This window comes from Gobius niger (genome assembly GCF_951799975.1).
Source record: "Gobius niger genome assembly, chromosome: 22".
Lineage (NCBI taxonomy): Eukaryota > Metazoa > Chordata > Actinopteri > Gobiiformes > Gobiidae > Gobius > Gobius niger.
The window spans coordinates 12,655,620-12,799,798 of record NC_136873.1 but is presented as its reverse complement, the minus strand read 5'-3'; the positions used below and the strand labels follow the sequence as shown (position 1 = coordinate 12,799,798).

General features: G+C 38.9%; 7 protein-coding genes across 9 annotated transcripts; 1 reads left to right on the top strand and 6 right to left on the bottom strand.

The window, feature by feature from the left end:
* Nucleotides 1-44,134: 44,134 nt before the first annotated feature.
* LOC306981397 (uncharacterized protein) lies at nt 44,135-46,758 on the bottom strand. 2 transcript variants are annotated; one of them, XM_079581003.1, is made up of 6 exons: nt 46,683-46,745; nt 45,576-45,632; nt 45,285-45,337; nt 44,879-44,977; nt 44,668-44,802; nt 44,135-44,274 (listed from the first exon to the last, which is right to left on the bottom strand). In XM_079581003.1, exons 3-6 carry the CDS (start codon nt 45,309-45,311, stop codon nt 44,191-44,193), a joined length of 345 nt encoding a protein of 114 aa, XP_079437129.1. In that variant the 5' UTR covers nt 45,312-45,337; nt 45,576-45,632; nt 46,683-46,745; the 3' UTR covers nt 44,135-44,190. The 2 variants fall into 2 exon arrangements, 1 of the variants encoding a protein (XP_079437129.1); XR_013794106.1 differs by lacking the exons at nt 44,135-44,274; nt 44,668-44,802; nt 45,285-45,337 and having other exon boundaries at nt 44,940-44,977; nt 46,683-46,758.
* A 21,803-nt stretch (nt 46,759-68,561) lies between these two features.
* Nucleotides 68,562-139,681, top strand: LOC306981505 (neural cell adhesion molecule L1.1-like; the record flags this gene model as incomplete). Its single annotated transcript, XM_079581113.1, has 26 exons — nt 68,562-68,673; nt 73,380-73,482; nt 76,583-76,752; nt 85,823-85,945; nt 86,606-86,776; nt 86,875-86,989; nt 109,201-109,385; nt 110,846-110,977; nt 112,271-112,414; nt 112,537-112,648; nt 113,997-114,157; nt 115,488-115,650; nt 117,130-117,257; nt 117,726-117,839; nt 120,068-120,274; nt 120,352-120,422; nt 122,339-122,564; nt 125,554-125,660; nt 127,218-127,485; nt 127,610-127,732; nt 129,024-129,191; nt 129,267-129,380; nt 131,537-131,686; nt 134,803-134,934; nt 135,016-135,088; nt 139,392-139,681. The coding sequence occupies 26 exons, from the start codon at nt 68,562-68,564 to the stop codon at nt 139,645-139,647; spliced, it is 3,828 nt and encodes a 1,275-aa protein (XP_079437239.1). The 3' UTR covers nt 139,648-139,681.
* On the bottom strand, nt 89,685-95,739 carry LOC306981312 (complement C1q-like protein 2). Of its 2 annotated transcripts, none has more exons than XR_013794094.1 (2): nt 95,654-95,739; nt 89,685-90,258 (listed from the first exon to the last, which is right to left on the bottom strand). XR_013794094.1 is itself a non-coding variant. In XM_079580888.1 (2 exons), the coding sequence occupies exons 1-2, from the start codon at nt 90,448-90,450 to the stop codon at nt 89,698-89,700; spliced, it is 711 nt and encodes a 236-aa protein (XP_079437014.1). In that variant the 5' UTR covers nt 90,451-90,542; the 3' UTR covers nt 89,685-89,697. The 2 variants fall into 2 exon arrangements, 1 of the variants encoding a protein (XP_079437014.1); XM_079580888.1 differs by lacking the exon at nt 95,654-95,739 and adding an exon at nt 90,301-90,542.
* LOC306981510 (complement C1q and tumor necrosis factor-related protein 9-like) lies at nt 91,959-93,275 on the bottom strand (the record flags this gene model as incomplete). The annotated part of the gene is made up of 2 exons (XM_079581118.1): nt 92,912-93,275; nt 91,959-92,444 (listed from the first exon to the last, which is right to left on the bottom strand). The coding sequence occupies exons 1-2, from the start codon at nt 93,182-93,184 to the stop codon at nt 91,959-91,961; spliced, it is 759 nt and encodes a 252-aa protein (XP_079437244.1). The 5' UTR covers nt 93,185-93,275.
* On the bottom strand, nt 97,393-98,578 carry LOC306981508 (uncharacterized protein; the record flags this gene model as incomplete). The annotated part of the gene is made up of 2 exons (XM_079581116.1): nt 98,092-98,578; nt 97,393-97,965 (listed from the first exon to the last, which is right to left on the bottom strand). Exons 1-2 carry the CDS (start codon nt 98,368-98,370, stop codon nt 97,393-97,395), a joined length of 852 nt encoding a protein of 283 aa, XP_079437242.1. The 5' UTR covers nt 98,371-98,578.
* Nucleotides 98,985-105,498, bottom strand: LOC306981506 (uncharacterized protein; the record flags this gene model as incomplete). Its single annotated transcript, XM_079581114.1, has 3 exons — nt 98,985-99,818; nt 101,657-101,750; nt 105,308-105,498. The coding sequence occupies 3 exons, from the start codon at nt 105,496-105,498 to the stop codon at nt 98,985-98,987; spliced, it is 1,119 nt and encodes a 372-aa protein (XP_079437240.1).
* On the bottom strand, nt 100,490-101,551 carry LOC306981507 (uncharacterized protein; the record flags this gene model as incomplete). The annotated part of the gene is made up of 1 exon (XM_079581115.1): nt 100,490-101,551. The coding sequence occupies one exon, from the start codon at nt 101,549-101,551 to the stop codon at nt 100,535-100,537; it is 1,017 nt and encodes a 338-aa protein (XP_079437241.1). The 3' UTR covers nt 100,490-100,534.
* Nucleotides 139,682-144,179: the final 4,498 nt, after the last annotated feature.

The window sequence follows — 144,179 nt, the reverse complement described above, 5'->3', positions numbered from 1 at the left end:
AGAAGAAAAAAATACTATTATTATTGTTATTCAGAATAATGAATAACCAGCCATTTTACAATATAGTGGCATTGAAATGAAGAAGTGAAATGGATGATTCCTGAAACGTTGGTCTGTGTAATTCTGGAAAAGTCAAGACAGGTTCCCCTGTGTTTTGGGGATTCAAAGCTCTAGAAATCAGGCTTGAAATTAGCTTGAATGTTGAACCAAAGACAAATTTAAATGAGGTGGACATTAAAGTTGAATCTAATCTAATATAACTGCACCGGGCAGGTCAGATTTTTGTGAGTGGATAATGCGTTACACAAACTTTTAATAATTTTAGAAAAAAAGCATTTTAATGTGTGAATTTGGTCCAACATTTACTCTCACAATAAAACTAAGATGTTGAGGGAGAAAACATAAACAAAGAACCTAAAATTGATGACTGTATGAAAAAAAGTCCTCAATAAGTTATTACCCACACATCGACTCGTCTGCCAGTAGTAACACAGCAGGTGCAATGAAAATGCATAGAAAGATGATAAACCACAAAGCAATAAATGTTGCTTCAGTAAACACTGGGGAGTTTAAGTAAAGTGGGATTCGGCTGATGAACAGGTCCCAAACTGTTCTTAGTTGTAGTTAAGTTAATGTTATATGTTTGAACCGTCATATATCATACTTAGTGATGACACTGCCAACATATTCTTATATATTGTTAATGCAATGTTTCGATAAAATAATGTATAACGTATATAAATATAATAAGTACTAAAATTCCCAACAGTTTGTCACAAACGTCCGTATTCTCTAAAGTTAGTGAAACTTGTTAGTTGCATCAACGCCTGATTTTAACCCTAACCCCTTTTGAAATCCCCTAAAACTCATAAATTAAAAAAGATATGCAGCTCAAATTGTATTCACAGAATATTTAGTATATCAACATCAATTGTGCCAAGTTTGAAGCAAATCCAAAAAGGTGAAGTTGAACTGTTGTCCTAAAAGCTGTAACTTCACCATGGAATGTTCTCACAGGCCTATATGGACAAATGCATGAGAATTCCACAGCTCTGAGAGGGAACATGGAACACATTTTCTGTTAAAGCTGCTGATCCGTTTGAGGTACTGAGCTCATCTTGGGCTTAATGTGAAGCTAATGAGTTAGGGCAGTTTTCTATTTACATTTGAAAAGGTAAAGATAAACACAAAAGACAATAATGCACTCATTTGTGAAGTGCTTTTCTTATCTATATGACATTTATTTAGCATTTTTGTAGATATATAGTTGAATATATGGAAAAAGAAAAAACTAAAGCCCAAAACTGTCATATTCCTTTGTTCCTCATCATGTCAGCTTTCTTTGTTCTAAATTTCATTCATCTGTGACTCTGTATGTGACCACAGCACCACTTTGGAGAGAATCACAAAGTTCCGTTTGAAGCCTGTCCCGTTAAAGTGGTTTTTGGGGTCCCACAGCCGAACGGGGCCGAGTTGCAATGGGGGGTCCCCACTGGTAATGACCCACGATATACTCTATTGAAAGATACTAGTTTGGAAAAGGTAGCAAAAATGTGCCTGAGGAGCGGGTCTGGCTCCCGGTCTATTATATCTATGGTCAAGAAGCTCGTCTTGTTCATGTGCATTTCCCAACTGGGGAAACGTTTTCCCCTGTTCCTTGTCACATTTTTGTTGAATTTTTGTCACATTTTTGTTGAATTTTTGTTGAATTTTTGTTGAAATTTTGTCACATTTTTGTTGAATTTTTGTCACATTTTTGTTGAAATTTTGTCACATTTTTGTTGAGTTTTTGTCACATTTTTGTTGAGTTTTTGTCACATTTTTGTTGAATTTTTGTCACATTTTTGTCACATTTTTGTCACATTTTTGTCACACTTTTGTCACATTTTTGTCACATTTTTGTCACTGTTTGGTTGAGTTTTTGTCACATTTTTGTTGAATTTTTGTTACATTTTTGTTGAGTTTTTGTCACATTTTTGTTGAATTTTTGTTACATTTTTGTCACTTTTTGGTTGAATTTTTGTCACATTTTGGTTGAATTTTTGTTACATTTTTGTCACTTTTTGGTTGAATTTTTGTCACATTTTGGTTGAATTTTTGTCACTTTTTGGTTGAGTTTTTGTCAAATTTTTGTTGAGTTTTTGTCACATTTTTGTTGAGTTTTTGTCACATTTTTGTCACATTTTTGTTGAATTTTTGTCACATTTTTGTTGAGTTTTTGTCACATTTTTGTTGAATTTTTGTTACATTTTTGTCACTTTTTGGTTGAATTTTTGTCACATTTTTGTTGAATTTTTGTCACATTTTTGTTGAATTTTTGTTACATTTTTGTTGAGTTTTTGTCACATTTTTGTTGAATTTTTGTTACATTTTTGTCACTTTTTGGTTGAATTTTTGTCACATTTTGGTTGAATTTTTGTTACATTTTTGTCACTTTTTGGTTGAATTTTTGTCACATTTTGGTTGAATTTTTGTCACTTTTTGGTTGAGTTTTTGTCAAATTTTTGTTGAGTTTTTGTCACATTTTTGTTGAGTTTTTGTCACATTTTTGTCACATTTTTGTTGAATTTTTGTCACATTTTTGTTGAGTTTTTGTCACATTTTTGTTGAGTTTTTGTCACATTTTTGTTGAATTTTTGTTACATTTTTGTCACTTTTTGGTTGAATTTTTGTCACATTTTGGTTGAATTTTTGTTACATTTTTGTCACTTTTTGGTTGAATTTTTGTCACATTTTGGTTGAATTTTTGTCACTTTTTGGTTGAGTTTTTGTCAAATTTTTGTTGAGTTTTTGTCACATTTTTGTTGAGTTTTTGTCACATTTTTGTCACATTTTTGTTGAATTTTTGTCACATTTTTGTTGAGTTTTTGTCACATTTTTGTTGAATTTTTGTCACATTTTTGTTGAATTTTTGTCACATTTTTGTCACATTTTTGTCACATTTTTGTTGAATTTTTGTCACATTTTTGTTGAATTTTTGTCACATTTTTGTTGAATTTTTGTCACTTTTTGGTTGAGTTTTTGTCACATTTTTGTTGAGTTTTTGTCACTTTTTGGTTGAATATTTGTCACATTTTTGTTACATTTTTGTTGAATTTTTGTCACATTTTTTTTCCAGAGGTCCACATGAACGCGGCACTGGTCTGAGACTTACGTGAGGTCAGAATAAGGACGCCACAGATGAATGGGTGTTAGTACAGGGGGGGGTGGAGTACGAACTCTTGACCGACTTTCAACTTTATGTTTTTCGATGGAAGTTTGGGGGAGGGCTCATTTGAAAGCTGTGACTGACCTCTTTCCAAACAATCTCCATCACTTCCGGTTCTGATGTTATTACGGGACCTGGCGGACCACAGACTGAATCAGAAGCAGAAGATCAGACTTGGACACTTCCGCATCCCGTTGAGAAAAGGGTTTGATTTAAGCCCCGTTTCCCGGTTCATCCTGAGGTTACAGGCTTTGGGAGTGCGGTCCGGGAGCAGCAGCAGGACTTATAAGTCTAATGGGCCTAATTGCCCTGGTGGATTTATCGATGTGATTCGATTAAACAGTTCCTCCTCCAACATCCTGCCTCTGCCCTGCTCCTCCACTCAGACTTTCAAATATCCAGCCTCACTTTTCACACTTTTGCTCTTTTTAGTATCAACATGAACTTAGGACACCATGAGACACAGAAATATACTTTTAAATCACTACACACAGGCTTTTTGGACATGTCTTTCAATAAACTGTGTCAAAATTAAGGCATTAAATGTGATTAAAGGAGACATTATATTTTATTTTTGGTATCATCTACGACACAACATTATTGATTCAGACCTGCCATTAACTCCCACCTGAACCGAGCACATTTTCTCCAGTTTGGCTTTATCCCAGTCCAAAAGCTTCTGGAAAAAAAGCTGTGAAAATAGCAACAAAACTGAGATGAAAACAATGATGGAAATGTGACAAAAAAGTGAGAAAACATTGACACAAACGTGACGAAAAATTGATGGAAAAAGTGGCAAAAATGTCCAAAAAAATACCAAAAAATGACCAAAATGTAACAAAAAATAGACAAAAAATTGATGAAAAAATTGACAAAAAATTGACGAAAAAATTATAAAAAAAAGTGCTAAAATATGACAAAAAAAGACAAAAATGTGATAAAAATTTGACCAAAAAATTTCAAAAATAGACAAAAATGTGACAAAAATGTGATAAAAAATTTACACAAACGTGACGAAAAATTGATGAACAAGTGGCAAAAAATGTCCAAAAAAATACTAAAAAATGACCAACATGTAGCAAAAAAAAGACAAAAAATGGACGAAAAAATGACAAAAAAATAAATGATAAAAAATGACAAAAAAAGACAAAAATGTGATAAAAATTTGACCAAAAAATTGTAAAAAATGACAAAAAATGTGATAAAATAATTGACACAAACGTGACGAAAAAGTGGCAGAAATGTCACAAAAATGTCACAAGAAATTGACAAAAAATTGACAAAAAATGACAAAAACGTGACCAAAAAAATGACAAAAATGTGACAAAAAAATTGCAAAAATACGACAAATATTTGATAAAAAATTGACCAAAAAATACAAAAAAATGACCAAAATGTAACAAAAAAATGACAGAAAATTGATAAAAAATTGAAAAAATAAAAAAAGATAAAAAATGACAAAAAAAATGACAAAAATGTGACAAAATGTGACAAAAAAAATGACCCGCTCTGTCTTGAGCACTATTTCACTGTCTTGAGCACTATTTTTAAGTCTTGTTTTGACTCACTCTGTCTTGAGCACTATTTTTAAGTCTTGTTTTGACTCACTCTGTCTTGAGCACTATTTTCGAATTCATGAATAGTTGGACATTGCTTTTGTTGTATATCCAGTTGCTTCTATAGTTTTACTCCACATAAATGTCGACGAATAAAAAACCTCCACATCCTCTCAAATCATAGGCTTTCTCTCGAGTTATAAAAACATGTTGTAAGTTAGTCGGCTTTATATAAGATTATATAACGTTGACCTGTATATTCTCTCACACTACGCTGGTAAAGTGTGTAGTTCTGCTTGAAAACTCGTCCGTAACCTTGAAAGTGTCCATGTTTTCGATCGTCTCATATGTAAAATCATGCAAACTCTATGGTTAAAACCGACGCCTTGTCCGAACTCAAGACATGATACGTTTAAGCGCTTGGCGGACGCAGACAGCCATCTTCTGTATTGACCCACACGCACAGAGCTCCTTAAATGAGTTACGGCTTAAGTGATGGAGGGAGGGAGGAGAGCGATCGGCCAAACCTGCAAGAAGGATAATGGACGAGAGAGGAAACTCGATTTACTCACGAGATAAAAAACCCCAAGGATATCTCCGAGGGACGACCGGAGGAGCGGCTCCACTGGGTTTGTGCGAGATCGGGCCGAGCGTCTGAGATTCCCTATGAACCGAAAAACAAAAATGACATTTAAGTGTTTGGTCTGAATATGGACCGGCCATCTATTCACATAATACGATTTAGCTTTAAATGCTAACTTCGTTTCCGAATTAAAGAGGATATTCAGAAAGCAACATCCATCCAGGTTTGCTCAAAGCCGGGTCTGCAAACCTTTAGATTCAAAAGAGCCAAATACTAAACACTCGAACGAGACACAATCTGTTTCATTTACTAAAACAAATATGTTAACGGGGACTAAGGAATGAGGGAGGAATCGGATGTTTTTACTTCTTTCTGCTCCTTTTCATTATTCATTCCATATTACCAGGGGCGGACTCATGTTTTTGTTGCTTTTTCGTCACTTTGTTGTCACTTTTTCGTTGTGTTTTCGTCTTTTGTTTTTTGCGTTTTTTTTCATGTTATTGCTGTTTTTTGTTAGCGCTTTTTTCATTGCTTTGTCGTCACGTTTTCGTCACGTTTTACTGTGTTTTTGTCACTTTTTTGTTTCTTTTCCAGCACATTTTTGTGTTTGGATGCTTTTCTTTTAACCTCTTAACTCCCGCCTGAACCGAGAGGATCTTTTTCCTCACGTCATCAGATTTCTTTTCCATCATTCTTTTGTTGGGTATTCAACTCATTTTTTTAACTTTTATGTAATTTTTTTTTTCATTTTTGTTTCATTTTTTTGTCAAATTTGTATCATTTTACTTTTTTTATTTTTTTTCATTTTTTTTGTCACTTTTTTCATTTTTTGCTAAATTTTTTATTATTTTTTTGTTTCATTTTTGGTCATTTTTTCGTCAATTTTTTGTCACTTTTTTATATAATTTTTGTTATATTTTTGTTATTTTTTTGTCACATTTTGTCAAATTTTTGTCATTTTTTTGTCAAATTTTTATCACATTTTTGTCACATTTTTGGTAATTTTTTTGTCAAATTTTTATCTTTTTTTTTCATTTTTTGTCACATTTTGTTTTTATTTTTTGCTAATTTTTTTTTTTTTTTTTTGTTACATTTTTGGTCATTTTTTCGTCCATTTTTTGTCACTTTTTTATCTAATTTTTGTCATATTTTTGTTATTTTTTTGTCACATTTTGTCACATTTTTGTCATTTCTTCGTCAATTTTTTGTCAATTTCTTGTGACATTTTTGCCACTTTTTTGTCACATTTCCATCATCGTTTTCGTCTCAGTTTTGTTGCTATTTTCACACCTTTTTTCCAGAAGCTTTTGGACTGGGGTAAAACCAAACTTACTCAAACTCTACTTCTACTTGAGTAAAATTACATTGAAGTATCTAATTCTTTCTTGTGTAAAAATAACAGTTACTTTTTGCACTGTATAAATTCTGAAGTGGTAAATGCTTCATTTTGATTCGTGAAATAGTCTCATGATCCTTGTTCTTTAGAAACATGAAGTTTTTCTGTATTTTCTGCCATTTTCTTGGAATTTTCTTTGTAAATTTCTCGATTTCCACAGGATTTTATGTTTTGTTGAAGTAAATCAGACTTTTTTACTCAAACAGTTACTCATTACTTAAAGCACCCACATACTTTTTTACTCTTACTTGAATCATTGTTTGAATCACTATTTTTTTGTGCTTGAGTGAAGTAATGTTGGGTGGAAAGTTACTCTTTGTAGCTTTGAATAAAAACAGTGATTTTTCCCCGTTCAATTCATCTGTTCCGTCTTCCGTATTATACATTTTTTCATTTTCAGTTTGTTGAATCGACAGAAAACAGATGAATGGAGCGAATGAATAAGTAAACAGACTGAACGCGGGTCTTGTACTGTACAAAATGGTCACTGTGGAGCTCAGAGTCCGCAGATTTTCCAGCCAAAAGAAGCCCCTTCAGAACGGGACGGCCATCTGCTGCTCCGCCCGGGCGGGAGCAGGCGTTTGGCTCCGCTCTGGCACAGGACGAAATGCCAAGAAGCGGATGTGACTGTCGCTGCTGTGACGAGCGCAGGGGAACAGAAACCCCATTTACACCAGAGGGAGATATGAAAAGAGGGAGGAGGAGCTTTACAGGAAAGAAAGAAACGAGATGTTGAAATGATTCATGATTTTTCGAGACTGTGAACAAAACAGACAGGGATTCACTCTTATCAATAAAGCTTCTTCAAACGTTCTTTGACTATATTTCCACGTCAAAAGAATAAATATCTGATTTTGGAACAGGTTGTTAAAGGAATAGGCCACCGTTTTTACATACTGAGATATGTTCTTACCTGAGCTTTGACGAGTTCTTTAGGACCTGTGATCAGGGGCGGACTGGCCATGTGTCCATTCTGGAGGAGCACAGAAGGGCCACTGGCTCTAGGGCCCCCCCGCTCTTTTTGCTGATGATGCCAATAAAAATAATAAAAAGCCGAACTGGGGAAAATGCACTCGTTAATGTTCAGGCGGGTGGTAAGAGGTTAAGCTCTGAACTCCCGCCTGAACCGAGAGGATCTTTTTCCTCACGTTATCAGATTTTTTTTCCAGCATTTTTTTGTTGGGTATTCAACTCATTTTTGTAAATTTTTTGTCATTTTTTCGTTAATTTTTTGTCATTTTTTGGTCAAATTTTTATCATATTTTTGTAAATTTTTTGTCATATTTTTGTCATTTTTTGTCAATTTTTTGTCATTTTTTGTCAAATTTTTGTCAAATTTTTTTCATTTTTGTGTCAAATTTGTATCACATTTTTGTCTAATTTTTATCACATTTTTGTAAATTTTTTGTCACATTTTTGTCATTTTTTTGTCACATTTTTGTCACATTTTTGTCACATTTTTGTAATTTTTTTGTCAAATTTTTATCACATTTTGTCACATTTTTGTCATTTTTTCTTAATTTTTTTGTCAATTTCTTGTAACATTATTGTGACATTTTTGCCACTTTTTCATCAATTTTTTTCATTTTTTCGTCAATTTTTTATGAATTTTTTGTAATTTTTTTGTCACATTTTTTTCATTTTTTTGTCACATTTTTGTCATTTTTTTGTCATTTTTTGGTCAAATTTTTGTAATTTTTTTGTCAAATTTTTATCACATTTTGTCACATTTTTGTCATTTTTTCTTAATTTTTTTGTCAATTTCTTGTAACATTATTGTGACATTTTTGCCACTTTTTCATCAATTTTTCATCACTTTTTCATCAATTTTTCGTCACTTTTTTGTAACATTTCCATCATTGTTTTCGTCTCAGTTCTGTCTCTATTTTCACAGCTTTTTTCCAGAAGCTTTTGGACTGGGGTAAAGCCAAACTGGAGAAAATGGGCGGACTGCGCAGCTGTAATAATAGTTTTTGCTCAACTTAATGAGAATTGCAACGGCGTGACAGAAAAATAATGAAAAAAGGAAAGATAATGAGAAAGAGGTGGTTCCTCTCAGCGGGATATAGGCCGTTCTAGGTCTAGGTCTAGTTTTATTACTTGATTTATTCCTCCAAGAATTCTTTTCGCAGTAAAAACTCCTCCTGAATTGACCTTCGAACCACACACATTGTGCAGTTTGATGTTTTTCTGGAGCGAATGCCTTCTCCGTACAGACCTCACACACACTGACGCTGCCAGAGCCTTCACAGCCTCAGTGCCATTAACCAACAATAGCTCACAATAGCGCAGATGGGTTGTCTCGCTCTTCAGTCAATAAGAAAAAGCCTTGGCAGCTCCTCGGGACGAGCATTACCATTTTACAGCGTCAATCCATCCCTCGTTAGGACAGAGGCGTCGTTAAACCCTCTACTGCCCGGTTAGGTAACATTCAACACTCTGTGGGGTTTCTTTATCATGAGCCATTTTCAACTGTAAAATGTAAAGTTTCACGTCTTCTCTGTCCGCACAAAGGAACAGCATTAAAAGTGGTTGCATTATGTACTTACACAAACATTATCTTAACTCCTGCCTTATTGAGTGAATTTAGTTTTGCGTTTTGGAAATAGACTGTGTTACGCCAATGCGAGGGCTCCTTCTTCGGTCAATAATTGTCCGGGTTAATGGGCCCATACGCTTCTCTGATCTGAAACAGTATTGATTGTAAAGCAGGAAAAGACAGATGGGAGACGGCGTAGAGCAAATGGACCCGAGTCTGTTTCGAGCCCAGGTTCGTCTCTCAGTCTGGTTCTCGTCATATCGGTATTTAAGCTCTTAAACCCCCGCCGGAACCGAGAGGATCTTTTTCTTCACGTCATCAGATTTTTTTTTCCATCGTTTTTTTGTTGGGTGTTAAACTCTTTTTTTTTTTTTTTTTTGGGTCATTTTTTGTCACATTTTTGTAATTTTTTCGTCCATTTTTTATCCATTTTTTGTGACATTTTGTCCCATTTTTGTAATTTTTTGGTTAAATTTTAATCAAATTTTTGAATTTTTTTAATCACATTTTTGTCATTTTTTGTCACATTTTTGTCACACACGTGACACACGTGTATCAGAAACATCCACCATGCTGACACTGATGCCACAGACAGCGTGTGGAGGGGGCGTGTCTAAAGGCTCAGAGGTTCTTAAAGAGACAGAGGCCTATTTCAAGACATTCACTACAGCCATTTTGAGAGAGACATTTTATACAAGGCAGTTATTCTAATTTACTGCATTTACAGACCAACAGAAGGTTTGCTCATCATTGTAGTGAAAGAAATGTCTACCACTTTTATTACACAGCAATATCTATATCTGTATTTTCTTTGTGTTGGTGCTGTTGTTGCTCCAGAGACACATGTACTTTGTAAATCGCCCTTTATGTTGTTTTACAGGGGCGGACATTGGAAGAGCACACAAGGGCCACTGGCTCTCGGGCCGCTGGTCGGGCCTCTCAATTTTCTCCTTACCCCCCCCCCCCCCCCCGATTTAACCAAGCTTTATCCAAATCTAAGAGCTTAAAAGAAAAGCATCACAATAGCGACGAAACAAGGATGAAAACGGAACAAAAATGTTGCCGGAAAAGCAACAAATAAATGACAAAAAAGTGATGAAAACCCAACAGCAATGCATTGAAAAAACAAAAAAAACACCACAAAAAAGTGACAAAAACGCAAGGTCTTAGCTTTCAAATGAGGCTCTCCAGTCTAGAGGCTTTTGGATTTGGGTGCCGAACTGGAGAAAATGCACGGGTAGGAGGTTCAAATATGTGTTTTTAGTGTGCGTATTTATGCAAATTTAGGCCTGGCTGGTCAGAGTCTGGGCTGTTTTTTAGTTCCAGTCCACCCCTGTTGTTGTATATAGTATTTATTCCCATGACATGTCTATGGACTTGCTTATTAGACTTGCTTAGGAGAGATAAAACAGACAGTCCATCTTCACTTAATCCATCTTGAGCTGAAATGAACCGCACGTTTGGAAGATGCTGAATGAGCGACATCAGGCCTCGGTGTTTCCCTTGTTGTGTAAAAACCCCACCTGGTCTCCAACACGGGCAGAATCTGGAGCAGACAGAGGGGAGAGAGAGGGATGTAAAAATAGAGGAAAGGGGGGAGCCGTGGGGTGAGTGAGAGGGGGGAGGGGGGAGGGAGGGAGGGGCCGGGGCGTCGGGGGAATACACTGCACAAAAAAGGAGCCGCGGCGTCACTTCAAAACGGCTTCAGCTCTGGAGTGGAGCTCTGGGACACACCTCCAGATCTGAGGAAGCGCCTGTTGTGCATGTTTTAGATTGACACAGAGAAAAGAGCAATGCTTTTTTGTCGTGGCACTTATTTTCAAGAGATGATGAACAAAAGTTGCGAAAATGTGCTCGGTTATTAACCTCTTAACTCCCACCTGAACGGATCCCATTTTCTCCAGTTTGGCTTTGCCCTAATCTAAAAGCTTCTTGGGAAAAAAAAGCACCAAAACAGCCACAAAAAATGAGAAGAAAACAAGGATGTAAACGTAAAAAAAAAGTGACAAATCTCAACAAAAATGTGACAAAAATGTGACAAAAAATGTGACAAAAAAATGACAAAAATTCTACAAAAATTCAACAAAAATTCAACAAAAAATGTGACAAAAATTCAACAAAAAAATGACAAAAATGTGACAAAAAATCAACAAAAATGTGACAAAAATTCCACAAAAAATGACAAAAATTCAACAAAAAATGTGACAAAAATTAAAAAAAATGTGACAAAAACTCAACAAAAATGTGACAAAAATTCAACAAAAATGTGACAAAAATTCAACAAAAAAGTGACAAAAATTCAACAAAAATTCAACAAAAATGTGACAAAAATTCAACAAAAAAATGACAAAAATGTGACAAAAATTCAACAAAAATGTGACAAAAATTCATCAAAAATGCGACAAAAATTCAACAAAAATGCGACAAAAATTCAACAAAAAAGTGACAAAAACTCAACAAAAAATGACAAAAACTCAACAAAAAATGACAAAAATTCAACAAAAAATGACAAAAATTCAACAAAAAAGTGACAAAAATTCAACAAAAATTCAACAAAAATGTGACAAAAATTCAACAAAAACTCAACAAAAAAGTGACAAAAATTCAACAAAAAAATGACAAAAATGTGACAAAAATTCAACAAAAATGTGACAAAAACTCAACAAAAAATGACAAAAACTCAACAAAAAATGACAAAAATTCAACAAAAAATGACAAAAATTCAACAAAAATGTTTTCGTGACTCCGACCCGGTGGCAGTCAAGTTGCAATTGTGGTTTTCTGGCCCGAGACACCAGGGGGAGATGAAAGTACTTGCATTATTAACAAAAACACAACAAAACATGGACGCAAAAAAAGGGACAAGCAGCAAAACAGGCAACAAAAAAGCTTAGATCTGCTTTGAAGGTCTTAGCTTTCAAATGAGGCGTCACACTGGCCTATAGGCTGTGAACTCCAGTCGAGAAGCTTTTAGATTTGGGAGGAAATGTGACTGTTTCAAGCGGGAGTTAAGAGGTTAATTTAGAGAAGAAGAAACAAAACTAGTAAAATTATTAACCTTTTTTTTTTTTTAACGTCATTCAAGGCTTTCATTTACTCATGATTCCTAAACACATCTCATTATTATAAACTGGGATCTTCTCTCCTCATTTGGATGTTCCTTTTTGTTCTTTTTTTTACAGCGCTCTCGGGGAGACGAGGCGAGAGGGGCTGATGTCATCGCTTTCGGAGCGGCCAATCGGAGGCGAGCGTGGGCCAGGGGTGGGCGGGGCCGAGAAGGGTGTGTTTTTTACACCACTGCAGCATCATCTCCATCAGAGGGAAGAGGAGAACACGCCGAAACCAGCCCCAAAAAAAGCACCCGGAGGACGCCAAGGGGACTTAGGACTGAGGAGGCGAGGAGGAGACATCTGAGGAGACATCTGAGGAGACATCTGAGGAGACACACGAGGAGGCGACAGAGGAGACGAGGATCCTGACAGGAGACAGAGGAGACACTTGGGAAAAGGTAAGGCCAAAACAATGGGGTTTCTCTCCAGGATGCAGCGAGGCGTCAATGGGACTGAAGCGTGGGGCTAAATGAGGACTAAACCAGGAGCTGTCCGGGACTAAACTATAGGACTGGGCAAGGACTTAACCTGGACTGAATGAGGACTAAACCAGGAGCTGTCCGGGACTAAACTATAGGGCTGGGCAAGGACTAGATGAGGACTAAACCAGGAGCTGTCCGGGACTAAACTATAGGACTGGGCAAAGACTAAACCTGGACTGAATGAGGACTAAACCATGAACTATCCGGGACTAAACTATAGGACTGGGCAAGGACTAAACCCGGACTTGATGAGGACTAAACTGGGAACTGTCCGGGACTAAACCTGGGCTAGATGAGGACTAAACCAGGAACTGTCCGGGACTAAACTATAGGGCTGAGCAAGGACTAGACCTGGGCTAATTGAGGACTAAACCAGGAGCTGTCTGGGACTAAACTATAGGACTGGGCAAGGACTAGACCTGGACTAAATGAGGACTAAACCAGGAATTGTCTGGGACTAAAATATAGGACTGAGCAAGGACTAAACCTGGGCTAAATGAGGACTAAACTGGGAACTGTCCGGGACTAAACCTGGGCTAAATGAGGACTAAACCAGGAGCTGTCCGGGACTAAACTATAGGACTGAGCAAGGACTAAACCCAGGCTAGATGAGGACTAAACTGGGAACTGTCCGGGACTAAACTATAGGACTGAGCAAGGACTAAACCCAGGCTAGATGAGGACTAAACTGGGAACTGTCCGGGACTAAACTATAGGGCTGAGCAAGGACTTAACCTGAGCTAAATGAGGACTAAACCAGGAACTGTCTGGAACTAAACTATAAGATTGGGCAAGGACTAAACCTGGGCTAAATGAGGACTAAACCAGGAACTGTCCGGGACTAAACTATAGGACTGGGCAAGGACTTAACCTGGACTGAATGAGGACTAAACAAGGAACTGTCTGGGACTAAACCTGGGCTAAATGAGGACTAAACCAGGAACTCTCCAGGACTAAACTATAGGACTGAGCAAGGACTAAACCTGGACTGAATTAGGACTGAACCAGGAACTGTCTGGGACTAAACTATAGGGCTGAGCAAGGACTAAACCTGGACTGAATGAGGGCTAAACCAGGAACTATCCGGGACTAGACTATAGGACTGGGCAAGGACTAAACCTGGACTGAATGAGGACTGAACCAGGAGCTTTCCGGGACTAAACTATGATGTGGGCAAGGACTTAACCTGGGCTACTTGAGGACTAAACCAGGAGCTGTCCGGGACTAAACTATAAGACTGAGCAAGGACTAAGCCTGGGCTAGATGAGGACTGAACCAGGAACTGTCTGGGACTAAACTATAGGACTGAGCAAGGACTAAACCTGGACTGAATGAGGACTAAACTGGGAACTGTCCGTGACTAAACCTGGACTGAATAAGGACTAGACCAGGAACTGTCCAGGACTAAACTATAGGACTGGGCAAGGACTAAACCCAGGCTAAATGAGGACTATATCAGGGATGAACCAGGACTAATGAGTGGGACTAAATGAGGACTAAACCAGGAACTGTCCAGGACTAAATTTAAGGACTGAGCAAGGACTAAACTGGGACTAAACCTGGGCTAAATGAAGACTAAACCAGGGATAAAACAGGATTAAAGAGTGGGGCTAAATGAGGACTAAACAAGGAACTATCAAGAACAAAAGTATAGGACTAGTGCAAGGACTAAACCCAGACTAATTCTAGGCTGAACGAGGACTAAAAATAGGCTGGACTCGGAATGAACCAGGGCTAAAGTGTGGGGCTAAACTGGGAACTGCCCAGGACAAAACTGCAGGACTAAACCCAGACTAAACCCGATCATCTCCGCATGGGGTTGAACGAGGACTGAACTGGGAACTGTGCTGGACCAGGACTGAAGGCGGGACTGGACCAGGGCTGGATGCAGGAGCACGTGGGGCGCCTGGGCTGGGCTCAGACCGCGCGGTGGTCGAGGGGCGGGCGGGCGTTCGGGGGGGGTTTAATGATGATGTCTTACATAATATCAGACGAACAACTGCGCCGCTGTTTAGTGTCTGAAATGCCACGCGATTATGATGTGGCTGATCCTCCTGCCGCCCGTCTGCTCTCGAGCTGCAAATCATCCTCGTTTCAATGTCAGATCATGAGGCTTCCAAGGCTCGTTATCTGGTACGTCCTGTGGTAACTAGAAGTAACCAGAACATAGAATCTTTGTGTAGCGTTTACTCAAAATGTTGCTTTTAAGGGGAGACACTACAGGCAAAAGTCAATTTTTTTCAGTTTTCAGGTTTTGGGCCAAATTGGTCTCTGAACATACAAGCTTTCACCCGGAAACAGAAAATATCCCTAATCTTCACAATAACATGTTTAAATGTTGCGCTGATTCAATGTTCCCCCATAGACTTATATGGGAGAACGCAATTTCAAGGGCCTTTTTCTCAAAACACATTTTTCTGTCATTGTGGCGACACTATGTCCACGTCAGTCGGACCTAAAGACTTCACATTTTCCAGCCTTGGACTGAACAATATTTGGAAGATTTTTTCAGAGGGATTTTTTATTATTTAATCCCTTAATCCCCATTTATTGAGTTTTGAATGTCAAAAAATAAGGCGAGAATTAAATTTTTACAATTTTTTCCACTAAAAAACAGCTTATTTTAAAACTAAACAAGAAATCCAGAATCCCCTCTGAGAAAGTCTTGGCAACTCATTCATCAATAAAATAAAACCATAAATTTGAATGTCGCTCTATCCATTATTCAGATTTCGTCGCCGAAAAGATGGGAAATTTGGGGCATTTTTCGGCATAAAACACCTTGTTCTTATATGAAAAGATAAAATGACAGAAAACTTGCAGTGTATTTTTTTCTCACATTTATGCCAGTGATCGACAGCAACAGTTTCAAATTGATATCTGTAAATATATACTGTCAATACATCTCAATTAGGTCATAACACTGGCATTCGAACGAACTGGAAAGAGAATAATCGTTTTAAGGAAGAAATCACATAAATCTACTTGAATTAAGAGATTAAATCTAAGGTTTGAGTAGATTTGGTCTGGTCTTAGATTAGATCAAACCTCTAGTAGTGGTTATTCTCTTAATTCAGATAATTTTGTGTAATTTTAAGAGAAAAACAATTATTTGTCTGAAGAGGGTTTTATTCTTGTTCCATCGGCGCTGTAGCATTTGTATCAGTTCAAACCAACTCAAATTCAACATAGAGAAGCAATAACAGCAATAACTGCTTTTCTGTAGTTGCAGATTAGACGCTCACAACGATCAGGATGAATCTCGGATCATTCCTCTTTACAAAACTGCTGCAGTTTAGCGAGATTCAGGGGGTGTACTTACTTAACTACATGTTATGGCCAATAAAAACATGATAAAATGTGAATGGTTGGGTGGTGTTAGTTTAAGCAGACACTGTTTAACCTCTTAACTCCCGCCTGAACCGAGAGGATCTTTTTCCTCACGTCATCAGATTTTTTTTCCCATCATTTTTTTGTTGGGTATTCAACTCATATTTGTAACTTTTTCGTCATTTTTTTTTTTCATTTTTTCGTCAATTTTTTAATCAATTTTTGTAATTTTTTTTGCTACATTTTTTTCATTTTTTTTTTCACATTTTTTTCATTTTTTCGTCAATTTTTTATCAATTTTTTGTCATTTTTTGTCACATTTTTGTAAATTTTTTCGTCAATTTTTATCCCATTTTTTGTCACATTTTGTAATTTTTTTGGCAGTTTCTTGTGACATTTTTGTAACTTTTTTGTCATTTTTCGTCACATTTTTGTCATTTTTTGGTCAAATTTTTATCAAATTTTTGTAATTTTTTTATCACATTTTTGTCATTTTTTCATCACATTTTCGTAATTTTTTTGGTGTAATTTTGTCCATTTTATGTCTTTTTTTTGTCACATTTATGTCCTTTTTTTTATCAATTTTTTGTCAGTTTCTTGTGACATTTTTGCCACTTTTTCATCACTTTTTCCGTCATTTTTTGGTCAATGTTTTCTCACTTTTTTGTCACATTTCCATCATTGTTTTTGTCTCAGTTTTATCTTTTTTCCCAGAAGCTTTCGGACTGGGGGTAAAGCCAAACTGGAGAAAACGTGCTCGGTTCAGGTGGGAGGCGTGATTTTGATGGAGATCAGACCACATTTAGTGACCAATTGAGATCCGTTTTGTAGCTTTCAAATGAGACGTTCCTCTGGCCTTTAGGCTTTAAGCTCCGGTCGAGAAGCTGTTAGATTTTGGGTGATTCGGAACTGGAGAAAATGTGCCCGGTTAAGAGGTTAAATAAATGGCTGGAAATGGATTTAAGTTGAGTAGGTTTGGATTTATCTTATTGCCAATGGGATAAGACGGATTATTCACTTATGGAATGAAAAATCCTTCTTTTCCCACTGGGAGTAAGAGACTGTAAATCCAACCTAAGGTCAACTTCGCATCTTAACTTGTGAAGAGAGTTGTTTTTGGTTTGCTCTTGGTCTCGGCAAAGTCCTTTATGCTTGTGTTGGCTTTGATCGTTGATTTTTCGAGCTTGCCTGATGCTATTGTGTCTCTTTATTGTTTAAATCATTTCAAAAGCAGCATTTCCCCTGCACTGCTTTGCACTAACCAGAGATCCGTCCCACTTTCATTCATGATTTCTCGCGGTAACGTCTTCAGGGAGAGCCCGCGTGACTTGATTCATCTTCTTCATAACCCTGGTCCTCTGCAGCTCGTGTTTGTATAAATATTGAATGGAAAAAGTGCATCTTAAAGCATGACTGTGGTGAATTATTGACCGTTGTGTCGCCTGTGTCCTCCTACTGTGTCGTACTTTCAGACACTATACGCTCTGGCCAGAAGGTAGTTTTATTTGCCTAATAATATATATATTTTTGTTTTGCCTATTACTCCGGAAAGGAAAGAGATTGCGCCTCCAGTGTCTGTGGTGGAAGGATGAGAGTGTGTTTTTTACGCCAAAATCCCAGTGGCTACATTTACATTGAGACCAGAAATCTACAAATAATCTGATTTCTATAGTTCTCAGATTATCGAAGAGACAAGTAAACATCATAATTTGATATACATTGTCTGATAGAGGTGTAGTCTGATTTTGATAACACTTTAGTTTGCAGTACCCTTGATACAACTACATTTAGTACAATGTAATGATCTATGTAACAATCTGTAGTAGTCCCTTTAAAGCATTTATATACATATTTGTATTTAACTTTTTTGAACAGACAATAAAGTTCTGTTCTGTTCTAAATCAGCAGGGTTTTATTTTGTGGGAAAATCTGTAAAAAATCTTATTTTGCCTTATTTTTTTAAAATTTAAAACTCAATGACTGAGCCTTGGAATTAGATATGACAAAAAGCCTTCTAAGAAAACCTTCAAAATATTGTGGAATCCAAGACTGGAGCATTTTGAAGTCTATAGGTCTAATAGGACAAAATGTCATATCTCGATATCGATATGAGGTGAAAACCTAATATAAAAAAACATTACAATAATAAAACATTATAACAAAGAGTGTAGTTTTATTGATGAAAATCTATATCGTTTATATCTTGCTTTTTTTATCTTAATGTTTGAATGTTTCTATCTCGATATCAATACGATAACGATATAGATGTTCCCATTTTAATCTATGGAGAAACAGGTGACAGTTTAGATCAGGGGTAGGCAACGCGAGGCCCGGGGGCCAAATCTGGCCCTTCAGCACAACACCTCTGGCCCCCAAAATGATAATGAGAAACATTATCACACAAATCAGAGAGTACTTTAGCAATATTAGAGTTAAATGTGAGAAAAAAAGGTAGAAATACTGTCAATGCACCAAATTACTCATATATTATGTACAACACTGGTAAAAAAATAATCGTTTTAAAGAAGAAATGACATAAATCTACTTGAATTAAGAGATTAAATCTAAGGTTTGAGTAGATTTGGTCTGGTTTTAGATGAGATAAAATCTCTAGTAGTCGTTATTCTCTTAATTCAGATCACTTTGTGTCATTTCAAGTGAAAAACAATTATTTGTCTGATTTCAAGTGGGTTTTATTCTTGTTCCATTGGCGCTATAGCATCTGTATCTTGGATTAGTTCAAACCCACTTGAAATTCAACAACTAAGAACATTTAAGATGGTCATGTTTCCATTGTTGTGCTTTACTTTGGGTTAATAATCATCGGCTTCGGCCCTCGGTCTGTTTACAGTAAAGAAAATCGTCCCTCCGCCAAGAAAACTTGCCTCCCCCCGGTTTAGATGTTAAGAGTTTTGCCTGCTGCATCTCCACTAAAATACCTATCATCGAAAATCCTTCAATGAAAGGAAGCTTGCAGTACGTTTTCCCCTCATGTCATTGATCTCCAGCAAAACTCTCTAAATCTAAAAGCTTTCTGTGTTCTTTCACCTCCCGTGTAACATTCCGCAGTTTCTCCGTTTGCTTGTTTACCCACAAAATTCCGGCTTTCGTTCTTAGCAACATCATCTGCCGAGGACAAAGGCCCGGCTCGCACGGCGCTCCGCTCGTTTGCATTGCGGCTCGTCTCCATTGTGACCGCGCTGGGGCAGGAAACATCTTCACATTAGGCCTCGGAGCTGAACAAGCACGAGGTGGGAGAGAGAAGAGTGTGTTTTCAGAGGGAGGATGTGCGGCTGGATCGGTGAGAGAGGAAGAAGTACGAGCGGGAATATGAGTGAAATGATGTTAATGGTGCTGCGAGATGTGGAGAAGCACGGAAACGCTCCGAAAATGGACATCTGGACTGGTTTAAACGTCTCAAATTGAGCAGATTTTAAGATTAAGTTGTTTTGACTTTAGTTAAGCTCTTAACCCACCTGAACGGATCCCATTTTCTCCAGTTTGGCTTTACCCTAATCAAAAAGCTTCTCGGGAAAAAAGCACCAAAACAGCCACAAAAAATGAGAAGAAAACAAGGATGTGAACGCAACAAAAATGTGACAAAAACTCAACAAAAATGTCACAAAAATTCAACAAAAATGTGACAAAAATTCAACAAAACTTTGACAAAGATTCAACAAAAATGTGACAAAAAACTCAACAAAAAAGTGACAAAAATTCAACAAAAATGTGACAAAAACTCAACAAAAATGTGACAAAAATTCAACAAAAAATGTGACAAAAATTCAACAAAAAAGTGACAAAAATTCAACAAAAAAGTGACAAAAATTCAACAAAAAAGTGACAAAAATTCAACAAAAAAATGAAAAAAATTCAACAAAAAAATGACAAAAATTCAACAAAAATGTGACAAAAATTCAACAAAAATTCAACAAAAATTCAACAAAAATGTGACAAAAAAATGACAAAAATTCTACAAAAATGTGACAAAAACTCAACAAAAAAATGACAAAAATTCAACAAAAAAGTGACAAAAACTCAACAAAAAAATGACAAAAATTCAACAAAAAAGTGACAAAAACTCAACAAAAAAATGACAAAAATTCAACAAAAATGTGACAAAAATTCAACAAAAATGTCACAAAAATTCAAGAAAAAAAGAAAGAAAGAAAAAACATACAAAAGGTGACACAACACAGCAACAACGCGAGGAAAAAGATCAGTTTTGTGAGTCTTAGCTTTCAAATGAGGTGCTACACAGGCCTATATAAAGGCCTAAAGAGGACAGAAGGCATTTGGTTTAGGCGGGTGGTAAGAGGTTAAGATGAAGCTGGGCTTTTGAACCAGATAATTTCACTTGTGAGATGTTTCTGACTTGATTCAATACATTTTGTTGTTATTTCAGGTTAAATTTTGTTGCCAAAGGAGTGTGGAAGTTGTGCTCGTCCCATTAGCAGTTTTACTTCATTATTACAAACAAAAATACCTTTGAACCGCCTGAAATGTCCTAGAACAAGCAAAGTAAACCTGGTCTGATCAGGACTCAAAACAAGATTAAAGAGACTTGATGCAAGTTGGTCATTTTATGCTCACTACTGCCACCTCAGGTCTCACGTGTAACTGCAGCTTCTATATAGACACATTCAAGCTATTCCATAGTTTTACGCCGCAAACAGCAAGGCAGAAACTCCTCGTAGTGGATCGGACAACTGGAGTTTTGAAATTCATGTGACCCCTTCATCTATACCCTTCCTCCTGTTGTCGAAAGAAATCCTGAATACTGGCTGGTAATGGATCATTTTTAGCTTTAAACATCATTATTGCGGTCAAATAATTGATTAGATCCTTCAGTTTAAGTAGATTTGACTTTAGGAAAAGAGGGTGAGGACATCTCTGTGACCAGCGGCAACTCGAGTCTCCAACTAGTCTTCCAAGCCAGTGACTCCACAAAGACTAGAAAACCTGGATTTCGATCCATATACAGGAATGTTTCGGAACAACCACAATCCTCCTAAACGTGTCTCTGGACAAAGGGCGGAGCCAAATCACAGACGGATGATGTTTTAATAGAAAGACACAGACTCCATTCACGAGTTTGATTGTTTATCTGCTTGATCCGATCCCCGAAGGAGCCGCCGTCGTCGTGCCACCGAGCTCTGGATTTTATGAATAACTCCATTTCAAAGATAAAGAGTGATCTAAGAAGCAGCCGCCGTCTGAGAACCTTCCGCTTCAGTCGGGGGTTTATGCAGCGGAGCCTTTTGAACTGACAGGTTTTTTTTTGTCGTCTCTCCTGAACAACAGAGCAGGTGTTTCTCCGCGAGCGTGAACCCCCCCCCGGCAGGAAAAACACATCCGTCAAAAACCACCGTGTGCGACGACGTGTGAACGATGTGAGGATTTGTCATATTTACATTTATTAGAGCCGCCACAAAGAGGATCATCTGAGGAGTTTTCATAGACACAGTTTGAAGATGGGATGGAAAACAAATCTCAACAAACCTACTCAACAAATGATGAATTATGGATGTATTTCGTATCAAATAAATACACAGAGACACGGAGGATTACGACACTGGAAAAAACCACCTCTGAAATACATAAATGACATCAAATCAATCGCATAAAGGTTCTTAATGTTCAATTTGAGTTGGTTTGAACTAATCTCAGATCAGTTTTGAATGCCAATGCAAATGGATCAGCAGAAATCCCACTTGAAATCAGACAAATGAACTTATTTTTCACTTCAAACGATGCAAAATAATCACAATTTACAAAAAATGTAATAAAAGGCTTTATCTGATCTAACCCCAGACCAAATCCACTGAAACTTTAGTTCTAATCTCTCAATTCAGATATATTTACGTCATGTCTTCCTTAAAGGGACAACACAGTTTAAAAATGGTAAAATGTTAAAACAGAAGTTAAAATTACTACCGTTCAGATTAAAATCATTTAAAAGAATAAAAAAACTCAACGGACGGAGTTTCAGTTTGGGGATTTGCTAAATTAACATGAAACATTTACTTGTAAGGCCGAGTAGTGTTGAGTAAGTTTTCTTTGTGCCCGTGGAAGAGCGTGGTAGCTTCCAATTTCACCCCCGTTTGGAGCTGTAGGAATATACTGGGAGAGGCCAAATGCTGACAACATCTTTGGTTGTTTTGCGTGACTGAGCGCACACACAAAGACCAGACAGGTGCGCATCAACTCGTCTAAGCTCAGGCAAGAACATATCTCAGTATGTAAAAACGGTGGCCTGTTCCTTTAAATGAGACGTAGGTGGTGCTTTCTCTAACTGTCATAGTAGTTCCGAAGTGTCGTCATGCACGAGCTTAATATAGAAACTGCAGTTACACATAAGACCTGAGGTGGTAGTAGTGAGCATAAAAATGACTAAAATTCCATCTAGTCCCTGTAAGAAGATTCTTCTTCTTCTTTTTCCAGTCAAAGTGGATTAAGGGCCCAATTTGAGCTTGTAACAGGGAATGCTAACCATAAATACTAACGTTAGTTTCATGCTAATGCTAATCGCTAGCTCCGAGTGCCTGTTATTTACTTGCAGTGCACGATCTGCTGTGGAAAAACATCCATACAGTATTGATTTTAATTTAGTTTTCGTCTTAGCCTTTTGACGAAAATGTAATTCAATTTTAGTTGAGTTTGGAGACGAACTGTTGAGCTTCACCTTGCCACTAACGGCCGCTAGCCTTTCTCCGCTGTCTCCTCCGCTGTCTCCTCCATCTTGTCTCCTTTTCTTATTAAATCCACTGAAATACGTCCCGCTCCTTCGCGTTGCCGACTTTTATCTCCATTTGACTGAACTATAGCCCAGTGTAAGGTTTTCGTAGTAGCAGTAAGCTAGCGCTGCGGTGTTGTGACACTGTTGACACCGTTGACCAATCTGGACACGCGCACGTTTTCTCCCACTCACAAACACAGGCCTGTCTTTGCGGATTTGGGGTCAGTTTTTGAAGCCGGAGGAGAAATGAAACGGCAGAGAGGACAGATGTGTTTTAAAACATCAGCTGTTTGCCCCCCCCCCATTCTATATAAAATTGTTTAAGGCGAGACACGGCAGGTGAAAGTATTGATTTTTCACGCAGTGGTCGAAGTGGAGATTTGTATCTATTTTCCTCCCTTTACATCTTAGTTTTCATGTCAGATATAAAAATGATGATGTTTATTTTATGATGTTTTAAAAGTCTGCGAGGTGGGGGCAACCCGGAAGTAGCTGCTGCGCCGCGTAGAAAGTCAGTCTTTCCCGCGGGTTTTCATTCATAAATATTGACAGATTTGACATCCACGTGTCCTGCTAAGGGGCCCCGTGATGACGCTTTCACCCAAATATGGTGTTTTTCCTCCTACGAGACGCTGGAGCGGAAAAGTGGAAGAACGGGCCGAGCATGCGCACTCGCTACAAAACTTCAGGGCTGGTTTTCTCTGAATGAGAGAAGCCGCACTCGGGCAGAGCCTGAGCCCTTATAGAAGCTCCCACAGACTCCAAACTTTACAGGCTGAGACCTAACAATATTTTGAAGGTTTTTTCTGAAGGATTTTTTAATATCTAATTCCTCGCCTGATTTATTCAGCTTTGAAACCCAAAAAAACAGGCGGAATTTGAGTTTTTACAGATTTTTTCACTGATGATTAGTTTATTGAAAAACTAAACAAAATATCCAAAATCCCCTCTGAAAAAACTTTAGTTACTAACATGTCAATAAAATAAAACCATAACATTTAATCTGGCTCAATTCATTATTTTGATTTCCCAAAATATAGGCAATTTTGGCCATTTTAATGCTCAAAATGCCTTATTTTTTTGCGAAAACTTCAAATTGCTTCAAATTGACATCTCTACATTAATTTTTTTTCCCTATTCACCTGCAGTGTCTCGCCTTAAGACTAGAAAAATCGTGTAGTGTGTGCTGACCTTTACTGAGTTAAGTATCAAAGTATTGCGATGCATGGTTTCCGATACGATACTTCTGTCACGTATTGCGATGTGTTCTTCAGTTCTAAACCTGAGGACAAACCCATCAGGGCTAAACGGAGAGTAAAACAGGTCTGATTTAGGTCCAGGATTTCATCGATGTAGATCCGACCCGTCAGACTAAGCGTTTCCGAGGCTGATGAATGAAGTGGGTCCTGCGGGAGCGTCCGGAGCCGGAGGGTCAGGGGCCGGTCTTCACAGAGAAACCAGATTACGCCTGAAGCCGCTTCCTCCTCAGCTCAGTCTGTGTCTGTGTTAATAACGCTTTTAACATCCGCGCTCATTCATCTCAGTCGCCCACACAGGTCTTTCTGAACACGCCGACGAGATAACGACTGTCTGACCTCAGCACGGTCACTGCAGTTCGGCTTTGCCCAAAGCTAAAAGCCTCGAGAAAGAAGTGGCAAAACAGCGACGAGAGTGAGATGAAGATGAGGAGGAAAAAGTGACAAAAACTGGCACAAAAGAGAAACAGCAAAGTGACAAAAAGTGAGAAATAAAGCGAAGAAAAAGTGACGAAAAGCCGACGAAAATGCAACAAAAAACCCACAAATGAACCACAAAGAAATGACAAAAAAGCAATGGAAAAATCTGCAAAAATGTGAAAAAAAAGAGAAACAAAAATGGAACTAAAAAGTGACTAAAACGCAATAACAAAAAATAACAAAAGAGCAACAAAAATGAGATGAAAACGAGGATGAAAACGAGGATGAAAAAGTGACAAAAGTGCGATGAATAAGCAACAAAAACTGTCTCAAGAGAAACAGAAAAGTGACAAAAAGTGATAAATAAAGCGAAGAAAAAGTGACGAAAAGCCCACAAATGAAAAAAAGACAAAAAAATGGAAATGGCAATGGAAAAAGTGGCAAAAATGTGACAAAAGACCAACAAAAATGGACCTAAAAAGTAGCTGAAACACTATAACTAAGCCACAAATACAGAAAAAATAACAAAAGACCAACAAAAATGGACCTGAAAAGTAACTAAAACACTATAACTAAGCCACAAATACAGAAAAAATAACAAAAGACCAACAAAAATGGACCTGAAAAGTAACTAAAACACTATAACTAAGCCACAAATACAGACAGCAGAAAAATAGCAAAAGAGCAACAAAAATGTGACAAAAAGAGCGATTAAAGTGGCTTTGCCCGAATCTAAAAGCCTCGAGAAAGAAGTGTCAAAACAGCAACGAGAGTGAGATGAAGACGAGGATGAAAAAGTGACAAAAACTGCCACAAAAGAGAAACAGAAAAGTGACAGAAAGTGAGAAATAAAGCGATGAAAAAGTGACGAAAAGCCGATGAAAATGCAGCAAAAAACCCACAAATGAACCACAAAGAAATGACAAAAAAGCAATGGAAAAATCTGCAAAAATGTGACAAAAAAGAGCAACAAAAATGGAACAAAAAAGTGACTAAAACGCAATAACAAAAAATAACAAAAGAGCAACAAAAATGAGATGAAAACGAGGATGAAAAAGTGACAAAAGTGTGATAAATAAGCAACAAAAACTGTCTCAAGACAAACAGAAAAGTGACAAAAAGTGAGAAATAAAGCGAAGAAATAGTGACGAAAAGCCGATGAAAATGCAATGACAAAAAAGCCATAAAAGATCAACAAAAATGCGATGAAAGTGCAGCAAAAAAGTGACAAAAAATTCAACAAAAAGTGGCAAAAATATGACAAAAATGCAAGAACAAAGCCACAAAAGAGCTATAAAAAAGCGACAAAAATGACATAGGAAAAGCACATGGAAAAAAGCGACGACAACACAGCAACAACGGGAGGAAAAGCATTGGTTTAGCTCAGTTTTGTGGGTCTTAGCTTTCAAATGAGGTGTGGCCTATAGGCTGTAACCTTTTAGATTTGGCTCAAGTTGATCAATTTCCCGTAAAGTCGCAAACATGAGGCCGGTTTTGATCTTACATGCAGTTTCTCCACATCGTCCTGAACTGTTCATTTCATTTTGTCTTTCATTCTTTCATTTGAAGCCTGGAAGTGAATCCCTAAACGCCCCCCCGTGCCCTTTGACCCCCGAGCTTTGATGATGTCGCCTGTTTCCTTGTTTCCGTGTCTTCTCCACAGAATGAGGGCTCTGTGTGAGACATGAGAGGAATGTGAGAACTTGTTGTTTGGGCATCGAGGGTAAAAATCTTCCAAAAACTTAAAGGGATGTTTCAGGATTTTTCACATAGGGCCTCATTTCCTAGTTATCCAGAGTGTTGTTGATTTCTGGAGATCTTTTTTTTGTTTTAAGTCATACAGTCCTTTTATTTGAAGAGTTTAGTGATGCTAGGCTAATGCTAGGCTAGTGCATGTCTATGGTAACTAGTAGCCTGCGTTCAAAACCTCTTCAAAATCATGGGCTCGTCCTCCAAACGTTGCCATATCTGATTTGTAGAAAGCTCCTTTGTGAATTCCACGTGTAGTAATGGCAGCCTCAGGTAAACAAACTAGATCCGGTAGCTTAGCAGATCACTCCGCCGCTATGTAGCTACAACCAGGAAGCTGAATATTCATTTCTGTTGCTTTTTTTGTCATATTTTTGTCAGTTTGTTGTTGCTTTTGTCACCTGTTTAGTCAGTAAATTTGTCATTATTTGTTGATTTTTTTGTCTATTTTCTGTCGCTTTTTTGTTGCCCTTTTTTGTTTATATATATATTTTTTGACTGTGTTTTCATCCTCTTTTTCGACTAATTTTTTGACGTTTTTTTTTTTTCAAGCTTCAATATTTGGGAAAAGCCAAACTGGAGAAAATGAACTTGGTTAAGGCGGGGGTTGAGAGGTTTACTGTCATTCCTTTTGGTGATATAGATACAGACGGCATCTCGTCATAGAAGGGGGCGTGGCTTCGCCGAGGGGGAAAATAGAATCTTTAGAGAAACACAATTTTCCACTCTTTTTAGCCATTTTCTGGTGGAATATGAACTTATTTACCACATACAAATAAAGTCAAGTGTAAATCGGGTCCATATGGATATTTTCTCACAGCAGATTGTTTAGTAGAAGCGAAAAAACGACAGTTGTAGCAAGCGCTAGCTAACCGTTAGCATTAGCCCGATGCTAACATGTAACATCAAGTTAGCATTCTCCGTTATTCATGTGTTTATGGGCTGTTGAACCACTTTGCTCCTCCCCATGTCTTTGTATCATTATTTAGTAGAAACTATATTCATAATTCAGCATTTGTTAAAGTAGTTTTTGAATAATTAGAGAAAGTTTACGTTTTTGTTTTCCCCCTTAACTGTTTTCAAAAATGACCATATATGGGCGATTCCAGAGATGCCGTCTGTATCTGTATTTCTACTAAATAAAGATACAAATACATGGAGCCGGAGAATGCTAATGTGATGCTACATGTTAGCATCGAGCTACGACTGCTGTTTTGTGGCTTCTACTGAACAATCTGCTGTGAATAAACATCCATATGGACCTGATTTAGACTTGACTTTATTTGTATGTGATAAATTAAGTAGTTGTAGTAATAGTTTTTTAGATTGTGCCAAAAAATGGCTAAAACGTTCCCTGAAGATTCTATTTCCCCAATCGGCGAGGCCACACCCCTTTCTATGACGAGGTGCCGTCTGTATCTATATGCAGGGGAGTCACTGTTTTTTGTGCTAGAATCAAGTGATCTTTTACGTTTTGTGGTGCGTGGTTTGACCAGGGAAGACGACGCAGAGGAAACTGTCTGAAAACAGATATTTGTTGCTTTCCTGGAAAAAACCCAGTCTCTGAGTCTGGTCATCAGCTATGTTTCTAGAGCGGAGCAAACAGAACAAACAGGAAGCGGCGTAAACCAATCAGCGCAGGGCGTGTGCGGCTGTTGTTATTAGCGGTTCGGCTAATGAGGGTTATGGATCACAGAACTCGTACTGTGTGAAAGTACATTTCGTGACTGCTTCCCCTCAGCTGCTTCTGCCTCTACTGTAGAATATTTTATTTTTGTATGATGACAAAGCACTTTAAGCCAATAACCAGTATCATCCTCATGTTATGGTACATTATTTTGTGTTATGATAGATTTAAAAGTAAAAAATCCCAAACTGTGTTAGTCCGATAGCCTATCATTTTTATCATACATTTTTTTGAGTCACAATTAACAATTATTCTACCTTTAGTTTGCCAATATTATCTTTTTCTTGCTTTCATTGCTGGACGCCGTTACTTTTTTTCCGATACTGGCACTTTAACGATGCTTAGTTTACGATACCGATACCTGAACGATACTTTTATCTTTATCTATACAAATATATTTGTTGTAGAACCAGAAAGCAGAACAATATTATACTTTTTTTTTCCCATAAAAGACTATTTCTTCTTTCAGCAAATGCGGTCAAAGCAAAATTTTTGATCACAATACATAAACGTAACCCTGTGGTCAGACAAATTGAGCAGGTCAAGGTCAGGTCCTTCCAGAACCCAAACGTCCCCCCCCCCTGATACCATACTGGCTTTTTTTTTTTTAACATAACCCGACACACAGTAGCAAAATAGTAAATAAAGAAAAACATGTGTGATTTTGGACAGGGAAGGTTCCAGTTAAAGGGATGTTTCAGGATTTTTGACATAGGGCCTCATTTCCTAGTTATCCAGAGTGTTGCTGATTTCTGGAGATATTTTCTTTTTTAATTCAAGCAGTTGTTATATTTGAAGAGTTTCGTGGCGCTAGGCCAGTGCAAGGCTAGTGCATTTCTATGGTATCAGCTAGCCTGCATTAAACACAGTGTGACCCGCTCCACAGAACACCTGAGGCAAATCACTTATAACACCAGACTAACCATATACATGTCTGACTTCATAGAATAATTTTAACCATTTTGCATTTAAAATAACTTATATTTGAGCAGCATCAGCTTCGTGGTTGTATAAGCTACGCAGCGGCGGAGTGATCTGCTAGAAAATAGTCCCTCAAATGTGATGCAAGGTCAGTTATATTCCAAACATGATTCTATGGACACAGACATTTATATGGTTAGTCTGGTGTTATAAGTGATTTCCCTCAGGTGCTCTGTGGAGCGGGTCACACTGTTTTTAATGCAGGCTAGCTGATACCATAGAAATGCACTAGCCTTGCACTAGCCTAGCGCCACGAAACTCTTCAAATATAAGAACTGCATGAATTACAAAAAAAAATATCTCCAGAAATCAGCAACACTCTGGATAACTAGGAAATGAGGCCCTATGTCAAAAATCCTGGAATATCCCTTTAAATGGCTCTAAAAATGAGAGAAATAGTGTATATTTATGCGCAATATCTTTTAAATGTCCTTGCAGAACATCCCATTTGGTCATATAAAACAGTGATTCTCAACTGGTGGGTCGGGAGCATTTTCAGTGGGTCACGAGCCCATAGGGAACCTTTTTTTCCCCAAATATTTTCCATCCGAAACTGCCTGTACGTCTGAAATGATGATCAAAACAACCAAGACTCCGATCAGTTTTCGTGCAAATTTGCGGTTCTTTATGTGAAATCAAAAAGCTTTACAGATAAATTGAAACCGGTGAAGAATGTCTTAAACAATCAGCGCTAATGAGCAAATCCTTCAAGTAAAAAAAAAACGCTACATTCAAAGCGTTTCCATTTTCGGTGCAGTTTTCCCGGTCTCTCCTGGAATCTCGACTTTCCGCTTTTGTCTCGCCGCCGCCCGAGTCCCGGTTTAAAAAAAGACCTCCCCGCGGTTTGCTCTTTCTCGCCGAATCTCGTTAAACGGAAGCGAAACATCCGAGTGACGCGCAGTCGCTGCTCGCGCTAATGAGACGAGACAGATGGGGAAGAGAGAGATCAGTGGAGCCGGAATAATTAGTTAGACCTGGATTCTGGCTTTTTTTTTTACTGAAACCGCTGATCCTTTCTTTATCAAACCACTCCGAGCCTGTTGTGTTTTACCATTTGAGGTTTGATTGGATGAAAGGTGACCATCTAAATGTAAATGCCACACAAAGCGGTTTGGGGTCTTCATGAAGCCTTCAGGGGAGTTAGTCACGGCTGAGAGCGCGGCCTGGATTTAAGCCAGGGCTGGACCGGAGCTGATTAACCCCTTAACTCCCACCTGAACGGATCCCATTTGCTCCAGTTTGGCTTTACCCTAATCAAAAAGCTTCATGGAGAAAGAAGCACCTAAACTGACACAAAAAACGAGAAGAAAACAAGGACAAAAATGTGACAAAAATTCAACAAAAAAGTGCAGAAAATTCTACAAAAATGTGACAAAAACTCAACCAAAAAGTGACAAACATTCTACAAAAAGTGACAAAAATTCTACAAAAATGTGACAAAAATTCTACAAAAATGTGACAAAAATTCTACAAAAATGGGACAAAAATTCTACAAAAAGTGCCGTAAATTCAACAAAAATGGGACAAAAATTCAACAAAAATGGGACAAAAATTCAACCAAAAAGTACCGAAAATTCACCAAAAAGTGCCGAAATTTCACCAAAAATGTGACAAAAATTCAACAAAAAAGTGACAAAAATTCAACAAAGATGTGACAAAAATGTGACAAAAATTCAACAAAAATATGACAAAAACAACAAAGAAATGTGGCAAAAACTCAACAAAAAAATGACAAAAACTCAGCAAAAATGTGACAAAAAAAAAAACATCAAAAAGATGACACAGCACAGCAACAACGCGAGGAAAAAAATCTGTTTTGTGGGTCTTAGCTTTCAAATGAGGTGTTACACATTCGGTTAAGGCGGGTGGTAAGAGGTTAAAGCTGTTTAGGTTTGCGATCACACTGGTCCAAATGAAGACTGTGAGTGTCTCAATGGTTCTGACAAAGCCTCAGTGTCTGTGATCACTGTCCTGTAAGTCCAGGTTTAGGGTTAGACTCGGTTTAGTCCAGAGGCTCTGAGCCGGTGGGTCGTGAGAAAGAGGCTCCATCCATCAATCACTATCACGGGCTTAATCGATTACAAGTGTAGAGTCACTTCGCTTTACACTGGAGAAGGGAGACGTGATGGTAGCGCAGCGGTTAGCGGTTTGTGCTTCACAGCAAGAGCGTCCCAGGTTCGATTCCCACCTGGACTTTCTGTGTGGAGTCTGCAGAGAGAATGATCCTGCAGCTTTCTAACAGTAAGTGAAGTAGCTAGCAAAACGAAGCTAGCTTATGAGCTAAAGATATTTGAGACCTACAAATCTCTTCTTCTGAAACACTGTAGAGGAGAGCCCCCACATCTGGAGGTGGAGGTGAAGGTGCAGGAGCTGACCAGTGCAGGACACCACGCTCTGACACAGACAGACTCAGTTTCAGAGGATCAGAGGAGACTGAAGGCAGACAGGTTTCCCCAACCTCCAGAAACATGCTGCTCAGGTCGACCCACAGCGGCTCAGGACTAACACCTGAACACTGTTTTGTTGTATGGTTGTACAATGAGTTGTACTTGAAGTGATACAAAATAAACTGAATTAAGAATAATGTGCAATAAAAGGTTTTATCTTATCTAAGAATAGACCAAAGCAACTCAAACTTTGCATTTAAGTCAAGTCAATTTATGTCGTTTGTCTTCCTTAAGATCATTATTTTTTTCCATCTACAAAAAGCCCAAGTTTCCATTAGTTAAAGATAACTTATTTGTTACAAATGTGTGACTTTTAAAGATGATAATAAGTATTTGCCGAGATGCATGAATGTTCAGTCTATAGATTGTAGGTTAAACATCTGAGCGAGAGAGTCCTCCAACAAGTCTCTCAACAAGCCGACTGTTGGACAAACCAGAGGAAACACTTTAGGCAAATGTTTGTGAAGGCTCTCATTTCACCGTCATGAAGCATACCAGTAAATCATCGACTGGACTGGGTTTTGTTGAGTATGTTTTGCTTATTTACAGAAGCTTCATCTGAGCTAAAGAGCTAAAGACCTAAAGACCATGAGACCTAAAGACCATGAGACCTAAAGACCATGAGACCATGAGACCTAAAGACCATGAGAGCTAAAGACCATGAGACCTAAAGACCTAAAGACCATGAGACCATGAGACCATGAGACCTAAAGAGCTAAAGACCTAAAGATCTAAAGATCTAAAGACCTAAAGACCTAAAGACCTAAAGACCATGAGACCTAAAGACCTAAAGACCTAAAGACCTAAAGACGTAAAGACCATGAGACCTAAAGACCTAAAGACCTAAAGACCATGAGACCTAAAGAGCTAAAGACCTAAAGACGTAAAGACCATGAGACCTAAAGAGCTAAAGACCTAAAGACCTAAAGACCATGAGACCTAAAGAGCTAAAGACCTAAAGACGTAAAGACCATGAGACCATGAGACCTAAAGACCTAAAGACCATGAGACCTAAAGACCATGAGACCTAAAGACCATGAGACCTAAAGACCTAAAGACCTAAAGACCATGAGACCTAAAGACCTAAAGACCTAAAGACCATGAGACCTAAAGACCTAAAGACCTAAAGACCATGAGACCTAAAGACCATGAGACCTAAAGACCATGAGACCTAAAGACCATGAGACCTAAAGACCATGAGACCTAAAGACCTAAAGACCTAAAGACCATGAGACCTAAAGACCTAAAGACCATGAGACCTAAAGACCATGAGACCTAAAGAAGAATCTGTGTAAGTGAAACGTCCTCAACTCTACTAAACCCAGTCCAGACGATAATTTAAGCTTCACTCTAATCCGAGTGAGAAGGAGGAAGAATCTTAAGTAAACACTGCAATGACATCTCCCAGTCTCAGACTTTTGAATAAAGCTGACAATTAATCCATTAATAAACACAATTCTAGAAAGTCATGTCACATTTTAAGTTGGAGAAACATAAAACTCAATGCAGTTTATGGAGCAGAATCAGCATCCTTAATCACAAGCCTTTCCTAACATTCCTTTCGATATTTATCATCTGAAAAGCACAGAAACATTCCTGCGTCTGGCGAACAAGTTGTTTTGATCACGATTTCAGCTTTATAGGGCAACTCATTTCTTCCTCAACAATCACGTGGAGGGAAATACAACATTCTACATTATTCACAGCCGCAGAAAGTCTCGGTCCTTGTTTGACATTTGAGCGGCGGCCGGTTGGGTTTACGAGAGATCCCTCCGATAAAGTCCCCTCTGTCCTTTTCATGAATGAACTCTTTTTCCCGTTGGCCCAAAACGGTCCGGAGCCACATTTTTTGGGGGGGGCCACGCGCCACATGTGCGAGAGCCATTGAAGTGAGATTAGCCGTTTCTGAGGAGATTAGCCGTAAAACACATGAGGCGCCGCTAACTCCCTCCTCCAGACGCTAATCCCGATGCTAATAGGTGCGAACCCCCCCCCCACACATAAACACTTTCTAGGGATTATGCAAAAGTGTGCACAAAAACATCTGTGTAATTGGCATCATTTGTAGTTTATTTAACACGTTTGCCCCACTGACTTCTGGTTGGGATTCAAATCAAAATGGAGGACGACAAAGTGGACGACATATCGAACAGTCTTGTGGGCGCCTTAACTCAAACTTTTCATTCATTCTGGGCAAACGTCTTTGACAAACTGACCAGAGTTTATGGTTGTACTATTGTTCCAAATTCCATGTCTGCCATTTTTGGTATTACCCATATAAATGTCTGTGTCGATAGAATAATTTTTGGAATATAACTGACCTTACATCACATGAATGATCGCATTTTGAGGGACTATTTTCTAGCAGATCACTCCGCCGCTGCGTAGCTTATACAACCACGAAGCTGATGCTGCTCAAATATAAGTTCTTTTGAATGTAAAATGGTTGAAATTATTCTATATTATATTATAAGTGATTTGCCTCAGGTGCACGGTGGAGCGGGTCAGACTGTTTTTAATGCAGGCTAGCTGATACCATAGACATGCGCTAGCCTAGCACAACACTGCAAAAAGTGAATATCAAGCATTGGCTTAAATGACTTGAATTGAGGAAATGTATCTTGTTTTGAGCGGTTTTCACTCATTTAGACACTTTTCCTGATCGGAGCAAGTGCCAAGTGACCAATTGCTTTTGTTTGTTTGTTAACTTTGTTAGCTTTGCTTGTTTGAGGACATTTAAGACCAGTTCTAGGGTAAATCTCGCTTGAAATAAGAAAGTAAAATTGCCAATGAGATAAGACCAATTTTCTTACCCCATTGGCAAAGAAAATAACCTGAAATAAGGACGAAATGTATCGAAACGAGTCAGAAACATCTCAGAACAAGTGAAATAATCTAGGACAAATGCCCAAGAACTTCTTAACTAGTCAAAACAACTAAGATTTGGATTATTATGCTCAAATTGAGATGTTTATACTGATCTAGTTAATTACTTTTTGCAGTCTAGCGCCACGAAGCTCTTCAAATATAAGAACTGCATGAATTACAAAAAAAATATCTTCAGAAATCAGCAACACTCTGGATAACCCAAAATCCTGAAATATCCCTTTAACAGGTATTTTATCCCTTATTTGCATAATGATCTTTCTCAAATTCATCTGGACGGCTATAGGTTCTGTGCTGGAGGGCCAGATTTGGTCCCCGGGCCTGACGTTGCCGACCCCTGGCTTAGACCTTCTAAACTGATCTAAACGGATCTCTTTCCTCATGTTGTTGCCGTGTTGACATTGCATTTTTGTCACTTTTTTTATCTTGTTTTTGCCGCTCTTTTGTTGCATTTCCATCCTCGTTTTTGTCTCGTTATTGTTGCTATTTTGTGGCTTCTTGATGCTTTTTTCTTGTTGCTTTTTCATCCTTGTTTATGCCATGTTTTTTCGGTCTTTTTATCAACATTCGGCAAGTTTTGAGAAAGAATCCCTCACAATCTCAACAAACGCATGCAGCGTATTGTGTCTAGGGGCGTAATTCTTTGTGTTTTCGTTACATTTAACATCGCAGTTTAAACGACTTTAATTGCTTTTTAATGGACAGTGCGACACAAGACGCATCACAGATTTTGCTAAATGAACCCGGGACTCTTGAACTAAACCATCTGTCTCGGGCCTGGGACGTTTGGAGCGCAGGGAGTGGCAGCGATGAGGGGAGGAGGGGGGATGGGAGAGAGGGAGGGGCCGTGGGGGATGGGGCTCAGGCTGCCGTTTCCATGGAGACCGGGGAGGATGCTCCGGCGGCGGCGAGACTCGAATGTTCGGCATCAGACGACGACCTCCCGCACGGCTGTGACACCTGAACTCCGAGAAGCGGCCTTTACTTTGTCTGTTTATGGAGAAATCATGATTACAATAGTGATTTACATTATTATTAGTACACACGCTAAAAGACAGGAAACCTTTTACATTAAAGGGGTGAGGACGATCCACTTTTGTCACGATACAATAAGGAATTATGATTTGTAATGTCTTTACTTTAGCATTTGTAAAAAAGAAAACAGTCTGAAGTTTATAAACCCAATGCCATCTGACAGTTTTTGAAGTGTTAAAGGGACAGGCCACCGTTTTTCCACACTGAGATATGTTCTTACCTGAGCTTAGACGAGTTGATACGTACCTGTCTGGTCTTGGTTCGGGCCTTGGTCTGGTCTTGGTTCGAGTCTTGGTCGGATCTGAGTCCTGGTCTGGTCTTGGGTTGGGTCTTGGTTGGGTCTTGGTATGTTCTTAGTCGGATCTTGGTTGGGGTTTGGTTAGTGCTTGGTCGTATCTTGGTCTGGTCTTGGGTTGGGTCTTGGTGTGTTCTTGGTCGGATCTTGGTTGGGGTTTGGTTAGGTCTTGGTCGGGTTTGGGTCGGATCTTGTCTTGGTTCGGGTCTTGCCCGGGTCTGGTCTTGGTTTGGGTCTGGTCTTGGTCGTATCTTGGTCTGGTCTTGGGTTGGGTCTTGGTGTGTTCTTGGTCGGATCTTGGTTGGGGTTTGGTGTGTTCTTGGTCGGATCTTGGTTGGGTTTTTGTTAGGTCTTGGTCGTATCTTGGTCTGGTCTTGGGTTGGGTCTTGGTCGTATCTTGGTCTGGTCTTGGGTTGGGTCTTGGTGTGTTCTTGGTCGGATCTTGGTTGGGTTTTTGTTAGGTCTTGGTCGTATCTTGGTCTGGTCTTGGGTTGGGTCTTGGTCGTATCTTGGTCTGGTCTTGGGTTGGGTCTTGGTGTGTTCTTGGTCGGATCTTGGTTGGGTTTTGGTTAGGTCTCGGTCGGGTCTGGGTCTGGTCTTGATTGGGGCTTGGTCTGGTCATGGTTGGATCAGGGTCATGGTTCGGGTCTTGGTCTGGTCCGTGGAAGAGCATGGTCGCTTCTAACTTCACCCCATTTGGAGCTATAGGAATACACTGGGAAAGGCCAAATTCTAACAACATCTTTGGTCGTTTTGCCTGACTGAGGGCACCCACACAGACCAGACAGGTACACATCAACTCGTCTAAGCTCAGGCAAGAACATATCTCAGTATGGAAAAACTGTGGCCTGATCAAAAAGTGCATTACGATACTTGGTCGGTTTTCTCTGCTGATGGACCTGTCTCCATGGTTACGTGTACAGTGAGCAGTGAAAACCTACCGGAAACCCTAAAAAACAAAGATCCTGGAGTATGTTTAGAGGCCTCTGTGATGGCATTAAGGGGCCAGGCCGACCTTCCTTTAACACGTGTCGCTGGGACAGAAACAGACGAGGAAACTGGAGAGACGCTGGATTTCTAAATTGAGGAGGAGAAACGCAATCCTCCATCTGGGAGTTTGGGTTTATTTTACTGACGGACGATTCCAGTCATTTTGAAATCGCATCCACGGTGAATGTCACAGCCCTCAAAGTGCGGCTGGTGCGAAAGTTGGTGTTGGTTTTTTGTCAGTAAAACGTGATGATGGAGCTTGTTTTGTACATTTGGGTTTGATTTGCGAGATCTTACCACAACGGGTCTTGGTGTGTTCTTGGTCGGATCTTGGTTGGGGTTTGGTTAGGTCTTGGTCGGGTCTGGGTTTGGGTCTTGTCTTGGTTCGGGTGTTGGTCGGATCTGGGTCTGGTCTTGGTTCGGGTCTTGGTCGGATCTTGGTTTGGTCTGGTCTTGGGTTGGGTCTTGGTATGTTCTTGGTCAGATTTTGGTTGGGTTTTGGTTAGGTCTTGGTCGGTTCTTGGTCTGGTCTTGGGTCGGGTCTTGGTTCGGGCCTGATCTTGGGTCGGGTCTTGGTATGTTCTTGGTCGGATCTTGGTTGGGGTTTGGTTAGGTCTTGGTCGGGTCTGGGTTTGGGTCTTGTCTTGGTTCGGGTTTTGGTCGGATCTGGGTCTGGTCTTGGTTCGGGTCTGGTCTTGGTCGGATCTTGGTTTGGTCTGGTCTTAGGTTGGGTCTTGGTATGTTCTTGGTCGGATCTTGGTTGGGGTTTGGTTAGGTCTTGGTCGGGTCTGGGTTTGGGTCTTGTCTTGGTTTGGGTTTTGGTCGGATCTGGGTCTGGTCTTAGGGTGGGTCTTGGTATGTTCTTGGTCAGATTTTGGTTGGGTTTTGGTTAGGTCTTGGTCGGTTCTTGGTCTGGTCTTGGTTCGGGCCTGATCTTGGGTCGGGTCTTGACGGTAACTGTGGTAACTGGCGAATTGCAGATGTTTTTTTACTTTGTTCTTGGCAAAAAGTGACGACAATTTTCAAAAACATGAGCACGACACTTTTATCACCGTTGGTATCGGTTAATATCGGATATCTGCAGATACTCAAACCCCCAGTATCGGCGTCGGAAGCAGTACAAGGTCTCTAATCCTAACCCGTGACAGGGTCCATTATCCCGCTATATTTATCCCGCCGCAGCACAAAGCCATAAACATTGCTCACGTTAGCGGCCCTTATCTGAATGAAGCACTGCAGGCTGCTGTTGGAGGGTGTGATGTCATTCTGAAACACCGCCTCAGGCCCAGAGCGGGACGCGAACGATAAAAAGACATACCTGTCCTGGGGCAAAGAGGCTTCCCCTGTTCCCAGGTGACGCTCTCAACTGGAGAGAGCGAGACAGAGATAAGTAAATAGGATTAGCATTAGGAAGTGCTGTATTTGTGAATGAGTATTTATGAATGGTGAGACTGGGCCAGTGTTCAGTTGTCATTTTGGTAAGAAAAATCATCTGCTGACACTAAAATCTCCAATAATCACTGCCTTTACCTTTATTTGTGTCTGTTTGCTGCCTTCATTATGTCTTTAGAGTGTAGGGAGAGCGTTGGTTGAATCGAGCAGAGCAAATCACAGCACAAATACAATGGTGTCAGAACAACTCCAGTAGTGATAGTTTTTCTAGTTTAGTTGAAGTTTAGCCTTGTTTTTTAACCTCTTTAACCAGTTTTTGGCTTTACCCAAATCTAAAAGGTTTTCGACTGGAGAGCTTGGCCAGTGTAACCCTGCATTTGAAAGCTAAGGCCTGCAAAACTGCTCATATCTTATATCATAGCTCATATCATAGCGTTTTGATCACATTTTTGAAGCGTTTTGTGTTTTCGTCTCTTTTTTTTTGCAGTTTTTTTTATGTTTTTGTTTTTTTTATCGGATTTTTGTCACTTTTTGTGGGGTTTTTGTTGAGTTTTCATCGTTCTCGTCACGTTTTGTGTCACTCTTTCGTAGCCTTGATGTTTTATGTGAAGCTTTATCCTCTCCGGCATTAGGTTTATAAACTTTAGACACATCACTGTTTTCTTTCAACATATTTTAAAGAGACTAGATTCAAGTTGTCATTTTTATACTCACTACTGCCACCTCAGGTCATACGTGTAACTGCAGCTTCTATATTAAGCTCGTGCATGACGGCACTTCGGACCCGAATTAACTTTCTGAGTGACAGTGCAGGATTTTAGAGGCAGTTGTGGTGAACAGGTCTGAGCTCATTCTACACATTATATTAGGACATGACTGGAACATGTAGAGGGAGGAAAATACTTAGTTTTTAGTATTTTTCAAGCTTTCCATCATGTTATTCTGTCATTCCCTCATTAAAAACATGCCTGAAGTGTTGCCTTGGCACATTCACGTATTTCTGAGTAATCTGTAAAAACTCTGATGGCGGCCATTTTAGGGACCGGTTTGCCTGAGTCCTCCTAGGAACGCCCCCACCTCCTGGAGACGCCTCCGAGCTTTCGTCACCAGCCGAGTAACCAACCACTGCTCCTCAGCAGAACCCCCTCCCCACTGATGCCACAGACAGCGTGTGGAGGGGGCGTGTCTAAAGGCTCAGAGGTTCTTAAAGAGACAGAGGCCTATTTCAAGACATTCACTACAGCCATTTTGAGAGAGACATTTTATACAAGGCAGTTATTCTAATTTACTGCATTTACAGACCAACAGAAGGTTTGGGCATCATTGTAGTGTGATATAGACTGGTGCTATGGGACTGAAAAAAGCATAATACCCCCTCTTTAAAGTTAAAGTTACGTTTTTAGTGGTAGGGGAAGCCGGAGTGCCCGGAGGAAACCTACGCAGACACGGGGAGAACGTGCAAACTCCACACAGAAAGGCCCCGTCCAGGTGGGAATCGAACCCGGGACCTTCTAGCTGTGAAGCAAGAGAGCTAACCGCTACATTCAGTTATCAAAAAATGTATTTATCATCACATCGTGCAGCCCATAGTTGTCCACATTCACAGTGAACTTCGGGAACAGGCCAAAGCAGTTACTGGAACATTACACAACCAAAAATCCTTTCTCAGATTCTTTTCCCCAGAATTCGAGAGAAAACGAAATGTGTTCCCACAAACTGGAGAAATTATGTTTATCTGTGATGTCGCAATACAAAAGCACTTCACTGGAATCTGTCAGTGTAAAGAGGACGGATGTTTCCAGTCAGCGTCTCACGATGAGGGAACACACAGCGAGGAAAACACAGGCCTTTTCCCCTCATGCAGAGGCACAAACGGGTCTCTGGTCTGTGACGGACAAAGAAACCGCTGTCAGCTTCGTTTGGAGGGACGAGAGCAGCAGCAGAGCAAGAGAAGGCATCGTCAGGACTCCTGCAACGAGGATCTAAAGTCCTGAACATGGACCTATGTGTGTTATTTTGTTTGTAATAATGACGGCTAAATCACGTAAGCGCAGTTTGAGAAAAGCCCTTGAAGCGTCGTGATGCGGCGCATGGATGACGTGCTCGGTTAACCTGTTAACTCCCACCTCAACGGATCCCATTTTCTCCAGTTTGGCTCTACCCTAATTAAAAAGCTTCTTGGGAAAAAAAGCACCAAAACAGCCACAAAAAAAGAAAAAACAAGCCACAAAAAAAGAAAACAAGGATGTAAACGCAACAAAAAGTGACAAAAACTCAACAAAAATGTGACAAAAATTCAACAAAAATGTGATAAAAACTCAACCAAAAAAAATCACAAAAATTCAACAAAAATGTGACAAAAACTCAACAAAAATGTGACAAAAATTCAACAAAAATGTGATAAAACCTCAACCAAAAAAATCACAAAAATTCAACAAAAATGTGACTAAAACTCAACCAAAAACTGACAAAAATTAAACAAAAAGTGACCAAAATTCAACAAAAATGTGACAAAAACTCAACAAAAATGTGACAAAAACTCAACCAAAAAAATTATAAAAAATCAACAAAAATGTGACAAAAACTCAACCAAAAAGTGACAAAAATTCAACAAAAATGTGATAAAAACTCAACCAAAAAAATTACAAAAAATCAACAAAAATGTGACTAAAACTCCAACCAAAAAGTGGTTGAACCGCTCTTTGTCTGACCCGTCACCTATAGCAGTGGTTCGCAACCTGGGGGTCGGGACCCCATGGGGGTCGCCAGATCATTTAGATAAAATATACATATTTTCATTAGCAAATAATCTAATGTTTTATTGTAGCATGTGTTTGCTATTGTACCAGAGTGCCATTATATGCACGTAGTTTCATGAATTTTATTTCAGCTACTGTATTTGTTTTTTTTCTTTGTTTTTAAGAATTATGTTGGCTAATGTTCCTATTTCTCACGGTGTGACCCGGGCGGGGGGTCACGAACCCCTTTACCTGTTATAATGGGGGTCGCGGCTCCAAAAGGTTGTAGAAAATAGCCTGTAATGTGGTTTTCTATAGAACAGCACGAGGAGTAAGATGGCAGTGATTTTGCAGCTCTCTCGTATCACGTTTTGGATATTGATTGTTATTGTAGTGGAGTCTGGGCCAGGTCTATTGTGTTACAGCAGCGGGGGGCGGGTTGGTGTCATCCTGCAATAACACGGCCTCATTCGACATGGAACTCGATCCGCGTCACTCGAATTAGAGTCAGGAGCTCCTGCAGGAAGAGGATTACGATTCCCTATGTGTCATTTCCATCTTTATTATTGAATTTGTTTCATCATTTCTCTGATTCATTTAAATAACTGTGTAATCAGAGCGTTCACCTCATAGACTGAAGGATTAATCACACGCATGGTCGCACTTCCTACAAAGAGTGAGATAATGAAAAAGAATAGACAGCGTAATACAGTATGCTCAAATTGTAAGGAAATATAAAAGCAAAACTTGCTTTTAATTGCTGAGAGCCACACGGCAAAACATTTCACCCAATTAAAGTTTATTTTAGCGCGAATTTGATGCTATTACTAAGATAAATGACAAAATAGGAACTCACAGTGACTTGGAAAAGAGCGTTAACCGCTTAACTCCCACCTGAACATGTTTTCTCCAAATTCTCCAAATATAAAAGCTTCTTCAAAACAGGCAAAAAAACGAGGAGAAAATGAGGATGTAAGCACAAAAAGCGCTAAAAAGTGACAAAAAAAGCGGGGAAAAAAATGACAAAAAGTCAACAAAAAAGTGACAGAAGAGCAACAAAAAAATGACAAAAATCCAGCAAAAAATTACAAAAATCCAGCTGAAAAAAGACAAAAATACAGCAAAAAAATGACAAAAATCCAACTGAAAAAAGACAAAAATCTAGCAAATAAATGTCAAAAATCCAGCAAAAAATTACTAAAATCCAGCAAAAAAATGACAAAAATCCAGCTGAAAAAAGACAAAAATCCAGCAAAAAAAGTTTAAAATTCAGCAAAAAAAAAGAGACAAAAATCCAGCAAAAAGGACAAAAATCAAGAAAAAAAATGCCAAAAATCCAGCAGAAAGGTGATTTAAAAAATGACAAAAACACATAAGAGAAATCAAAAGTCACAACAATGGCAAAGAGGAGAGAATGCATTTGGTTTTGTCGGGTGGTAAGAGGTTAAAGCAGCACTAAGTAACGCGCTTACTTCAATAAATTCCGCTGTCCCTCTGGAGGTAATACAAGTGTTAAATGGAATCACGAAGAAGAAGCTAACAGGCTAACGGGCAAAGCTAACTGCGGGCTAGCGCCACTTAAACAGGATTCACAGCCAAGTTTGAAAAAATTCAACAAAAATGTGACAAGAAAATAAATAAAATATACAAAAGGTGACACAACACAGCAACAGCGTGAGGAAAAAGGTCCGTTTTGTGGGTCTTAGCTTTCAAATGAGGTGTTACACAGCCAAAAGAGGACAGAATGCATTTGGTTTTGTCGGATGGTAAGAGGTTAACATATGTATTGTGTGGAAGTGTCACAATTACGCTAATTTGGGCCAGGCTGGTCAGAGTCCAGCACTGAAAAAAGTACCATGTTGATTTAACACAATTTAATTGTGGACATTGGTTCCACACGTGTAGTTTGTGTAGATGCTACATGATGCAAATTGTGTCGCATCAACATGAAGTAATTCTGAAGAATTGACACTATAGATTTATGTTAAGTATGCAGAACTAAAATGTGTTAAAACTACTCAATTTCAGATGGTTAAATCATGTTACCCTTACATAATTCTAATCATGTTGTTCTTACTTGATATTAATCATGTTGTTCTTACTTGATATTAATCATGTTGTTCTTACTTGATATTAATCATGTGACTTTTACATGATTCTAATCATGTGACTTTAACAAGATACCTCAAATCTATCACTCATCCTGTATTCTCATTAACCTTAACTGAAGTAAAATACAATTTACAATAAATGAAGGATGACAATGCAAATGAAATGCATACAAAATGAGAAACAATTTCAATACTTTTTTCACCTTTATTTGATATAAATGTGAAAGAAACATAGTGCCAACAATTGAGCATAAAACTGCACTTATGTACACTGTAAAATCAGTGTCAGTGAACACACAAAAACATATTAGCTGTGGGAAGTTGAACGGGAAGCTCTGAAAGTTCCTTGCTGTAGTGACATTTCCATCCCTCAGTTGAAGTTAGATTGAAAACGCGTTTGTCGTACCATATGCTATATTGTCCCATTATTCCCCCTTTTGCTATTTTTACTTCTCTGTTCAAAATATAGGAGCCAACAGCAAAAGTCCAGCCAGACTGCATAAACCAGGTTCAGTGAGCCCTGCTGAACACTATGGGGAGGCCACACAGACTTAGTTCATTGCTATAATACAGTCATGTTTGGAGTCAGGCTGAAGCTAAGCCCCACCCCCTCAGTCCAAAAAACACAACTCCCACAAATGCATCAAAAGATACAAATAATTGCCAATATAAAACAATGTATAACCTATTACTACCTTTTTGTAGATAAACATTCTGACCATATCCATGAGTGCTTTAGGAATTTAGATTCAAACTTTATTTTTTTTAATAGATGTACCATAGATTTCTCCCTCATCTCCTCACTGTCAAAAATAAGTCAGTCAAGACTTAGTCAAATGATTGTTTTCAGTAAACAATAATTCAATGCACAATTAGTCCCACATGGACAAAGCTCAGACCTGTTGCTTTGAGTGAATTTAAATCATATGAAGTCCACATAATTTTAGTCCCTTTTACTTTTTAGTTTTTTAGTCATTTTTGGTCTTATTTTAGTCAGCAAGAATATTACTGACAAATAAAATAGAATTTTAGAAGACAAAACTAACGCTGAAGCATTGGCCATAGTTTAAATGCTATACAATGTTGACAACACAATACTGAACCACAACTAATATCCCTCCAGGAGCCCAAAAAGACAAATGTTCATTTACGTTTTCAGGGCTCAAGTTTTTCTGGACAGCAGAGTTGGCTCCAACTCCATGACGAGTTTATTCTCACTTCAAGGGCCACATTGTCCGGGTCATGGAGGACGATCTCACCTCAACACATCAGAATACTCCAACTTTGGATCTTGCCTGGTGGATCCTCACAGCGGTGGCCTATTCTGAGCTTCATGTCCATGTTCTAGTGGGAATAAAAATAATAATAATTAAAATAAAACATGTTGATTTACAATGTTAGAAATTCATAATATATCTTGCATAAATATTGGACAATAATCAGTCTTGGGGCATTTTAATCGGTCATTAATTAATCTCTCGTTGATGTGAGCGTGCATCATGTTGGAACCATCAACCATAAAAGACGGTTTAGTTTACATATGAAATGCAAAGTGAAACTGCGTGCTGTTCCACAGTGATGTAGCTTTAGAGCAGCGCTGCTCTAAGTTTGTGACATAAAATAATTTTCTGCTAAAATGTCGACAGAACAAAGGAACACGAGCGGGTTTTGAGGTAGCCTTATAACTACGCAATAAAACAGCACAACAGAAATCCACTGACTCCACTAAGTACTTACAGGCATTTTAGCAGCTTGGTCTTCGAGCTTCCTTCCATGCAGGCTGGAGAGCTTCCTGGACACGTTCAGAAGATTTGGAATCCAATAGTCCAGTTGTGACAGGCCTCTTGTTGTACACTTGAACTCTGCATTTATCTGCAAATATACAATATCACACATTTCAACAGCTGAAATTACAATAAGACGAATAAAAAAGCCTCCAAACATGTACCTGAAATGCACTGCACATGTATCCCATCGCTGAGCGCCTCAGTGGTCGAGCTGCTTCACAGAGAGCAGGTGAGAAGAGGCTGCAGCCCTTCCTCGTTCTCTATAATGAAGATATTTCACAGCCATGAAGGGGATACAGAACACAGAACTATTTCAAAAGGGGTTTTCGTGACTGGCTGATGTTAACATTCTCAAAGGACATGTAGCAGTGATCAACTCCAAATGAATCACTAAATATATATTTTCTAAAATGTAAAGCTTAGAATTGTGGAAACTATTACACAAAATTGCATAACTATATTGTTCCAGCACCATGGGCTGACTCTACAAAGTACAGCACAATATATCAAAATGTAAATTATAGCATACAATGGACTAAATATTAAAATATTGTTATTTATACTTACATAAATGAGGGCATGGCCTGACTCCATCTCCAGTCCTCACATGTTGTATCAAACTACAATCAAATAAAAACAAACTTAAGGACAAAACATGACAAATGTAGAGGTTATTGCTTATTCCAACTATACTCCTATACCACATTTTACAAACAGGAGATTACAAAGTGCAGTGAAAATAATGCAGTAAAAGCTGGAGGAAGCTGCTTGGATCGTCAGGTTCAGACTGCAGCCTCCAAAAACCAACCCAGGATAAAGCTCAAGAGAATTAATGGTAAAACCACAAATATTTCTTACCACAAACGTGAGGGAGAGCCATGTCGAGTCAACTTGAGTTGAGCCGCATGTCACAATCTGCAACAACAACAAAGCTGTCATCGTTCAAAAAGCAAGTGGCCCTTATCAAACTTTAGATATTGTTTTTAACTCGTGTTGTCTATGGACAGGACTGCTTTACACCAGACACATCACAGATTTCCATTCTTTCCCAAACTCAGTTCGATATGTAGGAAAGCTAACATGCTAACATAGCAAAGGACACCAGGAGTAAAGGACTTGACAAAAAAGCGCTTCAAATCCTCTTCGTCCTGATGCATGTCTTTGCGTGGCTGGAGCGAGACCGCGGCGCGAGCCTCCAGTCGGAGCGGGGATGCAGCACGGGGCTCCCCCCCCCCCGGAGCGGGGATGCAGCACGGGGCTCCGCCCGGAGCGGGGAGGCAGCACGGGTCTCTGCCCGGAGCGGGGAGGCAGCACGGGTCTCTGCCCGGAGCGGGGAGGCAGCACGGGGCTCCGCCCGGAGCGGGGATGCAGCACGGGTCTCTGCCCGGAGCGGGGAGGCAGCACGGGGCTCCGCCCGGAGCGTGGAGGCAAGGCGGTGCTGCAGTATGGGGCGGCTAAGGGCGAGCGCGGAGCGGGCAGGGAAAGCGAGAGCCAGCAGGAGGGGGGAAACGCTTTAAAAACAGTGACAATACGTTCTTGTAAACGCGTGTAAACTCCGCAGAGACAAGGCCAGCGCTCTGTCTAGCTAACATTAGCACTGCTGAAACAGCGGCAGAAAAAGACGTTGTGTCCCCCCCCCCCAAAAAAAAAAAAAACGTTGGTCACTGAGACGAGAATGTAACAGGCCATTTCCACAATTATGGACATACTTTAAGTACATGTACACAGCGGTCAGTTTATCTGTAAGGAGTAACTTTTTTAAAAAGGGTAATGACCACAAACGAAGAAAATGTTAAATATGAAATTTTCATTTCAAAATTTTCAGTAATGGCGTATGACTCATTGGCAGAAACCACTTTTTCCGGCCGAACGCTTCTTTGACATTAATAATAATAATACAAAAAACACAACATTCCTTTATCTACTAAAAACAAAAGTATGTAGCTCTCATAAATGTGTACTTACCAACTTTTGATGGTTATTATTCCTATTTATTGCTGCTGCTGATTGTCAAGACCGCAGTCTCCGCTGTCTTCTTCCCATGATGCATTGCAAAAGCCCGCCTCTGTAGTCTTCGGCGGGAAAATGAATTGCGTTACTGTAACATGGACTGTTCATGTTGAGCTGACACTTATCTAAGGTGTATGCGCATTTTATCGCCCTTTGTGTCGGTTCAACACAAAACTAACGTGCTGAAACACAGAACATGTTACAATAGAGTAGACGCAGCAAAATAAAATTTAGTCAATTTAACAGACAGCCTTTCCCATTTCTTTCAGTGAGGGCTGTTTTTCAGTCCCAGTCCGCCCCTGCCCAAAAGAACAAGTTCTAGAACAGTCCACCTAGAACGTCCCAAAAAATACTTTCAGATTTCTTGCATTTGTGTCCAGTGTCCGGCCCTCGCTTCGTCCGCTTTGCTTGGCTTTATTAAGAATACATTCCCTGCCGTTGCGTTGCCCCTGCACCGTGACCCGCCGCCCTCTGCTTTGTGTCTGTGGAGTGAGATAGATGTCGTAGCCGCGGGTCTTGTGTTTACTGCTCCGTGCACAGCTGGTGTCCATCGCCTCGAGCCAAACCCACCCCCAGAGCCTTTTCCCGCTCACATACCGCCGCTCTGCACTGGGCCAGGCCTGCAGGAAATGCAATAGAAGTTAGAGTATGATTACCGTAAATGCTCTAATATAGTCCGGGGCCTTTATTTACTCAAGGGCATCTAGGACCAGGCCTTTATTGGAACCAGGCCACAATTAGAGACAGGCCTTTATTTCTATTTGAGCAAAACGGACGGAGAAAACGAGATTTGTGTCCATTTGCAACTAAAATATTAGGTTCATTTATTAACATTTCAAACCCTCTCCCAGCGGCTGGAACATTGACGCCTTTTATTTTGTCGGGACAACAGGAAGTGTTTCGTTGCTGTTAGCGGAGCTTTTGGTTTCTGTTTCGTTTTTACCGCGGACTTGGATTATTTGTTGTTATCTCGTGTAAAAGGCGAGTTTAGACGGAGCGTTTGTGTTCGCGATCGATCGTGAGACTGACCCGAGAGAAGACGAGACGCTCGCGCTGATGGGAGGAGTTATTTTGAGTTGTTTTGACACCCGCGCCGCTCAGGTGAATCCATTGCATTTGCCTGGATTCACCTGAACTTTTAATTGTCATAGTTTTTGCTCTGTTTTATTGCCTTAATGTTTGGTGCAGCCCTGTGAGGCGGCTTCTGTTGTGATATCGGGCTGTACAAAACCATTAAACTGGAAACTTGCAACTTATTTTGAGGCGTGGGACTGACCTGCACACGGAGCAGCTGGACGTGCTTTGAAGACGCAATGGTGACTTTATTAAAACCCTGGAGGGTCTCACACATTTGTTGCTTTCCCTGTTTCCAAATATCGTCACAGGAGGTTTGAAAAGTGGCTAAATCTGTGACAAAGTTACGCTCGGATCAGCTCCTCCGCAGCGTCCCCCCCTCGGCCCGGGTTCCCGTTTGTTACTTCCTGCACGTGAGTTTTCGTTTACACCAGTATGAGACAAATCCCTAACACGGGGAATATTTCTACCGCTATAGTTTCTAATAAAAAGCCCCGGCCCCTGTCAGAGACCCGGCCTCTGTCAGAGACCCGGCTGCTAATGGAATACAGGCCAGTATTAGAGAATTTACGATATTATTATGTGAGAACCCAGAGGAAACCTGTACTTCCACACTGAAGGGCCCCGTCTGTCCAGGGATGAAACATCAGCTTTTAAGAACATCTCGAACACACTCGCACTCTTCTCTCCATCGTTTGATTGACACGACTGATTTTTGTGCGACTTAGGCCTTGCCATAACATTGTGACGCCTGTAATGAAGAATAAGAGCGCATGCCCCGCCCCTCCTGTGCCAGCGAGAGGGTGTGGGAGCGGCGGAGCGCAGACTGTCACGCCTGTATAAAACTCATTTGAATGAGAATGGAGCCGCTGCGCTCTGGGACCCGGAGCCCGGAGCCGGAGCCAAACCAACTGGAAAGCAAACGGCGCCGACGTCAATTACACGAGCCGGTCAAATATACAGAGCGATCGCTAATATTGGCGTCTGGCAAACGACGAGAGCAAAGACGGGAGGGGCTTGTGCTTAAACTGTTGTCTTTTACTCAAGTAATTGTACATTTACAGGCTCTGGACTTATTTATTAGAGTTCAATTTTTTTACCTTGTTTTGTATCTTAATTATATTGTTTTCCCAACCTCGAGACAGTTATTAATGACTGCATTTTTCCCTTATATCATGCAGAACTAGTTGCAAAATACAGGATTTGAGCTCGGTGGCCTTTTTCTCGGCTATAGATACAGACGGCATCTCTGAAATCGCCCATATATGGTCATGTTTGAAATCAGTTAAGGGGGAAAACAATTTGGAGAAAAATGTAAACTTTCTCTAATTATTCAAAAACTACTTTAGCAAATGTTGAATTATGAATATAGTTTTCTACTAAATGAAGATACAAAGACATGGGGAGGAGCAAAGTGGTTCAACAGCCCATAAATACATAAATAACCGAGAATGCTAACATGATGCTACATGTTAGCATCGGGCCAATGCTAGCGGTTAGCTAGTGCTAGCTACAACTGCCGTTTTTTCACTTCTGCTGTGAGAAAATATCCATACCGGCCCGATTTACACTTGACTTTTTTATGTGTGGTAAATAGGTTAATATTCCACCACCTCCAGCTGTTCTGGGGGGACCCTGAGGCGACGCTAGGCTCGGAAGCATAGTCCCACCAGCGTGTCCTGGGTCTTCCACGAGGCCTCTTCCCAGTCCATCAAACTTTCATATTTAAACTTACCCTGATATCGCTCACAGCGTGAGAGTTTAAAGCTCTGGACTTTTTTTTTTTTTAAAGCTACAAGTACAAACCAACCAGTGCCTTTATAATTTCTAAATATTTGTGACCAGTGGATGCTGTAACGTTTGAATATCTAAAAGACATTTACATTTACACATTTATACATGCTGGAGACAGTGATTTTAACCTCTTAACCCACATTAAAATGGTGACAAAAATGAGAAGAAAACAAGGATGAAAATGCAACAAAAGAGCGACAAATACGTGCCAAAAGGTGATGAAAAAGCGACAAAAATGTGTGACGGAAAGGCAACAAATAAAGCCAAAATGAGCCACAGAAAAGTGATGACAATGTGACAAAAATGTGATAAAAAGTGATGAAAAAAAATCCATTTAGAGTTTTGTAGGTCTTAGCTTTCAAATGAGGCATTACACCGGCTTCTTAAGGATTTGGGTAAAGCTCAACTGGAGAAAATGCACTTGGCTACAGTGGGGGTTAAGAGGTTAAGTTAAGATATCTCACTTTGAAACTTTTGCTAAACATTACTACCATACATATGAGAAAAACATGAATGGAAGTTTTCTGCCCTTTTATGTTTCCATGTAACAAAAAAAGGCATTTTATTCAGGAGGGTAAAGTTCTGGACAGAGGGGAGGAGAGATTCGGGAACGGTTATTGTCCATCGAGGTTTTGATGTCAGAAATGCAATTGGTGATGGTGGAGAGGACAACCGGGGTGATGGATTTGGTGGAGATGTTGGGTGTCATCGCAGTGAAAGTGGAGTCCATGGTGGCGGATGATCTGACCGAGGGGAAGCGTGTAGATGGTGAAGAGGAGAGGGCCGAGGACGGAGCCTTGGGGGACGCCGTGGGTGACGGGGGAAGTGTGGGAGTTACAGTTGTTGACAGAGACGAAGTGGTGACGGTCGGAGAGGTTGGAGGTGGACCAGAGGTTAACCTCTTAACTCCCGCCTGAACTGAGAGGATCTTGAACCCTCACGTCATCAGATTTTTTTCCCATCATTTTTTTGTTGGGTATTCAACTCATTTTTGTAACTTTTTTGTCATTTTTTTGTCCCATTTTGTCCCATTTTTTTAGTCATTTTTTCATCACATTTTTGTCATTTTTTGTCACATTTTTGTCATTTTTTTGTCATTTTTTTGTCATTTTTTTTCTCACATTTTTGTCATATTTTTGTCATATTTTTGTAATATTTTTGTAATATTTTAGTAATTTTTTTGTCCCATTTTGTCCCATTTTTTTGTCATTTTTTCATCACATTTTTGTCATTTTTTTGTCATTTTTTGTCCCATTTTTGTATTTTTTTTGTCCCATTTTGTCCCATTTTTTTGTCATTTTTTGTCACATTTTTGTCACATTTTTGTCACATTTTTGTAATTTTTTTGTCCCATTTTGTCCCATTTTTTCGTCACATTTTTTTGTCAATTTTTTGTCACACTTTTGTCAATTTTTTGTCACTTTTTCGTCACATTTTTTGTCAATTTTTGGTAATTTTTTGGTCAAATTTTTGTAATTTTTTTTGTCACATTTTTGTCATTTTTTGTATTTTTTTGTCACATTTTGTCACATTTTTGTCATTTTTTTGTAAATTTTTTGTCCATTTCTTGTGACATTTTTCTGACATTTTTGCCACTTTTTTGTCAATGTTTTCTCCCTTTTTTCTCACATTTCCATCATTATTTTCGTCTCAGTTTTGCTCTCAGCTTTTTTTCCCAGAAGCTTTTGGACTGGGGTCAAGCCAAACTGGAGAAAATGTGCTCGGTTCAGGTGGGAGTTCAGGGTTTAAAGCGACTAGATGCAAGTTGGTCATTTTTCTACTCACTGCTGCCACCTCAGGCCTTAAGCGTAACTGCAGTTCTATGCTAAGCTTGTGCCTTTTTGAGTGACAGGAAAACGGCCCTAAACTTTAGTAACGTCTGCACTTCCTGACACCAACTAGAATAACGTAACTGTCCAGAACCTGTAATTGATGGACCTGCAGCTGTAAGGCTTCGCCCCGTCCTGTCGGGGAAACGTCCGGGGTCCTGACGCCCAAACAGACTGAGAAAGGAGACAGTAATGATGCGGAGGTGAGAGGAGACAAAGGCAGGAGGCGGGACACTGTTCGGATCGACTTATTCATCGATGCCGCTCCGCTGGGACGGGACCGGGGGGGCCTGTTAGGACAAAAGGCAGAGCGAGATCGGCACGTGAGGGGGGGGGAAGAGAGGGCTGTGAGGTCATTATCCGAAAAGGAGCTGACAACACGAGGGGAAGAGATGTGTCACTTCCCAGACAGAGAGGCTGGTTAATGTTTCCACACTGTGCGGGTGTAACAACGCACAAATCTCACGGGATCTGACTTTTGTTTTTATTTATTTTGTTTTTTAGGTCATTCGAAAGGCCGAAAATACCGTAATGTAAAAAGATTTAAAATAAAAATCCCTGGAAACCCCTGGATTCATGGTACACAGTAGAGAAGCTGCATGAAAATGGATAAAAATCTGTCTGTTAGCAAGATATGATGAGTAACAAAGGAAATTTGAGCACCTCATGACATCACAAGGCCGTGGGAACCCAGGGTGCTGAGGGCGCTGCAGCACCCCCTGGTGGATAGTTTGTGAACTGCAGGCAATATTGACCCCTTAACTCCCACCTGAACCGAGCACATTTTCTCCAGCTTTACCCCAATCCAAAAGCTTCTGGGGAAAGAGGTGTGAAAATAGCAACAAAACTGAGACGAAAACAAGGATGGAAATGTGAAAAAAGTGAGAAAACATTGACAAAAAAGTGACGAAAAAATTACAAAAAAAGGACAAAAAATGGACGAAAAAGTGATAAGAATTTGAAAAAAAAATGCGAATCATTTGACGATAAAGTGACAAAAAAGTCACGAAAATTTGACAAAAATGAGATGACTGCCTGACAAAAAAAGTGATGAATTTTATGAATATTTATTTCTTTTTTTGGGGCCCCCTTCAAATTGGGGCCTCTCAGCAGATGCCCAGTTAGCCCCCTTCATCGCTACAGCCCTGCCAAAAAGGTACAACGATACAAAGCATTGTGCACATGTGAGGGCAGTCAGTCAGGTCCCCCATCAAAAAATGACAAAAAAATGTCATTTTTTGTCACATTTTTGTCACATTTTTTGACTTTTTTTTAATCAATTTTTGTCTTTTTTTGTCACATTTTTTGTCGTTTTTCGTCACCTTTTTGTCAATGTTTTCGTCTCAGTTCTGTCGCTATTTTCACAGCTTTTTTCCGGAAGCTTTTGGACTGGGGTAAAGCCAAACTGGAGAAAATGTGCTCGGTTCAGGTGGGAGTTAAGGGGTTCACACCTTTCCTTATACTGTATTATTTCACCTGATCTTCCACATTGTTAATCACCCAGGTGCTGTTTATTAAAATGACATAACGGCTCCATATTCATGAGGCGGACGGTGTGATGAACGGCTCCCACACGTTTACGGGTCGGACGGGGAATGTCCTCGTGGTGCCTTCACTGTCGCTCGGGGCGATGCAGCGCTCAGAGTCTGTGGAGGAGGATACAGTAAATGTAACGTGTAATGAATAATGAATGTGGGTGAATTTAGGTCATGTGGCCGACTGGGAGGGACAGAACGAGCTGGTTGTTGTTTCCTTCTCTTTGATTGTGAGGACAAATTATGCACTTTTGGTGATTATGAGGCTTTTTTTCTTTGGGATTGAGGTCAGAAGTACATTTCAGTGCATTCACAAGCATTTACTGCAATCCATTTCCATTTTATCTTATTAAAACCACTTTATTCCAGTTTCTACATACAGTATCTTATGTTAGAAAACGGTTTGAAGGTCTGATGTTGTGTTCGAGTAGATCAGTGGTTCCCAACCTTTTATGTCTCGTGTATCTCCCATGGCGACATATATTAACCCCTTAACTCCCACCTGAACCGAGCACATTTTCTCCAGTTTGGCTTTACCCCAATCCAAAAGCTTCTGGAAAAAAGCTGTGAAAATAAAAAAAACTGAGACGAAAACAATGATATAAATGTGACAAAAAAGTGAGAAAACATTGACAAAAAAGTGATGAAAAATTGATGAAAAAGTGGCAAAAATGTCACAAAAATGTCACAAGAAATGGGCAAAAATGTGACAAAAAAATGACAAAAATTTGATTAAAAAATGGACAAAAAAATGACAAAAATGTGACAAAATGTGACAAAAAATTGTCCAAAAATTACAAAAATGTGACAAAAAAATGACAAAAATGTGACAAAATGCAACCAAAAAAATGACAAAAATGTGCTTCTTGACTATAATTTTCAGACTATAGGCCAATGTAACGCCTGATTTGAAAGCTAAGACCTACAAAACACTTAAGCTTCTATCTCATTATGATCATTTTCTTGCTTTTTTGACATATTTTGGTCACATTTCGGTGGCTTGATCACAGTTACATTACACTAAATAAGCAATGAAAATGTGACAAAAATGTGGCAAAATATTTACAAAAATAAGACAAAAATGTGGCAAAAATGTGAAAAAAATCTGGTAAAAATGTGACAATAATCCGATAAAAATGTGGCAAAAAAATTGACAAAAACTTTGCACAAAAATGTCACAAGAAATTGACAAATAATTGACGAAAAAATGACAAAAATGTGACAAAAATGTGACAAAAAATGACAAAAAATTTATAAAAAAATGACAAAAAAATGACAAAAATGTGACAAAAAAAATGACAAAAATGTGACAAAAAAATGACCAAAATATGATAAAAATATGATAAAAATTTGACAAAAAAATGACAAAAAATTGATTAAAAAATGACCAAAAAATGACAAAAATGTGATTAAAAAATGACCAAAAAATGACCCAAAAAATGACAAAAATATGATAAAAATTTGACAAAAAAATGACAAAAATGTGACAAAAATGTGGTTAAAATTTACAAAAATAAGACAAAAATTAGACAAAAATGTGACAAAAAATCTGGTAAAAATGTGACAATAATCAGATAAAAATGTGGCAAAAAATTGACAAAAACTTTGCAAAAAATTGACAAAAACTTTGCAAAAAATTGACAAAAATGTGCCCAGTTAGGTGGTTATAAAGGGGTTAAAAGAGAAAAAAGAGATAAGAAAAACGGTTAGTAAGAGATCGAGACATGAGGAAAGCGTTATCGGAAGCCGTGCTGCGCGGAACAGCCACTGGGGAAGACTCAGAGATTACTCAAAGATGCGCAAGCGAATCGAAACACAGCTCCAGGTCTGTTTATAGAGAGAAGAACGTCAATTTTGCATTTAAAGACTGAAAATATCCCATTATCTGTTTTCCTTTTGAGAATAATATTCATTTAGCATTTCACTTCTTTTTGTTTGGAAGCACTGGGTTTAGACTGTGTAGGTCTTGCCACTGAAATGAATGTTTTTTCTTAAATATATTTCTGATATTCTTGCCCCCCCTCGAGAGTCGGGCATCAGCTCATTTTAGTCTTCGCTCTCGGCCTTCGCTTTAATCTCCAAATCCACAAACGTCCCAATCCCGTCCCGCAGATCGGAATCTATCAATGCATTAATTTCTCGCTCCGTCGGGCTCTGTACGTCCACCTCTGCAATCCCCCCTTTTTCCTCTGGGCCCCCGAAGCCACCTGCCCCTTCCCCTCCCACTTGCCCCCCCGGCACTTAATCTGAGGAGCCAGAGGTCGAGAAAACACAGAATAATTCATAAGCCCCTGTTTCCTCAGTCCTGAAAAGCCCGGAAATGTCAGAAATGAGCTGCATTTTCACGGCAAACACGGGAAATGAACCTGGAATCGGCTTTTTAAATTTAAATTCATGCGCTTCTTTGACAGTGTTTTTGTTGTTGTTGTTGTTGACATTGAATCGAAACTTTACAGCCTCGGGCTCAACAACATTTTGAAGGATTTTTTCCTCCTAACCTGATTCATTGAGCTTTGAACGCCTCCAAAAACAAGGCGAATTTTTGAATTTTTAGAGTGTTATTTTTCACTGATGAACAGCAGGGGCGGACTGGCCATATGTCCGTTCTGGAAGAGCACAGAGGGGCCACCGGCTCGAGGAAGACCAGTCCCGCCTCAACCGTGCTTTACCCAAATCTAAAAGCTGAAAAGAAAAGCATCAAAAATAGCGAGAAAAAGAAAAAATGATTAAAAATTCAATAAAGATGTGACAAAAATGTGACAAAAATGTAACAAAAATGTAACAAAAATGTAACAAAAATGTGACAAAAATGTGACAAAAATTCAACAAAAATGTGACAAAAATGTGACAAAAATGTGACAAAAATTCAACAAAAATTAAACAAAAATTAAACAAAAATTCAACAAAAAGTGACAAAAATTAAACAAAAATATGACAAAAATGTAACAAAAATGTAACAAAAATGTAACAAAAATGTAACAAAAATGTAACAAAAATGTAACAAAAATGTAACAAAAATGTGACAAAAATTCTACAAAAATATGACAAAAATGTAACAAAAATATGACAAAAATGTAACAAAAATGTGACAAAAATGTAACAAAAATTTGACAAAAACTCAACAAAAATGTAACAAAAACTCAACAAAAATGTAAGAAAATTTTGACAAAAATTGGACAAAAATTTGACGAAAAATTGACAAAATTTCAACAAAATTCAACCAAAACTCAACAAAAACGTGACAAAAATTCAACAAAAATTCAACAAAAATTCAACAAAAATTCAACAAAAATTCAACAAAAAATATGACAAAAATTCAACAAAAATGTGACAAAAACTCAACAAAAATGTGACAAACAAAAAAAACATAACAAAGGTGACACAACGCAGCAACAACGTGAAGAAAAAGATCAGTTTTGTGGGTCTTAGCTTTCAAATGAGGTGTTACACAGGCCTATATAATGGCCAAAGAGGACAGAATGCATTTGGTTCAGGCGGGTGGTAAGAGGTTAAACAGGTTTAGTCCTAATTCAGTCACGGGGGTCAGAAAGTCTCCAAAACCACGACTTCATCAAGCGGACAGGACGGATCTTCCTCTCGAATCCTCCCACTGATTGAACTCGAGTGCCGGCCGGTCTATTATTCCTGTGGACACGGGGGGGGACAATGCCGCCGCGCCTCCCAGTTCATTTAGCAAAGTGCCACGTGGGGCGAACCAAAGAGGGGCCCCGTTCTCCATCATACGCTCCGAATTAAGACTTAATTAGCTAAATACAAGAGCCCCCCCTCCCGCCCTCGCTCCACTCCGCAGCAGGAAGCTCATAAATATTCAGATCGGAGCGTGTCCACATGGATAACCCCCCCCCCCCTCCCTTTTTTAACATCTTCACCGCACAAAAGCATCGGGAATTCAGATTGATTTAGATTGAACCCGGGGAAAAGAGCAACACTGGAATAAAGAATCATTATCTTGAGGAAGAAATGACTTAAATCTGTTTGAATGAAGAGATTTAAAGTTTGAGTAGGTTTGCTCTGGTCTTCAAAACCTCGGTGTTGCTTTAGATTAAGGGGGGGGCAATTAATTTTCATAAGGGGCCACATGAGGAGCCTGAGTTGAGTCTGAGCCGGGATAGCAGGGTCTCCAAGTACATTTCCCTCTTAACTCCCGCCTGAACCGAGAGCATTTTCTCCAGTTCAGCTTTACCCAAATCCTGTAAGGCCAGTGTAACGGCTCATTTGAAAGACCTACAAAACTAAATGGATCTTTTCCTTCACATTATCAGATTTTTTTTCATCACTTTTTTTGTTGGGCAGTCGTCTCATTTTTGTCAAATTTTCGTGACTTTTTTGTCACTTTTTTGTCAGATTTTTCGATTTTTTTTTGGCCCATTTTTTGTCACTTTTTCGTCCATTTTTCTCAATTTTTTTGTCAATTTTTTTTCACTTTTTTGTCAAATTTGAATCCATTTCTGTCATTTTTTTGTCATTTTTTTGTCATTTTTTCGATTTATTTTTGTCCATTTTTTTGTCACTTTTTTCGTCAAATTTTTCACATTTTTTTCGTCAAATTCTTATCACTTGTTTGTCCATTTTTTCTCAATTTTTCGTCAATTTTTTCTCCATTTTTTGTCACTTTTTCGTAATTTTTTTTTGATTTTTTTTTGTCCATTTTTTTGTCACTTTTTCGTCAAATTTTTGTCCAATATTTCTCACTTTTTGTCACTTTTTCGTCATTTTTTTTCTCACTTTTTTCACATTTTCATCCTTGTTTTCGTCTCAGTTCTGTCGCTATTTTCACACCTCTTTTTCAGAAGCTTTTGGACTGGGGGTAAAGCTGGAGAAAAAGTGCTCGGTTCAGGTGGGAGTTAAGGGGTTGATTGGGAAAATACTATTGAGGAAACTTTTTTTTTCCAATTTGGAAACATTTTGTGTCTAAAACGGTGTCTCTTCTGTTGAGTTGTATTGTATGGAAGCCCGTTTACGCCATGTTTGAAAAATAGAAGCCCAACAGGAAGTCGATATAACGAGATTTAAAGGGATATTTCAGGATTTTTGACATAGGGTCAGACTGTTTTTAATGCAGGCTAGCTGATACCATAGACATGCACTAGCCTTGCACTAGCCTAGCGCCACGAAACTCTTCAAACAAAAGAACTGCATGAATTACAAAGAAAAAAAACTCCAGAAATCAGCAACACTCTGGATAACTAGGAAATGAGGCCCTATGTCAAACATCCTGAAACATCCCTTTAATCACAAGCCCCTCCCGCTGTTTTAAACTCAGGTATTGGTTTTGACGTGTGTGATAATAATTTCCTGACCTCGCCGGGCCCCACGCCGGGAGCATCTGGGAGGTTCGGCCGAGCCATCGCTCACGCCTGCGCTCGCCGCGGTCGGGACCCCCGCCGCCGCTCGTTAGCGCTCCCTCCTGGTCCCTGCGCCATTTATTTTGTAAATAAGCCTCTGCCCGGGGCCTCGGGGGCTTCGGGGGGGGGGCCTCTGGTGCAATCTCAGCCTCGTAATTGACAGACAAGACGGGTGAGGGCCGGCAACAATGGGGGGACAAATGAGGGGTCGTGTGCAGAGTCTGCGAGGGGGAGTTTGCTTCACCGGGAGGTTGTTTCATCGGGAATCGCTTGTTATAATAAGAAGAATGTGGAGTAAAAAGGTCAGGATTAGAATGTAAACATGCTGCACAAAACATTATTATGGTTAGTGCTAGATCGTCTGCTCCGGAGGGACGGTCTGCTGTGAGTTTGTATAGATCTATGAGTTGGTTTGTCTAAAAATACAAATAATCCTAATCTTAACCCTAATCCTTAAAGTTAACCCCTTAACTCCCACCTGAACCGAGCACATTTTCTCCAGTTTGGCTTTACCCCAGTCCAAAAGCTTCTGGAAAAAAGTGATGGAAAAAAAAAAAACAATGATGGAAATGTGACAAAAAAGTGACGAAAAATGTATGAAAAAGTGGCAAAAATGTCACCAAAATGCCACAAGAAATTGACAAAAAAATGACGAAAAAATGACAAAAATGTGACAAAAAAATTACAAAAAAATGATAAAAAATGGACAAAAAAATGTCAAAAATGTGACAAAAAATTGATTAAACATTGACAAAAAATTTAGGAAAAAATGACATAAAGTGACAAAATGTGACAAAAAAATGACAAAAAAATTGATAAAAAATGACAAAAAAAACACAAAAAAGTGACAAAAAATGTATTAAAAATTGATGAAAAAATTGACGAAAAAATGACAAAAATGTGATAAAAAATTACAAAAAAGTGACAAAAATGAGTTGAATACCCAACAAAAAAATGTTGGAAAAAAATCTGACGACGTGAGGAAAAAGATCCTCTCGGTTCAGGCGGGAGTTAAGAGGTTAAACCATTTCCCTGGCCCTAACCTTAATTTGTGTCATGATATCTCACGTTTTCACAGCAGACTGTCCCTCCGGAGCAGACGATCTAGCACTAACCCATTAATATCCGTACACAACAAAACAAACTCTTATTATCACCAGAAGCCACTTACGGTTCTTTCCTGAATGAGATTTAAACAGGTTTTTGCACAAGAAAAATGAAAAAAATCTAAAAATTTGTGACAAGCCAAATTTCAGTCTGGATTTTCCCATTCAAGCCTTGTTTAAAGGGGAGGTATTATGCTAAATCGACTTTTTCAAGCTTTACCTCATGTTATTATGTCATTCCCTCATTAAAAACATGCCTTAAGTGTTGCCTTGGCACATTCACGTATTTTTGAGTAATCTGTAAAAGCTCTGACGGCGGCCATTTTAGGGATAGGTTTTGCCTGAGTCCTCCTAGGAACGCCCCCACCTCCTGGAGACGCCTCCGAGCTTTCGTCACCAGCCGAGTAACCAACCACTGAGGTTCTTAGAGGTTCTTAAAGAGACAGAGGCCGATTTCAAGACATTCACTACAGCCATTTTGAGAGAGACATTTGATACAAGGCAGTTCTTCTAATTTACTGCATTTACAGACCAACAGAAGGTTTGTCATCATTGTAGTGTGATATAGACTGGTGCTGTGTGATTGAAAAAAGCAGAATACCTTTTAAAAAAATACTTTTTTTTTTTGCTTTTGCTGTGTTTTCATCCTCATGCATACCTAATTTTTAAGTATTTTCCCAAGAAGCTTTTAGATTCGGGTCAAGTCGAACTCCCGCCTGAGCCGAGAGGATCTTTTTCCTCACGTCATCAGATTTTTTTTTCATTTTTTTGTTGGGTATTCAGCTCGTTTTTGTAACTTTTTGGTCATTTTTTCGTCATATTTTTGTCATTTTTTTGTAGAATATTTATCACATTTGTCATTTTTTTTGTCACATTTTTTTCATTTTTTTGTTAATTTTTTTGTTAATATTTTATCATTTTTTTGTCTTTTTTTTTTGCTACATTTTTTTCATTTTTTTGTCCAATTTTCATCAATTTTTTGTCCTTTTTTTGTTCATTTTTCTTCCAATTTTTGTCATTTTTTTGTCATTTTTTCTTCCATTTTTTGTCAATTGTCTTGTGACATTTTGGACTGGGGTAAAGCCAAATTGGAGAAAATGTGCTCGGTTCAGGTGGGAGTTAAGGTGTTAATGCAGGCTAGCTGATACCATAGAAATGCACTAGCCTAGCGCCACGAAACTCTTCAAATATAAGAACTGCATGAATTACTAAAAAAAACATCTCCATAGACTGTTCTCTAAACCCTCTGTTTTCTGCCCCGTAAAGGTCGAAGTGATGAATTCTCTCTGGCGGGTCAAGGGGGGGGGAGGATGTGGGGGGCGGGGCTGGTGCAGAATGGACAGGCTCTGGGCACAGGTTGTGTAATTATTGGATGTGGGAGGGGGGTCTACATTAGCCAGCTGTCCCCCCACTCGCCCCTCACCCCTGTGGGCTTCAGGCCTCTCTGAACACCCTGCGAGACGAGGCCCTGTCTTTGTACAAGCCTTTTGAAAACCGGTGTAGATCTTTAGATGTATTAAGTATTAAATTTATTGTTCTATTGTTTATTAGATTATTTCACTTGTTCTGAGACATTTCTGACTCGTTTCAATACATTTCGTCTTTATTTCAGATTAATTTCTTTGCCAAAGGGGTGAGAAAATGCTCCTGTCCCATTGGCATTTTTACATACTACTACTACTTGGTTACAATTTGGCCACACACTTTTCGATAAACAGAAGAGCAGGGTGATATTTACTAAAATATAAAAAAAGAGAAATGTAATGATGACAAAATGTGTCTGTTTTTTTTTTTATTTGACCTTCATTTAACCCCTTAACTCGAACCTGAACCGAGCACATTTTCTCCAGTTTGGCTTTACCCCAATCCAAAAGGTTCGGGAAAAAAGGTGTGGAAATAGCAACGAAACTGAGACGAAAACAATGATGGAAATGTGACAAAAAAATGACAAAAAAATGACACAAATGTGACAAAAAATGACAAAAATGTGACAAAAATGTGAAAAAAATGTGACAAAAAAATGACCAAAAAATGACCAAAAATGTGACAAAAATGTGACAAAAAATGACAAAAAAAATGACAAAAATGTGACAAAAAAATGACAAAAAAATGACAAAAATGTGACAAAAAATGTGACAAAAAAGTGAGAAAACATTGACAAAAAAGTGCCGAAAAATTGATGAAAATGTGACAAAAAAATGACAAAAAAATGACACAAATGTGACAAAAATGTGACAAAAAATGACAAAAAATTGCTAAAAAAAAAAAAAAAAAAAAAAAAGGACAAAAAAAGTGACACAAAAATGACAAAAAATGACCAAAACATGACAAAATATGACAAAAAACAAACAAAAATGTGATAAAAATTTGACGAAAAAAATGACAAAAAATTTACAAAAAAAATGACAAAAAATTGATTAAAAAAATTGACGAAAAAATGAAAAGAAAAAAGTGACAAAAAATGACAAAAAAATTATGGAAAAAAAAATCTGATGACGTGAGGAAAAAGATCCTCTCGGTTCACAGTTAAGAGGTTAAAAAAAACGCTCGATAATGTCAGAATTATCGGGGAGGTGGATCTTTTTTTTTTTGCTGAGGCGGCGTTACAAAGCAGAAGGCGTGCGCGGCGTGTGTCACGGGTCAGCGCCCAGTCAGCGGCCAAGGACAAAGGACAGGCATGTTCAGGACGAGGAGGAGGAGGAGGAGGAGGAGGAGGAGGAGGAGGAGGAGGAGGAGGAGGAGGCTCAGCGTAATGTCATTAGAAGAAGCCGTTTCCTGCCTCTTTGATCAGATCTGTCTCCATCGGTGACCTCATGCTGTCCCGACGACGCGCTGACCCCGAATCTTCACCACCTCGTCCCATCACATGTTCAGACTCATCCCACAGAGGAAGATCTAGGGTCGTCTTATTTCAAACCAAATCATCTGGGAAAGGAGTCAAAATATTCAATGCATATAAAGTGCAGATTTACCTCCCAACTGGCAGATTAATTACCGTGAAATAAGAAATTGATTTGGAAATTCAAATATTATCAATCAGGTCATTTACAGCACACTGCACAATAGATAATAAACACAAGGGGGCCCTCTGGTGGCCGCTCGGTGTACTGCGCACTGGGAGAGAGGACGTCATTTGGGCAGGAGCGGGTCACCTGACAACTCCCATAATGCAGTTCTCTGTATAAGTTTCCTCAGACGGGGTCTTTCTGTGTGGGGTTTGCATGTTCTCCCCGTGTCTGCGTAGGTTTCCTCCGGGTGACAAAAAAGTGATGAAAAATGGATGGAAAAGTGGCAAAAAATGTCACAAGAATTTGACAAAAAATGAAAAAAAATTGACAAAATGTGACAAAAAAATCACACAAATTTGATAAAAAATGACAAAAAAATAAATAAAAAAATGTCCAAAATGTGACAAAAAAATGACAAAAATTTGATAAAAATTTGACAAAAAAATAACAAAAAATGATTTTAAAAAATGACAAAAAAATGACAAAAATTTGATAAAAATTGACAAAAAATGTCCAAAATGTGACAAAAAATTGATTAAAAAAATGACAAAAATTGATTAAAAAATGACAAAAAAATGACTGACATGTGACAAAAAAATGACAAAAATGTGACAAAAAAAAAAAAAAAATGTCCAAAATGTGACAAAAAAAATACTAAAATGTGATAAAAATTTGACAGAAAAATGTCAAAAATGTGACCAAAAAATGACAAAAATTTGATAAAATATGGACAAAAAATGACAAAAAAAATGTCCAAAATGTGACAAAAAAAATCACAAAAACTTGATAAAAAATGGAAAAAAATGGAAAAAATGTGACAAAAAAATGACAAAAATTGGATAAAAATTTGACCAAACAATGACAAAAAAATGATTTTAAAAAATGACCAAAAAAATGACAAAAAAAGTGATAAAAATTGACAAAAAATGACAAAAAATTAATTAAAAAAATTACAAAAAAAGTCCAAAAATGTGACAAAAAATTACAAAAAAAGTCCAAAATGGATTAAAAAAATGTGACAAAAAAAATACAAAAATTTGATAAAATATGGACAAAAAAAGGACAAAAAAAATGTCCAAAATGTGACAAAAAAAAATCACAAAAATTTGACAAAAATCTGATAAAAAAATTGACAAAAAATGACGAAAATGTGCCAAAAAATGGCAAAAAAGTTACAAAAATGAGTTGAATCCCCAACAAAAAAATGATAGAAAAAAAATCTGACGACGTGAGGAAAAAGATCTTGGTTCAGGCGGGAGTTAAGAGGTTAACTGAGTTACATTGTGACCGCGCTGCCTGATCTTCTCTCTGTTCTCTTTGATCGTTTCATTTCGCTCTGAATCGTCTGTAATTTTTAATGGACTTTTTCTTTTGCTCGACCGGTTTAAAGCCGTACGTTCTTTCATCTTCCTCTGTCGACCCGGAGCTTTCAGTGCGTTGCATCACCGTGAGTTCAGAGTCTTTTCCATGAGCGTCTTGGAAAAGCTTTAAGTGCTTCTCCTCCACTATATATATATTCCGTTGGTTTTTCCTTCTCCGTGATCTCGTGAATGGATTTTCTGGGCGTCGCTGCTGTGCACACACGGTTTAATTCTAAATAACTATTTGTTCAGTGATGTTCGATAAAGAAGTATTGATTCAGTTGTTCTGGCTCTTCTTCCTCATCTTGGGGGCGGGGTTTGTTATCTGAGGTACGTTTGCCAGACTTTTTCCCCTCCCTGATGGAACAATAGGTGTGTTTGAGATGCCGTTGCGGCTCGCCTGGATGATCGGCGAGAGTAGCCGGCGCAACGGGGGCGGAGAAAAAAAGTCTGAAGCCAATCCGACCCTCCACATGCAGAGAACAACGAGACTGGCCTCAGATCACGCAGCGTCTCGTTCAGATATCGCGTTCATTTAAAGTTTATCCTAAATAAAAGTCATTCACCTCCTGCTCTGTTTCCTTTACTCCAGAGACATCATTCTTCATCAGAGGAAACTTTCCCATTCGTTTGTTTGTTCAAGTTTGTGAGATAAAACACGTCCTTTTAAATCATTAGTTTGTTCTGAAAAGAATCAAACATGAGCTCTATTTTAGGGGCGATGCATAACTTTAATAGTTTCAGTCATAGTTTATTTGTTCAGATCTAAAGAGGAGAAAGGAGGGGGCGAGGAGCACGTTTCTGATCACACAGACTCGTATCCAATCACCTGAGCGTGAGCCACGGACAGGTGGGAGTTTTCCCATCATGCACGCGGCCGTGGAGCCGCTGCAGTTGCCTCTGGAGAGATGCAGCGGCTGATCAAGTCGGCTGCTCTCGTTGGGGTCTCACGATCTTTCCGTGCCCCACGTGCCCGTGACATCAGAGCCCGTCTGGAGCAAGTCGGACAGAAATCTAACCGGCATGCACCGTGCGTCTGCAGTCGGCTGTCAAAACTGCGTCCGTCTGGCTCATCTCAAACACACCTATTCTTATTTTCAGATTGTGGAAGAGCAGTTCAAGGACAATGGGACGTTGCAGAAGCTCAACCGAACGTGGCCACAGTTAAACTCTTAACTCCCACCTGAACGGAGCACATTTTCTCCAGTTTGGCTTTACCCTGATCAAAAAGCTGCTTGGGAAAAAAAGCACCTAAACAGCCACAAAAAATGAGAAGAAAACAAGGATGTAAACGCGACAAAAATGTGACAAAAATTCAACAAAAAAGTGACAAAAATTCAACAAAAAGTGACAAAAATTCAACAAAAAGTGACAAAAAACTCAACAAAAAATGACAAAAATTCAACAAAAATGTGACAAAAACTCAACAAAAATGTGACAAAAATTCAACAAAAAAGTGACAAAAAATCAACAAAAATGTGACAAAAACTCAACAAAAAATGACAAAAATTCAACAAAAATGTGACAAAAAATCAACAAAAAAATGAGAAAAATTCAACAAAAAAGTGATAAAAATTCAACAAAAAAGTGACAAAAACTCAACAAAAAATCACAAAAATTCAACAAAAAAGTGACAAAAACTCAACAAATAAATGACAAAAAATCAACAAAAATGTGACAAAAATTCAACAAAAAGTGACAAAAATTCAACAAAAAAATGACAAAAATTCAACAAAAAAGTGACAAAAATTCAACAAAAAAATGACAAAAACTCAACAAAAAAGTGACAAAAATTCAACAAAAATGTGACAAAAATTCAACAAAAAGTGACAAAAATTCAACAAAAAAATGACAAAAATTCAACAAAAAAGTGACAAAAATTCAACAAAAAGTGACAAAAAACTCAACAAAAAATGACAAAAATTCAACAAAAATGTGACAAAAACTCAACAAAAAAGTGACAAAAATTCAACAAAAAAGTGACAAAAATTCAACAAAAAGTGACAAAAAACTCAACAAAAAATGACAAAAATTCAACAAAAATGTGACAAAAACTCAACAAAAATGTGACAAAAATTCAACAAAAAAGTGACAAAAAATCAACAAAAATGTGACAAAAACTCAACAAAAAATGACAAAAATTCAACAAAAATGTGACAAAAAATCAACAAAAAAATGAGAAAAATTCAACAAAAAAGTGAGAAAAATTCTACAAAAAAGTGACAAAAACTCAACAAAAAATCACAAAAATTCAACAAAAAAGTGACAAAAACTCAACAAATAAATGACAAAAAATCAACAAAAATGTGACAAAAATTCAACAAAAAGTGACAAAAATTCAACAAAAAAATGACAAAAATTCAACAAAAAAGTGACAAAAATTCAACAAAAAAATGACAAAAATTCAACAAAAAAGTGACAAAAATTCAACAAAAATGTGACAAAAATTCAACAAAAAGTGACAAAAATTCAACAAAAAAATGACAAAAATTCAACAAAAAAATGACAAAAATTCAACAAAAAAGTGACAAAAATTCAACAAAAAGTGACAAAAATTCAACAAAAAGTGACAAAAATTCAACAAAAAAGTGACAAAAATTCAACAAAAAAGTGACAAAAATTCAACAAAAAAATGACAAAAACTCAACAAAAATGTGACAAAAATTCAACAAAAAAGTGACAAAAAATCAACAAAAATGTGACAAAAACTCAACAAAAAATGACAAAAATTCAACAAAAATGTGACAAAAAATCAACAAAAAAATGAGAAAAATTCAACAAAAAAGTGAGAAAAATTCAACAAAAAAGTGACAAAAACTCAACAAAAAATCACAAAAATTCAACAAAAAAGTGACAAAAACTCAACAAATAAATGACAAAAAATCAACAAAAATGTGACAAAAATTCAACAAAAAGTGACAAAAATTCAACAAAAAAATGACAAAAATTCAACAAAAAAGTGACAAAAATTCAACAAAAAAATGACAAAAACTCAACAAAAAAGTGACAAAAATTCAACAAAAATGTGACAAAAATTCAACAAAAAGTGACAAAAATTCAACAAAAAAATGACAAAAATTCAACAAAAAAGTGACAAAAATTCAACAAAAAGTGACAAAAAACTCAACAAAAAATGACAAAAATTCAACAAAAATGTGACAAAAACTCAACAAAAAAGTGACAAAAATTCAACAAAAAAGTGACAAAAATTCAACAAAAAGTGACAAAAAACTCAACAAAAAATGACAAAAATTCAACAAAAATGTGACAAAAACTCAACAAAAATGTGACAAAAATTCAACAAAAAAGTGACAAAAAATCAACAAAAATGTGACAAAAACTCAACAAAAAATGACAAAAATTCAACAAAAATGTGACAAAAAATCAACAAAAAAATGAGAAAAATTCAACAAAAAAGTGAGAAAAATTCAACAAAAAAGTGACAAAAACTCAACAAAAAATCACAAAAATTCAACAAAAAAGTGACAAAAACTCAACAAATAAATGACAAAAAATCAACAAAAATGTGACAAAAATTCAACAAAAAGTGACAAAAATTCAACAAAAAAATGACAAAAATTCAACAAAAAAGTGACAAAAATTCAACAAAAAAATGACAAAAATTCAACAAAAAAGTGACAAAAATTCAACAAAAATGTGACAAAAATTCAACAAAAAGTGACAAAAATTCAACAAAAAAATGACAAAAATTCAACAAAAAAGTGACAAAAATTCAACAAAAAGTGACAAAAATTCAACAAAAAGTGACAAAAATTCAACAAAAAAGTGACAAAAATTCAACAAAAAAGTGACAAAAATTCAACAAAAAAATGACAAAAATTCAACAAAAAAGTGACAAAAATTCAACAAAAAAATGACAAAAACTCAACAAAAATTCAACAAAAATTCAACAAAAATGTGACAAAAACTCAACAAAAATTCAACAAAAATGTGACAAAAATTCAACAAAAAAGTGACAAAAATTCAACAAAAATGTGACAAAAATTCAACAAAAAATCAACAAAAATTCAACAAAAAAGTGACAAAAATTCAACAAAAAATCAACAAAAATTCAACAAAAAAGTGACACAAACTAAACAAAAAAATTACAAAAATTCAACATAAAAAGGTAACACAACACAGCAACAACGCAAGGAAAAAGATCTGTTTTGTGGGTCTTAGCTTCCAAATGAGGTGTTACACAGGCCTATAGCGAAAGAGGACAGCATGCATTCGGTTTAGGCGGGTGGTAAGAGGTCAAACCCTTGTGTGTGTGACTCGCTTGTAAACGTTTTTGTGGAACAAGCAGATTTCCCTTTAAAACTGAAATTATGATCAAATCAACCCAATAACATTCATTTTAACAGACACAGTTAATGTTTCTGTGCAGTTTCAGATGGAAAATACTGAATAAAAGTTCCCTATAGACTCTCGACCCACTGAAAATGGTTCCATGACCCACTTGTGTGTCCCGACCCACCAGTAGAGAATCACTGTTTAACATTTGTTTGTTGTTTAAACTTTTTCCTTGTACCATATTATACTCTGGATGTAACAACAGAGCGGTTTGAATCACACCTGGCTCCCCTGACCCCCTCTCCCTCCTCTTCCCTCTCGTCCACAGCTGGAGCGACCGCTTTGAGGCGTCCCATCTCCGAGAGCGAGACCCTGCGCTCGGGAGGCCCACGGCGGACGCTTCTGTCCCGTTGATGAGCCAGCGCGAGCCCGTCGTCGGCGCCGTTGTGGATGGGACATTGAAGGATGGGTGCGCCGCAGTTCTGTTGGAGGGGCCATAGGGGGCACTGTCTCCCGCTCCTGCTCCTGCCTCTGTGTTTACGCCTGGCTCAGGGGTCGCTGCACATCCCCAAAAACTGTGAGTACAAGCACGGGTTCACGCAAACACCCCGAGAGCTTAAAACGATGTGACGGATTATAGTCAGTTTACTTTAGCTTTAAATGTCAATATCAAGGAGGCTAAAGAAAATAAATAAGTCAATTATCAGCAGACACATCACCTAAACTGAATCAGGTTGACGACGGGGTCAGGATTTGGGTTAACCTCTTAACTCCCGCCTGAACCGAGAGCATTTTCTCCAGTTTTGCTTTACCCAAATCCTGTAGGCCAGTGTGACGCCTCATTTGATCTACAAAACTCATCTAAATGGATCTTTTTCCTCACGTCATCAGATTTTTTTCCATCTTTTTTTTGTGGGTTGTTCAACTCATTTTGCCAGTTTTTGTCACATTTATTGACTCTTTTTAAATCATTTTTTTGTCACATTTTTGTCACATTTTTTGTCATTTTTTTGTAAATTTTTTGTCACATTTTTGTCACATTGTCATTTTTTTAAAATCATTTTTTAGCCTTTTTTTGTAATTTTTTTGTCATTTTTTTGGTAATTTTTTGTCACATTTTTTGTCTTTTTTAAATCAATTTTTTTGTCATTTTTTGTCAATTTTTTTGTCTTTTTTAAATCAATTTTTGGTCATTTTTTGTCACATTTTTGTCACATTTTTAGTTATTTTTCTGGTCATTTTTTGTCACATTTATTGCCATTTTTTAATCATTTTTTGTTCATTTTTAATAATTTTTTTGTCACATTTTTTGTCATTTTTTTGTAAATTTTTTGTCACATTTTTGTCACATTGTCATTTTTTTTAAATCATTTTTTGGCCTTTTTTGTCATTTTTTTGTCATTTTTTTGTCATTTTTTTGTCATTTTTTTGTCATTTTTTTGTCATTTTTTTGTCATTTTTTTGTCATTTTTTGTCAATTTTTTTGTCACATTGTCATTTTTTTTATATCATTTTTTGGCCTTTTTTGTAATTTTTTGGTAATTTTTTTGGTAATTTTTTGTCACATTTTTTGTCTTCTTTAAATCAATTTTTTTGTCATTTTTTGTCAATTTTTTTGTCTTTTTTAAATCAATTTTTGGTCATTTTTTGTCACATTTCAGTCACATTTTTGTCACATTTTTAGTTATTTTTCTGGTCATTTTTTAATCATTTTTTTGTTCATTTTTAATAATTTTTTTGTCATTTTTTTGTCACTTTTTTGTCAAAGTTTTCTCACTTTTTTGTCACATTTCCATCATTGTTTTCATCTCAGTTTTGTCGCTATTTTCACACCTTTTTCCCAGAAGCTTTTGGATTGGGGTAAAGCCAAACTGGAGAAAATGTGCTCGGTTCAGGTGGGAGTTAAGGGGTTTTGCGACGTCCCAGGGGAGGGATGGACGAGTCTGGTTCAGTCTGACCTTCAGCCGAGGACCCTGTGGTCGTCTGTGGGTGTGGCTTAAAGACGGGACGGGACAAACAAACACAAGAGCCAGGAACGACTGAGGCGAGCAGTGAAGAGAGGGGAAAAGATGGAGTAGGGGAAAGCTGCAGACCCGGAGCCGAGACAGAAACACCGTGAAGCGAATCCACCGTGAGAGTGCGCCCTCTCCTGGTGAAGACGGATACACGACGGTGTTAGGTCTCGGGAAGATTGTGTTATTTTATTTTTTTGATTTCTTATGAACCAATTTTAAAATCGTAGATGCTTCTGTTGTTTGATAAAGAAAACATGACACATTAATGTTGTTTGATAAAGATAAGACACATTAATTTTCTGCTTAAAATAGCGTTTATGCTAGTTGTAAATCAGTAAAAACAATAAATAATCCCATTACATGATACCCCAAAACATGCAATTGCAGGCTGTAAAGTAAATATATAATTTATTCATAATGATGTATTACGGGTCCTTTTTACTTTCTGTGGCAAATTCTTGCATATTTTAATTGTAAAGAATCTTGGCCTGGACACTGTTGAGAGTTTTAAAGCAGTACTAAGTAACTCTTCCCCCTAGAGGCCATAAGCGCAACTGCAGGTGTCGTAGCAAGTTACGATTTTTTAACTTATTAATTGTCTTGGAGGGTAAATACTACGCTGACAGGAAAGGCGAAGGGAGAGAGGGTTACTGTGCATCCAATTATACAATGGAAATATTTTTTTTCACTCAAACTTGGCTGTAAATACTGTTTAAAGTGACGTTAGCCCTCAGCTAGCTTTGCCCGTTAGCCTGTTAGCTTCTTCTTCGTGAGTCCATTAGTGTGTATTGCTTTCTCCGGTCCGGTGGCAGTCAAGTTGCAAACATGGTTTTCTGGTCAGAGACACCAGGGGGAGATGAAAGACCCTCCAATCATCCCATAAACACTTGTATCACCCCCACAGGGACTACGGAAAGGATTTATTAAGGTAAACACGTTACTTAGTACTGAATAAAAAATAAATAAATTAAAAAAAAAGTTATGGCACCATTATTAATGGCACATAGTTGCCTGTATATGTCATTCCAGACTAGTTTTGACATTATTATTATTATTATTATTATTATCATTATTAGCCCAGAATTACAACATTTGATTTTTCCACATTAATGACATCAGTGTTGATCTTTTGTTTTAGTGAAGTTGACAGAAAGATGTTGCTAAATTTAGGAAACAGGGAAGACCCTGACGGTACAAATTATATTTTTCACTTTGTTATTGCATCTGCAAGTTAACATTATTAACCCGATTTCTCTCCTTTGTTTACTGATTACAGCAATGGCCGTTACCACAATACAAATGTGATTTTGTTCCAAAATATTGTCTCTGTCCCTTGTTGAACACATGAACAAATGAACAAATGAAGGCTCTGTCCTACAAAATACAATGAAAGGAGTAAAACATACACTTTTAATTTCATAAAATAACCCAAATAATAGTACGTGTAGCCTAAACTAAGCTACATGTCAACACATTCTAAACTACACAAAATAATCCCAACGATACAACTGTAAAACATGAGCTAAATACCGTCGTGTATCTGTCTTTACCAGCAGAGGGCGCACTATCACGGTGGATTCACTTTTCACGGTAGATTTGTCTCGGCTCCGGGTCTGAAAGATGAGCTTCTTGTATGCAGCACGTTTACACCAGACAAAGTAACCTGGACACAAAGCGCGGATTATTGTATTCAGACTACGTATTTAGAATACTCATTTTAAGTAACTGTATTCTGGTAAAGTTTCACATTCATTTGAGAGTAATTGATACAGTTACCATCCAAATATCTAGAGAATACATCCTAGTATCAATCATCACATTGTAGCTCCATATTGCACACATAGTAAAGAGTCGAGATGCAAGTTGGTCATTTTATGCTCGCTACTGCCACCTCAGGTCTAACGCATAACTGCAGTCTCTGTATTAAAGGGATATTTCAGGATATCTGGAGAGTCCATCCTGTAAACTGTCTGACTCGCTAAGGCGACTTTACAAATGTGTTTGTGTGTTTTCTCTGCATGATCGCACTAACCTCGGCCTCTCTCTCTCGTTTCCTCTGCTTCATTTGGACAAATAGACACAGTTCTGGACAGTAAGTAACTTTCCTACCTAGACGTGACTCGTGTGTTTGATTCAAGCTGTTTATTCACGATAATAATCCTGTTTTATTTAGTTTATAATAATAACTTCAACCAGGAGGAATATTCTGGTTTAAGTTGTTAACCTCTTAACTCCCGCCTGAACCGAGAGGATCTTTTTTCCTCACATCATCAGATTCTTTTTCCATCATTTTTTGTTGGGGATTCAACTCATTTTTGTGACTTTTTAGTCATTTTTTAGTCAAATATTTGTATTTTTTTGGGTGAAATTTTGATCACATTTTTGTATTTTTTTTCCACATTTTTGTCAAATTTTTGTCACATTTTTGTCAATTTTTTGTAAATGTTTTATCATTTTTTTGTCATTTTTTAAATGCATTTTTTATTTAAAAAAATTCATTTTTTCGTCATATTTTTGTAATTTCTTCATGAATTTGTATAAATTTTTAGGTAATTTTTTTTTATCATATTTTTGTCATTTTTTGGTCAATTTTTTGTCACATTTGTGTCATTTTTTCGTCAATTTTTGGTCAAATATTTGTACTTTTGTTTGTGAAATTTTGATCACATTTTTGTATTTTTTTTCACATTTTCGTCAATTTTTTGTAATTTTTTTGGTCAAATTTTTATTACATTTTTATCAATTTTTTGTCATTTTTTCTCAAATTTTTGTCACATTTTTGTAATTTCTTCATGAATTTTTTATCAATTTTTTGTAATTTTTTTGTAATTTTTTTGTAATTTTTTTGTAATTTTTCATGAATTTTTTATCAAATTTTTGTCATATTTTTGTCATTTTTTGGTCAAATTTTTGTCAAATTTTTGTAATTTTTTCATCAATTTTCGTCAATTTTTCGTCAATTTCTTGTGACCTTTTTGTGACATTTTTGCCACTTTTTCATCCATTTTTCGTCACTTTTTTGCCAATGTTTTCTCTTTCAAAAAGTGACAAAAATGGGAAAAGCATAAAAAGGTGACACAACACAGCAACAACGCGAGGAAAAAGATCAGTTTTGCAGGTCTTAGCTTTCAAATGACGTGCTACACAGGCCTATAGCCACAGAGGGCAGCATGCGTTCGGTTTAGGCGGGTGGTAAGAGGTTAAACCCTTGTGTGTTTGTGACTCGATGATCTGATCAGAGGGTGTGACTGTTGCCCCGTGTGTTCAGTTCCTCAGCCTCCGGTGCTGCTGGAGACGCCCGAGTCGCTGACGGCCTTTTCCCAAGACGACGTCAACCTGCCGTGCGAGGCCAGCGGAAACCCCACCCCCACGTACGTACCGGGATCTCGCAATACTTTCATTACTGTTGTGTTATTACTTTAAAGGGATATTTCAGAATTTTTGAAATAGTGCCTCATTTCCTAGTTATCCAGAGTGTTGCTGATTTCTGGAGATAAATTTTTTTGTAATTCATGCAGTTCTTATATTTGAAGAGTTTCGTGGCGCTAGGCTAATGCAAGGCTAGTGCATGTCTATGGTATCAGCTAGCCTGCATTAAAAACAGTGTGACCCGCTCCACAGAGCACCTGAGGCAAATCACTTATAACACCAGACTAACCATATACATATATGTATAAATAAAATAAAATAAAATAAAATAAGATAAAGGGTCTTAAAGGGTTATTAACCTCTTAACTCCCACCTGAACGGATCCCATTTTCTCCAGTTTGGCTTTACCCTAATCAAAAAGCTTCTTGGGAAAAAAGCCACAAAACAGCCACAAAAAAATGAGAAGAAAACAAGGAGGGAAACGCAACAAAAAAACTGACAAAAACTGAACATTTATTTGACAAAAATTCAACAAAAATGTGACAAAAATTCAACAAAAATGTGACAAAAATTCAACAAAAATGTGACAAAAAATCAACAAAAAAGTGACAAAAATTCAACAAAAATTCAACAAAAATTCAACAAAAATTTGACAAAAATTGGACAAAAATTTGACAAAAAATGTGACAAAAATTCAAGAATAATTTGACAAAAATTCAACAAAAATTCTATAAAAATTTAACAAAAAATTGACAAAAAATTGACAAAAATTCAACAAAAAATTCAACAAAAATTCAACAAAAAATTGACAAAAATTTGACAAAAATTTGACAAAAATGTGACAAAAATTCAACAAAAATTAAACAAAAATTCAACAAAAAATTGACAAAAATTTGACAAAAATGTGACAAAAATTCAGAAAAAAATTTCTAGCAGATCACCCCGCCACCGCGTAGCTTATACAACCACAAAGCTGATGCGGCTCAAATACAAGGTATTTTAAATGCAAAATGGTTAAAATTATTCTAGAAAAAAATATCTCCAGAAATCAGCAACACTCTGGATAACTAGGAAATGTAAAAAAAATCCTTAAATATCCCTTTAGGCTCGGACTTGATTGTTATAAGCTACTATAAGCCTCTCCTCACATTTGTTCAAAATCGTCCCAAACCTGTCACTGTTTAAGCCCAGCTTTAGTCCAGGAGCATGTTCCAAACTCTGCATGTTCCAGAGCCACAAATGACACTTTCTCTTGTCTTTTACTGAACCGAATGTAGAAATGTTGAAATAAACCAGCTGGTGAAGGTGGAAAGGCTTCATCAAACATCATCAATCAGATTTGCAGTTTCATTATTAATATAAGCACAGGTTGTTGTTGATCGTTTCTTTTTCTTATCCGGGTCTTCCGTCGTCGATGATGTTAATTAGATTTTTTTAAAAGCATATCTGTGTCCGGAGGTTCGCTGTGCGCTTCCTCGGTCGCTCCGTTGTCGCGGCAACAAACGTCCCTTTAACGAGATCACAGCAACAAGCAAACACACAGAGGGTTACTGCTCGATGACGGGCTCGGGGAGGGACGGTGTGACTCCGCCGGGCTGGTCTTTGACTTTCAGGGCCACTTTCAGAGTAAAGTTAACATAAACGAGGTCAGTAGTGAACCCTGCTCTGCCTCCGCTCCCCGCCCACGCCCTCATTATGCGTTCAGGGCATAGATATAATATAATAAAGATGAGCGGGTCGCATTCAGCCCCATTCATTGTAAACGTTCCCGAGTCCTGTGTGATTCTTAATGGCCGCTCTGTCTCCTCCTACACAGCCTGTTCCTTAAAAGGGCAAAAAGGCGGGAAGCCCTGCACTCACGGGGCGGGCGGAGCCTCCACAGAGCTCCAGAGCTTGATTGACAGGCTCTGGAGCCAGTCAGTATACTGGAAATGCTTCCAAATTTTTGACTAATAAACAAAAACTAGCGTGGTTTAAAATATTTCACCTCCCCCAGCCTGGTCACATTTGAGATATTTATTTGCTAAACTGCCATGCTCATGTAAGCCTGTGTTTTTATGGCATTTAGTACATGAGAGGTCACAGAGACATATCCCACCAGAGTGTCCAGGGTCGTCCACGAGGCCTCCTCCCAAATAGGACATGCCTGGAGCACCTCTCGAGGGGCTACTGTTATTTAATTTTCCTATGAGTGTTTGGATTTTCCTCATATTTATTTTTAACCTCTTAACTCCCGCCTGAACCGAGAGGATCTTTTTCGAGAGGATCTTTTTCCTCACGTCATCAGATTTTTTTTTCCCATCATTTTTTTGTTCAACTCATTTTTGTAACTTTTTTGTCATTTTTTGTCACATTTTTGTCAATTTTTTGTCAATTTTTTGTCAAATTTTTTGTCAAATATTTATCACATTTTTTGTCATTTTCTCGTCATTTTTTTAATCAAATTTGTGTTATTTTTTTGTCACATTTTTGTCATTTTTTGTCATTATTTGTCACATTTTTGTCACATTTTTGTCACATTTTTGTCACATTTTTGTAATTTTTTTGTAATTTTTTTTGTCTCATTTTTTTAAGCAAATTTTTGTCATTTTTTGTCACATTTTTGTCATTTTTTTGGTCAAATTTTTATCGCATTTTTGTCATTTTTTTGTCATTTTTTAATCCTTTTTTTTTCTTTTTTTTGTCGCATTTTTGTCATTTTTTTTTCTTTTTTTGTCATTTTTTAATCATTTTTTTTTCTTTTTTTTGTCGCATTTTTTGTCATTTTTTGTCACATTTTTGTCACAATTTTGTCGCATTTTTGTCATTTTTTCGTAAATTTTTTGTCAATTTCTTGTGACATTTTTGTGACATTTTTGCCACTTTTTCATCAATGTTTTCTCACTTTTTTGTCACATTTCCATCATTGTTTTCATCTCAGTTTTGTTGCTATTTTCACACCTTTTTCTAGAAGCTTTCGGACTGGGGGGTAAAGCCAAACTGGAGAAAATGTGCTCGGTTCAGGTGGGAGTTAAGGGGTTAATATTTATCAGGGAGTTCCACAGTTTATGACAAGAGGAGCCAAAATCAGCATTTAAGGCCCTCCCTGTTTTCTCTCCGCAGTTTCCGCTGGGTGAAGGACGGGGAGCCCATGGACCTGGACCTGGTCGGAGAGGGGACGATCAGAGCCGATAAGAACGACAGCCTGGACCAGTACCACGGATCGTATCGCTGCCTGGCCTCCAACACTCTGGGCACGGCCGTCTCGCAGACGGTGCACGTCATCGTAGAACGTGAGCGACGTAAATTCTCTAACACTGGCCTGTATTCCATTAGCGGCTGGGTCTCTATCAGAGGGTTTGCGGCTGGCTGAGGCAAATTAAAGCCGGTCTCTAAAACAGGCCGGGGCTTTTATTAGAAACTATAGCAGTAGAAATATTCCCCATGTTAGGAATTTGTCTCATACTGGTGTAAATGAAAACTCACGTGCAGGAAGTAAACAAACGGGAACTTTGACACAGATTTAGCCACTTTTCAAATCTCCTATGACAGTTTCTGCTTGGATTTCTTTGCAGGATGTCAGAATAGCCTCCCAGAGCTGCTGTTTGGATGAAAACTGCCTCCCACCCTCATAGAAGTATTTTTTGCTGAGGCTCCAAAGGTTCTCAATAGGGTTGAGGTCTGGGGAGGAGGGGGTCCACATCATGGGTTTCTCTCCTTTTATGCCCATAGCAGCCAGTGATGCAGAGGTATTCTTTACAGCAGGACATGGGGCGTTGTCATGGCTTTTATTAGAAACTATAGCAGTAGAAATATTCCCCATGTTAGGAATTTGTCTCATACTGGTGTAAATTAAAACTCACGTGCAGGAAGTAAACAAACGGGAACTTTGACACAGATTTAGCCACTTTTCAAACCTCCTGTGACTACAACGGTTCCAAATTATTATGCAACTCATCGTTTCAATACATTTTAAAGCTTGTATTTAACTGAAAATGGTCGTTTGTTGTATTTGTAGCATTAGGAGGTCATATTTACTGAAATCAGAAGCTATTTCAATCAAAAAAATATTAACAGGTCAAGTTATATTGTACAATAGGAGCCCTTGTGTGATAACAGCTTCAAAATTCTTAAAAAATCCATTAAGCTTGTGAGTTTTTGGACAGTTTCTGACCTCCTAATGCTACAAATTCAACAAATGACCATCTTCAGTTAATTACAAGCTTTAAAATGTATTGAAACAATGAGTTGCATAATTATTTTGAACAGTTGTAGTCACAGGAGGTTTGAAAAGGGGTGAAAATAGCAACAAAACTGAGACGAAAACAAAGATGGAAATGTGACAAAAAAGGGAGAAAACGTTGTCGAAAAAACTAAAGATCGATGAAAAAGTGGCAAAAATTTCACGAAAATGTCACAAGAAATTGACAAAAAAATGACAAAAATGTCATTTTTTTTGACATTTTGTCTCATTTTCACATTTTTATCACATTTTTGTCTCATTTTGTCAATTTTTTGTCATTTTTTGGTCATTTTTTGTCAAATTTTTGTAATTTTTTTTGTCACATTTTTGTCACATTTTTGTCATTTTTTCGTCATTTTTTCTTCATTTTTTTGTCAATTTCTTGTGACATTTTCGTGAAATTTTTGCCACTTTTTCATCGTTTTTTCGACAACGTTTTCTCCCTTTTTTGTCACATTTCCATCATTGTTTTCGTCTCAATTTTAATTGCTATTTTCACCCCTTTTCAAACCTCCTATGACTACAACTGTTCCAAATAATTATGCAACTCATCGTTTCAATACATTTTAAAGCTTGTATTTAACTGAAAATGGTCATTTGTTGTATTTGTAGCATTAGGAGGTCATATTTACTGAAATCAGAAGCTATTTCAATCAAAAAAATATTAACAGGTCAAGTTATATTTTACCATAGGAGCCCTTGTGTGATAACAGCTTCAAAATTCTTAAAAAATCCATTAAGCTTGTGAGTTTTTGGACAGTTTCTGACCTCCTAATGCTACAAATTCAACAAATGACCATCTTCAGTTAATTACAAGCTTTAAAATGTATTGAAACAATGAGTTGCATAATTATTTGGAACAGTTGTAGTCACAGGAGGTTTGAAAAGTGGTGAAAATAGCAACAAAACTGAGACGAAAACAATGATGGAAATGTGACAAAAAAGGGAGAAAACGTTGTCGAAAAAACTAAAAATCGATGAAAAAGTGGCAAAAATTTCACGAAAATGTCACAAGAAATTGACAAAAAAATGACGAAAAAATGACAAAAATGTCATTTTTTTTGGACATTTTGTCTCATTTTCACATTTTTATCACATTTTTGTCTCATTTTGTCACTTTTTGTCAATTTTTGTAATTTTTTGGTCATTTTTTGTCAATTTTTTGTAATTTTTTTTGTCACATTTTTGTCACATTTTTGTCATTTTTTCGTCATTTTTTTGTCAATTTCTTGTGACATTTTCGTGAAATTTTTGCCACTTTTTCATCGATTTTTAGTTTTTTCGACAACGTTTTCTCCCTTTTTTGTCACATTTCCATCATTGTTTTCGTCTCAGTTTTGTTGCTATTTTCACCACTTTTCAAACCTCCTGTGACAACGGTTCCAAATTATTATGCAACTCATCGTTTCAATACATTTTAAAGCTTGTATTTAACTGAAAATGGTCATTTGTTGTATTTGTAGCATTAGGAGGTCATATTTACTGAAATCAGAAGCTATTTCAATCAAAAAAATATTAACAGGTCAAGTTATATTTTACCATAGGAGCCCTTGTGTGATAACAGCTTCAAAATTCTTAAAAAATCCATTAAACTTGTGAGTTTTTGGACAGTTTCTGACCTCCTAATGCTACAAATTCAACAAATGACCATCTTCAGTTAATTACAAGCTTTAAAATGTATTGAAACAATGAGTTGCATAATTATTTGGAACAGTTGTAGTCACAGGAGGTTTGAAAAGTGGTGAAAATAGCAACAAAACTGAGACAAAAACAATGATGGGACAAAAAAGGGAGAAAACGTTGTCGAAAAAACTAAAAATCGATGAAAAAGTGGCAAAAATTTCACGAAAATGTCACAAGAAATTGACAAAAAAATGACGAAAAAATGACAAAAATGTCTTTTTTTTTTGACATTTTGTCTCATTTTCACATTTTTATCACATTTTTGTCTCATTTTGTCATTTTTTGGTAATTTTTTGTCAATTTTTTGTAATTTTTTTGTCACATTTTTGTCACATTTTTGTCATTTTTTCGTCATTTTTTTGTCAATTTCTTGTGTCATTTTCGTGACATTTTTGCCACTTTTTCATCGATTTTTAGTTTTTTCGACAACGTTTTCTCCCTTTTTTGTCACATTTCCATCATTGTTTTCGTCTCAGTTTTGTTGCTATTTTCACCCCTTTTCAAACCTCCTGTGACAACGGTTCCAAATGATTATGCAACTCATCGTTTCAATACATTTTAAAGCTTGTAATTAACTGAAAATGGTCATTTGTTGTATTTGTAGCATAAGGAGGTCATATTTACTGAAATCAAAAGCTATTTCAATAAAAAAAATATTAACAGGTCAAGTTATATTTTACCATAGGAGCCCTTGTGTGATAACAGCTTCAAAATTCTTAAAAAATCCATTAAGCTTGTGAGTTTTTGGACAGTTTCTGACCTCCTAATGCTACAAATTCAACAAATGACCATCTTCAGTTAATTACAAGCTTTAAAATGTATTGAAACGATGAGTTGCATAATTATTTGGAACAGTTGTAGTCACAGGAGGTTTGAAAAGTGGTGAAAATAGCAACAAAACTGAGACGAAAACAACGATGGAAATGTGACAAAAAAGGGAGAAAACGTTGTCGAAAAAACTAAAAATCGATGAAAAAGTGGCAAAAATTTCACGAAAATGTCACAAGAAATTGACAAAAAAATGACAAAAAAATGACAAAAAAATGACAAAAAAATGACAAAAAAATGACAAAAATGTCATTTTTTTTGACATTTTGTCTCATTTTCACAATTTTATCAAATTTTTGTCACTTTTTGTCATTTTTTTGTCATTTTTTGTCAAATTTTTGTAATTTTTTTGTCACATTTTTGTCACATTTTTGTCATTTTTTTTGTCACATTTTCATCACATTTTTGTAATTTTTTCTGCAATTTTTTGTCAATTTCTTGTGACATTTTCGTGAAATTTTTGCCACTTTTTCATCGATTTTTAGTTTTTTCGACAACGTTTTCTCCCTTTTTTGTCACATTTCCATCATTGTTTTCGTCTCAGTTTTGTTGCTATTTTCACCCCTTTTCAAACCTCCTATGACTACAACGGTTCCAAATTATTATGCAACTCATCGTTTCAATACTTTTTAAAGCTTGTATTTAACTGAAAATGGTCATTTGTTGTATTTGTAGCATTAGGAGGTCATATTTACTGAAATCAAAAGCTATTTCAATCCAAAAAAATATTAACAGGTCAAGTTATATTTTATCATAGGAGCCCTTGTGTGATAGCAGCTTCAAAATTCTTTAAAAATCCATTAAGCTAAAAAACGATGAAAAAGTGGCAAAAATTTCACGAAAATGTCACAAGAAATTGACAAAAAAATGACGAAAAAATGACAAAAATGACTTTTTTTTTGACAATTTGTCTCATTTTCACATTTTTATCACATTTTTGTCTCATTTTGTCACTTTTTGGCCATTTTTTGTCAAATTTTTGTAATTTTTTTTGTCACATTTTTGTCACATTTTTGTCACATTTTTTCGTCATTTTTTCGTCAATTTCTTGTGACATTTTCGTGAAATTTTTGCCACTTTTTCATCGATTTTTAGTTTTTTCGACAACGTTTTCTCCCTTTTTTGTCACATTTCCATCATTGTTTTCGTCTCAGTTTTGTTGCTATTTTCACCCCTTTTCAAACCTCCTGTGACTACAACGGTTCCAAATTATTATGCAACTCATCGTTTCAATACATTTTAAAGCTTGTAATTAACTGAAAATGGTCGTTTGTTGTATTTGTAGCATTAGGAGGTCATATTTACTGAAATCAAAAGCTATTTCAATCCAAAAAAATATTAACAGGTCAAGTTATATTTTACCATAGGAGCCCTTGTGTGATAACAGCTTCAAAATTCTTAAAAAATCCATTAAGCTTGTGAGTTTTTGGACAGTTTCTGACCTCCTAATGCTACAAATTCAACAAATGACCGTCTTCAGTTAATTACAAGCTTTAAAATGTATTGAAACGATGAGTTGCATAATTATTTGGAACAGTTGTAGTCACAGGAGGTTTGAAAAGTGGTGAAAATAGCAACAAAACTGAGACGAAAACAATGATGGGACAAAAAAGGGAGAAAACGTTGTCGAAAAAACTAAAAATCGATGAAAAAGTGGCAAAAATGTCACGAAAATGTCACAAGAAATTGACAAAAAAATGACGAAAAAATGACAAAAAATTCTTTTTTTTTGACATTTTGTCTCATTTTCACATTTTTATCACATTTTTGTCTCATTTTGTCACTTTTTGGCCATTTTTTGTCAAATTTTTGTAATTTTTTTTGTCACATTTTTGTCACATTTTTGTCATTTTTTCGTCATTTTTTTGTCAATTTCTTGTGACATTTTCGTGAAATTTTTGCCACTTTTTCATCGATTTTTAGTTTTTTCGACAACGTTTTCTCCCTTTTTTGTCACATTTCCATCATTGTTTTCGTCTCAGTTTTGTTGCTATTTTCACCCCTTTTCAAACCTCCTGTGACTACAACTGTTCCAAATTATTATGCAACTCATTGTTTCAATACATTTTAAAGCTTGTAATGAACTGAAAATGGTCTGTTGTATTTGTAGCATTAGGAGGTCATATTTACTGAAATCGAAAGCTATTTCAATCAAAAAAAATATTACCAGGTCAAGTTATATTTTACATTAGGAGCCCTTGTGTGATAACAGCTTCAAAATTCTTAAAAAATCCATTAAGCTTGTGAGTTTTTGGACAGTTTCTGACCTCCTAATGCTACAAATTCAACAAATGACCATCTTCAGTTAATTACAAGCTTTAAAATGTATTGAAACGATGAGTTGCATAATTATTTGGAACAGTTGTAGTCACAGGAGGTTTGAAAAGGGGTGAAAATAGCAACAAAACTGAGACGAAAACAATGATGGAAATGTGACAAAAAAGGGAGAAAACGTTGTCGAAAAAACTAAAAATCGATGAAAAAGTGGCAAAAATTTCACGAAAATGTCACAAGAAATTGACAAAAAAATGACGAAAAAATGACAAAAATGTCTTTTTTTTTGACATTTTGTCTCATTTTCACATTTTTATCACATTTTTGTCTCATTTTGTCACTTTTTGTCACTTTTTGTCACATTTTTGTCATTTTTTCGTCATTTTTTTGTCCATTTCTTGTGACATTTTCGTGAAATTTTTGCCACTTTTTCATCGATTTTTAGTTTTTTCGACAACGTTTTCTCCCTTTTTTGTCACATTTCCATCATTGTTTTCGTCTCAGTTTTGTTGCTATTTTCACCCCTTTTCAAACCTCCTATGACTACAACGGTTCCAAATTATTATGCAATTCATCGTTTCAATACATTTTAAAGCTTGTATTTAACTGAAAATTGTCATTTGTTGAATTTGTAGCATTAGGAGGTCATATTTACTGAAATCAAAAGCTATTTCAATCAAAAAAAATATGAACAGGTCAAGTTATATTTTACCATAGGAGCCCTTGTGTGATAGCAGCTTCAAAATTCTTAAAAAATCCATTAAGCTTGTGAGTTTTTGGACAGTTTCTGACCTCCTAATGCTACAAATTCAACAAATGACCATCTTCAGTTAATTACAAGCTTTAAAATGTATTGAAACAATGAGTTGCATAATTATTTGGAACAGTTGTAGTCACAGGAGGTTTGAAAAGGGGTGAAAATAGCAACAAAACTGAGACGAAAACAATGACGGAAATGTGACAAAAAAGGGAGAAAACGTTGTCGAAAAAACTAAAAATCGATGAAAAAGTGGCAAAAATTTCACGAAAATGTCACAAGAAATTGACAAGAAATTGACAAAAAAATGACGAAAAAATGACAAAAATGTCTTTTTTTTGTACATTTTGTCTAATTTTCACATTTTTGTCTCATTTTGTCATTTTTTGTCAAATTTTTGTAATTTTTTTGTCACATTTTTGTCACATTTTTGTCACATTTTTGTCATTTTTTCGTCATTTTTTTGTCAATTTCTTGTGACATTTTCGTGAAATTTTTGCCACTTTTTCATCGATTTTTAGTTTTTCCGACAACGTTTTCTCCCTTTTTTGTCACATTTCCATCATTGTTTTCGTCTCAGTTTTGTTGCTATTTTCACCCCTTTTCAAACCTCCTGTGACTACAACTGTTCCAAATTATTATGCAACTCATCGTTTCAATACATTTTAAAGCTTGTAATCAACTGAAAATGGTCATTTGTTGTATTTGTAGCATAAGGAGGTCATACTTACTGAAATCAAAAGCTATTTCAATCCAAAAAAATATTACCAGGTCAAGTTATATTTTACATTAGGAGCCCTTGTGTGATAGCAGCTTCAAAATTCTTTAAAAATCCATTAAACTTGTAAGTTTTTGGAGAGTTTCTGCTTGGATTTGTTTGCAGGATGTCAGAATAACCTCCCAGAGCTGCTGTTTGGATGAAAACTGCCTCTCACCCTCATAGAAATTTTTTTTTTGAGGCTCCAAAGGTTCTCAATAGGGTTGAGGTCAGGGGCGGAGGGGGTCCACATCATGAGTTTCTCTCCTTTTATGTCCAGAGCAGGCAGTGATGCAGAGGTTTTCTTTACAGCAGGACATGGTGCGTTGTCATGATGAAGATGATCTTGTTCGGGAAAACACGGCTCTTCTTTTTGTAGCATAGAAGACAGTGGTCAGTCAGAAAGAGGTCATTTTCACACCTTCAGGGAGCCTAAAAGCTCGGTGAAGGCGTGGGTTTGGCTGTTAATAAACTTGTAACAGAGGATGCCTGAGGGGAAACACTGCTGATTCATTCTCGGCGAGGGTCACTCTGGTATGACGCAGGCTGACTCTGCTTCTCTCATCCCCCGTAACCATGGAGACCCATTTCTCGGTTGCCGCAGAAACCGTCATCACCGCGTGACAGTGGTGCGACGGCGACGGGTCCTTTGGGTGTCACTGCAGATGCGTCATCGTTAGATCCACTACAGAACACAGAAATCAATCTGACTCTCTTATTGACTCGCTGTCAGACTGCAGGTTGATATAATTAACCTTTTAACTCCCGCCTCGCCTGAGCTGAGAGGATCTTTTTCCTCACGTCATCAGATTTTTTTTCCATCATTTTTTTGTTGGGTGTTCAACTCATTTTTGTAACTTTTGTGTCATTTTTTAAATCATATTTTTGTCATTTTTTGTCAAATTTTTGTCATTTTTTCGTCAATTTTTTATCAAATTTTTTTGTCCTTTTTTATCACTTTTTTGTCTTTTTTTGTGTCTTTTTTTGTCATTTTTTGTCATTTTTGTAATTTTTTTGGTCAAATTTTTATCACATTTTTGTCATTTTCTTACCACATTTTTGTCACATTTTTTGTCAATTTTTTGTCAAATTTTTATCACATTTTTATCACATTTTGTCATTTTTTACCACATTTTTGTCAATTTTTTGTAATTTTTTGTAATTTTTTTGTCCAATTTTTGTCACATTTTTGTCACATTTTTGTCATTTTTTATCACATTTTTTGTCACATTTTTGTCATTTTTTAACCACATTTTTGTCATTTTTTTGTCATTTTTTTGTCAAATTTTTTTCACATTTTTGTCATTTTCTTACCATATTTTTTGTCAAATTTTTGTCAAATTTTTATCACATTTTTATCACATTTTTGTCATTTTTTTTGGTCATTTTTTGTCAAATTTTTGTTTTGTTTTTTCGACCATTTCTTATCACATTTTTGTCATTTTTTGTCCATTTTTTGTAATTTTTTGACACATTTTTATCACATTTATGTCATTTTTTTCGTCAATTTTTTATCACAGTTTTGTCATTTTTTCGTCAATTTTTTGTCAATTTCTTGTGACATTTTCGTGACATTTTTGCCACCTTTTCATCAATTTTTCGTCTCTTTTTTTGTCAATGTTTTCTCACTTTTCTGTCACATTTCCGTCATTGTTTTTGTCTCAGTTTTGTTGCTACTTTCACACCTTTTTCCCAGAAGCTTTTGGATTGGGGTAAAGCCAAACTGGAGAAAATGTGCTCGGTTCAGGTGGGAGTTAAAGGGTGAAACGTCTTTTCCTTGGAGCTTCGTCCTGACTCCTGTGTGTGTGTGTTTTGTGACAGGTCACCCGGTGCTCCTGAAGCAGCAGAAGGTGAACAAGAACGCCTTCGAGGGGGAGAGCCTGGTGCTGTCCTGCAGCCCCCCGGAGAGCTCCACACCTCCACACATTCACTGGATGGACAAGAGTGAGTCATCAGCTGCTCTGGACGCATCGACTCAGGCTCAGGCGGCCGACATTAGGCCCCACAGTTTAGTTTAATTACTCTCCAGGACTTATTTTTAACGGCAGGACATTTGAAATATTACCCGCTGTAAAAAGCTTTTTTCTACATGTCCCGTTCTCCTCGTTCTCGTGCTCTCTGTGTTTAGCCACGAGAGAGAAAAGACACAATAAAATACTATTAAAAAACTGAAATAAAATACTATCAAAGATCAGGATGAAAAGCGAATGAAAAGAATAATTATTCGAAAGTGAATGTAGTGTCATGCAAACATCATGTGCCCAGGACTCAGGGACTTCCATGTAAGTAAGTGCTTTATTTGTCATTGTATAATTGTACAGGTATACTACATAAACCAAATAGCTGTAGATTGCTTCAATCGGCCGAGCTCATTGGGAAATTTTGCAGATTTTTGTTTCCTTCCCTGTTACTTCCTCGTTGGTCGCCGTGACAACACACACTGTCAACCATTCGCGCATGTGCACCAAGTGATAATTTCTGACTAGAACAGAAGTTAGATCTTACATTTGCAATCCTTTTTGTCAAAACAGGAAAAGAGTCAAAATACCACAGTGTCTGAACACAAATGTCCTGCAGAAACCCTCATTCCCGTTGTCCTTGCAGAGATGGTCCACGTAAAGACGAGCGACCGAGTGACCCCGGGTCTGAACGGGAACCTGTACTTCGCCAACCTCCTGAAGAGCGACTCGAGGAAGGACTACATCTGCAACGCCCAGTACACGGCGGCCATGACGGTGCTGCCCGAGACCGCCGTGTCCCTGCGGGTCTCGCCCAGTGAGAACAAACCTTTCTAAAACTATTATACGTAAAGCGTTTTTATGTTGAGCTTCCGCAAGGCTGTGTTTCCAAACTCGCTCATGCTCTGTGGTCAGGCAACAGCGTGATCCACGGCAGAAGGCCTCGCCTCTTCACGCCCGCCGGTTTACGCAGCTCCATGCTGGCTCTGAAGGGCAGCAGTCTGACGCTGGAGTGCATCCCCGGCGGACTGTGAGTACCTCAAGTCAACACAGAACCAAGATCGCAGTGTTTTTACTCCACACAAGCGGTCAACAGGTCGAAACACCACAGGTTGTGTAAAAGCAGAGGCCCCTTTGTTGTCAGATCTACCACAAACATACACAATGGGGGCAGTGGGAGGTCTGACCGTGCTGTGGGTTCAGGGCATCAGTCTGTGCTGGAGGCTCCTCCCAGGCTGCAGTGCGGGCACCGTTCCACATGCTGAAAATGTAGGAAGTCAAGCTGAGGACCAAACGCAAAGATATTTTATCAGTCCAGTGTATCGTCCATACGAGCTCGGCGTTTTGGGGGTCTGGTAACGAACATTTTCCAAACTAGGTCCCAGAGTGGAAAGATCTCAAAACGCCGTTTACGTGGCGCCGTTGTTACGTCGTCTCCGCAACTTTTACTAAAACGATGACATCACAGCACCAGAGTCTGTGATCCATCATCTACTGACCTTATAATGAGTTTTCCTCATGGATCTATGATGGTTTGACTCCGCCCCTCTTTGCTCCACTGCCGTCCACAAACCACAGGTGACGAGTAGAAAAACACGAGTCAGTCTGTGTTTTTGGACTGACAGTAAAAGTCCGGTCCATGACAGGTTTTTCTGCTTTAGTCTCGTTACATCTGAAGGATAAACTCTCCTCCTCGTCTCTTCTGTAGATCCTAAATCCTTGAATCAGTTTCATTTTCACTGTTTACATTTAAAGTTTACTGCACATGCGCCTCTACATCCTGTTCTATCATCTGTGTTAGCGTCACAGCGCCTCACACAGGCCTGGAAGATGAACTGCGCCGTTTTCACAGACGTGAGTCGACCCATGTGGACGCTCACGTTTACTGAGCTGGCTTCGTGCTTACAAAGAAAGTTTCTAAAAAAACATGAGCGTTTTGTCTTCGTGTGGATATCGCCTAAGTTCACCCTCTGTGCAGCAACACGACAACAAACATTCTTACTTGTGACATTTCATTTCCACGGCACCTCCTCCTGTTCATAGAGTTTGCATTATTCATCTTTTAACATGAACAAAAGACGTAATAACTTCATTGCTTTGGAGCTGTTTAGGGCTGTGCCGGTTTTGCGATATACCGCGCATTGGCGTCAGAAGCCTTTCGAAGGTGGGGGGGGGCACATTTGAACAGGGGATGGGGGCTCTCCAAGCACCTGAGCCGCTGTTCTCGTGCCAGACATGTTGCTTTGTGAAAAACTGAGTGAATTAGGCGCTTATTATGCGATGACGCTCATGTTTGCTGATCATTTATTCAGCTTCAGCCTCTTCACTCCGACCATAAATACAAGAAAGGAAATAGAGTCAATAAAAACATCAACATTAAATTAATCATTTACAGTAAAAGGCAAGAGTGTAGATAAAATACTTTCAGTCATTTGCATTGGTAAAAAGAACTGTTTTCAGTTTGGGTTTGAACATTGTCAGAGTCGAGGCCTGTCTCACATCCTGGTGAAGACTGTTCCAGATTTTAGCTTTAGCCTCAGCGTGTTTAGTCCTGACTCTGGGAACCACCAGGAGACCACCTTCCTGAAGCTCTCAATCCTCAGATGGTTCATACACTGCAAAAAGTAATTAACTAGATCAGTATAAACATCTCAATGTGACCACAATAATCCAATTTTTTGTTGTTTTGACTAGTTAAGAAGTTCTTGGGCATTTGTCCTAGATTATTTCACTTGTTCTGAGATGTTTCGGACTCGTTTCGATACATTTCGTCCTTATTTCAGGTCATTTTCTTTGCCAATGGGGTAAGAAAATTGGTCTTATCTCATTGGCAATTTTACTTTCTTATTTCAAGCGAGATTTACCCTAGAACTGGTCTGAAATGTCCTCAAACAAGCAAAGCAAACTCGGTCCGATCAGGAAATGAGTGAAAACCGCTCAAAACAAGATACATTTCCTCAATTCAAGTCATTTAAGCCAATGCTTGATATTTACTTTTTGTAGTGTAACAGTTCATGTACTTTGGTGCTAAACCACGAGTAGACTTGTACATAAGCAGAGCTGTGCATATATTTCAAACGTTTTATTGGCAAGGCAAGTTTATCTGTAGAGCACAAGTCAAACACAAGGCTGTGCAAAAATACTTCACAGTTGCATAAAATTACAAGAAGCAGATCCATAGAACATCAACATTACAGATTATGAATTATGGTCAAAGGCAAAGAGTGCAGATGAAATACTTTCTGTGTCATATGCACTACAAAAAGTGAATATCAAGCATTGGCTTAAATGACTTGAATTGAGGAAATGTTTCTTGTTTTGAGCGGTTTTCACTCATTTAGACACTTTTCCTGATCGGACCGAGTTTGCTTTGCTTGTTTGAGGACATTTCAGACCAGTTCTAGGGTAAGTCTCGCTTGAAATAAGAAAGTAAAATTGCCAATGAGATAAGAACAATGTTCTTATCTCATTGGCAAAGAAAATGACCTGAAATAAGGACGAAATGTATCGAAACGAGTCAGAAACATCTCAGAACAAGTGAAATAATCTCGGACAAATGCCCAAGAACTTCTTAACTAGTCAAAACAACAAAAATTTGGATTATTATGCTCAAATTGAGATGTTTATTCTGATCTAGTTAAATACTTTTTGCAGTGTGCACAGGTAATAAAGGCCTGTTTTCAGCCTGGATTTGAACATTGTTTCACATCCTCAAACGCAAGCTTGTAAATTGGAAGTTCACACAGTGAAAAGGAGAAATCCTGTTAAAGAAGAAAAATTGTTTCCATCATCAAACAGACTGTGTCCAGAAGGGAGTTCCATGTAGACCACGTCACCCTCTTCCATTAGGATTGTGATCGCGTTTGAGTAATACGTATGGCCGCCAGGGGCCCAATTAAAACGCATTAACTGCTGGTTGTGATACATTTTCAGTGCAGTTGAAGTAGCCTGATGGTTAAACCCAGTGAAAGTGAAGTAGTACGCTCCCTTCTTTGGAGCAGTGAAGAACCCTGATATTGGATTATAAGCTTCACCCATGTTGTAGAAGACTTTTTCATACACCAGAGTCTTATCTGTGTTAAAAGGTCCTACAGTAGAGTCTGAAAGTCCGACAGAAAAGGCCACTTTGGGCTGTTTAGCGTCGTCCTCCAGGGTCTTCTCCACCTGCATCATCCTGGACTCAAAGGCTGTTATCTGAGAGTTCTGGGCAGAGTTCTCCGTCCTCACAGCCTCCAGCTCAGACGTCACACGCTGCAGCTCGTTCTTCAGAGTCTGCTGCTCAGATTTAAGCTGCTGGACCTCGTTCTTCAGAGTCTGCTGCTCAGATTGAAGTTGCTCAACCTCGTTCTTCAGAGTCTGCTGCTCATATTTCTGCAGCTGCAGCTCGGTCTTGGTGGAGCTCAGTTCGTCTTGAGTCGACTTCAGCGCGGCCGCTTGTTCGCTGAGCTTCTCCTTCAGCATTTGCATCCCCACACGCTGCTCGATCACCATGTCCCTCAGCTCCTTCAGCTCAGCGCACGAGTTACAACACGTAAGATATTCATCACGTTCTTCATTTCCAGCTCCCTGAACGTCATCTCGTCTCTGAGGCTCGACCTCTTGAACTGATCTCTCAAAAAGAAACAGCAGCAAAGCGAGGGACACCAAGCTCTTCATTTTGAGTCTGATAAATCTCCCTCGAAGCCACGGCCTTTATACTTGCAGGCGTGTGTGAGAGAGAACCAGATGACAAACCTAGTGATTAAACATTTATTCATCCTTTCTCAATCTCTTGGCGCAGTTCTGTGGGAGCAGAGCAGGTGTCTGATGGGCCTGCACTCAACGTCTTACTCCACTTTTTCCTTTTACTGTGGAAAATAGGTTTAAAATTAAATACACAAGTTGATACTAAAGATGTTCAACTCTAAACTAATACAAGAATCACATGTATTTCAGAACTGGTTTGTAGAGGGCTAAACTACAGGGTTAGCACGACTTAAACTACAGGGTTAGCATGATTAAAGGGATATTTCAGGATTTTTGACATAGGGCCTCATTTCCTAGTTATCCAGAGTGTTGCTGATTTCTGGAGATATTTTTTTTTGTAATTCATGCAGTTCTTATATTTGAAGTGTCGTGGCGCTAGGCTAGTGCAAGGCTAGTGCATTTCTATGGTATCAGCTAGCCTGCATTAAAAACAGTCTGACCCGCTCCACAGAGCACCGGAGGCAAATCATTTATAACACCAGACTAACCATATAAATATCTGTGTCCATTAGGGCTGCAACTAACGATTATTTTGTAATCGATTAATCTATCGATTATTTTTACGAATAATCGAGTAATCGCTTGGCTGTGAATGGTGTAGGAAAATTGTATTTTTTTTTTTTTTAATTCGCTGCTTGAAGATGTGTTGATGGAGTAAACTAAAGAGACATGTTTGTTGGAGGCTCTATCCATGAAATTTACTATGGAAAAAATGTACACAGACCCAAACTATATAAACAAAGTAGGTTTTCATCAAAAAAATGACATTTTTGTCATTTTTTGTCACATTTTTGTCATTTTTTCATCAATTTTTTGTTATTTTTTTGTCACATTTTTGTAATTTTTTCGTCACATTTTTGTCATTTTTTGGTCCATTTTTTGTCAATTTCTTGTGACATTTTTGCCACTTTTTCATCAATTTTTCATCACTTTTTTGCCAACGTTTTCTCACTTTTTTGTCACATTTCCATCATTGTTTTCATCTCAGTTTTGTTGCTATTTTTAACGCTTTTTTTTCCGGAAGCTTTTGGACTGGGGTAAAGCCAAACTGGAGAAAATGTGCTCGGTTCAGGTGGGAGTTAAGGGGTCAAAAGGTTAAAGGAAACCAAAACAAAGACGAAAGTGAACTGATGATGATTTTATTTCAGATTAGCAGTCAGCTAAAAGAGAAAACATTTCGTAAACCGGCCACAGACATGATCAGAAGAGGTGATTTGCTTTGGGGGAAACGCTGGGCTGATGAAGAGCAGGCCTTACACGGGGTAGAGCAGGAATCCCGTGAGCGTGCAGAGGTGGCGTTCGTTGTCAAACAGACTGTACCCCGCGGGGAGTTGCACGTACAGGGAGTCGCCCTCTTGCATTTGCCGTGTGACCGCGTTGGAAAAAAAGGCTTCTCGAATGCGGCTCTGAGGAAAACGCAGCATGGAGCTGTTGTGGTACATCATCAGCCCACCGGGGGTGTGGTGATTGCTGAACCCGGTGAAGGTGAAGTAGTAAACGCCCCTCACTGGAGCCAAAAAGATGCCGTTGGCCGGGTTATACGCTCCGCCGATGTTGAAGAAGATCTTGTTGTAGACCAGAGTCTTCGTGCCGGCGTAGGGTCCCACGAGCCCCGAGGAGGTGAGGCCGACGGAGAAGGCCACTTTGGGCTGGAGGGTCTTCTCCACCTGGGCCATCCTGGACTCGAAGGCTGTCAGCTGAGAGCTCAGGGCAGAGTTCTCCGAAAGCCTCACAGCTTCCTGGTCAGATTACAGGAGAAACACTGCAGGTGAATAAAAGTATATCAATCTCCTTCTCTTAGTAGTGAGAGATACAGCGGTAACCCTGTGACTCCCAAACCCTAACCCCAATTACTAGCAATTACCACTTTTAGTGCCACAATAAGTACCACTGTCATTACTAGTAATTACCACTGTAAGTACCATGGACTTACCGGCCCCTCAGGTGCACTGTGGAGCGGGTCTGTTTTTAATGCAGGCTAGCTGATACCATAGACATGCACTAGCCTTGCATTAGCCTAGCACATCGAAACTCTTCAAATATAAGAACTGCATGAATTACAAAAAAAAAAATATCTCCAGAAATCAGCAACATTCTGGATAACGAGGAAATGAGGCCCTGATCCCTTTAACATTATTAATCAGTTTTCTGGTTGTATATGATATCATTTAGTATCGGTATCGAAAACCAAGTATCGTGAATGTACCAGCTTCTCCTTCAGTGTTTGCATCTCCTCACGCTGCTCCAGCACCAGGTCCCTCAGCTCCTTCAGCTCATTTTCCCGAACGTCGTCGTGTCTTTGAGGCTTCAGCTCGACCTCCTGAACTGATGCCTTGAAGAGAAGCGGCAGCAAAACCAGGAACGCCAGGCTCTTCATCTTGAGCTTTGGAAATGTGGTCTGAAGCGATGGCTTTATATTCGCAGCCGACTGTGAGAGAGAAGCAGATGATGCAGATGCAGACCAGTAATGATTAAACATTTGGCGGATCCGTTCTCTATCGTTTGGCTCAGTTTGACGGGAACAGAGCAGATGTGTAACAAGACCTTTTACCGTAAAACTACAATGTAATTCACGGGTTTGCACTTCTGGGAAAAAAGCTGTGAAAATAGCGACAAAACTGAGACGAAAACAATGATGGAAATGTGACAAAATAGTGAGAAAAAGTTGACAAAAAAAGTGACGAAAAATAGATGAAAAAGTGGCGATAATGTCATGAAAATGTCACAAGAAATTGACAAAAAAATTACGAAAAATGACAAAATGTGACAAAAAATGACAAAAATTTGATGAAAAATGTACAAATATTTGATAAAAAATTCATGAAAATGAAAAGTGATGAAAAATAAAAAATATGAAGAAAATTTGACAAAAAATTACAAAAATGTGATAAAAATTTGACAAAAAAAAAAGACAAAAAAAAGACAAAAAAAAGACAAAAAAAAGACAAAAAATGACAAAAAATGACAAAAATGTGACAAATTTGATAGAAAATTGACAAAGATTTGATAAAAAATTCACGAAAAAATGACAAAATGTTACAAAAAAAATTACTAAAATATGATAAAAATTTGACAAAAAAATTACAAACAAAATTTACAAAAAAATTACAAAAATGTGATTAAAAAAGACAAAAAAATGACAAAAATGTGACAAAAATTTGATTAAAAAAAATAAAAAAAATGACACAAAAAGAAAAAAAAATGACAAAAATATGATAAAAAATTGACGAAAAAAATGACAAAAATGTGACAAAAAATGACAAAAAAAATTAGAAAAATGAGTTGAATACCCAACAAAAAAATGATGGAAAAAAAAATCTGATGACATGATGAAAAAGATCCTCTCGGTTCAGGTGAGAGTTAAGAGGTTAACTTGATACGAGACGTTCTCGATTGCATTGCGACTGACCTTGTAGTTCTGCGCTTCCAGTAAATGAAGAGCGAGACGATAAAAGCTGCAAAGCGGGAAATGATGAAACACTGGATTTACCGGCAGAGTTTGGTGGTGGGAAAAGCGCAGGTGTTTCTGATGGGCCGAGATTCAACTAAACCCTTTTTACTCTTTCCATCAGAGCTGCGCACACAGGTTTAGAATCGATCGGATCTTGCAGAAATGCGGGACTCTCGGTTTGTGAGTTGCTTAGTTGTTTAGAAAGGGGTCAAGAGAAAGCCAATCATCATAAAGACATCAATCCATTCAGCTCTTCTTGTAAACCTCTTGCATTTCCTCCGAGCTCCTTTACCTTTTCATTCTGTTCTCCCCGTCATAATGATGATAGATTAAAGGGATATTTCAGGATTTTTGACATAGGGCCTCATTTCCTAGTTATCCAGAGTGTTGCTGATTTCTGGAGATAGTTTTTTTTTAAATTCATGCAGTTCTTATATTTGAAGAGTTTCGTGGCGCTAGGCTAGTGCAAGGCTAGGGCTAGTGGAGCGGGTCACACTGTTTTTAATGCAGGCTAGCTGATACCATAGACATGCACTAGCCTTGCATTAGCCTAGTGCCACGAAACTCTTCAAACATGAACTACAAAAGAAATATCTCCGGAAATCAGCAACACTCTGGATAACTAGGAAATGAGGCCTTATGTCAAAAATCCTGAAATATCCCTTTAAACTGGTATTTCAGACAAAAAAGGAAGACATTGGAAACACAGGCTCTTTTAATAATGTTTAATGAAGCAGACTTGAGGGACATGATCGAAGCTGCAAACCAGTGAATGACATAGATCTACACACAGGTTTAGAATCGATTTCATATCTTATTGACGTTCTGCACTTCAGGTTATGGCAAAGGGAACAGCAGGATGCCGGTGAGAGTGCAGGAGTTGCTTTGATCATCGTCGTAAAGGTGGAAATACGCCGGGATCTTCATGCAGACCTCGTCCCCCTTCTCCATCTGCAGGACGATGGCGTTGGAGAAGTGTTCGTTTCTTCCATTGGGCTGGGCCGCCGCGTGAAGCACCGACTTCCGGTTGTGGTACATCGTCACCCCGGCCACGACGTCGCGATAATCGAAAGCGGTGAAGCGGAAGTAGTACGCCCCCTTCGTCGGGGCGGTGAAGGCGCCTGTTGTCGGGCTGTAAGCCCCGCCGTGGTTGAAGAACACCTTCTTGTAGACCAGGGTCGTCTCAGCGGTGAACGGTCCAACGCTCCCGGCGTCTGTGAGCCCGACGGAGAAGGCCACTTTGGGCTGTTCAGCGTTGTCTTCCGGGGTCTTCTCCACGTGGACCATCCTGGACTCAAAGGCTGCTAGCTGAGAGCTCAGGGCAGAGTTCTCCGTCCTCACAGCCTCCAGCTCAGATTGAAGTTGCTGGACCTCGTTCTTCAGAGTCTGCTGCTCGGATTGAAGTTGCCGGACCTCGTTCCTCAGAGTCTGCTGCTCGGATTGAAGTTGCTGGACCTCGTTCTTCAGAGTCTGCTGCTCGGATTGAAGTTGCTGGACCTCGTTCTTGGTGGAGCTCAGTTCTTCCTTCAGCGTTTGCATCACCAGACTCTGCTCGGTCACCACGTCTCTCAGCGCCTTCAGGTCAGCACAAGGCGTGGTTCCGGTTTGCTGGTCCAGATGTTTACCTTCATTCTCATCTCGTCTCTGAGGCTTTCGCTCGACTTCTTGAACTGACTTCTCAAAAAGGAGCGGCAGCAAAACGAGGAACACCAAGCTCTTCATTTTGAGTCCTGATAAATGTCCCTCAGAGCAACGCCTTTATATTCGCAGAGTGTGAGAGAGAACCACATGATGCAGATTAAAGATTATTCATTCTCAATCACTTGGCACAATTTGACGGGATCAGAGCAGATGTTAGACAAGACCTTTTACTTTAAAACCACAGTGTAATTCACAGGTTTGCACTGAAATGCTTGTCTCTGGAACAACAGCTTTTGCATGAACAGTTTCCTCATTAAACTTGATGCAAGACGGGGTTGTTTCCCTCTACAAAACCTTGGTCAACTCCTTCAACCATTTTCTGTGACTGAGTGGGATCTCACTGAGATGCTGGCAGGAGAAGAGTAGTTTCAGCTGAGGCACAAATCATGGCCACCATTTTTAAACCACAAATAGTCAGTTCATATTTCAGTCTCTTCTCCGGTGTTGGCTGGACATGTGTTGTATGTGCACTGACCTGCAGATACAATAGATTCACAAGATATTTTTCTAAACCTGCAGAGGTTATAATCAAACTCTTCCATTGACCCCTTAACTCCCACCTGAACCGAGCACATTTTCTCCAGCTTTACCCCAATCCGAAAAGCGTCTGGAAAAAAGGTGTGAAAATAGCAACAAAACTGAGACGAAAAAGAGGATGAAAATGTGAAAAAAGTGAGAAAAAAAGGACAAAAAAATGACAAAAATTGGACAAAAAAGTGAGAAAAAATTGACAAAAATTGGACAAAAAAGTGAGAAAATTTTGACGGAAAATTGAGAAAACATGGACGAAAAAGTGACAAAAAATGTGCAAAAAATGTACAAAAAATGACAAAAAATTTGACAAAAAAGTGAAAAAAAATTGACGAAAAATGGAGAAAAAATGGACGAAAAAGTGATAGGAATTTGACAAAAAAATGCACACAATTTGACGAAAAAGTGACAAAAAAGTAACCAAAAAATTGACAAAAAAAATCGAAAAAGTGATGAAACAAAATCTGATGATGTGAGGAAAAAGATCAATTTAGCTTTGTAGGTCTTAGCTTTCAAATGAGACGTTACACAGGATTTGGGTGTAGCTGAACTGGAGAAAATGCTCTCGGTTCAGGCGGGAGTTAAGAGGTTAAACTTAACAGAGAAACTCACATTCAGTGCCATTGTCAGTCACTGAAAGAGGGTTAGGGTTACATAAACACAGGTGATGTGGTGCATATGTTCAATGTTGTTGCTTTGTCAAACTAATCTGGAAATCTTTTTTGCTGAGACGTGTTGTTGACTTATTTCTTAAACTAGTATTTCTCATAAGAATCAAGACACCAGAAACACAAACTCTTTTAATGATGTTTAATGAAGCAGATGTGAGAGGGACATGATCAAAGCTGCAAACCAGTGATCAGACATTTTATTTATTGGTTCATCGTTGATTTATAAGAGGAGTTTGTTAAGTGGAAATCAGATGTCGGAACCACACACACAGGTTTAGAATCGAGTGTGTGGGATCTCACTGAAGTGTTGTGCTGTAGATGCAGTGCAGTGGTTTACAAAGGGAACAGCAGGAAGCCAGTGAGAGTGCAGCGGTGGTTGATGTCATCATAAAGGTAGTTATTAGCTGGGATCTTCATGTAGAGAACATCTCCTTGATCCATCTCCAGAATGATGGCATTAGAGTAGTATTCATTTCTTCCACTGGTCTGGGTTGCTGCTTGAAGCACTGACTTTTGGTTGTGGTACATGTTTACTCCAGTCGTAATATTGTCACGATAATCAAAAGCAGTGAAGCGTAAGTAATAAACTCCCTTCTCTGGAGCAGTGAAGATGCCTGTTATCGGGTTGTAAGCTTCGCCAAAGTTGTAAAAGACCTTCTTATAGATCAGAGTCGTCGCAACATTGAACGGTCCTACACTACCGGAGTCTGTGAGTCCGACAGAAAAGGCCACTTTGGGCCGTTTAGCATCGTCCTCCAGGGTCTTCTCCACCAGCATCATCCTGGACTCAAAGGCTGTTATCTGAGAGCTCAGGGCAGAGTTCTCCGTCCTCACAGCCTCCAGCTCAGACGTCACACGCTGCAGCTCGTTCTTCAGAGTCTGCTGCTCAGATTTAAGCTGCTGGACCTCGTTCTTCAGAGTCTGCTGCTCAGATTGAAGCTGCTGGACCTCGTTTTTCAGAGTCTGCTGCTCAGATTGAAATTGCTGGACCTCGGTCTTCAGAGTCTGCTGCTCAGATTGAAGTTGCTGGACCTCGTTCTTGGTGGAGCTCAGTTCGTCTTGAGTCGACTTCAGCGCGGCCCCTTGTTCGCTGAGCTTCTCCTTCAGCATTTGCATCCCCACACGCTGCTCGATCACCATGTCCCTCAGCTCCTTCAGCTCAGCGCACGAGTTACAAAACGTAAGATATTGACCATTTTCTCCATTTCCAGTTCCCTCAACGTCATCTCGTCTCTGAGGCTTTTGCTCGACCTCTTGAACTGATCCCTTAAAAAGAAGCGGCAGCAAAACGAGGAACACCAAGCTCTTCATTTCGAGTCCTGTAAATGTCTCATGAAGCCAGTGCTTTTATAATTGCAGGCGACTGTGAGAAAGAGCCACATGATGCAGATACAAACCAGTAATGATTAAACACTTTATTTATTCATTCTCAATCACTTGGCGCAGTTTGATGGGAACAGAGCAGATGTCGAACAAGACCTTTAACCGTAAAACCACAGTATAACTCACAGTTTTGCACTAAAATGCTTCTCTCTAGAAACTACACACACAGGTTTACAGTCTTGAGATCTCAGTTTCTGGACTTTGTTATAGGTTCTGTAGTTTGCAAAGGGAAAAGCAGAAAACCTGAGAGCCGTTAAGAGCTTCACCAACAGGTACCGAAATGCACGCAAGTCTTGTTTTAGTTTAGAAGTTCAGATTTCAGTCTTTTCTCCAATGCTGACGCTCCTGGCCAGCTCTCGTCATAGTCAGACTCTTCCAAAGTGTGTGAACTTCAGAGATTGTGTATGTTTTTGCATTGTCTGGAAATCTATATTCTGAGACTTATTGTTGACTTATTTCTTAAACTGGTATTTCACCTGAGAAGAAAGACACCGGAAACACAAACTCTTTTAATAATGTTTATTGAGGCAGATTTCAGATTTCTACAAAGGGAACAGCAGGAAGCCGGTGAGAGTGCAGGCGTTCGATGCATTATCAAACAGGTAGTAATTTGCTGGGATCTTCATGTAGACCACGTCTCCCTCCTCCATCTCCAGGACGATGGCGTTGGAGTAATATGCATTTCTTCCACTGGTCTGGGTTCCAGCGTGAAGCACTGACTTTTGGTTGTGGTACATCGTTATCCCAGTCACAATATTCGCACGATAATCAAAAGCGGTGAAACGTAAGTAATAAACTCCCTTCGTCGGGGCGGTGAAGATGCCGGTTATCGGGTTGTAAGCTCCGCCGAGGTTGTAGAAGACCTTCTTATAGACCAGAGTCGTCTCAACACTGAACGGTCCTACACCACCGGAGTCTGTGAGTCCGACAGAAAAGGCCACTTTGGGCCGTTTAGCGTCGTCCTCCAGAGTCTTCTCCACCTGCATCATCCTGGACTCAAAGGCTGTTATCTGAGAGCTCAGGGCAGAGTTCTCCGTCCTCACAGCCTCCAGCTCAGACGTCACACGCTGCAGCTCGGTCTTCAGAGTCTGCTGCTCAGATTTAAGCTGCTGGACCTCGTTCTTCAGAGTCTGCTGCTCAGATTTCTGCAGCTGCAGCTCGTTCTTGGTGGAGCTCAGTTCGTCTTGAGTCGACTTCAGCGCGGCCGCTTGTTCGCTGAGCTTCTCCTTCAGCATTTGCATCCCCACACGCTGCTCGATCACCATGTCTCTCAGCTCCTTCAGCTCAACGCACGTGTTACAACACGTAAGATATTGACCATTTTCTTCATTTCCAGCTCCCTCAACGTCATCTCGTCTCTGAGGCTTTTGCTCGACCTCTTGAACTGATCCCTTAAAAAGAAGCGGCAGCAAAACGAGGAACACCAAGCTCTTCATTTTGAGTATGATGAATGTCTCATGAAGCCAGTGCTTTTATATTTGCAGGCGACTGTGAGAAAGAGCCACATGATGCAGATACAAACCAGTAATGATTAAACACTTTATTTATTCATTCTCAATCACTTGGCGCAGTTTGATGGGAACAGAGCAGATGTCGAACAAGACCTTTAACCGTAAAACCACAGTATAACTCACAGGTTTGCACTAAAATGCTTCTCTCTAGAAACTACACACACAGGTTTACAGTCTTGAGATCTCAGTTTCTGGACTTTGTTATAGGTTCTGCAGTTTGCAAAGGGAAAAGCAGCTCCACCAACAGGTACCGAAATCCACGCAAGTCTTGTTTTAGTTTAGAAGTTCAGATTTCAGTCTTTTCCCCAATGCTGACGCTCCTGGACGTGTTTTCTAATCACAAGACTTTCCGGAATAGATTCAAAAGGTATTTTTCCTAAATCTGTAGCCAGCTCTCGTCATAGTCAGACTCTTCCAAAGTGTGTGAACTTCAGAGATTGTGCATGTTTTTGCATTGTCTGGAAATCTATATTCTGAGATGTGTTGTTGACTTATTTCTTAAACTGGTACTTCACCTGAGAAGAAAGACACCGGAAACACAAACTCTTTTAATAATGTTTAATGAGTCAGATTTGAGATTTCTACAAAGGGAACAGCAGGAAGCCGGTGAGAGTGCAGGAGTTATTTGCATTATCAAACAGGTAGTAATTTGCTGGGATCTTCATGTAGACCACGTCTCCCTCCTCCATCTCCAGGACGATGGCGTTGGAGTAATATGCATTTCTTCCACTGGTGTAGATTCCTGCGTGAAGCACTGGCTTTTGGTTGTGGTACATCGTCATCCCAGTCGCAATATTCGCACGATAATCAAAAGCGGTGAAACGTAAGTAATAAACTCCCTTCGTCGGGGCGGTGAAGATGCCGGTTATCGGGTTGTAGGCTCCGCCGAGGTTGTAGAACACCTTCTTATAGACCAGAGTCGTCTCAACGCTGAACGGTCCTACACTACCGGAGTCTGTGAGTCCGACAGAAAAGGCCACTTTGGGCCGTTTAGCGTCGTCCTCCAGAGTCTTCTCCACCTGCATCATCCTGGACTCAAAGGCTGTTATCTGAGAGCTCAGGGCAGAGTTCTCCGTCCTCACAGCCTCCAGCTCAGACGTCACACGCTGCAGCTCGTTCTTCAGAGTCTGCTGCTCAGATTGAAGTTGCTGGACCTCGTTCTTCAGAGTCTGCTGCTCAGATTTAAGCTGCTGGACCTCGTTCTTCAGAGCCTGCTGCTCAGATTGAAGCTGCTGGACCTCGTTCTTCAGAGTCTGCTGCTCAGGTTTAAGTTGCTGGACCTCGTTCTTCAGAGTCTGCTGCTCAGATTGAAGTTGCTGGACCTCGGTCTTCAGAGTCTGCTGCTCAGATTTAAGCTGCTGGACCTCGTTCTTCAGAGTCTGCTGCTCAGATTTAAGTTGCTGGACCTCGTTCTTCAGAGTCTGCTGCTCAGATTTAAGCTGCTGGACCTCGTTCTTCAGCGTCTGCTGCTCAGATTGAAATTGCTGGACCTCGTTCTTGGTGGAGCTCAGTTCGTCCTGAGTCGACTTCAGCGCGGCCGCTTGTTCGCTGAGCTTCTCCTTCAGCATTTGCATCCCCACACGCTGCTCGATCACCATGTCCCTCAGCTCCTTCAGCTCAGCGCACGCGTTACAAACTGTCAGATATTTACCATGTTCTTCATTTCCAGCTCCCTGAACGTCATCCTGTCTCTGAGGCTCGACCTCTTGAACTGATCCCTCAAAAAGAATCAGCAGCAAAACGAGGAACACCAAGCTCTTCATTCTGAGCCCTGTGATTGTCCCTCGAAGCAACTGCCTTATATTTGCAGAGAGAAACCGATGACACAGATACAAACCATTAATGATTAAACTTTATTTATCCATTCTCAATCTTTTGGCGCAGTTTAGTGGGTGGTTAGAAGTGCGGATGCCTGATGGGCCTGTTCTCAGCTAAGACTTTTGTCTTTCTCCAGCAGAACTAAAACGGTTTAGAACTGACTGAATGTGATCTTACTGTAAGACTTAGATGTCACAGGTTAGAGTTCCTTTTCTGGAGAGCTTTGTGATGTGGTGTGGCCAATGTTAAAACCAGGATAAAAGGATTAAAATACACTTTAATGTAGGGTTATAAGTCGACATAAATACAATTAAAACAGCAGGGTAAAAATGCTAAAATAAGGGAGGTTAAAAGGGGTAAAATACGAATAAGGTGCTTTCTGCCTCCGGGAAAGGGGTTTGAGGTGGCCCAGGTAATCAGTCTCAGGGACACAATAAAAACAACTTAAATTTAAATTTGTCTCCAGCAGTTCAGACGACTGTAACAGCCGCTCACTGTTAGAACAGCTGCAAGACATCCAGAACCAGGAAATACGACCATATTAGTCCCGTGCAAGTCGTTTCATGGTCTAGCACGAGAGTCCATCTCTGACACGTTACAGCCGTATGAACCATCTGGGTCCCAGAGTCAGGACTAAACACGCTGAGGCTAAAGCTAAAATCTGGAACGGTCTTCACGAGGATGTGAGACAGGCCTCAACATTTGATCAATGTTCAAATCCAGGCTGAAAACACTTCTTTTTACCTGTGAATATGACACTGAAAGTATTTTATATGCACTCTGCTTTTTACTAGGAATGTGCCGATCCCCTTTTTTGAGCTCCCGATCCGATATTTTGACACTTCATGCTGGCCGATACCGATCCGATACCGATCTGATATAGTGTTTTTGTATTCTGATATTTTTATAGAATATATATCATTCTATAGATTGTAGCCTATGGATATTAGGCTACAGCATTTTCACCAGTTGGCTTAGTTTTATTAAAGGCGCTATAGTTTAGTATTGTTAACTCAAACGTTTGTCAAATAATAAAACATTTGCATCGATTTTAAGAACTTTCAGGCATTTTTGTGAACGTGACCCCGAAAAGTGACCCTGCAAGTGGTGAAATGCGCCTATAAACAAAGAATTTGGATGCTACAAATATATTAGTGAAGTTCCCAATGAGTTTGGACCACAACTAGCATTTTAATTTAGTGGCTTCCCCTTTAATTGTTTGCAATCCGGAAAAAAAAAAGGTATAGGGCCTTTAACATGCAAGACGTTTTGGATTTAGTTTTGATTTTTTTTTAATTAGAAGGTTTTTAAGAAGCAGGTGTTAGTGGCAGGATTTATGGATTTGTTTATTTTTCTGCCGACTTGTCATTTTATGTAACTGTGAAGCACTTTGAAAATGATGTAATTATTTGAATTTCACTCTACAAAAAAACTTAAACGCAAGGAGAACACACACAACAACAACAAGTAATGACAGAAACAGTTTTGACTGGAGCATTTGCACTAGCGGTCGGGGAACACGATAAAGAGCGCAACATTGTAAGTAAACTGTATTTATTGATTCACACTCACTTAGAAGTTAGTGTTAAGGCGAGACACTGCAGGTGAACAGGGAAAATAAAAGTAGAGATGTCAATTTGAAACTTTTGCTGAACATCACAGATATAAAAATGAGAAAAAAATGGTTTTGCATTTTTTCGGTCATTTTATGTTTTCCCCCAAAAAATAAGGTATTTTGAGCATTAAAATGGCCCAAATTGCCTATATTTTGGGCAAGGAAATCAAAATAATGAATTGAGCCAGATTAAATTTTATGGTTTTATTTTATTGACATATTAGTGACATTTTTCCGAGGGGATTTTGGACATTTTGTTTAGTTTTTCAATAAACTAATCATCAGTGAAAAAATCTGTAAAAAGTAGGGGTGTAACGGTTCACGGGGATGTATTGAACCGTTCGGTTCGGCCTGTTCGGTTCGGTCCACTTGCGTACCGTTTCGGTGTATTATTTTCATTAAATAATTTAAATTTATTATTAGCGTCATATTAAGTGCCGCGGAACAAAGTTCCTACGCGAGTTTCCGCACGGACGCTATTGAAGCTGCATGAGTAGCTGAGAGAAACTACAGTCGTTGAAGGCGCTGGCTTTAAGTATTTGATTAAAAGTCTTGAGCCTCGCTACAATATCTCATCACGTCCGCACTTCAGCCAAATTGTTATACCAGCGCTCAGAGCCGGTTCTTCCTATACGCAAACTACGCAAGGTGCGTAGTGTTGCTTCACTGATTAATCAACGCGTTGTTGTTACGGGGACAGGCTCTTCCAGCGCGCACTCACTCTCCGCCTACTTCGCCACATATAACACCAAGTTATAGTCTGCTGAAGTGAATGAGCAGGAGAGACCGACCGCCTTCCCCCTGTCTCATCCAAAGCGCGAGTGCTTCTCCGCTCGTGTCCCCGCTCGGCCGTCTGTCTCCCGGTGCTTCGCCTCATGCGCGGCTCCTCCGCGGCTGCATAACGTCACCCGTGTCCCGGGCGCAGCTCTCATGTTTTCTCTGCGCAGACTCTGGGCCTCACTCTCATTTAAACTCTCTTCTTACTGTGTCTGGTGAGTCGAGAGTATCAGGACAGTAGTTTGGCGAGTAGACGAGAGTAAAAAGCCGTTCACTGTGGCCTTTTTGTTGAGTTGAATCCACATGGTTCTCATGAGTTACAGTAACTCATTATAAGAGTGCAATTTATTTAAAATATCACCCAAATGGGTCACTTTTATTCATTTTATGCAAGAATTCTATTGTGTATTGGCAGCTTTTCAAAAGAAAATTTTTGTTAGTTCTTATTTATTTGTACCGAAAATTAACCGAACCGAGCCCTCCAAAACCGTGAACCGAACCGAATACAACTTTAGCGTACCGTTACACCCCTAGTAAAAAGTCAAATTTCGCCTGTTTTTTTGTTTGTTTCAAAGCTGAATAAATCAGGCTAGGAATTAGATATTAAAAAATCCCTCTGAAAAAACCTTCAAAATCTTGTTCGGTCTCAGACTGTAAAGTTTGGAGTCTGTGGGAGCTTCTATAAGGGCTCAGGCTCTGCCCGAGTGCGGCTTCTCTCATTCAGAGAAAACCAGCCCTGAAGTTTTGTAGCGAGTGCGCATGCTCGGCCCGTTCTCCGACTTTTCCGCACCAGCGTCTCGTAGGAGGAAAAACACCATATTTGGGTGAAAGCGTCATCACGGGGCCCCTTAGCAGGACACGTGGATGTCAAATCTGTCAATATTTATGAATGAAAACCCGCGGGAAAGACGGCCTTTCTACGCGGCGCAGCAGCTACTTCCTGGTTCCACCTCGCAGACAAAACATCATAAAATAAACATCATACGGGTGAGTTTTGTCATTTTTATATCTGACATGAAAACTAAGATGTAAAGGGAGGAAAATAGATAAAAATCTCCACTTCGACCACTGCATGAAAAATCAATACTTTCACCTGCCGTGTCTCGCCATTGAAATGCTGGAGCTAAAAGGTGCAGTAGTTTACAAAGGGAACAGCAGGAAGCCTGTGAGAGTGCAGAGGTTACTCAGATTGTCATAAAGGTAGAAGTTCGCTGGGATCTTCATGTAGACCACGTCTCCCTCCTCCATCTCCAGGACGATGGCGTTGGAGAAATATGCATTTCTTCCATCGGGACGGGTTGCCGCGTGAAGCACCGGCTTTTGGTTATGAAACATGGTAATTCCAGCCATAATATCCGGGCGGGTATCGTGACCGGTGAAACGTAAGTAGTACGCTCCCTTCTTTGGAGCGGTGAAGATGCCGGTTATCGGGTTGTAAGCTCTGCCGAGGTTAAAGAAGACCTTCTTATAGACCAGAGTCGTCTCAGTATTGAAAGGTCCTACGCCAAAAGAGTCTGTGAGTCCGACAGAAAAGGCCTGTTTAGAGTCCTGCAGTGTCTTCTCCACCAGCATCATCCTGGACTCAAAGGCTGTTATCTGAGAGCTCAGGGCAGAGTTCTCCGTCCTCACAGCCTCCAGCTCAGACGTCACACGCTGCAGCTCGGTCTTCAGAGTCTGCTGCTCAGATTTAAGCTGCTGGACCTCGGTCTTCAGAGTCTGCTGCTCAGATTTAAGTTGCTGGACCTCGTTCTTCAGAGTCTGCTGCTCAGATTTAAGTTGCTGGACCTCGTTCTTCAGAGTCTGCTGCTCAGATTTAAGCTGCTGGACCTCGTTCTTCAGCGTCTGCTGCTCAGATTTAAGTTGCTGGACCTCGTTCTTCAGAGTCTGCTGCTCGGATTTAAGTTGCTGGACCTCGTTCTTCAGAGTCTGCTGCTCGGATTTAAGTTGCTGGACCTCGTTCTTCAGAGTCTGCTGCTCGGATTGAAGTTGCCGGACCTCGTTCTTCAGAGTCTGCTGCTCAGATTGAAGTTGCTGGACCTCGGTCTTCAGAGTCTGCTGCTCAGATTTAAGCTGCTGGACCTCGTTCTTCAGAGTCTGCTGCTCAGATTTAAGTTGCTGGACCTCGTTCTTCAGAGTCTGCTGCTCAGATTTAAGTTGCTGGACCTCGTTCTTGGTGGAGCTCACTTCGTCCTGAGTCGACTTCAGTGCGGCCGCTTGTTCGCTGAGCTTCTCCTTCAGCATTTGCATCCCCACACGCTGCTCGATCACCATGTCCCTCAGCTCCTTCAGCTCAGCGCACGCGTTACAAACTGTCAGATGTTTGCCGTGTCCTTCACTCTCAGTGTTCTCCACATCGCCTTGTGGTTTCTGCTCGACCTCTTGAACTGATCTCTCAAAAAGAATCGGCAGCAAAACCAGGAACACCAAGCTCTTCATTTTGAGTCCTGTGAAGTCCCTTGAAGGCAGCGTGAGAGCGATCCACACAGATGCTCACCAGTTAATGATTTATCATCGTACTTATTGACACAGTTTAGCACAGTCACGGCATAGTGTGTGTACAGTTGTATTTGTTTTGTCGCTCAGTCGGGAATGTTGGGAGATGAAAGTGCTTCCATGTTTCCCAACCTTTTGGAGCAAAGGCAACCCAACAAACAGAAATGTCACAAGAAGTAGGTCTATATTTATTAACATCTTAACTCCCGCCTGAACCGAGAGCCATTTCTCCAGTTTAGCTTTACCCAAATCCTGTAGGCCAGTGTAACGCCTCATTTGAAAGCTAAGATCTACAAAACTCATCTAGATGGATCTTTTTCCTCACGTCATCAGATTTTTTTTCCCAACATTTTTTTGGGGTTTTTTTCAACTAATTTTTGTATTTTTTTTGGTCAAATAGTAAATTTTGTGTCACTTTTTGTAAATTTTTTTGTCCTTTTTTTGGTCAATTTTTTGTGACATTTTTGCCACTTTTTCATCTTTTTTCCGTAATTTTTTTTGTCACTTTCTGTCATTTTTTTGTCCTTTTTTGTCAATTTTTTGTGAAATTTTTGCCACTTTTTCATCATTTTTTCATCATTTTTTCATCTTTTTTTTGGTCATTTTTTGTCAATTTTTTTTTTTCATTTTTTGTCATTTTCAACCGAGAGCAATTTCTCCAGTTTAGCTTTACCCAAATCCTGTAGGCCAGTGTAACACCTCATTTGAAAGCTAAGATCTACAAAACTCATCTAGATGGATCTTTTTCCTCACGTCATTAGATTTTTTTTCCCATCATTTTTTGGGGAGTTTTTCAACTTTTTTTTTTTTGTCAAATAGTATATTTTTTGTCACTTTTTGTACATTTTTTTGTCCTTTTTTTGTGACATTTTTGCCACTTTTTCATCTTTTTTTGTCATTTTTTTGTCATTTTTTGTCCTTTTTTTGTGACATTTTTTGCCACTTTTTCATCATTTTTTCGTAATTGTTTTGTACATTTTTCAGAATTTTTTTGTCCTTTTTTGTCAATTTTCTTGTCACATTTTTGTCATTTTTTCATCATTTTTTGACAATTTTTTGTCCGTTTTTTGTAAATTTTTTGTCCGTTTTTTGTCACATCTTCAACATTGTTTTTCATCTCAGTTCTGTCGCTATTTTCTCACCTTTTTTCCAGAAGCTTTTGGACTGGGGTAAAGCCAAACTGGAGAAAATGTGCTCGGTTCAATTATTGAGTATCTCATTGAATGCAGTCAGTGGGCGTGGGTGATGGAGGAAAATCAGGTGATCAATCAATCGATGGAGCAGGGGAGCACAGCAGGGTCCTCTACTCCACCTACTGTCGAAAAAGATCTAAAAGACATCACTTAAGGCAGCTTTAAATTTGACTTTCTTCTGCCTGTTTAAACCCTGCAGTATCAGGAGATTTCCCCATATCTCAGGCTGCAAATAATCAGGGAAGGAAACCTAGAGAAGCATCTACTAAATGCAGCCAGTTAGGGCTGCTCGATTATTGAAAAAATAATAATCACGATTATTTTTGTCATAATTGAAATCACGATTATTCAAACGATTATTTGTTGCCTTTAAAAAATCCATCAAAAAAGTGACAAAAATCCAGCAAAAAAAGACAAAAATCCAGCAAAAAAAGACAAAAATCCAGCAAAAAAAGACAAAAATCCAGCAAAAAAAGACAAAAATCCAGCAAAAAAAGACAAAAATCCAGCAAAAAAAGACAAAAATCCAGCAAAAAAGTGACAAAAATCCAGCAAAAAAAGACAAAAAGCCAGCAAAAAAAGACAAAAATCCAGCAAAAAAAGACAAAAATCCAGCAAAAAAGTGACAAAAATCCAGCAAAAAAAGACAAAAATCCAGCAAAAAAAGACAAAAATCCAGCAAAAAAGACAAAAATCCAGCAAAAAAGTGACAAAAATCTACCAAAAAAAGACAAAAATCCAGCAAAAAAAGACAAAAATCCAGCAAAAAAGGCAAAAATCCAGCAAAAAAAGGCAAAAATCCAGCAAAAAAGTGACAAAAATCCAGCAAAAAAGACAAAAATCCAGCAAAAAAAGACAAAAATCCAGCAAAAAAAGACAAAAATCCAGCAAAAAAAGACAAAAATCCAGCTAAAAAAGACAAAAATCCATCAAAAAACAAACAACAATCCATCAAAAAAAAAAAAAAAATCCAGCAAAAAAGACAAAAATCCAGCAAAAAAAGGCAAAAATCCAGCAAAAAAGTGACAAAAATCCAGCAAAAAAAGACAAAAATCCAGCAAAAAAGTGACAAAAATCCAGCAAAAAAGTGACAAAAATCTAGCAAAAAAAGACAAAAATCTAGCAAAAAAAGGCAAAAATCCAGCAAAAAAGTGACAAAAATCTTTCGATTTATTGCACAGCCCTACAGCCAGTTGAATATTCTACTACATTGACCACGCTTCATACACTTACACAGGTCATACACAGGTCCTTGATGAAAAACATTAAACATCCCTGAACTAGCCCTGCGTTCAGGACACTTTCCCGGTAAAGCAAATCCCAAACAAAACCGCATTCGATTTTTCCGCAGACCCACCCCGAAGGTGGAGTGGACGAAGAAGGACGGGAAGCTGGAGGAGACGACGGGGGAGCTGTTGAACCACGGACGCTGGCTTCACTTCGAGAGCGTGGAGCAGAGCGACGACGGCGAGTACGAGTGCAGAGCCTACAACGAGCACGGGGACACCAGCCACTCGTTCACCGTCACTGTGGAAGGTACGGCACCGGGGCTGGGGGGCTGTGTTCATGCATTTGGGATGTAACGCCCTGCTTTGCAGCGATACAATGATGACCAAACCTTCTGTTGGTCTGTAAATGCAGTAAATTAGAATAACTGCCTTGTATAAAATGTCTCTCTCAAAATGGCTGTAGTGAATGTCTTGAAATAGGCCTCTGTCTCTTTAAGAACCTCTGAGCCTTTCAGACACGCCCCCTCCACACGCTGTCTGTGGCATCAGTGGCATTTGAAGCTGTTGAAGTTAAGCTGAGCATTTCTGATGATTTTGGTTTAGCGGGGCAGATATTACAGTAAAGTAAAACTAAAATAACTATTTATTTTGAAATAAAAAAGGTGGCTGTGAAAAGGGCACATTTTCTCCAGTTTGGCGTTGAAAAAGTGGCAAAAATGGACCAAAAATGGACCAAAAAAAATGCCGGAAAAAAATTACGAAAAAATGACAAAAAGTGATAAAAATGACCAAAAAAAAGGCAAAAATGTGACAAAAAATTGACAAAAAGGACAAAAAAAAATACAAAAAGTGATGAAAAATTGACAAAAAAAATTGACCAAAAAATTATGAAAAAGTGGCAAAAATGTGATTAAAAAATGACAAAAAAATGACAAAAAAAATGACAAAAAAATGACAAAAATGTGACAAAAAATTGACAAAAAATTGACAAAAAAATATGAAAAAGTGGCAAAAATGTCATAAAAATGGACCAAAAAAAATGCCGGAAAAATTTACGAAAAAATGACAAAAAATGACAAAAATGTGACAAAAAAAGGACAAAAACATAACAAAAGTGATGAAAAATGGACAAGAAAAATGTTGAAAAAGTGGCAAAAATGTGATAAAAAAGGACAAAAAAATGGACAAAAAATTGACGAAAAAATGACAAAAATGTGACAAAAAATTGACAAAAAGGACAAAAAAAAACAAAAAGTGATGAAAAATGGACAAAAAAATGGACAAAAAAATTATGAAAAAGTGGCAAAAATGTGATAAAAAAGGACAAAAAAATGACTAAAAAAAAATTGACAAAAAATTTACAAAAAAAAGGACACATGTGACAAAAAAGGACAAAAAATTTACAAACATTTTGACCAAAAATTTACAAAAAAGTTACAAAAATGAGTTGAAAACCCCCCTAAAAAATGATTCAGGCGGGAGTTAAGAGGTTAAAGCACTCAAGGCAAAGTCGCACGTCTGTGATTTCTTACATCAATCAGTCAATCTTTATTTATAGAGTGCTTTTCATACACAGGTACATACAGACATTAAAAACCCTCCCAGTATACACAGTTATCACAACACACACACACCTACACCCCCCACCCTTTACTCTGCACTCACACTCACACACTGGATCAAACTACATAAGGCTGGGATAACCAGGGTGAGGAAGCCGTCCTATAACATAATGATAATGTGCCTCTCGTCTCCTCTCTCCTGCAGCTGCTCCGTACTGGGTGAAGGAGCCGCAGAACCTGATGTACGCCCCTCGAGAGAACGTTCGCCTGGACTGTCAGGCCGAGGGCATCCCCACCCCCACCGTCACCTGGAGCATGAACGGGCAGCCGCTGTCAGGCAAGACACAAGGGCTCAAGGAAATAACAGAGCTTTGGAGATTTTACTGTAGATACAAATGAGCGTCTAACAGTGTCCCCTGAGCTAAATGCTAACTCCTGTTCAGTCAAGTTTCTGTTTTTGTGGCTGTGGTTTTTGTGGTTTGGACGCCTCTATGAAACAGTCATGTGACCTTAGTTTAAGTTACTCAATGAGCCGAATGCCCATCTCGACTGCGAATGCGTGGGTCGATCAGGCTCCTGATTTCAGCCCAAACAAAACCACTCCGCCATTGAAATGAACACTGAAGTATATTGAGTCAAAACCGTGACCCATGAGGCTCACGGGCATTTGTTTAAAGACTCAAGTCTTAAGTCACATTTCTTACAACTATTTATGTTGTCAATATCGTGAAAGCGAGAGAAGAGTCAGGACGGCGGCTCTGTAGGCAGGAGCGGACCATAGTGGACCATAGTGGACCATAGTGGACCATAGTGGACAGGGGGGACGACAGGACCTGGGATCAGCCCGACACCTCCCGTCTGTGCCGCCACTTTTTAAATCATTTAAACTCGTCTTGAAATCACAGGGGAAAGTTTCAAAACAGTGTCGATGTTAAATATCGTGGGTAAATTTCCGTCTGTCACATTAGCGATCGATGAGCCACGGTGACCATCAGATCACTCGTAAAAAATACAAATAAGATAAATTTAGAGGCATAGCCTATATGTGTATGTGGATCTCTCTGGTCACAATACTATATATACTGTCCACCTCCTTATTGACAAAAACAAAAAAAAGGATTCTACGTGTTTATTTGTCACTCCAGTTTAAATGTCCTGAATGTCGGGACCTGAGGCCACAGTTTCAGACCCTGCACTTTGTCCAACAGTCGCCTTCGAGGGTCACAAATGTTTTTCTCACATAGTTTTTCCAACTCTGTGAACAAGGCCTGGTCGTCACTTTGAAGCAGCTCTACATATGAACGGCTTTAAGCTAATGTTGTAACAAGCTCCACAACGACGACAAAAACACTTTAAATCATCAGCTTTCCAGCGGTTAAAACGGTCCAGATCAGAGCTTCCTTTGTTGCTTTACGCTAACTACACTTCAAAAAGTAAACATCAAGCATTGGCTTAAATGACTTGAATTGAGGAAATGTTTCTTGTTTTGAGCGGTTTTCACTCATTTAGACACTTTTCGAGATGGGCATTCGGCTTATTTGTATCCGTGGGTAAAGTTGTCAATTCTATGGTCCCCAAACACTCAAAGAATGAACACAAATGTTGAAGTAGTGCCTTGTGCCTCCTGCAGAAGTGGACGCTGACCCGCGGCGCTCCGTGTCCGGGGGGGTCCTGAAGCTCCTGGACGTGGAGGTGGTGGACACGGCGGTGTATCAGTGCGAGGCCAAGAACAAGCACGGCTCCATCCTCCTCAACACCTACATCAACGTCGTCGGTACGGGTTTAACACTTCAGCAGCGTCTCCCTCGAGGATAACAGGATTTTAGAGGGAGGGGGCTGTGCATGTTGCAATGTTCTGATCTAACTGTTGAACCCGCTGTTCTGCCCGTGTGTCAGAACTCCCTCCGCAGATCCTCACGCCTGACGGGAAGCAGTACCGGGTCACGGAGGGAGGAGACATCGCTCTCCAGTGCGACGCCTTCGGGTCTCCACAGCCGCACGTCACATGGTACGGAACTGACTCTTATTACAACATAGCCGTGGGAAGATGTTTTAGTTAGGGGGCGCTGAGGGACAAAATTTACCCCCAAAATACTTTTTCTGCGCATGAATCCTATTTGTTAACCTCTTAACTCCCGCCTGAACCGAGAGCATTTTCTCCAGTTCAGCTTTACCCAAATCCTGTAGGCCAGTGTAAGGCCTCATTTGAAAGATCTACAAAACTAAATTGATCTTTTTCCTCACATCAGATTTTTTTTCAGCGCTTTTTTTGTTGGGCAGTCATGTCTTTTTTGTCACTTTTTTGTCAAATTATTCCAATTTTTTTGTCAAATTCTTATCACTTTTTCGTCCATTTTTTCGTCCATTTTTTCTCCATTTTTTCTCCATTTTTTCTCACTTTTTTGTCAAATTTTTGTCACTTTTTCGTCAAATTATTCACATTTTTTTGTCAAATTCTTATCACTTTTTCGTCCATTTTTTCTCCATTTTTTGTCAAATTTTTCGTCAAATTTTTCTCACTTTTTTGTCAATTTTTTGTCACTTTTTCGTCAAATTATTCAATTTTTTTTGTCAAATTCTTATCACTTTTTCGTCCATTTTTTCTCATTTTTTGTCAAATTTTTCACTTTTTTTTGTCAAATTCTTTTCGTCCATTTTTTCTCAATTTCTCGTCAAATTTTTCTCACTTTTTTGTCAATTTTTTGTCACTTTTTTGTCAAATTATTCACATTTTTTTGTCAAATTCTTTTCGTCCATTTTTTCTCAATTTCTCGTCAAATTTTTCTCACTTTTTTGTCAAATTTTTGTCACTTTTTCGTCAAATTATTCACATTTTTTTGTCAAATTCTTATCACTTTTTCGTACATTTTTTCTCACTTTTTCGTCAAATTTTTCTCACTTTTTTGTCAATTTTTTTTCACTTTTTCGTCAAATTATTCGCATTTTTTTGTCAAATTCTTATCACTTTTTCATCCATTTTTTCTCAATTTTTTGTCAAATTTTTCTCACTTTTTTGTTACATTTTTGTCACTTTTTCGTCAAATTATTCGCATTTTTTTGTCAAATTCTTTTCACTTTTTTGTCAAATTTTTGTCACTTTTTCGTCCATTTTTTCTCAATTTTTCGTCAAATTTTTCTCACTTTTTTGTCAAATTTTTGTCACTTTTTCGTCAAATTATTCACATTTTTTTGTCAAATTCCCCTTTTCTCCTGTAGCGTCTCGCTTTAACATAGATTATGAAGTCTGTGATGTCAGTAAAGGCCTTCTCCTTTACCTTAACCTGTATGTTTTGTCCTGGTCTCTCTTCTGTGGTCGGGATTAGCCATGTTTTACTGACTTTGTCTCTGGTGTTTAGGGACCACCAGGTGCTGTCCCCGCTGCTGTCTCACCCTCACGTGTCTCTCCTCACCGACGGCACTCTGCAGGTGTCCAACGTGAGCCAATCGGACAGCGGCGCCTTCGTCTGCTCCGTGGAACAGAGCAACATCAGCATCAGCGCACGCCTGGAGGTCTACGGTAAAGAGCACCAAAAACACTCACAAACACTCACAAAACACTCACAAACACTCACAAAACACTCACAAAACACTCACAAACACTCACAAAACACTCACTCAAACGGTAACGCTTTGGAAAACAGCCCGCCAGTTCCAGGTGTAAGTACGGGTAACAAGAAAGTAACTACACATGTAAGTACAGGTACTCTTACAAGGTGTAACAAGGGGAACAATGTGTAACAAGGGGGACAATGTGTAACAAGGAAGTACAAAGTGTAACAAGGGGACCAATGTGTAACAAGGAAGTACAAAGTGTAACAAGGGGGAACAATGTGTAACAAGGAAGTACAAAGTGTAACAAGGGGACCAATGTGTAACAAGGAAGTACAAAGTGTAACAAGGGGACCAATGGGTAACAAGGGGAACAATGTGTAACAAGGGGAACAATGGGTAACAAGGAAGTACAAAGTGGAACAAGGAAGTGCAAAGTGGAACAAGGGGAACAATGTGTAACAAGGAAGTACAAAGTGTTACAAGGGGAACAATGTGTAACAAGGAAGTACAAAGTGGAACAAGGAAGTACAAAGTGGAACAAGGAAGTGCACAGTGGAACAAGGGGACCAATGTGTAACAAGGAAGTACAAAGTGGAACAAGGGGACCAATGTGTAACAAGGAAGTACAAAGTGGAACAAGGGGACCAATGTGTAACAAGGAAGTACAAAGTGGAACAAGGGGACCAATGTGTAACAAGGAAGTACAAAGTGGAACAAGGGGACCAATGTGTAACAAGGAAGTACAAAGTGGAACAAGGAAGTACAAAGTGGAACAAGGAAGTGCAAAGTGGAACAAGGGGACCAATGTGTAACAAGGAAGTACAAAGTGGAACAAGGGGACCAATGTGTAACAAGGAAGTACAAAGTGGAACAAGGAAGTGCAAAGTGGAACAAGGGGAACAATGTGTAACAAGGGGGAACAATGTGTAACAAGGGGGAACAATGTGTAACAAGGGGGAACAATGTGTAACAAGGGGAACAATGTGTAACAAGGAAGTGTAACTGCCTCTAAAATCCGGCACTGTCACTCAAAAAGTTGTCACTTCCGGTCCGAAGTGCCGTCATGTACGAGCTTAGTATAGAATCTGCAGTCACGTGTTAGACCTGAGGTGGCAGTAGTGAGTATAAAATGACCATCTTGCATCTAGTCACTTTAAAGTACCGGTATAGAAAGAAATGCAACAGTTCCCAGCCCTAATGTTAACTAGAACTCCCTTTTCCCCCAACCAGACTCTCGTAACATGTTGAGTAATATTGATTGAATGATTTGTTTTTCTGTTTTTGCGTGTGGTCAGAGCGGAGCCTGGTCCTGGCCGGCCCTGAGAACCTCCGTGCGCCCAGAGGATCGGCGGCTCTGCTCCGGTGCGAGGTCTTCACTGACCCCCGACTGAAGCACGAGCGGCAGATCGTCTGGAGGAAGGACGGCCTCAAGATCCTGGAGTCGGCCGCCGACGACAAGTGAGAGACACATTCAGTCTACGGCAATGCAGTTTGTCTTAGCGGTGCCGTTGTAGGTCCACACGCTACACAACCTGTCTTTGTCACTGGGATGTTTTACTACACCCTTTTCTGCATCTGTCTTAAAGGGATGTTACAGGATTTTTTGACATAGGGCCTCATTTCCTAGTTATCCAGAGTGTTGCTGATTTCTGGAGATATCTTTTTTGTAATTCACGCAGTTCTTATATTTGAAGAGTTTAATGGTGCTAGGCTAATGCAAGGCTAGCGCATTTCTATGGTATCAGCTAGCCCGCATTAACACCTTAACTCCAACCTGAACCGAGCACATTTTCTCCAATTATGGCTTTACCCCAGTCCAAAATGTCACAAGAAATTGACAAAAAAATTGAAGAAAAAATGGCAAAAATTGGATGAAAATTGGACACAAAAAATTACAAAAATGTGACAAAAAAAATTTAAAAAATGTAGCAAAAAAAAAAGACAAAAAAATGATAAAAAATTGACGAAAAAAATAAAATAAAATAAAAAAAATGTGACAAAAAAATGACAAATGGGATAAATATTCGACAAAAAAATTACAAAAAATGACAAAAAAATGACAAAAATTGGATGAAAATTGGACAAAAAAATTACAAAAATGTGACAAAAAAATGACAAAAATTTAGCAAAAAAAAAGACAAAAAAAAGATTAAAAATTGACGAAAAAAAAAAAAAAGTGACAAAATGTGACAAAAAAATACAAATGTGATAAATATTCGACAAAAAAATTACAAAAAATTACAAACAACTGACGAAAAAATGACAAAAATCTGACAAAAAATGACCAAAAAATGATGAAAAGGTTACAAAAATGAGCTGAATACCCTACAAAAAAATTATGGAAAATAACTGACCTTGCATCACATGAATGATCGCATTTTGAGGGACTATTTCCTAGCAGATCACTCCGCCACTGCGTAGCTTATACAACCACGAAGCTGATGCTACTCAAATATAAGTTATTTTAAATACAAAATGGTTAAAATTACTCTATGGACACAGACATTTATATGGTTAGTCTGGTGTTATAAGTGATTTGCCTCAGGTGCTCTGTGGAGCGGGTCACACTGTTTTTAATGCAGGCTAGCTGATACCATAGACATGCGCTAGCCTTGCATTAGCCTAGCGCCACGAAACTCTTCTAATATAACAACTGCACGAATTACAAAAAAATATCTCCAGAAAAAACACTCTGGATAATGAGGCCCTATGTCAAAAATCCTGAAATATCCCTTTAAAGCAACACCGTGTAACTTTTGGCCCCAGACCTGTAAACACATGCTCTACACATTATGGAATTTGCCCTTAGAACAAAATTAGCAAGCAGATTATCACAGAGCGTATTCACAAGTACTTTTCACAACTTTTTCGCAGATATATCCTTTTGAGGTTTGTCAAACGTAAAGGGGTTGAGTTTTAATTGAGTGTTTTCTGCAGGTTCACGGTGTTCCACAATGGGACGTTGAGAGTGACCAACGTTAACCCTCAGGACAGCGGCGTCTACAGCTGTGAGGTCATCACCAGCCTGGACCACGCCCAGGCCGCGGGAGAAATCAGCGTCGTGGGTACGTGGGACTAAAACATACGAACACTCGCACGGCGGACACTGATGGTGCTTGTGTTTCCCAATTTGCTCTGTCTCATTAAAGGGATGTTTCAGGATTAAGATATTTTTGGAGATATATTTTTATTTTGTAATTCATGCAGTTCTTATATTGGAAGTTTCGTGGCGCTAGGCTAGTGCTAGGCTAGCGCATTTCTATGGTATCAGCTAGCCTGCATTAAAAACAGACTAAGCTGGATCAAAAATCCCTCTTAAAAGAAACACAAAATAAAGCCATACATTTAAACCTGGCTCTGTCCATTATTTAGATTTCATTGCTGAAGATATTGGCAATTTTGACATTTTTGCACAATATAATGAATGACAGAAAACACATTTTTTCCTCAGATTTACATCAGTAATGTTCATCTTTAGATATTTTCTTTTCCCCACCTTGTATGTGAGTAACGTCTCGTTTGTCCGTCTGCAGCGCCGCCGGACCCGCCCACTGACCTGGCTCTGACCGAGAACGACGCCCATAGCCTGAACCTGACCGTGACTCTGCGCTGGACCCCGGGATCTGCTCACAACAGCCCCATCACGGGTAACTCGCACAGCAACAGCCCCATCACCCATAACAACAGCCCCATCACCCATAACAACAGCCCCATCACCCATAACAACAGCCCCATCACCCACAACAACAGCCCCATCACCCATAACAGCAGCCCCATCACCCATAACAACAGCCCCATCACGGGTAACTCGCACAACAACAGCCCCATCACCCATAACAACAGCCCCATCACCCAAAACAACAGCCCCATCACCCATAACAACAGCCCCATCACCCACAACAACAGCCCCATCACGGGTAACTCGCACCACAACAGCCCCGTCACCCATAACAACAGCCTCATCACCCATAACAACAGCCCCATCACGGGTAACTCGCACAACAACAGCCCCATCAACCATAACAACAGCCCCATCACCCAAAACAACAGCCCCATCACGGGTAACTCGCACAAAAACAGCCCCATCACCCATAACAACAGCCCCATCACGGGTAACTCGCACCACAACAGCCCCGTCACCCATAACAGCAGCCTCATCACCCACAACAACAGCCCCATCACGGGTAACTCGCACAACAACAGCCCCATCACCCAAAACAACAGCCTCATCACCCATAACAACAGCCCCATCACCAATAACAACAGCCCCATCACCCACAACAACAGCCCCATCACCCAAAACAACAGCCTCATCACCCAAAACAACAGCCCCATCACCCAAAACAACAGCCTCATCACCCATAACAACAGCCCCATCACCAATAACAACAGCCCCATCACCCACAACAACAGCCCCATCACCCAAAACAACAGCCTCATCACCCATAACAACAGCCTCATCACCCATAACAACAGCCTCATCACCCATAACAACAGCCCCATCACCAATAACAACAGCCCCATCACCCATAACAACAGCCCCATCACCCAAAACAACAGCCTCATCACCCAAAACAACAGCCCCATCACCAATAACAACAGCCCCATCACCCATAACAACAGCCCCATCACCCAAAACAACAGCCTCATCACCCAAAACAACAGCCCCATCACCCACAACAACAGCCCCATCACCCATAACAACAGCCCCATCACGGGTAACTCGCACCACAACAGCCCCGTCACCCATAACAGCAGCCTCATCACCCACAACAACAGCCCCATCACCCAAAACAACAGCCTCATCACCCATAACAACAGCCCCATCACCAATAACAACAGCCCCATCACCCACAACAACAGCCCCATCACCCAAAACAACAGCCTCATCACCCAAAACAACAGCCTCATCACCCATAACAACAGCCTCATCACCCATAACAACAGCCCCATCACCAATAACAACAGCCCCATCACCCATAACAACAGCCCCATCACCCATAACAACAGCCCCATCACGGGTAACTCGCACCACAACAGCCCCATCACCCATAACAGCAGCCTCATCACCCATAACAACAGCCCCATCACCCATAACAACAGCCCCATCACCCATAACAACAGCCTCATCACCCATAACAACAGCCCCATCACGGGTAACTCGCACCACAACAGCCCCATCACCCATAACAACAGCCCCATCACCCATAACAACAGCCCCATCACCCACAACAACAGCCCCATCACCCATAACAACAGCCCCATCACCCACAACAACAGCCCCATCACCCACAACAACAGCCCCATCACCCATAACAACAGCCTCATCACCCATAACAACAGCCTCATCACCCATAACAACATCACGGGTAACTCGCACCACAACAGCCCCATCACCCATAACAACAACCCCATCACCCATAACAACAGCCCCATGACCCATAACAACATCCCCATCACCCACAACAACAGCCTCATCACCCAAAACAACAGCCCCATCACGGGTAACTCGCACAACAACAGCCCCATCACCCATAACAACAGCCCCATCACCCATAACAACAGCCCCATCACGGGTAACTCGCACAACAACAGCCCCATCACCCATAACAACAGCCCCATCACGGGTAACTCGCACAACAACAGCCCCATCACCCACAACAACAGCCCCATCACGGGTAACTCGCACAACAACAGCCCCATCACCCATAACAACAGCCCCATCACCCATAACAACAGCCTCATCACCCATAACAACAGCCCCGTCACCGGTAACAACAGCCCCGTCACCGGTAGCAACAGCCCTGTCACCGGTAGCAACAGCCCCTCACGGGCCTCCTCTCTCCCCCGCTGACAGAAGCGTGTCTTCTTGCAGAGTTCGTCGTGGAGTCTCGGGAGGAGCAGCACACGGAGGAGGCGCGGCGGCGCTGGGAGGCGCTGAAGCGAGTTCCCGGAGACTTCCAGGAGGTGGAGCTGAAGCTGAACCCGTTCTGCACGTACCGCTTCAGAGTGACCGCCGTGAACGACCTGGGCCGCAGCGAGGCCAGCGAGGCGTCCGACTCCTACAGCACGCCGCCCGCCAGTGCGTCTCCTCGAGCTCACGGCCTTTCCAGATGAGAAATATCACCAAATGTTTATTCTGTGTGTTTCCGTTTGCAGTTCCCAGCAGCTCCCCGTCCAACGTCCGCAGCGACTCCAGCGAGCCCGGGACGCTGGTCGTCACGTGGGACGTAAGTGAAGAACAAGAAACAAAACAAAATAGGATAAAACATATTCATTCACATACATCGCTGAAAAACGTAATTGTCCTTAACTCATTGATTGCCAGCCATTTTCAAATCAGAGAGCTCCCACTGCCAGAGGTTTTTCAGGATTTTGACAGTTCTTTCAAGACTCACAGAAAATTTAGGTCTATGTCTATGTCAACACGAATCCCACCAAAAAAAGATTAGACTCTCTTCTTTCATCTAAAAAAAAAAGTTTGTTTGTACCTCTTTCCATTCTTTAGTAATCGTCCATAGAAAACAGGTGAAATCACGCAAAATGCTGAGAAAATGAAAGAGCAATGCTGCCACCTAGTGACTCAATTAAATATCTTGTCGTTCTTTTATTGAGTCACTAGGTGGCAGCATTAACCACAGCACTACCAAGATTTTACCACCAGACATGCTCAAGGCTTTGCTGCAGCTGTTCCCATTGAAAAACCTAATTGACATCTATAGACGTCATTGGCAGTCAATGAGTTAACAGACTACAAAAGGCAAAAAAAAAAAAAATCTCATGCAATTTCTCCCAATTTCCCCCCATTATTACTAAATATTTTCTCCCCAATTATATTTGACAGTTGTTCGACTTTTTTCTCATTTTTGTTTTATAAAGTGTTTTTCCTCAATATTTCCACCAATTTTCCACATTTCTCCCCCATTATTAATGAAGTGGTAAAATGTGGGGAAAAAGTGATGAAAAAGCAACAAAAACACCACTGAAGAGCAGCAACAAAGTGACAAAAAAAGCAATGTAAAGAAATGTCCAAAAAGTGATTACAACGTGACAATAACACAAGGAAAACGATCAGTTTAAATGAGTTTTGTAGGTCTTAGCTTTCAAATGAGACGTTACACGCTATTACCTTTTAGATTTAGATCAACCCCTTAACTCCCACCTGAACCGAGAACATTTTCTCCAGTTAGGCTTTACCCCAATCCAAAAGCTTCTGGAAAAAAGGTGTGAAAATAGCAACAAAACTGAGTAGAAAACAATGATGGAAATGTGACAAAAAAGTGAGAAAACATTGACAAAAAAGTGACGAGAAATTGGTGAAAAAGTGGCAAAAATGTGACAAAAAAATGACAAAAATGTGACCAAAAAAAAGACAAAAATGTGATAAAAAAAAGACAAAAATGTGATAAAAAAAAGACAAAAATGTGATAAAAAATTGACAAAAAAGGACAAAAATTTGATATAAATTTGACAAAAAAGGACAAAAATGTGACAAAAAATGTCAAAAAAAAAGACGAAAAATGTATGAAAAAGTGGCAAAAATATGACAAAAAATGTGATAAAAAATGGACAAAAAAAAGGAAAAAAATGTGCTAAAAATTTGACAAATGTGACAAAAAATGACAAAAAAAGGACAAAAATATGATTAAAAAATAGACAAAAAAATGACAAAAATGTGACAAAAAAAGGACAAAAATATGATTAAAAAAAGTGACCAAAATGTGATTAAAAATTGATGAAAAAAATGACAAAAATTTGACAAAAATGACCCAAAAAATGACAAAAAATGTGATAAAAAAAAGACAAAAAACAAAACAAAAAAATGACAAAAATTTGTTGAATACCCAACAAAAAAATGATGGAAAAAGAAAATCTGATGACGTGAGGAAAAAGATCCTCTCGGTTCAGGTGGGAGTTAAGAGGTTAAGGCACTTGCAGACCAGGTTCCAAGTTCCTAAACTTATCATTCTGCGACCCCAAAATCAATCAACCAAGAACACGGGACCCCTTTCAGTAAAATATAGTTAGCATTATAATAATATAAGGCACAAAGCATTTAAAATGTGCTTTCATGATGTCAGTTTGGATACTGTACGTGTTGCATGAGTGACTCCACCCCGTCCATCTTCTCCCCGTGTGTTTGCAGGAGATGGAGAAGCGCCTCCACAACGGGCAGGACTTCCAGTACAAGGTGTGGTGGCGGGAGGCGGGCGGCCACGACCCGCGCTGGAACAGCAGCTACGTGCGCCGCCCGCCCTTCAGCGTGACGGGCACCGGCACCTACACCCCCTTCGAGATCAAAGTGCAGGCCGTCAACTCGCTCGGGGAGGGGCCGGAGCCGGAGGCGGAGATCGGCCACTCCGGAGAGGACGGTAAAGACCTGGCGCTTTTAGATTTCGGAGTTTCACTGTCGCAGATCGAGATTCGAGTTTCGCCCGAATGCAGATCTCGTTCAATCTAAATCAGAGGCAAGGAAACTTTATTTGTAGAGCAGGATTCATACACAAGGCAATTCAGAGGCTTCACTGTTGCATAAAATTACACCGATAACAGAAAAAGGCAGGAGGGCAGATAAAATACTTTGTGTCTGTACGAGTAAAAAGAACTGTTTTCAGCCTGGATTTGAGCATAGTCGGAGTTGAGGCCTGTCTCACATCCTCATCCTGTTCCAGATTTTAGCTTTAGCCTCACCGTGTTTAGTCCTGACTCTGGGGACCACCAGGAGACCCCTCCCTGAAGGATGGTTCATGCGGCTCTAACATGTCAGAGATGGACTTTGGTGCTAAACCATGAAAAGACCGGAAGCCAGTGCGGAGACCGGAGCACTGGACTAATATGGTCGTATTTCCTGGTTCTTGTCAGGACTCGAGCAGCAGCGTTCTGGATGTTCTGCAGCTCCGACAGCTCGTTTAGAGAGGCCAGTGAGCAGCCGTTACAAGAGTGTAACCTGCTGGAGACAAACACATGGATAAAGATGTTACCGGATGTCCTAAATAGTGCTCAAAAAAAGTGATTTATTTACAAAAGAACATGAACGATAAAGCAAAACAAAAAGCTTAAAGAAACAAAGGAGACAAACAAAAAAAAACTGGTGCAGCCTCACTGCAAACTGCTCTCCTAGACAATTCTACACCTCCAGGGTTAGTAGGAGTGCCCCACCTCACCCACCTGGAAGCAACCACTTCACAGGGAAGGGAGTGGTCTTTAAAACAACCAAAACAAAACAAAGATAAGCAATAACCAATCACAAATTATACAAACAATAACAAATCATATTAAAGCAATATACTTGATTACAGGATCCTAAAAAAAACATGAACAACAAATGAAACATAACATCCCCCTTTTAAATCAATCCCAGTGCTGCAGCCCAGCTACCCCAGGTGTCACCACTCTGACGGCACTAAACCAATCAAAACAATAATCAACTAAACTAGACCATATAACCAAACAATACAAAAAAGCAAAATAATTGACCACCCCCCAGTGTTAATTTCGTCGACTAAAATTTTTAGTCTTAATTTTAGTCAAAGTGATATTTTTGACGACTAAAATTGGACTAAAACTAAATAAAAAGTTTTTCATGAGACTAAAACTATGACTAAAATGTCCAGATATTTTAGTCGACTAAAATAAGACTAAATAAAAATGAAAGGGAGAGACTAAAATCATCCAAACTTATATTGTCCGTCATATAATTTAAATCTTCTGCCAAAGGATCAGCTCTGAGCTTTATTCATGTGGAAGCAGCCCCATGAAGTCGAGGACCTTCATTAAATATGATTATAATTAATATTTTACATGCAAAGTCGACTAAATTAGTCTTAGATTTAGTCGACTAAATTGACATGCAATTTTAGTCGACTAAAACTAGACTAAAATTGAAGATATTTTTTTGACTAAATCTCGACTAAAATTAAATTACATTTTAGTCAAAAGACTAAGACTAAAACTAAAATAACATATGTTGTCAAAATTAACACTGCCACCCCCACATACAGTGAGGTGAAAGCCCCCCTTTCACCCTCTCTAAGTCTGGTTTTGACACTAGTCCTCTGATCTTAGCCATGTTTTTCAGATGGTAAAAAGCTGCTGATGTTATTGCTTTGATGTGGCTGTTTAAAGGAATAGGCCACCGTTTTTACATACTAAGATATGTTCTTACCTCACTTTAGACGAGTTAATATATCCCCGTCTGGTCTTTGTCCGTGCGCTCACACATACGCAGCCTCTCCCACATGTCATATAGCTCCGAAAAAGCTCACGATAGAAGCTACCAAGCTCTTCCAAGTGTTCCCTATTTAAATAAAGTTACGTGAAGTGTTTTCATGCGAAGTATATTTACACAGAAATGTAACATGTCGATTTTATAAGCAGATAAAAAAGGGGACTATATTGTGAGGCGTAATGATACGAGGAGCACAGCGTCCGCGTAGTAACTCCTAAAGACTTCCCCCGCTCACTTCCGTCAATAACCTTTAGGAGTTACTGCGCGGACGTTTTACTCCTCGTATCATTACGCCTCACAATATAGTCCCCCTTTTTATCTGCTTATAAAATCGACATGCTACATTTCTGTGTAAATATACTTCGCATGAAAACACTTCACGTAACTTTATTTAAATAGGGAACACGTGGAAGAGCTTGGTAGCTTCTATCGTGAGCTTTTTCGGAGCTATGTGACATGTGGGAGAGGCTGCGTATGTGCTCCGTTTGCCTGGCAGAGTGCACGGACAAAGACCAGACGGGGATATATTAACTCGACTAAAGTGAGGTAAGAACATATTTTAGTATGTAAAAACGGTGGCCTATTCCTTTAAGTTCCGGTCCGAATCCATGATTACTCCTAGATTTCGTACCTGCTTTTTGAGGTTTTAGAGAGAGAGACTCTATACCATTTATATAGATTAGCAAAAAGACACAATGGAGGAACATTCATTCAGGAAAAAGTCCATATCTTAATGGCAAATCAAATCAAACACAGACGTAGTATGAGTAACATGGTTAAATCCTGATTTCAGGCTCCGGCACAATCGCTTCAACTGCTTTGGAGTTTCGTGAAGCTTCACTTTGCTCATCCCTACTGAGAACCTCTAGAATTCAGTCCCTGAGCTTTAATGAAATGTTGCCCGGCCAGCTGCTGTAGGTGCTCCTCCTTTATGTTCAAAAGAAGAAGAACCGTCTGGGCACATCGGTCCAATCACAGACCGAGAGGCTGGAGTTTATCGAGATGAAAGCCGTCACTGCGCTCTTCCAAACAAAATGAAACGTCGAAATGTTCCGCCTTTTTAACCAGTGAGAGCAGATTCTACACGCTCTTCCTTTAATGTTGGCCTGACGCTCTTGCTCTCTGCTCCACAGTGCCCCAGGAGGCGCCCGGGGGAGTGACGGTGACGGTGATGAACAGCACAGTGAGAGTGAAGTGGGACGAGGCCCAGAACGTGCGCGGCCTCCTGCTCGGATACAAGGTACAGCTGCAGCACCGAAGTACCGCTCCTCGGACTCTTTTTATGTCTCTTTCTTTAAGCTTTGAACTCCCACCTGAACCGAGCACGCTTTCTCCAGTTTGGCTTTACCCAAAATGCCCAACAACGGACAAAAATGAAACGAAAGAGCGACAGAAACGTGATGGAAAAGTGACGAAGCTGTTTAGTCCTAGGCGTCTGAAAGCATCAAATTATAGCTTCAAAGTCCTAATCCTCGCTCCTGACCCTCAACCTCTTAACTCCCGCCTGAACTGAGAGGATCTTTTTCTTCACGTCATCACATTTTTTTTTCCATCATTTTTTTGTTGGGTATTCAAGTTTTTTGTCATTTTTTTGGTCATTTTTTGTGAAATTGTAGTGATTTTTTTGTCCAATTTTTATCACTTTTTTTTTTTTATTGTAACATTTTTGTCATTTTTTTTTCACATTTTTGTCATTTTTTTGTCATTTTTTTGTCATTTTTTTGTCATTTTTTTGTCATTTTTTGGTCATTTTTTTGTCATTTTTTTTTCACATTTTTGTCATTTTTTTGTCGAATTCTTATCACATTTTTGTCACATTTTTCTCATTTTTTTTGTCATTTTTTTGTCACATTTTTGTCATTTTTTTGTCACATTTTTGTAATTTGTTTGTCAAATTCTTATCACATTTTTGTCACATTTTTCTCATTTTTTTGTCATATTTTTGTCACATTTTTCTCATTTTTTTGTTACTTTTTTGTGAATTTCTTGTGACATTTTTGTGACATTTTTGCCACGTTAAAATAGCGACAAAACTGAGACTAAAACAAGGATGAAAATGTGAAAAAAAGTGAGAAAAATTGACGAAAAAGTGACAAAAAATGGACAAAAAATTTGACGAAAAATTGAGAAAAAATTGACAAAAAAGTGACAAAAAATGGACAAAAAAGTGATAAGAATTTGACAAAAAAAATGCGAATAACTTGACGAAAGTGACAAAAAAGTAACAAAAAAATTGACAAAAAAAATATCGAAAAATTTTACGAAAAAGTGACTTTTACAAAAAAATGTACAAAAAAATGACAAAAAAAAAGTGAATAATTTGACGAAAAAGTGACAAAAAAATTGACAAAAAAAACATCGAAAAATTTGACGAAAAAGTACAAAAAAATGACAAATATGGACAAAAATTTGACAAAAAAGTAAGAAAAATTTGACAAAAAAGTGAGAAAAATTTGACAAAAAAGTGAGAAAAATTTGACAAAAAAGTGAGAAAAATTTGACAAAAAAATGTGAATAATTTGACAAAAAAGTGACAAAAAAACTGACCAAAAAAAAATCGAAATATTTGACGAAAAAGTGACAAAAACGTCACGAAAATTTGACAAAAATGAGACGACTGCCCAACAAAAAAAGTGATAAAAAAAATTGATGATGTGAGGAAAAAAATCAATTTACTTTTGTAGGTCTTAGCTTTCAAATGAGCTGTTACACTGGCCTATTTGAAGCTGAACTGGAGAAAATGCTCTCGGTTCAGGCGGGAGTCAAGAGGTTAACATCTTGAAACTTTCCCCTTCAGATCTACTTCACGAGGCTGGGCCCGAAGGCGAAGCGCCGCCGCAGGTCGCTGGGGGAACTGCGGGGGGAGGCGGAGGACGAGGCGGAGGCGGAGGAGGAGGAGGAGGAGCGGGAGACGGAGCGCGTGGTGGAGGTGCGAGGGATGAAGACGTCGGAGGAGATCACGGGGCTGAAGCTGTACTCCGTCTACGAGCTGTCGGTGTCGGCGTTCAACAGCAAAGGGGAGGGGCCCCGCTCGCTAACTCACGGCTTCCAGACGCCCGAGGGAGGTGAGCCGTGGACCATCACAACATGGCCGCCAGTGCTGGACAAGTCGAGACAATATCTGTGGTTCTATCATAGGTCTGTGGCTGTAGTATTTAACCTGTGAACATGTGTGTCCCCGCCCACCAGCCCCCGGACCTCCCGCCTCGCTGACGTTCGAGAGCCCCACAGACACCTCGCTCGTCCTGTTCTGGACGCCGCCGAGGGAGACCAACGGGATTCTGCTCGGGTACATCGTGCAGTATCAGCAGGGTAAGAGTCAGAGCGAAGGACCCCATGAACTGCAACTTCCTCTGCCTTTTTGTTTGAACTGTTTCCTTTAAAGAGCCGATCCATCATTTTTGTAAGTTTTTTGTCATTTTTTTGTCATTTTTTTGTCATTTTTTGTCACATTTTTGTAATTTTTTTGTTAAATTTTTATCACATTTTTTACATTTTTTTGTCACATTTTTCTCATTTTTTTGTCGAATTTTTATCACATTTTTACATTTTTTTGTAACATTTTTGTCATTTTTTTGTCACATTTTTCTCATTTTTTGTCACATTTTTCTCATTTTTTGTCACATTTTTTACATTTTTTTGTCACATTTTTGTCATTTTTTGTCACATTTTTCTCATTTTTTTTGTCACTTTTTTGTGACATTTTTCTCATTTTTTGTCACATTTTTTACATTTTTTTGTAACATTTTTGTCATTTTTTTGTCATTTTTTTGTCACATTTTTCTCATTTTTTGTCACATTTTTGTCACATTTTTGTCATTTTTTTGTCACATTTTTCTCATTTTTTTGTCACTTTTTTGTGACATTTTGCCACTTTTTCATCAACCTTAACCTCTTAACTCCCGCCTGAACCGAGAGCATTTTCTCCAGTTCAGCTTTACCCAAATCCTGTAGGCCAGTGTAACGCCTCATTTGAAAGACCTACAAAACTAAATTGATCTTTTTCCTCACATCATCAGATTTTTTTCATCCCTTTTTTGATTTTTTTTTGTCCATTTTTTAGTCACTTTTTCGTCAAATTTTTCATATTTTTTTTGTCAAATTCTTATCCCTTTTTTGTCCATATTTTGTCACTTTTTCGTCCATTTTTCCCCAATTTTTCGTCAAATTTGTCTCACTTTTTCGTCACTTTTTGTCCATTTTTGTCATTTTTTTGTACATTTTTCTTCTGGAAAAAAGGTGTGAAAATAGCAACAAAACTGAGACGAAAACAAGGATGAAAATGTGAAAAAAGTGAGAAAAAATTGACGAAAAATGGAGAAAAAATTGACGAAAAAGTGACAAAAAATATACAAAAAATTTACAAAAAAATGACAAAAATTTACAAAAAATTGACAAAAAACGGAGAAAAAATTGACGAAAAATTGAGAAAAAATGGCGAAAAAGTGACAAAAAATATACAAAAAATGTACAAAAAAATGACAAAAATCGACAAAAAATTGACAAAAAAGTGACAAAAAACAAGCGAATAATCTCTACATTTATTTTTTCCCCTGTTCACCTGCAGTGTCTCGCCTTTAAAGTGTGTGTTTTGCGTCTGCAGAGGAGGAAGGCGAGGTGGAGTACCTGCTCATCAGCGACCCCAGCACCACCCACATCGAGCTGCTGTCTCTGGACTCCAGCTCCTACTACCTGTTCAACGTCAGGGCCCGCACGGCCGCCGGGGACGGGCCGGCCGTCACGCGCCGCTTCGCCACGCTGCTCGACGGAGGTGAACGAGCTCGTCTTCACTTCGCCGAACTCCGAACGCCGACCGCGCGTTAACGCCTCGGTGTTTGTCTTGCAGTGCCTCCGTCCAACATCAGCATGTACTTCGGAGACACGTATTTCAACATGAGCTGGGTCCCGGGAGAGAGAGACCGAAACCACGGCTTCCACATCCGCTACCTCCGGAAGGCCGGTACGTGGCCTCTTGACTCCCACCTGAGCGGATCCAGTGTGGCTTTAGCCTAATCAAAAAGATTCTTGGGGAAAAAGCAACAAAACAGCCACAAAAAATAAAAAAACAAGAGAAAACAAGGATGTAAACGCAGCAAAGATGTGACAATGATGTGACAAAAACTCAACAAAAAAATTACAAAAATTCAACAAAAATGTGACAAAAAATCAACAAAAATGTGACAAAAAATCAACAAAAATGTGACAAAAATTAAACGAAAAAATGACAAAAATTCAACGAAAATGTGACAAAAATTCACCAAAAATGTGACAAAATCTCAACAAAAATGTGACAAAAATTAAACAAAAAATGACAAAAATGTGGCAAAATCTCAACAAAAATTCAACAAAAATTCTACAAAAATGTGACAAAAATTCAACAAAAAAATGAGAAAAATTCAACAAAAATGTGACAAAAATTCAACAAAAATGTGACAAAAACTCCACAAAAATGTGACAAAAATTCAACAAAAAAATGAGAAAAACTCCACAAAAATGTGACAAAAATTCAACAAAAAAATGAGAAAAATTCTACAAAAATGTGACAAAAATTCAACAAAAATGTGACAAAAATTCAACAAAAATGTGACAAAATCTCAACAAAAAAATGACAAAAATTCAACAAAAAATGACAAAAAATCAACAAAAATGTGACAAAAAAATTCAACAAAAATGTGACAAAAATTTGACAAAAAAAATGGACTAAAAAGTGACAGAAATTCAACAAAAAAGTGACAAAATCAACAAAAAAATGACAAAAAATCAACAAAAAAGTGACAAAAATCAACAAAAAAATGACAAAAACTCAACAAAAATGTGACAAAAATTCAACAAAAATGTGACAAAAATTCAACAAAAAATGAGAAAAATTCAACAAAAATGTGACAAAAATTCAACAAAAATGTGACAAAAACTCCACAAAAATGTGACAAAAATTCAACAAAAAAATGAGAAAAATTCAACAAAAATGTGACAAAAATTCAACAAAAATGTGACAAAATCTCAACAAAAATGTGACAAAAAAATTCAACAAAAATGTGACAAAAATTTGACAAAAAATGGACTAAAAAGTGACAGAAATTCAACAAAAAAGTGACAAAATCAACAAAAAAATGACAAAAAATCAACAAAAAAGTGACAAAAATCAACAAAAAAATGACAAAAACTCAACAAAAAAATGACAAAAACTCAACAAAAAAGTGACAAAAATCAACAAAAAAATGACAAAAATTCAACAAAAATGTGACAAAGAATTAAACAAAAATGTGACAAAAACTCAACAAAAAAGTGACAAAAATTCAACAAAAAAAGACAAAAAATCAACAAAAAGTGACAAAAAACTCAACAAAAAAGTGACAAAAATTCAACAAAAAAAGACAAAAAATCAACAAAAAAATGACAAAAACTCAACAAAAAAGCGACAAAAATTCAACAAAAATGTGACAAAAACTCAACCAAAGAAATGACAAAAATTCAACAAAAATTCAACAAACATTTGACAAAAATTCAACAAAAATGTGACAAAAAATCAACAAAAATGTGACAAAAATTCAACAAAAAATGTGACAAAAACTCAACCAAAAAAATGACAAAAATTCAACAAAAATTCAACAAACATTTGACAAAAAATCAACAAAAATGTGACAAAAATGTGACAAAAATTCAACAAAAATTTGACAAAAATCTGACAAAAATTTGACAAAAATTTGACAAAAATTTAACTAAAATTCAACAAAAATTCAACAAAAACTCAACAAAAAAATTACAAAATTCAGCAAAAATGTGACAAAAATGGAAAAAAAGAAAAATAAAACATAAAAAATGTGACACAACACAGCAACAACGCGAGGAAAAAGATCAGTTTTGTGGGTCTTAGCTTTCAAATGAGGTGTTACACAGGCCTATATAATGGCCAAAGAGGACAGAAGGCATTTGCTTTAGGCGGGTGGTAAGAGGTTAACTTAGGCCTGTTCGTTTTCAGTGACAAAATCTCACGTTGGGAGTTTGTTTATTTCTGGCTCTGTTTTATGAATACTTTGATGACGCTTTAGTAATAATCGAGCTCAGCGTTTAGCTCGTTTTCTGGAATCGTGACTTAAACCGTCCTCTTTGTTGCAGCCGGGGAGACCTGGCAGGACTCGGAGCAGGTGAACTCCACGCAGGGTTTTTACACTCTGTCGGGGCTGCAGCCGGGCACCACCTACCACCTCCAGATCCTGCACCAGAACAACACGCAGTGGGAGAAGATCGTGCAGACCAAAGGGCCAGGTACCACCAGCCTTAGTTTGCCTGAATGTTTAGAAACTGATGTAAACCACAGACGTTTTCATGAAGTGATGATGAGGGAACTTGTTGAGGACCTTTTACTTTTACTCCACTACATCTCTAAGGAAAAAATAAAACGTGGCCTGTGAAACATGGCACATCTTGCTCCTTCTAAAACCATCTCCGAGCCTCCAGTTCTCCAGAGTCAGCAGGCCAAAACTTCATAATTCCACAAAACAAAAACTGATCCCAGAGATGTCACATGGGTCACAGTGATGTTTAGAAATAATAAAACTCTATGAGAGCCGGGCTTTCCGCTTTAAAGGATCTGTATCTGCTATTTTAGCCACCCCAAAGTAAAGTATAGGCATTTATATGATGTATTGTACCTCTACCACTATAGAGCACTATTTTTTGTGAGAAATATAAGTATTTTCTGGGGGTATTTTGCAAACCTGGAAGACAAGACGCTTCGATTCAGTTAACTCCGCCCCCTCTCTCCAAGCGGATCTGCCCACGCATTATTAGCTTCTAAAGAAATATAAATATCACAGTAATAAGTGAAGTTACTTTACAATATAGTTATAAGAAGTTGACATCTGCAACACAGCTTCATAAATGGCTAACACACAAGCTAATATGCTAACACACAAGCTAACACACACGCTAACACACAAGCTAACACACACGCTAACACACAAGCTAACACACACACTCAAGCTAACACACACGCTAACACACAAGCTAACACACAAGCTAACACACAAGCTAACACACACGCTAACACACACGCTAACACACAAGCTAACACACACACGCTAACACACGCTAACACACAAGCTAACACACAAGCTAACACACACACTCAAGCTAACACACACGCTAACACACACGCTAACACACACGCTAACACACAAGCTAACACACACACTCAAGCTAACACACACGCTAACACACACGCTAACACACAAGCTAACACACAAGCTAACACACACACTCAAGCTAACACACACGCTAACACACACGCTAACACACACGCTAACACACACGCTAACACACGCTAACACACGCTAACACACAAGCTAACACACAAGCTAACACACAAGCTAACACACAAAAGCTAACACACACACGCTAACACACGCTAACACACACGCTAACACACACGCTAACACACAAGCTAACACACACACTCAAGCTAACACACACGCTAATGCACATGCTAACACACAAGCTAACACACACACGCTAACGTTTTGACTCACCACCGCTCTGTCCCGGCCTCTCCATCACATTGGGGACTCGCGTTGGTTATAAAAGTGAATCCACTTTGAGAAGGTTCATCAAACATCAGAGACAGTCACAGAAAAACACTGTTTTGGTGAAAGTCGATGAATCCCGGAGATAAATTCCAACTTCTAGCGAGTGTCCTCTCCTTTAGGAAGGCTAAAAAAGTTCTGCACCTCTCGTAGCCAAACGCGCTTTTCTCCGCGACATTATCGTTAGGTAAGAAAAAAAGAACAGGCGTGTCCAGAGTAGGTTAGAAAGAGCTCCATCTTCACATCCTTCAGTGTAAACATGACATCTGTTCAGACGCTCAGGGGTGCGTTTGTTTTGTGTTTGTTTGTTTTCCTTTTGTTTGTTTTTGTTTTTTTTTCTTTTTATTAATTTTGTCACAACTCAGTGGTTTTCCAGCAAAGGGCGGAGCAGGATTCAGGAGGATTACTGAGAACTGCGTGAATGAAGCCAAAAACCACTCTGGGGGAGGTTTTGATAAGGAAATAGCAAAACCACATGGCTGAAAGCTCCAAACAAGTCGATTTTGCATGATATAGGACCTTTAAAAAGTTTCTTTTGGAGTCGCCTCTGGCCACTAGAGGGTGGTATTGCAGCAAAGTCAGCTCCCTGCCATGAGGACCAAACAGAAGCTCTTTCCTCGCCCGCTGGTTGTCGTGTTAGTTGCATGTTTTTGAAGCTGCAAGGTTATTTATTACAAATCTATGTTTAAACTGACTTCTATAAAACTTTCATTAAGTAATAATTTGACTTTTTACTTTTACTCAAGTAATGAAATCCAGTACTTTGGCCTCCGCTGTGTGCAATAGTATCATATAGGGCTGTGCAATTAATCGAAATTCGATTACGATTTCGATTACAACAGTAAACGATTACAAAATTAGCATAATCGCAAAAAATCGATTATAATATTTTTTTTCTAATTTTTTTTTTCAATTTTTTTTTAATTTTTTTTTCTAATTTGTAATTTGGGGATTTTCGTCACTTTTCTGATGGATCTTTGTCACTATTTTTGCTGGATTTTTGTCTTTTTTTTAATGGATTTTTGTCTTTTTTTGATGGATTTTTGTCACTTTTTTGCTGAATTTTTGTAATTTTTTGGATGAATTTTTGTAATTTTTTTGATGGATTTTTGTCATTTTTTTGATGGATTTTTAAAAAAAATTTGCTGGATTTTTGTCTCTTTTTTGCTGGATTTTTGTCACTTTTTTGCTGAATTTTTGTCATTTTTTTGATGGATTTTTGTAATTTTTTTGCTGGATTTTTGTCTCTTTTTTGCTGGATTTTTGTCACTTTTTTGCTGAATTTTTGTCATTTTTTTGCTGGATTTTTGTCTCTTTTTTGCTGAATTTTTGTCATTTTTTTGCTGAATTTTTGTCATTTTTTTGATGGATTTTTGTAATTTTTTTGCTGGATTTTTGTCTCTTTTTTGATGAATTTTTGTCACATTTTAGCTGGATTTTTGTCACTTTTTTGATGGATTTTTGTCACTTTTTTGATGGATTTTTGTAATTTTTTTGATGGATTTTTGTCACTTTTTTGCTGAATTTTTGTCTTTTTTTTGATGGATTTTTGTCACTTTTTTGCTGAATTTTTGTCATTTTTTTTGATGGATTTTTGTCACTTTTTTGCTGGATTTTTTTAAAGGCAACAAATAATCGTTTGAATAATCGTGATTTCAATTATGACAAAAATAATCGTGATTATTATTTTTTCAATAATCGAGCAGCCCTAGTATCATAGTAATAACCACAGAGACGGCGGGCCCTTCAGGAAACCTGGAGGACGTGTTTAAAGTGAGCTTCGTGTCTCGCGTGTTGCAGAGCTGTCGGAGATGCCCGGAGGCTTCGCCACTCAGGGCTGGTTCATCGGCCTCATCAGCGCCATCATCCTCCTGCTGCTCATCCTCTTCATCCTCTGCCTCATCAAGCGCCGCAAAGGAGGCAAATACGCAGGTAAAACGGGCCTAACGCCTCTGGCTCCGCCCCCCCGGCCACCCGCTCAAACACTTTCTAACTGTCTGTAACTCCTCCCAGTTAAAGACAAAGAGGACAAAGAGGTGGACTCGGAGGCTCGGCCGATGAAAGACGAGACTTTTGGGGAATACAGGTCAGTAAAAACATCATCATCGTGACTTTACTTTGTACTTTTGTTCAGCCACAAACTGTGTGCAGGAAATGTTGCAACTTGAGATAAAAAGGAACTCAAGTTCTTCCTCCTCTTCCCTCTCGGCTCCTCACTCCCTCCATACAGCGCAGAGGGTTCTCTCCTCTGATTGGTCAAAAAGCACTCTTCTTGTCTAAGCTGGAGCCAAACCTGGTCCATGGAGACCCTGATAGAAAGTTGTCCAGCTTTGTATTTGCGGCAAAACCAGGGTTAGGTCTAAACTTACCGCTAACCCTCCGATCCAGCTTCGTAGTTTCCTCCTCATGTGTTGCACCAAGTCATCCAAATATGGTCATTTCCATTAAAAAGATGCAAAACTGAGGCACTTAAAGAAGAGTAATGGTAAAAGGCCTTTATTGCAGCCTGGCCATTAGATTAAAAGCAAATGTTGTGTGACCCTCCAGGGTTTTAATAAAGTCTCCATCGCGTCTTCAAAGCACGTCCAGCTGCTCCGTGTGCAGGTCAGTCCCACGCCTCAAAATAACTCCTCCCATCAGCGCGAGCGTCTCGTCTTCTCTCGGGTCAGTCTCATGATCGATCACAAACACAAACGCTCCGTCTAAACTCGCCTTTTACACAAGATAACAACAAATAATCCGGTCTGTGGTAAAAACGAAACAGAAACCTGCATTGACACTGATGTCAAAGCTCCGCTAACAGCAACGAAACACTTCCTGTTGTCCCGACAAAATAAAAGGCGTCAATGTTCCAGCCGCTGGGAGAGGGTTTGAAATGTTCATTAATAAATGAACCTGATATTTTAGGTGCAAATGGACACAAATCTCGTTTTTCTTTGTTTTCCTGGTCGTCCGTTTTGCTCAAATAGAAATAAAGGCCTGTCTCTAATTGTGGCCTGGTTCTAATAAAGGCCTGGTCTTTGATGCCCTTGAGTAAATAAAGGCCCCGGCCTATATTAGAGCATTTACGATATTTATAAATATCTCCTGAAGAGACGAGACGCGGGTCACAGGCTTAACTTTTTGTATAGATGTTGTTTTGTTGTTCTGAAGTGGTGTTGCGCTGTTTATCGTCCCACCGAAACACGGAGAAGCAGTTCCGCCTTGACGTCACTGTTAAAACAAGGCAATTATCCGGTGTTTTGGTCTTTTGTGGCGCACATGGCTCATTATGCAGGATAAACAAACTCCTGCGCTGTAGAAAAAGCCTTTGATGACGCTCTAGAATCGATGCGTATTCCTGCCGTAGACGGGACGGACACCTGACGGACATGTTTAAACCACCGCATTAGTTTATGTAATTCCTATTCTTATGGCAGACGTACGTAAAACGAACCGTGGACGTAACGTATTCGCTGTAAATGAGGCGTAAAGGTTTGAATGAATTTAAATTTCGCCGCTGAAAATATTATCTTATACATAAACAAAACCTGGAAGATGTCGATAAACAGGAAGTAGTTTTCCTTCAGCTGCAGCTTGATCTGAGCCTCACAGCCTGGTCGGTAACTCTTACAGATGTTTAAAACTCTGACACTCACATAAAAACTCAAACCGCTGTCGAAACTCGCCGTAGAAGAAAAGCACTGCTGCGCCGACGTCTCGCAGAATATCGACCGGAAGTGATTTGTTTTGTGCTGACGTGACGTTCGTCTTCCGGAGCCGATTATATTCCTGAACCAGTTATTACAGAGAATCAATATTAAGCAAACAAAATTAGGAAGTATCGATCTGAGACGCAGAGTGGTGTGTGTCAAGACGCTGCCAGGAAATCCAACAACAACAGGCTTGAATGTAAAAGTACGAGTTCATCGATTCGGACCGAGTGCTTTTGTTCAGCACATTTGCATAAAGCGTTTTAACCTCTTACCACCCGCCTAAACCAAATGCATTCTGTCCCTTTTGGCTGTTGTATAGGCCTGTGTAACGCATCATTTGAAAGCTAAGACCCACAAAGCTGATCTTTTTCCTCGCGTTGTTGCTGTGCTGTGTCACCTTTTGTATGTTTTTTTTTCTTTTCTTTTTTTTCTTTTTTGTCACTTTTTATTGAATTTTTGTTGAATTTTTGTTGAATTTTTGTTGAATTTTTGTTCCATTTTTGTTCCATTTTTGTTGAATTTTTGTCACTTTTTGTCACTTTTTGGTTGATTTTTTGTCACATTTTTGTTGAATTTTTGTCACATTTTTGTTGATTTTTTGTCACATTTTTCTTGAATTTTTATCACATTTTTGTGGAATTTTTATCACATTTTTGTGGAATTTTTGTCACATTTTGTCACATTTTTGTCACATTTTGTCACATTTTTGTCACATTTTGTCACATTTTTGTCACATTTTTGTCACATTTTTGTCACATTTTGTTGAATTTTTGTCACATTTTTGTTTAAATTTCGTCACATTTTTGTTGAATTTTTGTCATATTTTTGTTTAAATTTCGTCACATTTTTGTTGATTTTTTGTCACATTTTTCTTGAATTTTTGTCACATTTTTCTTGAATTTTTGTCACATTTTTGTTGAATTTTTGTCACATTTTTGTTGAATTTTTGCCACATTTTTGTTGATTTTTTTGTCACATTTTTGTTGTGTTTACATCCTTGTTTTCTTCTCATTTTTTTGTGGCTATTTCGGTGCTTTTCTCCCCAAGAAGCTTTTTGATTAGAGTAAAGCCAAACTGTAGAAAATGGGATCCGTTCAGGTGTGAGCTAAGAGTTAAAGGCTCCGAGTCTCTGTCAGATCTTTGTTTGTCTTTGTGATGCGTTTGAAAACTAACCTGTTCTAAACTTGTTGTGCACATTGTTCTTCTCTGTTCCTTTCATGCTCTCAGATCTCTGGAGAGGTGAGGAGACACCGCAGTGCATGAGAACGTGTCGTTTCCCCTCAAATAATTTAATGAAATGAAAACTTGAGGCTGATTTTGCTCCCCTGTTGTAAGGCGTAATAATTAGAGATGGGCGAGTGAAGCCTTGTAACACTTTGAGGCTTTCCTGCAAAGAAGTGTCGTAGCTTCGAAGTCTCTGAGCCGTTTCATTCTGTCTGAACACTGACCTCTTGTGGACAAACTCTATTATCGCGACTTCCAATCATGTGGAAGAGAAGTTTCAAACAGACGTGTGGCGGTTTTATTATTACAGCCTGATATTGAGGTTTGATCAAATCAATCATAGGCCGATAAATTAGTCATGCTCCAGTGGGCGTGGCCTCAGTCACCTGCAGCTCTGCTGCTCAAAGGCAGGACATCAATGTGCAATTTTTTAACCTCTTAACTGTCGCCTGAACCGAGAGGATCTTTTTCCTCACGTCATCAGATTTTTTTTTTCCATAATTTTTTTGTTGGGTATTCAACTCATTTTTGTAACTTTTTTGTCATTTTTTTTTGTCATTTTTTCGTCCATTTTTTATCACATTTTGTCATTTTTTTGTCATTTTTTTGTCATTTTTTTGTCAATTTTTTGTCAATTTTTTGTCAATTTTTGGTCAAATTTGTATCACATTTTTGTCCTTTTTTTCATCCATTTTTTGTCACATTTTTGTAATTTTTTTAATCAAAATTTTGTCTTTTTTGTCACATTTTTGTCATTTTTTGTCATTTTTGTGTCATTTTTGTGTCATTTTTTGTCATTTTTTGTCATTTTGTGTCATTTTGTGTCACATTTTTGTCATTTTTTGTCATTTTTTGTCATTTTGTGTCACATTTTTGTCATTTTTTGTCATTTTTTGTCATTTTTTGTCATTTTTTTTGTCATTTTTTTGTCATTTTTTGTCATTTTGTGTCATATTTTTGTCACTTTTTTGTCACGTTTTTGTCATATTTTTTGTCATATTTTTGTCAATTTCTTGTGACATTTTTGCCACTTTTTCATCAATTTTCCGTCACTATTTTGCCAATGTTTTCTCACTTTTTTGTCACATTTCCATCCTTGTTTTCGTCTCAGTTTTGTTGCTATTTTCACACCTTTTTTCCAGAAGCTTTTGGACTGGGGTAAAGCCAAACTGGAGAAAATGTGCTCGGTTCCGGTGGGAGTTAAGGGCTTAACTTCATTCAGTCAGAGCTCATTTGACACTACCGTATTTTCTGGACTATAAGTCGCTCCGGAGTTTAAGACGCACTAACCATAAAATGCCTAATGAGAAAAAAAAATCTGATGACGTGAAGAGGTTAAAATCCCCATTAATAACCTGGACACTCGACTGTAACTGCCCCACCTGCGTTCCATAAGGCGCCATCTCTTTAAAAGATGATTTCAGTGTTTGTGTGTTTGCGTTTGATTGAAACCCGCCGTGTCTCCCCCAGCGACGGCGACGAGAAGCGCTCGGACAGCCAGCCCTCGATCTGCGGCAGCAAGCTGGGCAGCGACGACTCCCTGGCGGAGTACGGGGACAGCGTGGACATCCAGTTCAACGAGGACGGCTCCTTCATCGGACAGTACAGCGGCAGGGGGCCCGCCCCGCCCGGCCACGAGAGCTCGGGGCCCGCCTCCCCCAACGCCATCGTCCCCCCGCCCCCGCTCGCTCCGTCCATGTCCTCCCTCCTGCAGCGGACCAGCTAAACGCCGCGCCGCCCGCACTGCCCCGAACACACCAGGCCACGGGGGGGGCGCTCGGGAGCTACAGCGGCTGGATTCAGAGCAGACCTGAAATTAGAAAACAACACATGTGATCAAGTTAGCCATTTTATACTCACTACTGCCACCTCAGGTCATACGTGTAACTGCGCCTTCTGTATTAAGCTCTTGTTTTACGGCAATTAGTCCCCAATTAAGACTCCAGGAGCTTATCAAAAACAAAACAAAAGGCCTAAACACATTCAGAGGCAGGTTTAGCTGGAGATTTCTGCAAAATATGGGTCAGTTTAGACACATTTTTGCTCAAAAGTAGTAAATGTGTTGATCGTTTTAGCATTTGCTGCTACCTGTAAACCCTGAGTTCAGTTTTAATATTAATAATCTTGTTTAAACTGATTCTATTTTCCTGAGCCAGAAAACAGAACGGGTGTAATGTGGCGTATTCAGTTCAGTGTAGGGAAGAGTGCAGTGAACAGTGCATTGGGGAGACTAAACAGCAGCTTTGCAAAAGGATGTATCAGCACCACAGGGATCACATGTTAGAGGTGACGTATTACGGAAGAAACGAGTTACAAAAATACATTACTTTTTTCAGTTTACTTACATAAAATACTAGAATATATTAGTCATTACAATTGACTCTGTGTATAACTTCAAATCATAATAACGCGGCCCAAGACGTGACTTCCTGTTTCGATCCAGCACGGCAAAATAAAAGCACACAGCTCGTCTCATGGATTAGTTTAGCAGGTTCTTGCAACATTACAAGAATACAATACACACGTCTTAAGTGTTTTGTCTGTTAATAGTTAGGCAGAAATAAGGCTGAACTAATGAATAAGATGGCGCTTTTATTTTGGCGGGCCGGATCGAAACAGGAAGTCACTTCTTGGGCGGCGTTGTTATGCACAGAGTCAATTCAAATCTTGAGGTTACAAGTGCATTTAAATGTATGAATGAAAAAATGCAGAACTTCCCCCAAATAAAATGCAGCACAAATCAAGCATGAAGCCCAAAATCATCAAAACAAAACACGAGACAGTTGGGATAGATCAGGAAAGGAAATCTCGTGGCATTATTACTATTTTCAGTTCATATTTTGCCAAAAGTAACTCAGAAGTAATTTAAAGTAATGTAACTCAACTACATTTTTGAAACAATAACATCTAATATAGAATATTTTACCATTTTAAAGTAACCAACACCGACAGTGATCTCAGTCGTAAAGCCTCTGCTGAATTGTGCCAAAATCAAGGCCTTAAAAACCACAAGTTACATTATGTCTAAAATATAGAAATAAAAGGTTTAACTAATGGCTCTTATTATCTTATCTCTTATCATAAATTAATTAGAAAACAAAAAATATGTTCCAAAATGCATAATATTTTTCTGTAAAGTTAAGCCATTATGTTCAATTAACTCATTGGCTGCCAATGACGTCTATCGAGGTCATTTAGGTTTTTCAATGGGAACAGCTGCATCTTATCTCTTATCATAAATTAATTAGAAAACCAAAAATATGATCCAAAATGCATAATATTTTTCTGTAAATCTCATAAGTTGCCATTATGTTCAATTAACTCATTGGCTGCCAATGACGTCTATAGATGTCAATTAGGTTTTTCAATGGGAACAGCTGCAGCAAAGCCTTGAGCATGTCTGGTGTTAAAGTCTTAGTTGTGCTGCCTAATTCTGCCACCTAGTGACTCAATAAAAGAACTATTGAGTCACTAGGTGGCAGCATTGCTCTTCATTTTCTCAGCTTTGTTGGTGATTTCACCTATTTTCTACGGACGATTACTAAAGAATGGAAAGAGGTACAAACAAACTTTTTTTTAGATGAAAGAAAAGAGTCTAATCTTTCTTTTCGTGTTGACATAGACCTAGACCTACATTTTCTGTGGGTCTTGAAAAAACAGTAAAAATCCTTAAAAACAAAAAGCAGTGGGAGCTCTCTGATTTCAAAATGGCTGGCAGTCAGTGAGTTAATGCCTAGATTATTTGCATTGGTGGCATCAAAAATGAATTCCAAATATCGAATAGTACTTGCTGTTCCCTGCACTGACCTGTGAGAGCCACATATAAAAGCGTATCGTGAGTAAATCCATATCGTCGTTGTTTCTGAATCCAACCGCTCGTAACTCGCTGAAACATCCCCGTGTCGCACCTCGGCCTCCGTACATTCCACTGGTTAATGCAGTTTACTCTTCTACAGCTTTTAACAGATCTATTCCAAACCCCTATTATACATGTTCTGGGGCCGCGAGCTCCGACTGTCGGCGTTTTCGGGACAAAGGGACTCATTATCCGCTCCATGTACAGACATTTTATCGACACTCAAATGTATTTGTTTTCCCCCCCTTCCGGTGACGACTCTGGATTTGTTTTGTTTTTTCGTGGATTTGTGGATTTGAATTCACCACTTCGTGTCTTCGTTTCGAGCACTGTTTGTGTTTTTGTTTTTTAGCGTTTTAGCGCATGCATCTCTTTTGGGGAATGATTTAAACCTAAGACACGTGCCCCCGCAGAGGCGCCGGGAATCCTTTGATACTTCGCGTTTTGAGTTTGAAGCTCCACAGATCAGCGTCGCCGTGTTCTCGTGTCGTTTTTCTTTCTCCGGGTGTGTTTAAGGCGAGACGCTGCAGGGGCAAAACATCGACTTTTCTTTAGTTTTCTCCGCTAACGTCAAAGAATAAGGCGAACTCTCCATTTACAATGTTTATTCATGACTTTGTTGACTTCAGGTTTTGTTCTGAAATCGCTCCAACATGGCCGTGCTTCCCACACAGTGTCCATTCACAAATACAGTCACGTTTGGTATCCACGTGAATAGCACGGAATCCCCCCGACAACACTCTGTAATCCCAATATGGTCATTTCCTTTGTGGACGATGCAGTTCATGAAAGTCTGCAGGGATATACGCAAAACAAGATCCAAAACTTTAGCCCGTTCTCCAAAGGTTTTTCATTCTACTTTTGCAACAACATCTCCATTGAAGTATCTCAGACTCCAGGCTTACGTCTTGGGTTTAAAGCTGCTTAATCCCGTTTTGCCGGTCCGGTGTAACGTCGAGATGCACTTCTTTGTCAAGCTGCACTGACAGTATCAACGCGCACGTGCACATGTCTTTGTCTCTCATTAAAAACGAGTTATTAACAGCCGGTAAACTTTGTCTTGCATAATATTACGTAACTAAAGAGCAGACGACTCTTTCCTCAGCAACTTTTATGGCATTTAAACGGTCATGCTTTCTGATGATTGACAAAACTTGTACTTTTTGTATTGTTTTTAAAGCCTATATCTTCAACAGACAGATATTTAAAGGCAAATTGTTTTAGCAGCTACGTCATTTACTAGTTACACGTAGAATAGACTGCCTAATTCGACAGTAAAATTTATGAAATCATGTTGTTTGCTGAAAAAGCGGAGCTCGATGGCTGAATGTAAAATGACTCGATAGTTCTGCACATGCGCAGCAACGCAAGAAGTAGTGCAACTCGACAAGCCGTCTGTTTCGATTGTACACCGGCACCGATGCGTCGCCAATGAGCTCCTCTAGATGCGCCACCATGTGCACCACACAAACAAACTGTACAAGAAGACCAGCCTCCCTCACCCGTTTACTATAATAGATCCATGACCTCACCTCACAGCACCCCCACATTCATGTTCAAGGGTTGCGGGAAAAAAGTACTGTCAAAAAGACATCGCTATAGGCAGTTTTAAGGATATTTAGATGTTTTAAATATCTAACTCCTGCTCCTTGATTCCTGATTTATTGAGCTTTAAAGGGGCTAGATGCAAGTTAGTCATTTTATACTCACTGCTGCCACCTCAGGTCTTACACGTAACTGCAGCTTCTATATTAAGCTCGTGCATGACGCCACTTCGGGCCCTATTTTGAGCGACAGTGCAGGATTTCAGAGGCAGTTGTGGTGAACAGGTCGGAGCTCATTCTACACATTAGGACATGGAGGAAACATGTAGCGCAGGGGTAGGCAACGTCAGGCCCGTGGGCCAAATCCAGGCCCTCCAGCACTGCTGCTCTGGCCCTCAAGATGATTTTGAGGAATTATTATTGACATGATTACATAAATCAGAGAGTACTTTTAATATTATTACAGTTAAATGGGAGAAAACAAGGTGGAAATACTGTCAATGCACCCAATTAGGTCATATATTATGTACAACACTGGCATTTGAAAGAAGTGCACTGGAAAAAGAGTAATCGTTTTAAGGAAGAAATGACATAAAATTAAGAGATTAAAGGTTTGAGATAAAACCTCTATCTTGGGATTAGTTCAAACCGACTCAAATTCAACACAGAAGAACTTTAATTCAAGCAATTTCAAGTCATTTATCTCATTTAACACTGGAAAAAAGGCCCTCTTATCTTAGAAAAATAGCTTGATTTCTACTTGAAATAAGACTTTTAATGCTGATTTTGACTTGGTTTCGACTCGTCTTGAAATCAGATTGCCAATGGAACAAGCATTAGTTTGCTCAAAATAAGACA

Bases quoted from the DNA above. Each gene is read 5' to 3' on its own strand.
- LOC306981397 (XM_079581003.1), bottom strand. From the start codon at position 45,311: ATGGAGTCAGGCCATGCCCTCATTTAT. The intron at 44,978-45,284 runs GTAAGTATAAAT...TCTTCATTATAG, and splicing joins CAGGCCATGCCCTCATTTAT to AGAACGAGGAAGGGCTGCAG. The intron at 44,275-44,667 runs GTAAGTACTTAG...TATTCCCACTAG, and splicing joins ACCAAGCTGCTAAAATGCCT to AACATGGACATGAAGCTCAG.
- LOC306981312 (XM_079580888.1), bottom strand. From the start codon at position 90,450: ATGGTGATCGAGCAGCGTGTGGGGATGCAAATGCTGAAGGAGAAGCTC. The intron at 90,259-90,300 runs GTTGAGCAACTT...CTGAAGAACGAG, and splicing joins AGCAGACTCTGAAGAACGAG to GTCCAGCAGCTTAAATCTGA.